General features: G+C 40.0%; 2 protein-coding genes and 1 long non-coding RNA gene across 4 annotated transcripts; 2 read left to right on the top strand and 1 right to left on the bottom strand.

Moving 5' to 3' along the window:
* Nucleotides 1-26774: 26774 nt before the first annotated feature.
* On the top strand, nt 26775-44817 carry ADTRP (androgen dependent TFPI regulating protein). Of its 2 annotated transcripts, XM_081326157.1 has the most exons (6): nt 26775-27284; nt 30766-30900; nt 31894-31995; nt 38209-38324; nt 42470-42621; nt 43626-44817. In XM_081326157.1, the coding sequence occupies exons 1-6, from the start codon at nt 27114-27116 to the stop codon at nt 43670-43672; spliced, it is 723 nt and encodes a 240-aa protein (XP_081182283.1). In that variant the 5' UTR covers nt 26775-27113; the 3' UTR covers nt 43673-44817. The 2 variants fall into 2 exon arrangements, with proteins under 2 accessions (XP_081182283.1, XP_081182284.1); XM_081326158.1 differs by lacking the exon at nt 42470-42621.
* Nucleotides 44818-83922: 39105 nt separating this feature from the next.
* Nucleotides 83923-104443, bottom strand: TMEM170B (transmembrane protein 170B; the record flags this gene model as incomplete). The annotated part of the gene is made up of 3 exons (XM_081326159.1): nt 83923-84053; nt 88151-88321; nt 104161-104443. The coding sequence occupies 3 exons, from the start codon at nt 104441-104443 to the stop codon at nt 83923-83925; spliced, it is 585 nt and encodes a 194-aa protein (XP_081182285.1).
* Nucleotides 104444-109097: 4654 nt separating this feature from the next.
* Nucleotides 109098-134480, top strand: LOC308666517. The gene is made up of 5 exons (XR_014026147.1): nt 109098-109208; nt 125070-125115; nt 129196-129320; nt 132283-132423; nt 133522-134480. It is a non-coding gene; the product is annotated as an uncharacterized lncRNA (long non-coding RNA).
* The last annotated feature ends 9699 nt before the right edge of the window (nt 134481-144179 follow it).

Below are 144179 nucleotides of genomic sequence, written 5' to 3'. Positions count from 1 at the left end.
TCTGATAACGGGCCTCAGTTTACCGCTAATGATTTCCAGGCGTTCTTGAAGGTGAACTGGATTAGGCACGCCACCTCCGCGCCCTTCCATCCATCAACCAATGGACAAGCCGAACAGATGGTAAGGACGACCAAAGACGCACTCCGGCGCATCATCAGTGGGGACTGGCACCACAGGCTGGCGAAATTCCTGCTCGCCCAACACACTACACCATGCGTGGCTACCGGGAAGAGCCCAGCAGAACTGCAATGGGGATGGCGCCTCACCACCAAGCTGGACCATTTACACCCAGACCGGGTAGCAGCCGAGACCGTAAGACCACCATCACCATCATCATCATCATCACCATCGCCATCATCACCTGCACACAGGGTTCTCAACGTAGGGGACCTGGTCTGGGCAAGGAACTACAGGGCTGGACATCCGTGGGTTCCGGGGACAGTGGTTGAGAAAACTGGACACCTCTCTTACATCGTGGGGGTGGAGGGGGACAGACGCATAAGGCGACACATCGACCAGCTCAGAGGAAGGGTCCCTGAGTGCATCACACACACCCAACAGGAGAGTCACACCCCAGGAGAGGTCAACCCAGCCGGGAACTGCACAGAGCAGGAACCAGAGGAGGAGGGTCTCCTGATCCCAGCTCTTTGCAACCCTGCACAGAGGCCTCAAGAACCCGCGGTCCAAGCCCAGGGCCAAAACACACCCAGACGGTCCACCCGGCCACACAGGACACCTGCCTACCTATCGGACTATGTGTGCAAGTGACCCCCACACAGTGGCATTGTTGTGTTTTTCTTATACTAGTCTTGAATCAGTGTACATAGTTGTAGTTAGTTGCAAGTTGTTTCAGTGTTATGTGGTTCTTCTCTAAGGGGGGAGGGGTGTTATGTATGCAGGCACCTGTATAGCAACAGCCACCAGGGGGCGTTGGCCTGGACGGTTTCGGCAGGAAACCCAGTTTCGGCGGGAAACCTAGGGCCAACCCCATTGGCTGTCCGCTTACCTGGCTAGGTATTTAAGGAGGCCAGGTAGCCCTCATTCCCCAGTTCACTACCCCCTTCACTAAAGAGCTGAACTCACACACCGGCTGGCGTCTCTTCCTTGCGTCGGACCCACTACACAATACCTTTACTAGAGGGTAACATAACACCAGTGGAAATCCCCTCTTTGCTCAGTGGTGTGAAAATCCAATAGGTGTTAAACCCTCATGCTGTGTGCATCTCACAAAGAGGAATGTCCAGTCGGATATGCTGTGCCTTGTGGTGTGCTGTGAGAAGCTTCGATGTTTGCCAGCTGTTTGAGACTGAAAAATTCAGATCACTTGACAAGATTCCACTGCAGTGTGTCCGAGTGCGTGTCCAAGGAAAAGAAGTATTTGTGCTCTAAGAACAATAAACCTCTTATGGGACGGATATGGGAACATTTATGGCAGCACCTTTTACACTGGACTTGGAGGAGAAACAGAATCTCTGGGGTATACCTTTCTCTTTTTCTACTATGTTTTATTTCCTTTCTTTTGCCTTCCATGAGAATGAACTATATAAGTCCTCGGTCCTAGAGCAGACAACCTTCGGGATACAGGTAATTCTCAACTAACAACCATTTAGTGACTGTTCAAAGTTACAACGGTGCTGAAAAAAGTGATTTATTACGTTTTTCACATTCACAACCATTGCAGCATCCCCATAGTAACAGTGAACAAATTTTGGATGCTTGGCAGCTGGTATGCACTTATGACAGTTGCAGTGTCCTGGGGGCCAAGTGATCCCTTTTGCCCCCTTCTAACAAGCAAAGTCAAGGGGGAAACCAGATTTACTTAACAACCATGTTACTAACTTAATAACTGCAGTGATCCACTTAATGTAAAAAGAAAAGTAGTAAAATGGGGCAAAATTCACTTAATAACCGTCTTGCTTAACAACAGAAATTTTGAGCTCAATTGTGGTCATAGGTTGAGGGCTACCTGTACTTCCTTTTCCTCCTTTGTGCTAATACGACAGAGCAGCGAGTGGGGCAGGCCGTTTGCTCGGTGGTCTCAAGGCAAAGATCACATTTGGGAAACGTTTTCTATTGCTTTCTTCTAGTTTCAGGAAGGACTTTTCATTGGTTTGTTTAACTTTCTAGCGCTGATTACGGCTTTGGATTCCCTAATGGTTTTCCATCTGGGTTGCTGTTTCTCAACCTTAAGCACTTTAAGATGTGTGGACTTCTACTCCCAGATTCCCCAGCCGGTATGTTGAGAAACAGTGAACTGAGTTGTAACCATGTCTGACCCTGCTTAGATGTTTTTTAGGATCTATCAAGATCAGCTAAGTGCTGCCAGTTCAGCCGAGTTCTCTGAATAAACAGCCTACATAAGAGGATGACATTCAGCACTTATTTTCATTTTTCAGCTTTAATGGTGGGAATTGAAGGCATTAAAGACAGAAAAGAAGGCAGCATGGACATAAGAAATACAGCATTTCTAAATGTTTCTTAAAATACTACCCAAAGAAAGTGCCGTGAAAATAGGAGTTCAAATTAAAACTCTTTTCATGAGAGTTCGCGGACAGTGAGCAAGAAGTTACAGAAAATCAGGAGGTTATGTGAACATGAAATATCATAAAGCTGTAAAAAAATCATCTGCTGTAACAGAAACAACCAAAACATGATATACTCTAGCATACTGGACTATAAATATATTTAAAGTATCTCATTGTTAGGACCTCCAAAATCCTGGATTGCTGCTCTTACAGGCACTTCTTTCTGTGTCCAATAGATGTCCTATCTCGTTTTTCATGATTATTTTAATTGTTCGAAGATGGATCTTCTTAAGTTAGCCTGTGATTTCATCCTTGATTACAAGAATGTCTTTGGGCTTATTGTAGACCCATAGACATAATTTGGAAGAAAAAGAATGAGTAGATGAATGCTTTGATTGGAAATGAGCACATCTGCAAAGAAAAAAGAGAAGTTGGCATAAACATCTAAGGGAGTTTCCTGGCTATTATGTTGGTGGCTTTACGTGATTAGGCAACAATAAGTGCCCAAGCAGGTAAGGTAAAGGTAAAGGTTCCCCCGCACATGTGTGCTAGTCGTTTCCAACTCTAGGGGCCGGTGCTCATCTCCGTTTCAAAGCCAAAGAGCCAGCGTTTGTCCGAGGACATCTCCGTGGTCATGTGGCCGGCATGACTAGACGCCAAAGGCGCACGGAACGCTGTTACCTTCCCACCGTAGTGGTCCCTATTTTTCTACTTGCATTTTTACGTGCTTTCGAACTGCTAGGTTGGCAGAAGCTGGGACGCGGCACTGCTACGTCCCAGCAGACTGCTACGTCTGCACTCTGCTACGCGGCACTCGGGATTCGACCCGCCAAACTGCCGACCTTCTGATCGACAAGCTCAGCGTCCTAACCCACTGAGCCACCGCGTCCCAAGCAGGTAAAGGGGAAGGTAAATCAAGAAGAAGGAGGCAGGGCTGGATTTCAACAGAAGGGGTTGGGATGGGATGATGCCTCATCTTGTGTTTGGAATGGGACAATTTGGCGTGGCCAACTCTTTGTGGCCAACTTGCCATGGCCAACTCACCATGGCCAACTGGTTGCAGGACAACTTGCCGTGGGGCAATTTAACAATTCAGTTTAATTATTTTAAATAAATAAATAAAAATATTTTAATGTCACTCACATTTCATTTTGTCCCTTTTTTGCACCCTTTAATGATCCTACTCCACCATTTCTTTGATATTAGTGTAACTCTTGTCCCACAGTGAGTTATCCCGCGGCAAATTATCCTGTGGTGAGTTGGCCACGGGGAATTATCATAGACCCTCTTGTGCTTAATGCTGCTTCTGAGCTGGCCCCCCTAAGAGTTGTTAGCCGACAGTCTATATTGCTGCCACTTTACCTTTTTAATTAAAAATAAACACATATACACTCAAATTACATTAATTAAATTAATAAGCTATTACTAGTGTTATATTTTTGTTACATTATCACAAAATGTTTTCCTATTGTTTTACCGTTTCAGATAGTTTTTACAATGTCACTCTCTTACATTTTTTTTTAACCATGCAAGAAGAAAGGGTTATGTTTATTTAGCAGCCTCCTGCTACATTTCGACTGAGTAAGTAGGGAGGACGCAAAGATAAAGTGGTTATTTTTACAATTCATTTGCACATTAAAAAGTCTCATCTTCTTTGAGGCTATCTAAATATGGCATTGCCTTTATGGCCTGGTATCATGTGCAAAGTTTGACTGGAAACCCTGTAGCTGCATTTTCTTGCCATTTCTAACAGAATTTCACAAGATATAATTTGCATTCTTTTTGGTTGTGACCTAGGACCTTTCCCCACTGTTGACTTCAAGTGCTGTACATCTATCCTTCACCTCACAAATAAATTACACTAGCACACGAAATCACTGATCCCTATCCTTGCCTTTGTTGCTTTTGTTTCAAGCCACTGAAATTCTCTTGACTTGTTTCCAGTGTTATGGGGTCTACACCAAACAGATTTTATGTACCTTGAGGCTACACCTGGGGAATATTGGAATAGGGAAAAGAACATGCTGGTATAAGTAAAGACAACTTAATCTATCTCACTTACAGGATAGAAACAAATTGAAAGCAGTGCCATGGAGACCCAGCAGAGCAGCGATGTTGCCAGTGGATGTTTGTATCATGGTAACATGCATGTGGGAAAAAGCCCTCAGAGGAGGGATGTAATAGGCTGTGTATGCTACTGCCTCTCTTTTCCTGGCAATAGAATTGTGTCTTGAAAATGTTTAATCAGCAGGTATGGGGGTTTTGCATCATAAATTTGTAAACGAGTGAGCAATCAAATTAAGAAGATTCCCTTTCCCCCCATAGGGAAACATATCCTGAAGGTTGCTGACAGTACAAAATGGCACCTCCTTCCTGTTCTGTATTTGAAAAGTAATAAAATGCCAGCAAAGCACAACGGAAGTTCTAGAGATGGAACAATTATATCTTTATAGACATTCCCCGCCCACCCAGTGGTTACTTCTTAGTAGCATCTTCCTTGCAGTCTGGTTTGTGTACAGTCTCTGCAAAAGGGAGTAGGGAAAGGAGAAAGAGAGAGAGAGAGAGAGAGAATCCCCTCTAATAAAAATCTTACATAGCACACATACATTAACTGTATTTACATGCATGCATCTTCATAAATATTTGTCTGAAAGAGGCTTAAAAATCTAGAACTAAACTGAAATCACCCTATGACAGACTCATTTTATGAGTATCTAAATATACTTCCAGTTTTGAATGGTTCCCTGTCATTATTGCAATTTAGCACAGCTATTATACTGTTTCAACCTTCTCTCCTCCTCCCAATACAGGTAGTCCTCAGCTTACGACCATGACTGAGCCCAAAATTTCTGTTAACTAAGGAAGACAATTAAAAGAGTTTTGCTGCACTTTACAACCTTTCTTGCAACCGTGGTTAAGTGAATCACTGCAGCTGTTATGTTAGTAATATGGTTGTTAAGTGAATCTCAGCTTCCTCACTGACTTTGCTTGTCAGAAAGTTGCAAAAGATTATCACATGGCCCCCGGGACACTACAACCGTCATAAATATGAACCGGTTGCCAAGCGTCTGAATTTTGATCGTGTGACCAAGGGGATGCTGCAATAGTTGTAAGCAGGGCTTTTTTTGTCATAGAACGCTCAGAACGGAGTTCCGGCACCTTTTTTTGAATGGAACCTTGTAGGGTAGGCAAGGCGGGTTGTATGACATGTGTGAGTTCCGGCACCTTTTTCTTTTACAAAAAAAGCACTGGTTGTAAGCATGCAAAACGGTCATAAGTCACTTTATTCAGTGCTCTTGTAACTTGGAACAGTCACTAAACAAACTGTTATAAGTCCAGAACTATCTGTCAATCTTCTTTCTGGCCTGCTATTTGACCGAAATTGATTTGATAATCCACAAAGGTTGCTTAAAGATATCATGAACTCCAGGAAAATGTTTCTTCTATCTAGCCAGGTTTTTCGAATGGCCAGTTGGGCCTATGAGGCTCAAACCAATGAAGACAAAGAATGAGTACCGAACTCTACAAAAGTAAGACCTACTGGGGTGAGGGAAGGGTACCCCAGGATGGAAGCAAGTATGGAATAATAATAATAATAATAATAATAATAATAATAATAATAATAACAACAACAACAACAACAACAAAACAACAACAACAACAACAACAACAACAACAACAACAACAATAATAATAATAATAATAATAATAATAATAATAATAATAATAATAATAATAATAATAATAATTTTATTTGTATACCGCCCTTCTCCCGAAGGACTCAGGGCAGTGAACAGGGCAATAAATATTAAAATACAAAGATACAAAAATTAAGAAAAGATTAAACAAAGTGCCCAGTACCTTACAACAATAAGTTAAAATACGTTAAAACAATAATAAAACCCAAACCCATCACCCATCAGGCCAGGCCGGTTTGTTCAAACAAGTAGGTCTTTAGATCCCATCGGAAAGAGCGAAGGTCGGGCGCCATCCGGAGCTCAACCGGTAAACAGTTCCACAAATCCGGCGCACCCACAGAGAAGGACCTCCCCCTGGGGGCCAGCAGACAACATTCTCTGACCGGTGGCACCCTGAGGAGGCCCTCTCTGTGGGAGCGCACTGGGCGGAGGGAAGTTGATGCCGTCAGCAGGTGCTCCCTAAGGTACTCCGGACCCATGCCATGTAGGGCTTTAAAGGTCATTACCAGCACCTTGAATCTCACCCGGAAGACAACTGGAAGCCAATGCAGCTCACGGAGCAAAGGTGTAACATGGGAGTATCGGGAGACTCCTAACACAACTCTCGCGGCTGCATTCTGCACCAGTTGGAGCCTCCGAGTGGTCCTCAAGGGCAGCCCCATGTAGAGAGCGTTGCAGTAGTCTAAACGAGAGGTCACGAGCGCATGAGAATAAGGATTTGTCTAAATTGACTGTTCCCCAAAAGCATTCAGAAATTAAAAAGTTTATTTCCTTGACCCGTGCGTCAGTTCTTAGTTGTGCTTTATGTACAGATTGTACTGTGTATGCCTTTTGTTCAGAAAGTAAATTTTCTAATAATGAAAGTGGAGAGTCTCAGTGGTTGAACAAAACCAAGTGTGCTGCTTCTGCACAACGCAAAAGAACAGCCTTTCCCTTAGCCTTCAGTGACAAGAGTATAGCAACTGTGTCCTTGTATTGGTTCACAGGTGTTGCTCGTTCTAATTACAGGTATTTTGCAAACTAACAGTCAGATGGGTGTCCCCACAAACGTTTTCTTCTCTCTGGCTTCTGTACAGTAACCACTAACGTTATAGATTGGCAGGATTCTCTTAACCTTTCTGACTGTGATTTTGTAGAGGGCTGCCTAAGAGTCTGACATGCCCGGAATGATGGGAACATGTTGCCCTCCCATCAAAAATCCATTTAATTTTAGACTGTTTGACTAGGGCGTTTGAAATTTTGCTAGCTTTTGTCTGCCCGTATCACAGAGCTAGTTTGTTTTCAATGGAGGGCATTATTTTTGGGCTGTGATTCAGAAAGTGCAGCCGGTCATGCAGAGAAAGCTACAGTGTACGTATGTCTTTGCCTCTATTTTCATGGCATGAGAATTGCTGCTAAAGGGACTAATCACCAGGTACAGGGGATTTGGTTCATAAATTTGCAAATTAGTAGTAAACGATCAAATGGCTTTTTGCCATTCTCAGTTGCTTGGTTCCTGCTGACTTAAAATGGGAGTTTGTGGTATGCAATAATAACATTGTTATCATCGTTTTCTACTTTTACGAGGAAAAATAAACAACTCTGCATGCTTAATGTACCTACTTGGGTTTCCCTTTGTCTATAAAAATAAATTTCATATGTAGGGCAGCAAGGAAAATAAAGCTCTGTGCCAAGGCATTTTGTGTTTGCTGGAGTAAGAGTGGGAACTACATTGACAGACTTAAACTGATTCAATCACTTCATAGCTTTCCTTCTTAGCAACTCTGAGAATGGTAGGAAGGAAATCCAAAATATTTTAGCACTTTCGCCAAATCGTAACACACAGGATTCTTTGGGAGAAGCCCATGCAGCTCTGTGGGAAGAAAACCTTTGCAAGTTTGTACTAATTTGGATTATTTGCATGCAAAGACAAATACTTTCATAGGTTTGCATTCATGTGGAATTCATTTCCTATTGATTACAGAAAATGCCTTAGAAATGCATTTTTCAATAAAACCTTGTCACGTACAAGGTTTGGAGGATGTACTAAAACAGAAGATGCTTCCATACACTGCTTTTGGATTTTTTCATAGATTTACCATTGAAATTAATGCTGATATCAGAGCTTCATGTCAGTCGTACTGATATATGAAGAGAGCTGGACAGAAAAAAAACAAAACAATACAGATTGCTGCTTATTTACACAAGGTCATCCAATATGTGATGTCTCAGTATTTGCCTCCCTAAATTCAGTAAGTAGTTATCTTTCAGCTGAGATAATTATAACCAAATGTTTTCTGTAATAAATAATCAGACTGTCACATTGCTGTGTAGCCCATTCCTCCATTACAATATGCTTCAACTAGGACTTACTCATTTTGGAGCACTTTTTTTATTATTTGGCCACTACAAAACAATATGTTTCCATTCTTGTTTACACTTGTTTGTATGTTTTTGAGTCTTGGTACATGATCCACACCTGTGTTTCAGGTTCAACCAGTGAAGAGATGGTAAGAGGTTCTTAGCGTGAAATGCAATGTTTAGTTTATGACAAACTTTTGCCTCGTCTGTCTATAGAATATTCCTTCCAGGATCAGAAGAGGGATCATTCTGGTACTTTTTAGCAAACTTAAGATAAACAATATTTTCTGCCTTATCTGTCTTGCTTCTATCTTGCTATTCTCCCCTGAATCCCATTTTTACGTCACACTCTTCTGAGGGGACAATTGCGAACGTAAACTGTAGCCGTAACAAGAAAGCTCTCCATACTCTTGGGTGACTTCTGGAACAATTTCATGCTATGTTGTTGGAGTGATTTTTATAGGACAGCCACTAAGAAAGATCTACAGAAAGATATTCTTTTCTAGAGATGACAAATTTGTAACCTTCTGGATCAGAGGGCCCAACCTTTCTAGCACCAGGGACCAGCTACGTTGAAGACATATTCTTTCTATGGACTGAGGGATGGTTTTTGGTGTAACCAATATCCACGCATTCACAGATGAAGCTCCGCTCATTTGCCCCTTTGTGCGGCCCAGTTCCTAACTGGCTGCAGACCAGTATCGGCCCACGGCCTAAGGGTTGGGGACCCCTGTTTCAGATAATGCTGAATTAAAACTTCCAACTTTCTCAATCAAAATAGCTAATATTTAGAGATGCTAGCTAGAAGTTTAAGCTTGGCTAAATTTGAGGGTCTTAGCTTCCCATGCTTGCCTCCATTAGGCATACCGAAAGCCGGACCTAATGCTGCCCAGAAAGAGTAAATTTTCAGGGGTTTCTTTGTGAGATAATTGTGTTCTCCATATGTTACAAAGCAGTGGACCTTTTCCCCAACTTGTACGATAACGCAGCTATAGCAGTCGTTGCCTATACAGGTAGTCCTTGATTTACAACTATTCATTTACTGACTGTCCGAAGCTGCAACGGTACTGAAAAAAGTGACTTATGACTGTTTTTCCACACTTACGGTCACGTGATTAAAATTTGGACATCTGTAAACCGGCTCATATTTATGACTGTTGCAGTGTCCCAGGAATATGTGATCACATTTTGTGATCTTCTGACAAGCAATGTCAGTGGGGAAGCCAGATTCACTTAACTGTTACTAACTGTTACTAACTTAAACATCTGCAGTGATTCACTTAACAACTATGGCAAAAATGGTCATAAAATGGGGCAAAACTCACTAACAACTGTCTTGCTTAGCAATTATGGTCATAAGTCGAGGACTACCTGTATTTTCTTCTCTATATTAACTTTGGTTTAAGATAATTGGGAAGAAAAAGATCAGAAATTCAATAGCCATGAAAATGCTATAAAACTGAACTTCTGGCAAATCAATTATGGTAACATGCCTTTCTCAAAGCTACTACTTTTAGAAAGCCAGTTCCTCAGAAGCAGCCAAGTTGAGGCAGAGACAGTTAGAGTGAAATCTGAAAACAATAATTTGCCAAATATCCTGTGGTTTATCCCCCCCCCCAGGAAGTGGAGGCAGATTGAGAGAAACAGCAATAAAATGTGACACAACTTAGCTATTGAAACTAATTTACCACTCCCGGTGGGAGGGGGGGAAACCTACTACTTTCACTTCTTTTGGAAGGCCAAGTAGTAAAATAGGTCGGCACCATGTAGCTATGTTGATATTGCTGGATGAGAAATTTTGAGAAGTGTCCCACCACATTTCAAGGGAATGGGTCTGGGAAGGCTGCTGTGAGGACGTTTCCACACAACCATTAACTTTATCCCTCAGGAATGGTTCGATGTTGTGCTCTAAATGTCCTCCCTAATGTCATTCTCACAATGTTTGGTATTCCTCATAAGTCATTCAACACGCCTTCCAGGTGAACAGGAGGGAAAACCAAAAAAGAAGCTTGCCTTGGTCTTTGCCACTGTCCTGCTGCAGTTGGTTGGGTTTCTTCCCCCCCCCCCCCGCTTAGCATGGGAGCTTTTAGAAACACAATAACCAAAGAAATCATTGTCGGTTTCAGAAAAGGCAGGCACAGCCACACTTCTCTGTGCATTAATGATTCACCTGTGGAGATGGTTACCAGCATCAAATTCCTGGGTGTGCAGCTAACGAGTAAGCTGGCTTGGTCGCTCAACAGTGAGAAAGTGGTGAAACAGGCACAGCAGCAGCTGCACTTTCTGCGTCGCATGAGAAAAGCTCATCTTCCTTCCCCTGTCCTGACCACTTTCTACAAGGGGACGATCGAGAGCATCCTGTCATACAGCATCACAGTCTAATTTGGAAGCCTCACTTCTTCAGACAGGAAGTCGGTGCAGAGAGTGGTGAGGATGGCCGAAAAGATCATTGGCAGTTCACTCCCTCCCATCCAGGACATAGCACAGAAGCGTTGCTTGAACAGGGTCTGTAAGATTATCTGGGACACTACTCATCCTCTTCACGACCTGTTTTCCCTGTTACCTTCTGAGTCTTCGTGGTATCCAAAGCAGAACATCCAGATTCAGCCATAGTTTCATTCCATACATCATTAACCTTGTGAACTTCCTCCTCTCGTTATATCAGGGGTCTTCAAACTTGGCCCTTTTATGACTTGTGAACTTCAACTCCCAGAATTCCTCAGCCAGGCAAACTGGCAGAGGAATTCTGGGAGTTGAAGTCCACAAATCATAAAAGGGCCAAGTTTGAAGACCCCTGCATTATATATTCAGGATGGACAGTATTTAATATTTTATTGTTATGTACATGTAGGGGTGTGGGTCTATACATATGTTGTATGTAGTATGTTTTGAGGGGGTGTCATGTATGAGTCTCACTTTGAGAGTGGGCAACTAAATTTCATTTTTGATGTGTGCCGTTATACCCACAGTAAAAATCACAATAAAGATTATCTTATCTTATCTTAAAATGGTGGTAAGATTCCCTGGTGCCTGGATTTTAATGGGGAATGAAGGAAATGAAGGTGAGGCAAAATGCTCACCGACTAGAAACTGCGTTCTTGAGCTCCAGTTTTAATGCTGCAAAGTGATTCTTTCAGCATTTCCTCCTAAGCTGAAATGAAGCTATGCTGGAAGTTAATCAGAACTGCAACAGAGGTCCAACGCTGGGAGAAAACTGGGGCATGGTGTTGATCCTAGATTGATAGCAAGTGCAATCGATGTAAAGGCATTAAGTCTTGGACAGCCTTGCTGAAGTTTTTCAACATTACCTACTGCCATTTCTAAGGAACAAAGGATGGGATCTAATTTAAAATATCTGGGTTATGATGAGAGACCTACTTTGCTGCAGATGTAAATACTACTCTGACTTTATTCATTGCATCTTAGGATACGCTTCTTCTTTCTGGTGTCTCCAGATGTGATGAATTTATAAATCTTAATTCTGATTATGCAGAATAACATAGCTGTTGGAAGGGAAGAGTTAAACTGACAAGATGATAAACCTGGCATCACAATGCAGATCCTATTCTTTTTATACATGCTTGGATGTCACCTGTACCCACAGAAGAGGTGAGTCTAGCTTGCTCAGTGCTCCCTTGTGGATGGTGTTGCCAAATAGTTCAGCAATAGAAAAGAATGATGGGGAATATGTTCTATCAGAAAAATTACAACCACGGAGGTTATTACCTAATGAAAGAAAGGAAATAGTTGGCTTTACATGCATCCTAGAATGTAACATTTTGTTACATTTTACAAAATGCCGCTAACCCCCTTCTTCCCAACCCAAATTGGGATTATTGTGTAGGGCTGGGGTAGACAACCTTGGCTCTTTTATGACTCGTGGACTTCCATTCCCAGAATTCCTCAGCCAGGCATGCGGAGGGGAAAGGGAGAGGTTTCCAAGGTGAGCCATGCTGGCTCAGGAATTCTGGGAGTTGAAGTCCACGAGTCATAAAAGAGCCAAGGTTGCCTACCCCTGGTGTAGGGGATAGTGGCTATGCACCATTTCAATTCATCAAATTATTTTTTATTGTACATGTAAATAAGAGCAAAACAATTTCCTCAAAAACAATTTTCCTTAGCATAAAGTTAAAAGAAATTCATATAACTTCCAAAATCTTGCTTTTTCACACGATCAGATCCAGTACTCAGAATCTCTCAACAGGTGTGATTCGTTTGACCCTTATAATAGTAGAGACAGAGCGTAGTTTAAAAAATTTGTACGTGAGATGGGAGAGGCTAGCATGATGTAAGAGAAGATTTCCAACAAACAGAAAAGAAAATGCAAGAAAACCAATATCCCACCTACCTGCGTTATCTGTCAGAAAATGATATATCGTAATCCTTTGGCTTTATGAGTTCTTCACACACAATTCACAGCTGTATTATCAAATATTGACTTTTAAACTTTCTCTTTTTACTATTGCTTCTTCATTATAATTCCATAATGACATCATCAACATCATTAGGTTTGTTATTCTTACTCCCAAAGGTAAAGGACCAAATACATTTTCCTCTTCTTCACCAAAAACTGCACAGTATGTCCAGATTAGTCTGCAAGTCAGAAAACTGCTGGCCTTCTCTCTTCTGCAAGCACTGTTTTTGGTAAGGACCAAAATATATATTAAAACTACAAGAGCTGACCCATGAACTTTGCTGCATATTGGCCAATTTTGAAAAAGAAACCCCACATCTCTCTAAAAACAATGTACCAAATCAAAAGCAATGTACCACACACCTTGTAAATGCAGAGAGCTGGGGGGTGGGGGGGGGGAGGGAGGACTGATGTCAATCTTTTTCCCTTGACATGTAGTGATTTGGGTGGGTGCAAAAAATAATTGCTTAAAAGATAGCCCTCCCCTTATAGAATAGGCCATTACTGAGATTATCCTTATGTCTGGAAGGAATTGTTGGAACTTAATGACCTCAGAGAGCAACATTCATATATGGTAAAATTTCAATGACCATTGCAAAAAACACTGAATCATGGAAAAATATATCCCTTCTTCCCCCCCCCCCTCTAAATTTCCCTCCATGTCTGTACTATGTCAAGCAGGAAAAGGCTGCTTTGTTCGAGAAAATATCGCATGAGCAGTTCAGCTAATCACAGGTGACCAAAAATTACATTCACTTCACAGCATCTTTAAGAATGTAATAATGATATAAATGCGAGGGTGAACCAAGCAATGGTAAAGCCTTGAGTCTAACCAAGCTGCCAGTCACAAAGGCCAAGCAGTCCTCTTTGACATTCCAGACTGCATAGAATTTGGGGGCAGGAAAGGGGTGTGTGATGGAGGCTTTATGTGATAGGGGGAAATTACTATACCAGCAAGCCACTGCACGTACGGAAAATGTCTTGTTCAGCAATTTTGGAGATCTCCACATAGTAGCCATTCCTCTGATTCTCCCTCCATCCCATTATACAACTGAGATAATGATTTGGTAGATAGTTAGATAACACTTTTTAGCACTGCTTTTTTTGTAAAAGAAAAAGGTGCTGGAACTCACACATGTCATACAACCCGCCTTGCCTACCCTACAAGGTTCCATCCAGAAAAGGTGCCGGAACTCCGTTCTGAGCGTTCTATGAGAAAAAAAGCCCTGCTTTTTAGGCAACCTCTTGTTACTGTCCTCATGCTTTGTGTCTAGGGTCTTTTTTAAGAGTATCTCCCTAGGAAGGATATAATCTAACCATATGTTCACATAGACACACAGAAGGATGGTTGCAAATGTTGGCAACTTAAAAAAGCTTCGGTTGTCTTGCCTGTGGTTCATAGATATAATTTACTTGGACTTCAGTAAGGCATTTGATAAAGTAGCTCACAACCTACTACTTGATAAGATAGAAAAATGTGGGTTAGACAGCATCACCACCAGATGGATTCGTAGCTGGCTGACAGGCCGTACTCAGCGTGTGGTCCTCAATGGAACTGCATCTACATGGAAGGAAGTGTGTAGTGGGGTGCCCCAGGGCTCTGTTCTGGGCCCAGTGCTCTTCAATATCTTCATTAACGACTTGGATGAGGGGATAGATGGGGAACTCATCAAATTTGCAGACAACACCAAGCTGGCAGGAATAGCCAATACTCCAGAAGACAGGCTTAAGATACAGGAGGATCTGGACAGACTCGAACACTGGGCACTATCTAACAAAATGAAATTCAATGGTGAAAAAAGTAAGGTTCTACATTTAGGCAGGAAAAATCAAATGCACAGGTATAGTATAGGTGGTACCTTGCTCAATAGTAGTAACTGTGAGAGGGATCTCAGAGTCCTAGTAGACAATCACTTAAATATGAGCCAGCAGTGTGCTGCAGCTGCCAAAAAAGCCAACACAGTGCTAGGCTGAATTAACAGAGGGATAGAATCAAGATCAAGTGAAGTACTAATACCACTTTACAATGCTTTGGTAAGGCCACACCTGGAATACTGCATCCAGTTTTGGTCATCACGATGTAAAAAAGATGTCGAGACTCTAGAAAGGGTACAGAGAAGAGCAACAAAGATGATTAGGGGGCTGGAGGCTAAAACATATAGGGAACGGTTGCTGGAATTGAGTATGTGTAGTTTAACAAACAGAAGAGTGAGGGGTGACATGATAGCAGCGTTCCAATATCTCAGGGGCTACCACAAAGAAGAGGGAGTCAAGCTATTCTCCAAAGCACCTGAAAGCAGGACAAGAAGCAACGGATGGAAACTAGTCAAGGAGAGAAGCAACCTAGAACTAAGGAGAAACTTCCTGACAGTTAGAACAATTAACCAGTGGAACAACCTGCCTCCAGAGGTGGTGAATGCTCCAACACTGGAGGTTTTTAAGAAGAGACTGGACAGCCATTTGCCTGAAATGGTATAAGGTTTCCTGCCTGAGCAGGGGGTTGGACTAGATGACCTCCAAGGTCCCTTCCAACTTCTCCTTCTCCTTCTCCTTCTTCTTCTTCTTCTTCTTCTTCTTCTTCTTCTTCTTCTTCTTATTATTATTATTATTATTATTATTATTATTATTATTATTATTATTATTATTATATCTTCACTTGTTCCCATTTGGTGGTTCCAAACATGTCAAATGTCAGGAATATTCCACTGCATTCTCTGACTGATTTGGTGTCAGTTCCCATTTTCTGGAAATGAGTTATAAAAATACTCTATAAAAACTGAATGTAAGATTCAGCCACATCCTCCAAGAAGACAGGAGAGTGTGATGACCCCATTGGAAGCCTGTCTGGAGGAAGAGGAGCTAGAATAGAGACCATCTGTTAGGGGTTTCCCCAATAATGCCTAGAGAGCCTGGGGCCAGAGGATGGTGCAATCCTGGGACTGTCCAGCATTGGGGGAAGTAGTCAGCCAGACTGAAAACTACTTGCCTTAAGAAAAGCAGGAGAGGATCAGTTGCCGAAGGCCAGCAGTGAGGAAAGGCAACGGGTCACCTCCGAACAGGAACAGCTACCTCCTCCATCCAATCTGTAGACACAGCCCTGCCCCTTCTCACAAGGAACATCTGTAATTTAGCCGGATGCAGGAGGAAGGTGCGTTTGGGGGAATGTTTGCTTTGGCACGCACTTCCCTGGCTTCTGTGAACCGTTTCATGGATTCTGGATCATGTTTCTGCTTTGTGAACTCTGAACCTCGGATCTTGCTTTGTGGATCCTGGCTTGTGGAACCAGGCTTTGTTTTGTGGTTTTCGAACTTTGGACCTTGCCTTGTGGACTCCGAACCTTGTTTATGGAATACAGACTATCACCTTGCTTTCGGGGGTCAGCCTTGGACCTAGTTTGTGGGATCAGGTAGTATTGTCTGTGGGTGACATCTGTCAGGGAAAGTGGGGTGGAGCTTTATTGGCATGGGGAGGGGCATTTTTCGCTGCAAAGCTGTGCAGTAAATGGATTATATTGGTACCTGCTCATGCCAGGAGAACCTGGGTCAGAACAGAGAGGGACTGCAGGGACATGTACCACAACCTCAGTGCTTATTCATTGTATCATCTTTATCTGCAACTTAAATGCATCTCTACGTTGTAGATATTGGGATGAAATTGTAGATATATTTCAGGCAATTCCATGTAAAGGTGGGCCTCAGATTGTCCAGAGTTGCTTCTTGGATGGAAATATTCAAGCTGATGTTGTCCCCAAAATTTAGCATCCATCTGAGACTACATACTGTAACTTGTTCTGCATCTTATTTTAACAGCAATTTGTAAATTCTTGTGTTTACATGTTTGTCATATTTACATAATGCTATTTCCGATTCATTCCTACTCCCTCTTACATGTTTCACATCTTTTTCAAATTGTGCCTTTATTTGTGCATGGGCAAATCAAATTTATACCTTCTGTACTTAACCGCACTTGAGTTTTGCTACCTATAAGCCAAACAAATGGATTGAGCCTGAAATATTGTTGATTTCTGCTGAGGTTTGTGCCTTTTTCTTTTAAAGGCCTATTAGACAAGTAGTGAGGAAGTTACTGTTGGGCTATTGTTTATTAAGAACAACAAGTAAGATGTTTGAAAAGTGTTTGAATAAATGAAGAGACAGGTTGTTTTAATCAGAAAAAAACATGGGAGAAATTTTGAAGGATTGAAGATACAGTGTTATTGATTTGGTGGCCTTAAAAGGCATTATCCTTTGATGATTAATTCAGTGAATAAAAATCTATAAAGATAGCTTGGGGTTTTGGAAGGAATCTGAAGTAAATGAATTAGATATCTTGGAATCCGTGATGTGACTTAGAGCACATGTGGTGCTAGGCAGAAAAGAGAGGAAAATGCAAGAGAAAATGGACTTTTGTTCCAAGTTTTAAAGTCCCATAATTATCAGCAATGACAGGGGTCTTCAAACTTGGCCCTTTTATGACTTGTGGACTTCAATTCCCAGAATTCATCAGCCAGCATGCCTGGCTGAGGAATTCTGGGAGTTGAAGTCCACAAGTCATAAAAGGGCCAGGATTGAAGACCCCTGAGCAATGACATGGCCATCAAATGGCAGGCATTGCCCAATGATCTGAAAAAATTTTAAGACTTCCTCTGACTACATTTAGAAGATAATTTATCAATTATCAATTGCATGGAGGTAAATATCTGGTAATATGTGTGGTAATTATACTGCTATTGGTCACAAGGGCAAAGATTGCTAAGAGAATGGTAACTCTTAGCATTGCAACAAAGCTTTGAAAAAACAATGAAAATTGTATTAGTTCTTTTAAAATCTCACTCTTTCCTAATATAAAATGAAAATATGTATTCCCTTATAAAAATGGAGCTGAATGTATGTAGCTTAAAAATGATCAAATATCCAGGCAACAATAGATTCTGCTAGATATTGTGGTCAAGAACAAACTCAAGGAAATGTTACGGTATTATACGAAAATTGGAGAACATGTTAAACAGATTGTACCATGAGGTTATTGAATAATATTTAATATTTAAAATATTAAATAAATATTTATAATTTATAATGTACATTTGTAATATATATGGCATTCGTAATATACATGAATACTTTGATGTATTTACCAAATAAATTTAAATGGTTGCCCAACTCATACAGTGACTCTGGACATCTTACAACATTACAATTTCACAATGTGGTTTTTGACTCAAGATACTTACTACATCAATTAACTACACAATCTTCTGCAATTCTGTAATTACATGTAAATGCTCTGCATTATTTAAAAGCAATCCCACAATCCCACCACAGATATTTTATGGTAGCCAACAATTCATTGTCTCCATTTATTATAATCCTCTGCTTCATTTTCTTTAACCAATTACCAACAGCTGAATATATCTGATTAGAAATCACAGCTATACTTCAAAAGAGCAAATATGAGATTTTGACAACTATTCTTTGGGATAAAAATATTAGATATAGATGAGGTACCTTTTGACTGGAGGTCTTCATGGACTGAGGTAAAGCTTTTGTATGCTCTGTTGACAATTTTAACAGAATGCTTTAATCTTTATCTATAAAAGAACAGGGGAATAAAAACCAAGAAGAAACAGACTGAAAATTGGATCAAGCAGCTAGTACTTCAGAAAGTACAGATCAAGAACAAACAGAAAATCAAAAGCTGCGCTGGGCGCTAGATATTTTTAAAAGAGAAAAATATTTTGTAAGTTAAAAAAGGAAAAAACACTTCTTACATGCCTTCAAAAATGTTAATCTAAGTCTGCTGGAATGCAAACCTCCCATTCAAAAATGGAGTAGCTTATATAGGTGAAAAATGTACAAATGCTTTTAGAGAAAAAATCCATAATATATATATAATTTTATTTAAAAATTAAAAAAGGAAGATAGAAAGAAATATGAAGTAAGAAAAAGAAAAGAAAAAGAAATCAAAGAAAGCCAGAAATGCAAGAAAGGAAAAGTAAAAGAATAAAGGAAAAACTTGGCTTCTGATCTTCTTTACAGCAATTTTAAGTACATTTATAAATTTATCTCTTGCTCTATAGTTATAGCAAAGATCCTCTACTTTCTATAATTTATCCTGCCTAATTACCAAAATCATAAATCTTAAATTCATTTATATTTTCTTACACAAAAAGACACGGGTGTCAAACTCACGACATCACGTGATGTGTCGTGATGTATCACGACTTTTTTCCCATTGCCGGCAATGGGGTGGGTGCGGTTTTGGCATGACGCATCCGGTCCACAGGCCGGCAGTTTCACACCCCTGCCATAAAGCATTTCCAGTCAACAATAAACATTGATACTGTCTTTTATTTTTTCAAAGCACTCAATTTAGCCATCACAGTAAGTTCTATCATCTTCACCAACCATTCCTCCAAGGCTGAATCTTTTCACCTTTGTGCATACAATAATCTCTCTGCAGTTATCATCTACAGAAAACAAAGTTCTCTCACTTTCTTCCAATTGTTTGTCCATCAATTCCCAAAGAAAAAACTCTGGTCTCAGTTGTATATTAATTTTTTAAATCTTCTGAATCATTATGTACAATATATAAAATTTTCTAGCATTTTTATATGTCCACCAAGTATGGTAAGATGTTTCCCCATGTGCAACACCTCTATATATTCTAGACAATTTCTCCTATGGTAGATACCAACAGTGCACTTTATGAAAACAGTCTTTTAAGAGTATAACATAAAAGTAAATTTCAGCCCTTTCAACCACATATTTTACCATTGTCCCATCTGTACATTATAACCAATATTTTTAGCCCATTTTATCATATATTCTTTCACTTATTCTTCTTCTGTTTTAAACTTCAGTAAACATTTTGAAATATATTTTAACAATACAATGTTCATCGTTTGTACACATTTATATTTTAAACTCGGTCTTACAACCTTCAAAACCATAAACTCATTCGTCCACCTTAAATCTAATAACTGTAGGTACGAAAATCGTAGACAATTCTATCCATTTTCCATTGGTTCTTCTGATTTTATTTTATAATCCCCTACAAATGAAGGCAAATACAGTATACATTTCTCAGGATAATGTCGTAAGATCCAATTTGGGTTGGTCACCGGAGGTGACCAGAGGTTTAGTCTTCCAAGCTTTGCTGGAGCTCCTCCTCAGGGAACTTTTCTCCCACCAGAATGTATGCCTTGGAATATTCTATGCATAGTATTTATGTGGTGCCTGGTTATGTGTGGCTTTTTAGTTGTAGATTGGACTGTTGATGGCTGGTTATTAAGTTGTTGGCTGTTAAGTGCTGGCAAGTTCTTGGCTCCCAAGCTGGTGGTAAATCAACAAATAATGTATTGCAAAGATCGCTTTGAGGTGGGGGATATTTCTGATATAAACTACTGGATCCCCTGCACAGATTGCTGCTGTGACTATGTAGGACAGATGAGGAGGAAGCTAACCACCAGACTTCAAGAACTTAAATGAGGAGTCAGACAAAGAGACCTGAACTCATTGGTAGCCTCACATTGCAATGAACAAGGGCATAAATTCAATTTTGCAGCTACTTAAGATTGTTGGCTGAACAGGTACAAAAATAGCATTGGAAATGATTGAAGCCTGGGAAACAGGCCTCTTGTCAATCAACAGGTCATGTCCTTCTAACCCCGAGAGCCTTCTATTTCAAAGCAGTACCCATTCTTTCATCCAAAACAAACAACGATCTCCAAAGTACAGTTTCAAATCAGGCAGACCCAATCTTCCTCTTTCCTTTGCATCCTGTAACACTTTATATACCAGGACTCCTTGTATAATTATTATTCCTAAACTTTATGAAAATAGATGGTAGACCTCTAAAGAGTTCTAAATCATTGTTAATCAACTTCATAGATATGGTAGGTGTAATACCAAACAGATGACCTCTCAGTTTAAATGGATACGAACTTAGTCGATCATTATTATAAGAGGATATTAAAGTGTTACCAAGAAACAGACTTTTCCCAAATCTTTTTAAGTCCTAATGTTAGTATATCATTTGTCTGAGGTTTTTCTTTGTGGATTCAAATAGAAAGAAAGCCATGCAACAATAAAGGCTATATTACTAAATAATATGAAATAATTAGAATCAAGCCATCAAGGTTCAATTCATGCAGCTAATAGTGATCTATAAAGCCCTTCATAGTAGGGGATCAGATTACTTGTGGGACCCTCTCTTCTCAACATCTTGTGCAATCCAACAGGAGAGCCACCCTCTGGGTCCTGTCTACTAGGGAGTGTTATCTGGCAGGTGGGTGCCTAGATAGGCTTCTCTGTTGTGGTTCCCACACTCTAGAACATCATTTTCTTGGAGATTAGGCTTGCCCCACCCCTACTGGCTTTTTGCAAGGTCTTCAAAGTCTAGCTTTATTGCTGAGCTTGGAACCCAGATTGTGTGGTTGAATCTGTATGTTGATTATATTGATTGGTTTTATCTCAGCTCCTGTATCTGTTATTTTTATGTTTTATCTTGTTTTTGTTTTCTATTAGCCACCTAGTCATATGTTCAAGATAAGGTAAAGGTAAAGGTTCCCCCGCACATGTTTGCTAGTCATTTCCGACTCTAGGGGCCGGTGCTCATCTCCATTTCAAAGCCGAAGAGCCAGCGCTTGTCCAAAGACGTCTCCGTGGTCATGTGGCCGGCATGACTAGACGCCAAAGGCGCACGGAACGCTGTTACCTTCCCACCGTAGTGGTCCCTATTTTTCTACTTGCATTTTTACGTGCTTTCGAGCTGCTAGGTTGGCAGAAGCTGGGACGAGTAACAGGCGCTCACTCTGTTACGCGGCACTCGGGATTCGACCCGCCAAACTGCCGACCTTCAGATCGACAAGCTCAGCGTCCTAACCCACTGAGCCACCGCGTCCCTATGTTCAAGATAGGTAACCATATACCGGTAAATTGAATATATAAACACTTAACCCAATATTAAATTTAGAAAAAAGGATAAAAGCAATATGGAGTCAACTACATTTATCAGAGGTAAGAGTCCTACAGGAAGCTGAATTTTATAAAAAATATTCTGAAAAAGGCAACAAATCAGATAAATTGCTGGCCTGCAGTACTAACTGCTTAAGGATCAAAGATCAAAGCATTATTGCTTCTATCTGGGATAGAACCAAACATGTTTCTACAATGAAAGAGATGATGCAACAGTTTGTAATTACTATTCCAGATTATATAGTAAACAGACAAATGATCCAGAAAAGACAAAAACAAATTTTGTTAAGTAATTTGAATTGCTCACAAAATTTATCTATCAAAAGGAAGTTGTTAATCAATGTATAACTGAAGATAAGTTCAGAAAGTCAATTAAAAAACTGAAATTGAATCACATAACATTCCTGTCAGAAGTACAGAAACATCTGGGTTGAAAGGAGTAGCCAGTGACATTACCAATGTCTGGGGATGCCCAGTTGGGAGCTTCTTTCATGTCCCTGGCAGGAGCTAGAGCAAAAAATGGGAGCTTACCCTGTCCTTGGCAGCATTTGGACCTTTAACGTGGGCTTGCTAGCTTCCAACCCAGCATCCTAACCCCACGAGCCACCTTGCTCCTACTGAAATTGAATAAAGCTCCAGAACAATAGTATTCTATATTATGCCATAAGACTTTCCAAGAAATGTTTTTTGTTTTTTTAAAAAAAATGTTTTATTGATTTTCTAATTTTACATTTAAGTATTTAAAAAGCAACGTGGCGGCTGAGTTAATTGATAATTCAGTAACATACAAGTACCTTTAGTACAAGTCTTAAACTACTACATTAAAAATTCCCTCTCTTTTCCCATTAGTATTTACTGTCTCATGTTAACTAATACAATTCTTATTATATCCATTAAATAAAAATATTTTTACATTTAACAATAATTTTTAGCTTATACATATCCTAGTTATTTTAACATTCAGTCTTTATAGACAATCAATATCCTAATTAGTTTTTCCCCAATTTTTAGTTTCCCATTAATATTTAAATTTAATATTTATAATTTTCAAGTTTTAAGTAACCAAAGTTCCCTTTATCACTATTCATCACAAAGTCTAATGTTCAGGATACACGTCTTATCTGTTTGAATATATTCTATTTCTCACCATCTTACATCAACTAATTAATAATACAGTATAACATTCTTATTTTCTATTAATTTCCAAATGTCTTAAATTTAGTAACCAAAATTTCTCGTTTCAACATTAAATACTTCTTCTCTTTTTCTCTTAATGTCTATCTCATATTTAAGCTAGTAGTTTTTATTATAACAGCTAAGTAAAACATGTTTATTACATTTATCAATAGATTTTTAGCTTATATATATCTTAATTACTTTTACATTCAACCTTTATAGACAAATCAATATTCAAATTTAACTTTTAATATTTATACTTCCAAGTTTTAAATGACCAAAGTTTTGTTTATCCCAGCTCATAACAAAATCTAGTATTCAAAGTACAAATCTTATCTATTTGAGTATGTTCTGTTTTAATGCTCACTAATAAGTCAAACCCCAATTTTCTTCAACCTTATTCTAGCTTGCTTTCTTTGCCAACTTGCCTTCCATATCCGTGCTTTAAAGTCATCAAATAGATCTCCCTCTGTTATTATATATATTATATATATATGGACTAGAAAAGGCCATCCAGTCACCATTTTTTGGGAAGAGCTAACAGATCGTCTCTCTATTTTTCCATCTCGGCGTAGTTGTCTTGAAATGTTTATCTTCCCTTCAATTTGTTCTTCTTGATTCTCAGGTTTCTTCTGGTTTATATAGAAAGTCTTTTCTATTTTCTGTGTTGTCAGTCCCTTTTCTGGGTTTTCCACTAACTGTGTTTGTTGATCAGTTGAATCTTCTATCATAGTATTTAATTGTTCCACTTCTTCTATTATATTCTGTATAGTTGATTCTTTACTTGTAATCAAAGTTTGGGTTTTTATATCTAGGCTGACATCTTGTTCTTTTCTGTAGCTTCTTATTTCATCAGTGGCTGTAAGAATAGTTTCATAAATTGCTTTCAACATAAAAAGAATCTGTTCCTGATCTTCATCCATATTCTCTTAGTGGTGTGTTACATTAAAAGCTTTACAATCAGAGAATAAAAATAGTTTTGTCACTGAGACGACTTTCCAAGATATGTTGATTACAACTTTAACTCGAGTAATTAAATTTAGTAATATGAAAACCTATCACAAAAATAAGTCCTTATCTCTTAGTGTTAGAGAACACTAAGGCAAAGCCTTATGGGGCAATTGTCACAAACTAGAATTACCAGAGTACTAAAGCATAGTTGCCAAGTATTACTGCAAATTGGAATGGAACTGCCCTAAAACAGTGTGTTTACCACATTTCTTTGAGACAATTCAGAAGATGGCATCATAAAGTTCAAGCAGATTCCCTCTATTTCCTTAAGAGATGATTGAAGTAGATTTAGTTCTCAAACCAAGTGTACTTATTGTTCAGGTTACTTCTAATAAATCATGTTTCCAGCAGCACAGGCTCAGCTTTTTCTAACATAAGGATGCCATGTATAGATTTTCCAGATGCATACTGTTAAATAGTGGGTTCTTTGGTGCAGGAATGAAGACGCGGAACAGAGTACAGTATTTCGTGCTGGAACTGTACTGGGGAAATGCCTGCAACAAGCTTCAATATATAGTCTAGCCCCTAGGCGGCAACCAATAGGTTTGAATCAACCATTGCCGCCTGCAGATAGCCAATTGCAGCACAGGAGACTTAAAGTTTCATGGTGTTAAACAAGAGCCCAGTACATAACACATACCATTTGCATAATCATTCTCTTTTTAAGGGATGCAACTTGCAAATCAATCCTATGCTCCTTCGGCCTAACCTTTGGCGAACCCATGATGTTAATTAATATTCTATCTTTTAGGAAAGAGACATGTCCTCCCCCTTTACTACTGGAGATGACGAATAGACTGAGTAACAGTGACCCGACCCAACAAGAAATCTCAAAGACTGCAATGATTAAGAAGACTTCCATTTTATAAATATTGTGCTTACGAGTGTGCTTTAAACTTTTAAGTCTAAACACATTTATTAGAAGGAAAGACCAATTACACAGATTGAGGCTATGCTGTGTGCTTCATTAATAAGAATACTTTCTGCTGGGGGGAGAATTGTTTCAGCTACATGTATTCAACATTACCTACTAATCATAATAACTTGGCACTGACTGATTCCTTCAGGGTAATATCAAACTTCTTAAGGCATTTTCACAAGAGATGGAAAACTCACATCAGTGTTATTAGTAATTTTCTGGTCCTGAATAGAAAACTCTTAAAGTGGAACTTTTAAAATGCCGCTAGGACTCAAATTTCATAAGAATAAGCCGCACTCAAAACACACTTTTACAGAGTGCATACGAAACAGTAATATTTCTGAGGGGTAGCTTTGCATACATCAGGGGTAGGCAATCTCGGCTCATTTATGACTCATTTTATTTTATTTATTTTAATTCCATTTATATCCCGCCCTTCTCCGAAGACTCAGGGCGGCTTACAAACTTAGCAGTAGCCTTCATTCTATGTATATGCCTGCTTATTAGGGCTTTTCACACACACACCAAGCGGCATTATTACAAAGTCAGCTTAATTGCCCCCAACAATCTGGGTCCTCATTTTACCTACCTCGGAAGGATGGAAGGCTGAGTCAACCTTGAGCCTGGTGGGATGCGAACCTGCACTAATTGCAGGCAGCTGGTGTTACTTAAGGAGGCATTAGCCCACTGCTCCACCAAGGCCCTTGGTGTTCTGGGAGTTTCTGGGAGTTGAAGTCCATGAGTCATAAAAGAGCCGAGGTTGCCTACCCTTGTCCTAGCCAATATATATACACATTAAAAGTGTATTGTGACAGAGATGGTGTGGAGCAATCATGAGAAATCAATGGCTTTTGTTTACAAAGCTAACATTATATTATAACATTTTCAACATTTTCAAACTGAGCAGATGCAATCAACAAAGGATAAAGAGAAGGGGCAAGACTATATAGATAATTCCTACTGCTCCCAGTAGTGAAGTTCTGGCTTCCATGCATGTTTGTTTTTTGTTTTTTAAATTAGTTTTCTTCTGCATGATTTACTAACAGAATGGAATAAAAATGCTCATTTACTGGTAGAAAATGGATGCAGAATGATTCAGAAAATACCTTAGTATAGCATATGAGAAATATATGCAGACTTCCAAATCTGGAGTTGCCGTGCTGTTTGTGTTATGCAGTTTTGCCAGATGCATAATCTATGCCAGGGGTAGGCAACCTTGGCTCTTTTATGACTCGTGGACTTCAGGAATTCTGGGAGTTGAAGTCCACGAGTCATAAAAGAGCCAAGGTTGCCTACCCCTGATGTATGCAAAGCTACCCCTCAGAAGTATTACTGTTTCGTATGCACATGGGCTAGGATTTAACCACAGGAACATGCACATCGGTGCAAATCAAAGCATCAAGTCCTGCAAAATGTATTAAAGTTAAAAAAAAAACCAACCGCAATAGGTAGGGTGTAATACTGTGGTTCTTCTTTGTTACCTTCATCATGGAGAGGAGGAGGAGGAAGAGGAGAGAAACAGTATGACCTTTATCTTTCTATCTGAAGATGATGCAATGGCGATGTTCCAAACAATTATGGGGCAAACTTTAGCACATCTCTTTTGATAAGCTGGTTTTTCTTCTCTCTCTTTGATGAAACTGGCTACTCTCGTGGCTTCCATAACTACTTTATGCACGTATCGAGTTATGCAATCACCCCCACACTCTTTGTATAAAAGATCAAAGCAAGGCTCAGCGGGCAGCTAATCTGCAACGACCTGGTGGGGTATAGATATTTGTCTGAATAACCTAATTGAGGAATCGTTACCAGACAACAAAACCACGGGCAGGAAAAAGCAAAAAAAAAAAAGAAAAAAAGAAAAAAAGAAGGAAGGAAAACCAAGTTGACCGGCCGGGGCTGTCAACACGTGTCAGCCGGCACCGTCTGTGCAAAGCCACCCGAAGTTCTCGCGGCAGCTGAGGGCGCTCTTGCCGCGAGAGAGGCTCTGCGGTGCGGGACTGCCGAGACGTGAGAAGGGGGAAAGAATTGCTCGCCGGGCTCTTTCCCAGCCGTACCATGTCCCTCTCTGCCCGCCCCGTCTACTACGGCGTTGTTTTCGCCTGGTATGTGTTTCTTTTCTACGCCGTCTCCCACAACTTTGCCAAACTGGAAAAGCCCGTCACGTCCGCAGGCCGCTTCTACCAGTTGTTTGGCGGTCAGTGGAAATACCTGAGTTTTCTCATTGTGGTAAGTATGCTAATGCGTTTCTCGCCCAGCTGACGGCCGGCCTCTTGAGCCTTGAGTTTGTATTTCCGGCTGCAAATAAGACCCCAACCTACTTAAAAACAAACGCAACCATTTTGGGGGGGAGTTGATTGCAACATCAATGCCCTGCCAGCAGATAATTAATTTTTTAAAATGTAGTTCTCATTTATATGAGTTTATAACACCTGTATCAATGTAGTCTGTTTGGGAGTATTTGGGGAGGGGCAGGACGTATGCAGGCAATTTGTAGGGGTCCTATAGAAATCCAGGAGTGTGAAACAGGCAGAAACGGCTGTATCCAAATGACTGTTTTATGGGAGGTTCAGCTGTCCAGAAAACTTTCTACAAAAATGTCCTTGCCTTTTCCCAGATCTTTATAATGTATCTTTACATTTCTAAGGAAAGAAACATATAAGAAATTAAATTCAGATGTTTAAAAATAAGCAATTATCAAGTTCAGATTCACCATACCTTAATATGCATTCAGTGAAAAGAAAGTATTGTGTAACTAGTTCTAGACGCTGATGAAAACTCTGGATTAAAGTTCATCAACTGATAGTATAAACTTTTTAATTATAGTATTTATAACTCATCCTGTTTCAGGGACATCTAAGATAACCATCTGGAATGATTCAATATTCATATTTTTGGAAAGTAAGTTAAGTGCACTAGGTTATAGGAAAGTAGCCGGGTTTTTAACCTTGCACTACAATAAAATCTGTCAACATCAGCCAAACTAAATGGGAAAATTCAGTAATGGAGGGTGGGTAGCAAACTTCTTTTGAAATAAGTTGAAATTTCAGATGGGTAAATAAGTAAACCATCCTGGAGTTGCTGCAACAATGAGATAGGCAGTACATAAGTTAAACAAACAGCTTCACTCATAACCCAGTCTGCTTAGTTTGTGATTTCTCAAGAATGATCCTCTTATAATATACTTAAAATGAAGCAATGATGGTAAAGATGGAACTTCCCAAGATGGTTAAATTGACTTCTTTGATTTGAGAAAAGACAATATTTGTTATTGCTGATTGAAACCCCTTATGGAGTTTTTTGCATAAAACAGACAATGAACTTATGGTTTAGATCAGACATGTCAAACTCGTGACGTCACGTGACATGCAACGTATCGGGACAGTTTTGCCATTGCCGGCAATGAGGTGGGCATGGCCCATGATGCGTCTGGCCCATGGGCCAGCAGTTTGACACCCCTGGTTTAAATGATTACATAGGATAGATTATAGAAAGAAAAGAGACATGTAACTTTAGAGAAAAAGATAAATTTATAATTATAACTGCTGTAAAGAAGATTGGAAGCCACTTCTTTGTAACTTCTTTCTTTTCTATTTTACTTTCCCCCTTTTCCCCCTTCTTGTACTTTTGGCTTTCTCTTTCACTTCTTTCTCTTTTTTCTTTGCTTTTGTTAGTCTGTATTAACTTCTTTTAACTTTTTAAAATGTTTAATAAAATCATTTTTTTCAAAAAGAATGATCCTGCTGCAACATATTGCATGTTGAAGATTTCATACATCATCAGTCAAGAATGTTTGCTTTTAACAAGGAAAAAAAGATGAACTATAGTTAGATATTCTATTATATTTGCTATAGATCATTTCTCTTGTTTATGTTTCTGTATATATAAAGCCATAATATCAAATTTATTCAGGTGGCTGCAACAAAGAAACACAATGCATTGCTCCAAGCATGTATAACTTCCAAATTGTTCATTGATGCATACAAATGTCCATGTGTGTCCCTACACCAAGATGCTGTGAGGATTAAGGGAACTCTAGGCACAATAGGGATGTGGTGGCTCAGTGGGTTAGGACGCTGAGCTTGTCAATCAGATGGTCGGCAGTTTGGCGGGTCGAATCCCGAGTGCCGTGTAACAGAGTGAGCGCCTGTTACTCGTCCCAGCTTCTGCCAACCTAGCAGTTCAAAAGCACATAAAAATGCAAGTAGAAAAATAGGGACCACTACGGTGGGAAAGTAACAGTGTTCCGTGCGCCTTTGGCGTCTAGTCATGCCGGCCACATGACCACGGAGACGTCCTCAGACAAGCGCTGGCTCTTTGGCTTTGAAACGGAGATGAGCACCGGCCCCTAGAGTTGGAAACGACTAGCACGCATGTGCGGGGGAACCTTTACGTTTACCTTAGGCACAATAACCTCTTTGGGCTGCAAGTTTCTGGACCCATGCCTGTGTGTTTGACTTGAAAACTGCCTTACTAGAAGCCTTATATGGATGGGGCTGGTGATTTGATGAGATAATTTAAAGTGGTCACCACATTTGCTGCTTCTTAACCCTATCTGTCTAGATAGGGTGGCAGGGATCTGTCCAATTTTCCTTCTGGTATATAGATATTTTATGGCCAACTCCATCAATTTTTTATGTTTCCATCATGACAGCTTTTTTGTGAGAGTCACCCTGATATGTTTCCAAGACGCCAAAAATATTCCAAAAGTTGCCTTCCTGTTACATGAAGGAAAGTAAAATAAATACAATAATGACTGTTTTCCCAGCATAATTTATTTGTATCTTTAATGTATTTGTGTCAAATTGGTACTTTTGGTACAGTATCTGGGATATAATTGAAGAGCTAGCCTAGACATTTTAATACTTGAGGCAAACAAACAAGATGGTACTCTCCTATCCTCCAATGAGCTTGGGTAAGATGATTGGACTGTCATTGAATATTACTTCAAAGCTGTAGAAGTAATAAACCAATATGTAATGCATGATAAATCCTGTGGCAAGTCAGATTCAGCAGAAGGGAATGACATGGATGGTTAAGAGGAACCAATGAGAGGTTAGCTCTCCTCTCTCCTATTATTTGGTATCTCAAGCAGTTGCATCATTCTATCAAATGTAGGCTTGGTCTTGTATAATGTTTTGTGATGCATTTCCATGGGGACTGTTCAAATGATAAAGGCTTCAGTTGAATTGAAAAAAAGGGGATTTAATTGAATCCCATTGAAGTAGAATGCAAGACTGATGCAGCAATTCATTTTTTTATTATTTATTGAATTGCTCTGCTTTGATGATTCAATTTGCTGTTTTTTCAGAATACTGGTTTGGATTGTTCTGATGTATCAGATCCAAGCAATCTGATTTTTTGGAGAAAAACAGTATTGCTAATCAGAATAATACTGCACAACTTCACAGGGTCTTAGATATTATGAAATAACTTTTTTGTATTAAAATTCCTCCCAGAGTAGAATCCATATTACTTCTTTTAGGTGATTTTCTTCTTGTATATTTGCACATTCAGTTGCCTTCTCTTATTTAAGTTCATTAAATGAGGCAGTTTATCACACAAACTAATTCATTAAAACATTTCCAGCAAGAAAAATACATTTAGCCTGAAAACTATTCTCTAAAGCATAAGAATACAGTTTGGTGAGATACAGTATGTACAACTTACCTTTGTATGATCAACTGCTCATTAGATGTAATTAATTTAGGTTTTACAGGTTATTTTCTATACGATCTCCTTGCTGACCAGTACATTCATATTAATGAAGAAACAAAGAATTGCCACAATCATGATATCCTTTAAAGACTTGATCTTTAGTAGTTTGGTTTTTCCATTTTCCACAGTAAGTTGCAATAATATTTATCAATGCAAAATTAAATGTGTTATGAATTAGATAATTATTTGGATAAACAATAATTTGATTTTAAGTTAATTCCTAGTATTATAGTAGGAGCGAATTATAGCTGTTACCCAGTTTAGTATACTCTTTCTAAATGTCTGTAGAGGTCATGGGAAGGAGTACATTATTTTGAAGATAACAGAAAAGCTATTGTAGGCAGAACCTAATTCTTGAGTGATGAACCCACATCCCGTCGTCCTGGAAATATTTCTTTTAAAATGGAAGCTTTGTTGATGTGGACGATTTGATAATTACAAGCAGAAAATAAATATAGTGATTTCTTTGCTGATAGATAAAGGTACTATAAGCTGTCTAGAAAAGTCGCTGATAGCGTTGGGGAGAGGCAATAGTTATGACATAGGAAAAAGTGTCTGAGAAGTCAGGTTTGGGCTGCTAGGTACTAAGATAGGTGTCAAAGAGTACCAAGGTACCATTCTCAAAAATGCTACCTGCTCCTTTTGCAGGACCAGAGTAGTTCAGGGATTTCAGTGCATGTAGGAGACAACAAGAGGAGTTTAGATTTAGACAGAAGACAGAAAAAAGGTTGAAAAAGGTTCATACCAACAACATTTGGAAAAAAAACGTAACAGGTAGAATTTTCTCTACCAATTCCAGATGTCTTCTAGCCAGATTTGGTGGTGGTCATCACCCTCCCATTTCAGAAATAATTGATCCAAATAGTTGCCATTTTAAAAACTTGCTCCAGTATCCTTTGTGAGGGTAAATGTAGATAGTTTTGCTATTTATTATTGTTTGATACTATTGATAACTACCACTGCTTTATGAAGGAGCAAGGGACGGATGGAGGAGGATAGGTGGATGGATGGATGGATGGATGGATGGACGGACGGACATTGTAAGATAGGTTATACACTGTAGGTAAACATTTATTGTAAACTCAGTCAATCAACACTTTCCTTATTTGTTTTTTTCTAGTTTGTGATTGTTTCATTTTGGAGTATATACCTCTATGATCGGGAACTTGTTTACCCAAAATCTATGAGTTTAGGTATTCCTGAATGGATAAATCATGGAATGGTGAGTAAAAAGAAAAAAGCTGAATATAATAAATACAGTCAGAATAAGCTATGCATTTTATTCCAGATAATTATTCAGATTTAGGTTCATTTCTTTTCATAGTCAAATCAAATCTTCTCTGCCATAGCTACTGGCTATTGATTCTTAATTCAGGATGATGACAACAATACATGCCATAACCACCTCTCTCCAATTTGTACACCATGTGCACAAAATGTGTAACACTGGGATGTTATAGAAATCAATTTCCATCAGCTGGAAAACTGGCTCTGAGGAAGATGATCAGTGAGAATGGGTAGAATACTAAAATGTACATTTTGACTTCTGAATTGGACTGGTCTAGGCCTGTTGTAGCTTTAGCAGTTTTAGTAGGCAATATACTTCGGCAGCTGAAGTATTAGACTCGCACTACTATTAGAATGAGATTTAAATCACTTATTCTGGAAGCTTACTTGGTTATTGGGGATAATCATTTTCTCAAAGGCGTTACGATGAAGTTATTTTCATGTGTCAGAATACAGTATAAACATAAGAAATAATAAAATAATCTTTAAGCTGGTTTAGTTACACAGAGGCCAGAGTAATGTTAAAATGTTTGGTGGGATATACTGAAGAGTGGAACCTTTTGCGGGTACTGAGAACCTTTTGCGGGTTTAATGATCCAAGTCTTGTATCTTCTGATACTGGAAGCAGCTTGCTATTGTACCAGTATTACCAATACCTTTTTAATAACAAAAGAAAAACTGAGAAAATAGAACATCCCAGTTGTGCAGTTGGCACTAAACAGTGAGTGGAATGGCAAGATTCCTTTTTAATGAAACAAGGGGTCGACTGGATCAGCCCTCTTTGGAGGATGTTGAGGAATTTAATTATTGCCAGCTTTCTTTGGAGGGATTGGGATCCCTTTTTATCTTATTTATATTGGAAAGGAAATGTCCACTGACATCACTGGAAAATGGGAGCAGATGCAACCTGAAGAATTTAGAATTCATGAATAAGTCATAGGAGGCTTTTTTTCAGAAATAGAATGAAATCCCTCAAAAAGCAAATTATGCAATATTAATTATTCAATTTATCTAAGGAGCTAGAGGGTGGATTCCTTTGGCTATCGTATATTTATTTCATACTTTAAAAACAAATGCATAATAGTACTAAAAGCCCATTCTAAACAGCAAGCTGGGGGGAAAAACATTAGAAAAGGCAAAACACTACTACATTGCTCAAGAACCTGTCTCTTTTACTATTGAGTATTTGAGGCTTCCCAGAAATGCACTGCCAAAAGCCAATGAAAGAAGAAAGCAGATATTCTTGGGAAGTTATCTTCTGCATTCATTTTTTCCCATCAAAATGCACTAACAAATCTAAAATACGCTCACATACCCAGAAATATTGCCAAAAAGAGTAGTGAAGAAATGGCTTTAGGACTTACGGCATTGGTATTATTCCTGCGATCCACAGATCAGCTTCCCCTGTAAGAATGAATGATAGAATCTGGGGTGCTACATCTGGAGAGTGCAATACTATTCATCTTCACAATCAATTCATGAATGCCAATCATTTTCTACTGTTTCCTCCATTTTTCTATCCCATGTGTTGGTTGTGGCAACAGTGCTTCCTCCAGCAAGCCACCATCTCCTTCCTTTCCAAAAACATTTTACAATTAATTTAATTTTTTCCCCCAAGAAGAGGATATATCGCGAGATTCAGAATGTCTTTGTTTTCATAATCTGCAGTGGCTGTTTTGTATCTAGTTACCCTAGTGCAGTCTTCCTTCTCAAATGTTTGGCTAATTTTTTTAAGAATACCTTTTCTTCCTTTGATTGTCTTTTGATACAGGATAACGACAAACCTACAACAAGGATAAACAAAGACAAATACTAAAGACAATTAGTAATTAACAAATAAAACCAAACAGAAGCAAGAAATAGAAGGGAAACAAACTTTCCCCCAAATTAACATAACCCAAAGAATTAAAAATATCAGTACTAAATATTTATGTGATCAGAAATGAAAAAAAAATGTGTCATGGTATTTTACAACAATAGGTTAGTATTTTAAATGTTTTGTTGAAAGAAAAATCTTCAGGTCCGGTTCCAAGCTGGGAGTAAACAAAATGGAGGCTGCTTGGAAAGAAGGTTCTTGTTTATTGAGTTGCCGGAAACTTCAGTGACACAGCATGTTTCTGAGGTGGATGATAAAATGGAGCTGGGAGTTGGTGGGTTTTTATACCTTTTTGGGATTTTGTATTTGGAGTTGTTCCTATTTGAGGTTGTTCCTGTGTCATGTATTTTGACCTGAGCTTTTGATATTCTAATGGTGGTGGGTTAATTCCTATTACGTCCTAAAGGCCATATTCCTGTCCTTAGGAGTCTTTGTATTTCTAAACCCATCAGCTCAAACCTTCCCTGGGGCTATGGCTGAAGGCATTTTGCTTATGAATAGGTGGCCCCAAATCTAAAAGCTGGCCTGCTCAGTTTCTGCCTGGGGAAACGTGGGCAGAAAAGCCTTTTAAGAATTTTTCCTTCATTATTCGTTTGGGGAAATATAATTTTCTGCCTTTTCCAATATTTCCCCAAATATTTCCTTCTCTAGGAGGGTGGGTGGGTGCTGACTTCCAACAGTTTTACTATCCTTTTCTAGTTGGTAATAATATGTAATTTTTTGTAAACCAGTGATTCTACACATTAAATATATATACCTGCTAATGTGTTGGAGGCCTCAGGTATGGAGGGTACCGGATTTGAGCATGGCTACTATTATGTTTGTATTGGAAGCACCTATTCAAGGCACTTCTAGGTTGAAAGGATTACCCAGTGACATCACCGTTGCCCAGGGGATGCACGAGAAGGCTCCTTTCACGCCCAGGCTACTTATTTATTCACAGCATTCGTATGCTTTAAAACTGCTGGGTGAGCGGGAACTGGGACAAATTGACAGGAGCCCATTCTGTCACACGGCTGGCTGTTGGGTTTTGAGCAAGGCTAACATAATAAATTAAAAACGTGGCATGAAGCCAAGTTTATCAAATGAGGTTTCAGAAAATTCTGTGGTAGCTCCTTGAAAATAATTGCAGTTAAGGTTGAGCATCGTCAGTTTCTCCAGAAATGCCAATTGACAAGTCAGCCAATCTAGCCCAATAAATGGTGAGTTTGATGCGTTCCCCTTTCCTCTGTAATAGGCACCATAGATATCCCAGAGCCTTTCAGTTGTTTGGAAAGCTGTGATAGAAAAATCCTAGAAACACTGCTTTCTCTCCCAGAATTAAACATACAACAAAATGCTATTTTTAACCACTAATAATAATGGTAATAATTTGATAACCAGTAATTTGATGTAATGCTGGTGTAGAAGATTGGACACAGCTTAAATTGGACAGTTCAGGTTATGATTCCAAGTTACCTGCCTGTATATGAGATAAAAAGACAGCAGTAACAGAGCTCAGGTAATCTTGGATTTACAACCATAATGGAGCCCAAAATTTCCATTGCTAAGCAAGACAGTTGTTGGTGAGTTTTGCCCCATGTCCCAACCTTTCTTGCTGCAGATGTTGAGTGAATTGTGGCAGTTGTTAAGTTAGTAATATGCTTCTTAAGCGAATACTTCAACTGGCAAAAAGTTGAATCCACTTGCACTATACTATCCTTATTGCCAGTCCCTCTGTTGCCTCTGTTCTCAGTCACTGCATTCACCTATTTCCTCCAAGGCAATAAAGCTTAATAGATTTTATATTATTTAAAACTTGCTCTTAGGTAATATCAGAATAAGGAAGAAAACACTACCTTAACATTGATACAGTTAAGGATAACTTAAGTGTGTCTCGCATACAGACTGGAAAAAAGATGGAAGATAACCTCATGGGTTAAGACAGATACCGCCAGGACATTAGGTACAAGTGGAAACGAGAAAGATCCAAAGTGTGCATCCTAAAATAGCCCGCAGCATTATGACAGACATGCAGATGCAGATAGTCTTTATTTAGTGTCCACAACTGGGACCGGCAACTTGGTTGTTAAGCAAAGCAGTCACTATGCAAAATTGCGATGGTGCTTATGGTCTTACTTCAGCTTTCCTTTGCTTTACAAAGCGGCAAAGGTTGTAAATGTGTAAAGTTACTTTTTCAACATGATAATAACTGAAAAGTTGCTAAATGAGGAAGTCGCTAAACAAGGACTACCTTCAGTGGTGGGATTCAAATATGAGAACAACCGGTTCGCTGTGTGGATACCACTTCCGGAAGTCCTTTCTGGGCCTGGGCAACAAAAAATATAGCTACTGGTTCTGCCGAACTGGTGCGAACCGGCTGAATCCCACCACTGACTACCTTGTACCATCAATGCAAAAAAAATATCAAACTTTAAAGTCTTCCCTTAGGAGTAACACAGCAGTCTGTCTTTGAAGAAAATGTTAAATCTTCTGCTCAAGTATTTCACTGCACATAAATTGAATCTGTTATTATCATTTCATACAACCTCAGAGCAGCAGGTACTGAATTAAGCAAACCTTTTTAATGAATAAGTAAATAATACCTCTGTTATGATAAATAAATAAAAGCAAGGTAATGCAAGAGTTCATCCTGAAAGAAAGTGTCTATGGGCAACTGAGGTAAATTTCTTTGTGGGTTTTGTCTATTTATAGCGAGATGCCTTGTTTAGATCAGGTTTTCCCTTCTCTGTTTTATTATCAGGAGGAGTAATCCCAGTATGAGAATCATTTTCTATTTTTGGTTTTTTCATTTGTTACAAGTAAATGAAAAAGAAAACAGATAATGAAAACTGTAAAAATGAGTCACCATACCATTTTTATCAACCCTCAAAGATTGATGACAATTGAGGCATAATTACGAAGATTTGCTTTTTAAACAGTTTTTTTTAATCTGCTCAAAATACAAAGCTTGCATTTATTTGAATGAATGGTAAATTAAACAATGTTATCATGGAAATGAAGTTAATTGCTTTTAATGGCTCATGGTGTGTAATTTGACTAAAGTTATATTAAAAATTGCTATGAGAAGGGACCTGTTTCCAGAGAGGAAAACAAAATGCATTTAAAGGGCTTTCAACTTGCTTTGAGCCGCAGTATATGGTCCATTACTAATGTCATTTCTACAGTCAGTTTTCTATTGTCTAGCAAAAGAGGAGAGCTAATTAAAAGCCATTGGCAAACAGAAAACTTTGCAGTAAGTGGCCAATCATGCAATGATTGTGGTCTTGGGCTGTATCAACCTTAATCACTGTGAACTAATTTGCCATTGTAAACTGCATTGTTCTTTCACTTTATACTGTTAAGAATGGATAAAACCAAAATGAGGCAAACTTAAATGATTTTTTTAAAAAAATTCTTGACCAGCTCAGTTTTAGCATCCAGAAACCTTTTGTTTATTTAATTTTATACATACCATTCAACCCTTTCCAATGTTCCTTATGCAGGGCTTTTTTTATCATAGAACGCTCAGAACGGAGTTCCGGCACCTTTTTTGGATGGAACCTTGTAGGGTAGGCAAGGCGGGTTGTATGACATGTGTGAGTTCCGGCACCTTTTTGTTTTACAAAAAAAGCACTGTCCTTATGTATACTTATAGTAATGATACAACATATACCTGATGGGTTAAAGTGAGGTCAGAAATAAAGAAGGGACTGTAGAATCTAGAAACATGTTTTTGGTGACTTCATAGATTCACTTGTGCACACATTTCTTGGCAAACAGTGACGGTTTGCTGTTTTCTTCTGGGATTATTTAATTCTCATCCAAATACTAACCAGGCTCAACATGACTTTGCTTCTGAATCAAGGTAAGCCTGGTCAGTTGCTGCCATCTGGAGGTTTCAGATAGAAGAATTACAAAGTTTTTAAAAGGTACATTTCTTCTTTCAGAAGGATTTTTATTCTACAATTGCCGTACCATATTCGTAGCGTTATCCTTAGAACCCAGAGGACTACAACTTCTCTTTGAAACTCTCCCAACTTCCTTCCTTTAGCTTTCCATTTAAAAAAAACACATTACGGAGGGAAAGATGGAAGAGCTCCACATTTATTTATCTTTTTGTTGGTACCTCTACAGATTCTGTGGAATATCTCTGTTGCCTGTCGGGCTAGCCACACTTCCCTATATCCTTGCCACTTACTTGAAAATATAACTCTGTGCTACTAGGCGGATTGTACTTTTAATTTTTTGCATCACAAATTCAGTTTGTCTAAAGCACTGTCTTTTTTCCAGCACACTTTGGCATTTCCTTTGGCCTTGATAGAAATTATTGTTAACCCTCATCAGTATTCATCAGTGGGTAAAAGCCTCAGCATCTTAGGAATGGCTGCACTGGGCTATCAACTTTGGTAAGTTTCTGAAAATGTAGAAATAAAGGGGTTTGTGTTTACATGATGTTTAGCAAAAAGCGAGGAAACAATTCTTTCCCTCATCTAATTGAATATTCAGCCTGAGTATCCGCAACGGATGCAACTTCTTTCTCTCCCTCCTGCAAGGAAAAAAAATTATCCTCAAATGCAGCTAGAGTGAACTCTGATCTGACCTTGAGGGACCTTGGCACTGCGTTATACAGCTAAGTCACACAAGGGGATAATCAACTCCTAAACTTATTCAGATTGTTCATGGCTTGGTGATCTGATTGCTATTCCATAGTACCAGTTTGCACAAATCACTGCCTGTGCAAGTTTTGCTTTTTCAAACTTTCCTCAAAACTTCTGTTTCAAACCAAAGATGGGAAACACCTCCTGCTCCTCTTTGTGTTGTACAATTATACTGTACCATCTAGCATCTACAGCAGACATGTCAAACACAAGGCCCGGGGGCCGGATCCGGCCCGCGAAGTGGTTTCATGTGGCCCGCGAAGCCATCATATTGCCAATTGTCTTTAATATAGTCACATAAATTATGCATCAGAAATAGAGGACACATGTTGTCTTCTTAACACTCCTCTACAAAGTTTCATATATGGAATTTTTAGAATAAAAAACATACTCAATTGTATTTCCAATTTGTTAGCTGAATTTATCACAATAATGTAAGAACTAACATCATTCATACATCAAATCTTTTTCTTATTCATATTAATACATAAGTACATAGCTAGAAAGAAAAAAACAAACATTCTCCCATTTATTGAGTCAGTGTAGCTAGCAAAAGAATGGTAACTTAGGGAATCAATGATTATTTAAAACCAGTTTATATAAAATTGCCTTCCTCTACCTCAAAAAATGATTATCAGTGAAAAATGAATTAGCAAACAAACAGAAGAAAATCAATCAATGTCAGTTTGGCCATTTGATCTGGAAATGTATGATTCAGTTTAGTGCAGTGATGCAGGCACCAGGCTAGAAAGCAGAAGAGCCTAAGGCAGACATGTCAAACACAAGGCCCGGGGGCTGGATCCGGCCCGCGAAGTGGTTTCATGTGGCCCGTGAAGCCATCCTGGAAACAGTGAGGGAACGGCCGCCACTGCCTTGTGCCTGGCCCAGTGACCCTCCTTCTTCCAGAGACCCTCAGATCTGTCCCACTCCTGCTCAGGCCCCCATAGGCACCCTTGATGCAAACGACGTAGAGCTGGCCATGCCCACCCAGTAGGCCATATGCACTCTAGCCACGCCCACTCAGTAGGCCATGCCCACCCTGGCCACACCCACCCAGCCCCCTGAGGGCAACTGCAATGCTGATGCGGCCCTCAATGAAATTGAGTTCGACAACCCTGATCTACAGCAAACGTAGCTTAATTGTGGCAGTTGTAATTTATGGAAGGTAGCATATTCCCAACCCTGCTTCAAACAGAAAGCTTACATGAGTTTCCTTGAACATAGTACCCATCAGACATATTGAACTACAACTTCCTTACAGCCCTAGAAGGAGGAGAGAGAGACTAGCCTAGCAATGCTAGTTGCTATTTAGATATCTGGTGCTTTTAGCCAGCCTAACAGTTGCTTCCGGAAGCAGATACTGGACAGCGGAATAATATGATGTAATAATAGGTGACAGAGCTGTGTCTTACCATCAGCCTGCTTTGCATCTCCTCAGATGTATTGGGTCGTTCCCAGATTTGAAATGCTGGTTGGCTTCTGTATGTAAAATTAGGTGCTAACATTATCATCTCCTTTTCTCTTGGTATCAGATATATTAAAGGTAAAGGTAAAGGTTCCCCCGCACATGTGTGCTAGTCGTTTCCGACTCTAGGGGCCGGTGCTCATCTCCGTTTCAAAGCCGAAGAGCCAGTGCTTGTCCGAGGACGTCTCCGTGGTCATGTGGCCGGCATGACTAGACGCCAAAGGCGCACGGAACGCTGTTACCTTCCCACCGGAGTGGTCCCTATTTTTCTACTTGCATTTTTACATGCTTTCGAACTGCTAGGTTGGCAGAAGCTGGGACGAGTAACAGGCGCTCACTCTGTTACGCGGCACTCGGGATTCGACCCGCCAAACTGCCGACCTTCTGATCGACAAGCTCAGCGTCCTAACCCACTGAGCCACCGCGTCCCTTATCAGATATATTAGGACAGCTCTATTTTCACTGTTATTTCTGAGTAACAGACAGGGACACAAACAGGGAAGTAAAGAAAGTAAAAGCCCCACAGAATGTTTCCAAAAGTTGCCCCTGAATTATAAAAAAAAACATGGAACAGAAAAAGAAAACCATCACATACATAAAAAGGCAAATTGTGAAATAAAGGGAGGGGCAAGCTTTTGTGGTACAGGTGCTCTGGAAGCTCACAATGGGATCACTCCCAAAACAGCTATCAAGATATTCTCAAAACACTCAGTCATCAGAATGGGGGCCTAGTCTACCAGAATGTCATCTGTAATCTTAGTGGGACTATTACGGCAGCCAAAGGCATTCCTGTAAATACATTTTTAAGCTAGAAGCTGATGCTTTGCTTTGCAGCATGAAGCTTCCTATTTAAACTTCTTTTCACTGAATGAATACATAGAGAAATGAAGTGGGAGGGGTATACAAGAAGTCCTTGAGTTACAACTATAATGGAACCTGCCCGTTATAGGTGAAGGTTGGGAGGATGTTAAGTGAATCATATTAGGTGAATGAGCCCCCATCCTGACTCTCCCCAATGCATTTGTTCAATGAATGTGTGGGTCATTAATTGCGAATGGAGTTTCTTGGGTTGGGAAGACCACGGGGCCTAGTGTTTGAAAGGTAACTGAGTGATCGTTGACAGGCGGGTGGGACCTGGCAGGGCAGGATAGGGGAAAATAGGTGGGGATGCCTTGTTGCAGCATCTCTGTAGTCGGTTGTAAAGGCGAATGAACACAAGGTTGCTGCAACATACGTAACTTCAGGGCTGGGTCGTAAGTACTTTGTGGCAGAGGGGGAGGTCTGTCATAACTTTGAACTGTTGCTAAATGACCCGTCATAACTTCCTCTATCAAGGGACCCTTCTAGGAGTAATTTGATGCCTGGAAGCATCTTATTGCTTTGCTCTAATGTGCAGTACACTTATTTATTTTATTTAATTCATTTCAAGAAAAAAAATAACTTTAAAATTAAAATTAATTGGCCCCGCCCCATGCTTTGTCCTGAGCCTGCCTTCAAAAAAAGATAAAACTGCAGACAAAAAGATTTGGATCTCTGACGTAAACCATGTCCTTAATTTAAAATACGAAAGCCTTTCAAGGAATCCGTCTGCCTCTTTCCCTCAGTGGGAGGCCTATTCTTGCATAGACATATCAGTCCAATTTCTTAAAAGCGTATATGAGCAATGGGTAAAAAAAACACTTTACCTCTTTCTGCAAATGTAACACACGGGCTCTAAAGATGCACAGGATTGTGTTATTAGCTAAATGCACGATTTTAAACTCATCAAAGACATTTGCATTTTATTTCCCATTTCCTATCACCGTGATGCTTCTGTACAGTTTCTTAAAGTTATTGTTTATTTTTATCTCTAATTTATTTCATGAATATTTTCAATTCAGTTACTACATTCACTAGACCTCTCCAGTAACAGGGAGCAGCAGTAGGAAGGATGTTGTGTGATGTCACATGAGTGACAGTGTAGAATTGCAGGCCTTTGTATGTATAGTGTGGATGTTTATCCTGAGGAAGGCTTAGTGCAGGGGTCTTCAAACTTGGCCCTTTTATGACTTGTGGACTTCAACTGGCACACTGGCTGAGGAATTCTGGGAGTTGCAAGTCCACAAGTCATAAAAGGGCCATGTTTAAAGACCCCTGGCTTACTGAATCAAAAGGATCACACATCCCATGGCATTGAGGATGAGTTGATCTCATCCTCAGTGAGGTCATTGCCTCTTTGGAAGTCTTTCTGGCGGAAAGGTAAGAATATAAACTCTGTATTGGATGGATGGACAGATGGATGACAGTTGCACAAGCCTAGACAGTTGATGTACTGATCCTTGGGTTAATCATTATTAGAATATTCTAACTATAATTAAACTTGAACCAATTGATCATGTTTGTTTCATAATGAGATATCCTAACTGAAAAAAATTAACTCCCTTTCTAGGGTCCTGTACTATTTTGCTAAAACAGGCAAATGGTTATATCCAGTCTTCAAGTTTTTAAGTCCACTTGGCATCATAGTGTTTACAGGAATTGGTGTTGTCACCCTTTTGTTTTACTACATGTTAGGAAGATTTCTCAACCGCATGATTTGGGGTGAGTCTAATCTTGCAAAGAAATCCTTCAAAGTTATCAGTACACACTTGATTATGTTATCCAGATTTCTGTCCATTTGTCATCGTTTTTCAGATATAGCTTGATTTGTACATTCATTTACTTCACCAAACCTTTCTCTCTCTTTTTTTTCTCCTGAGAGGGTTCATTCATTCCTCAATTCAAATTTTTAATGAGAAAATGAGACCTTAAAAAAATAGCAAGCTATGATAAATAGTCTCCTCACAGTACAGGAAACATTCCTGTACTGTATATTACCTAGCCAGTGAAAATAAGACTGCTAGGCTGAATAAATGGGCTAATTAGCATAAAACTAGAATGTTATGAGGTCTAGATTAGAGTCTCCTGCTGTTTCCCACCAGAGAGATACACTGGGAAAGTAGTTTAATTCTCAGCCAAGTGTTGCCTATTTGTGGGTAACAAAAAGTCCATTTTCTAGCAAATGGTTTCTTTTGCTGCAGGCTCAATTCTCTATTTGTATATAATACTAAGCCAGGATTTGTTGAGCAATTCTTACTGATATTGTTCCCTAGATATAATGGGTGGGTTCACATCATGCTAAACCAATCAAATGTTTAGTACTCCATTCAGCAGCCATGTTGAGAAGTGAGCAGAGGTAAGAATATATATATCCAGGGCTTTTTTTTTCTCATAGAACGCTCAGAACGGAGTTCCGGCAACTTTTTGGGATGGAACCTTGTAGGGTAGGCAAGGCGGGTTGTACGACGTGTGAGTTCCGGCACCTTTTTCTTTTACAAAAAAAAAGCACTGTATATATCTATTTACTAAGTCCCATTTCCACAATTTTAGCTTTTTCATTACATATGAAAGTCAGCAGCACTACCAAATTTTGTTCAGCAGCTGTCATTTGCTGATTCTTAAGGTAGTGACTCCTCTTTGGCATACAGCAAAATTGTCTTGTGTTTAAATCTTCACTTTTTTCATTTTTTTTCTATTTTTGTTTAACTTCTCATGCCTTTCTACAGGTGACACAGTTCCAGTGGTTGATGTTTACAAGAAGAAAAGCAAATGAAAAGCTGAGGGTGTCATCCCAAGATCTAGATATATGATGAAACTAAGAAAATTGCTATGAAATCTCTCTGTATAAGAATATTTATAAAAATAAATTCTTTAGAATAAAAAGTTCTGCCAGCAGAGATGAACAGAGATCCAGGAAACATGTGAACCACTATGAAGGAAGTATTGCCGTTGGCTAGAGAATTCAAATTGTTATATAGGATGATCAGAACCCACTGAGAGATAAATATAATACAGATGACTAACATGATTTTGCCACCCAAGTGTATTGAGGCTAAATTCTAATTTTTCATTCAACTGCAATTATAAAATTATTTAGATACATTTATAGCCATATTATTTATTCAACAAGCGCCTGTATAAATTACTAGACTGTAACTGAACAAAACACCCCAAGTCAGTCATGTATTTTTGTAATGATAATTGGCTTTCTGTAATATGAAATCTGAGACTATAAAATGCTCAGTGGTAAATAATAGATAAGAGCCTAGTAAGGCAGCTGAGGCCCACAAAAATAGCTAGAATGAATTAGGATTATTTTGAGGATAATATGGAATAACATTTGATCTTCCTCTTGACCTCTTTAGATGAGCCCAAGCTACAAATACAATAATTTAGGAATTTGTATACAGGTAGTACTCATTTAATGATAGTAATTAAGACCCAAATTTCTACTGCTAAGTGATGAGGTCATAAAGAATGATGTCGTGTGACTGCATTGCTTAGCAATGGCAATCCAACCAGTTGCCATGTTAACCAAAGACTGTCCAGGTTGTTAAGTGAGAACAGTGATCTCACATGATCAGGACTTCTAACTTCCTACCAGCTCCTCCACTGACTTTGCTTGTGTGGAAGCCAACTAGAAAGGTTGGACATCACAACTGTATCATGGGGTGATAATTCAACAACTGGAAATCCTGGCTGGTTGCCAAGCACCCAGATCACAATCACATGACAGCAGAAATGCTGTGGCAGCCAGCATTCTTGAGGACCAGTCACTGAGCACCATCATACATTATAACGCTTGCTGAACAAGTGGTTATTGAATGAGAACTATATATTCCTTAAAAAAACAAACACATAAAACTATCCAGGAATTCAAAGCCATTGAACTTGGAATGGGGGTGCGTGGTATAAATCAACAAGATAGGCCTGAAATAAACTTACTTGTAATTAATACATGTGCTATAAATAAGTTAATGAATAGTTCTTGTATTTTGCATAATTTTAGAGAATAAGAAAGCTGGAGCTTATTTCTAATTATTACGTTACGTGTTTACTTTAAGATCCTGAGTAAGATCAGTTTCAGTTAATTTACAGAAAATAAATTGTGACTAGGTCTAACTTTTAAAAATTAAAGAGTGATAAATCAACTAAAATCAAGCCAAAGTGTAGTGCAGTGTATTCCCATATAAAACATTTCAAAATAATTTTGCCGTGGTGCCACAGTGGTTAGAATGCAGTATTGCAGCCTAATTCTGCTGACAGCCAGGGGTTCAATCCTCACCTGCTCAAGGTTGACTCAGCCTTCCATCCTTCTGAGGTTGGTAAAATGAGGATCCAGATTATTGGGGGCAATATGTTGACACTCTAAACTGCTTAGAAATGGCTGTAAAGCACTGTGAGGTGGTATATAAGTCTAAGTGCTATTGCTATTTATGCAGGATCTATAACAGTGAAAGCACTCAACTGCCTTTTAACTGTAGAAAACTGTTTTATTCACAGGAGGCTGAGTGTGCTAATAATGCCTGAACAATAAACATCACAATACAGGTAGTCCTCATTTCATGACCTAACGGAGACTGGCAAATCCCTCACTAAGTGAAGCAATTGCTAAATGGGAAATCATGTGAACATATGTTTTTCTGGCTTGGCAGACTTGAAGACTACTAAGTTTCATGCCTTCAAGTTTTCCTTTGCCTCTTAACCATTGCCTTTGGAATGCTCAAGTGCCTGGTTATTGTCTTGTACACTCGGAAAGCAATGCAATCACAAGGGCAGCCTATGGCTGGGAACCACCAGCATATTACACAAAGAGCTTATTCTCTTGAAATCTCTTCCTCTCCAACCTCTCTGCTGTGGTAGGAAAGAAGAAAGGGGGAAGGAACCATAGGTCAAAGACATGACAACACATACTGATGTAATGGTGATCACATGACAGACGGATGCTGCAAAAGCCGTATATTGGCCATAAAATTATATTTCAACATCATTGTAACACTGAATGGTTGCTAAATGGGTGGTTAATAAGTGAGGACTACCTATAAAAGTGGAGCGATTGCAGCTCTTTTAGAGAGGAATGAAGTAATCGGATGATTATCAATCGGATGAGCAAACTATAGGTTGAGTTTGCAATGTGTGTGAACAAGACTTCTTATGTTTTCCTTGAAAATAATTATTTATTGAAATTTAGATGAATGACAGATAATTTTTATGTGCACCTTAAATGTATAAATATCATGGCTCCACCTCCCCAGTATTTAGTTTTTTGAAAATTAAATTAAATTAACTTTAAGGCTTTTCCAGTCTTGATTATTTTGGCCATTATTTTTGCACCTTTTCCAGTTATATAAACTTGGTTGCTTTCCAGCTGAAACAAAGTTTTAGAGGAATCCGATGTAAATGAGCACATTCTTAGTTTATTCACAGGTCTAAAAGCTCATATTCTCTTTTGTCAACTATCTGCATAAAGGTATATGTTTAAAAAAAAGTTATTCAGGAACAACTGTTTACCACCATCTATTGGTAAAATGTTGACATTACTTTTAAAGCAGTCTGTCAGCCCATAATTAGCACTGTTTACACCTACATGTTCTGCCAACCTAGCAGTTCGAAAGCACGTAAAAATGCAAGTAGAAAAATAGGGACCACTATGGTGGGAAGGTAACAGCGTTCCGTGCGCCTTTGGTGTCTAGTCATGCCGGCCACATGACCACGGAGACGTCCTCGGACAAGCGCTGGCTCTTCGGCTTTGAAACAGAGATGAGCACCGGCCCCTAGAGTCGGAAACGATTAGCACACATGTGCGGGGGAACCTTTACCTTTACCTTTTATACCTCACTAAACGAAGACTTCTTTTAACCTGGCATAAAACACCATCTTAACTTGCCTTTTGATACATTAATTTTAAAAAATCTGCACGCTAATCTTTCTGCATTGTACCAATATTTCTGTGCAAATGCTTGAAGTATAAATTCTTTTAAATGGTTGTGGTCAGTAGTTTTTAACTTTGTGCCACAACATCACAGAGTTAGATTGGAAAGTAATGTCAAACTCTTACCTGGTAGTCCTAGAGGACAGGATGTGCTTTCCCATCTAACAAATTGTTCTGTGCCATTTAATCGACAAAAACTTTATTCTACTGAATTGATCAACTACTTAATTTGGTTGAACTTTTGGATCAAAAAGTAAGATATGCCCCGATAAGAAACATGCCCTCTATTCTAAGCAACTACACATTCTCAGTTCTTCCTTGATGCCAGTAAGTGAACAATGGTCCTTGTGCGTGGCTCAAAGGACTGCCAAAACCAATATTTGGTGCTACTGTGTGTGTGCTCCCACTCCTGGCTCAGCGACAACCCTTGAAAACAAAACAGCTTCTAGAGCAGGGGGTTGCTTTGTATGGAGGCTATTATGCATCTTAACTGGCACACAAAGTTTTAAAAATATCAGGGACAATTATTCAAAGAAGGAGGTGGAGCAATGAAAAATAAAAATCAGTGGGAAGTTATAAATAAATGTTTATTTTAACTAAGACAAATCAGATTGGAAAGGGCAGTCAGAATGCTTTGCAGTATTTTACTTAAAAGAATTCTGCTCATTTTGCTCAAGTACACAAATGCAGCAAATGCATTCAACCTGTGCTAATAACTGAGTAAGTAATAATATAAATAAATCATTTGTTCCCCCTGCAAATATTAACATGCATTTGCAAGTCTGCTGGTAAGCCATACATTAAAACTATTATTATTGCCTCAGATCGGAATAAACACCTGAAAGACTTTTTCTATTCAGTAATTGTATTTCTAGTTTCTCTTTATGTCATGTGTTTATTAATAGATTACTGCATTGTTCAAAAGTACGTAATAAGAGTCTTTCTGAATGACATGTTTGCTTCAGAAAGCAAGGTTTGACTCACTTAAGTCATTCATCCTTTAATCTGAATGTTCATTTCCAGTGGAAAAAGGAGGATTGTCCTCCAAATATGCCATATATGTAAGGCATCTTCCTGTTTAAAACACAGTCACCATCTGTGTTATTTGGAGATGTTTCCTTCACAGTCATACCAGTCACCTCAGTCCGTTCAATACAAGCTGCATGCAAAAGTACAAAAAAGGAAAATAAATTGGAGGGATCTCATAATATATGAGTATCTAATCGTCACTCCAGTAATTTTTTTTAAAAAGTGTTTCTCCACTCCCCCCCCCCATCTTACCCTCAATGCACCTTTTTAAAATAAAAAGTGTGGAAGAACTCTGGTAAAGCTCCTCTTTAAAAGCCAACTGACAAAAATGTTACCAAGTTTTAAGTGCTGGAAGGAAGAGAGTTTCATTTTAAAGCCCTCTTAAGGTTTATTTTTGGATAAACTGCAAGCAGTTTCGTGGGTGTTTGCCATTTTAGTGTTTGATTTTATACACATAATGCTGCGAGCTGTTTTGTAGATCTGTATAAGCCTTTCCCTCTTTGACCCAGCCAAAGAGAGATAAGCACGAGAGCTAAGGGAAAATGTTTTGCAAAGAACAAGATTTCCACAGTTGAATCCTGCTTAACTCTGCAGTGGCTGGGAATTCATGGCGTAAGCTTTAACATCCTCCATGCTCTCCTATCTCATTGTATGATGCCTCAGGCAACTGCCTGATGGTGCCAACAGGGAGCAACTGGTGTACAGTGTAAAATAAATCCCATGGATGTGCTATCTTGGCAGCAGTCAAGAAAGCCAATGCAATCCTAAATTGCATTAACAGAAGGATTCAATCAAGATCATGTGTGGTACTATTACCACTCTATAAAGTGTTAGTAAGACCACACATAGAATACTGCATCCAGTTTTGGTCTCCACACAATAAAAAATATGTTGAGACTCTAGAAAGAGTGCAGAGAAGAGCAACAAAGATGATTAGGGGACAGGAGGCTAAAACATATTAAGAACAATTACAAGAACCAGGCATGGCTAGTCTAGTGAAGAGAAGGACCTGGGAAGACATGATAGCAGAGTTCCAATATTTGAGGGGCTTTCACAGGGAGAAGGGGGGGGGGTCAACCTATTTTCCAAAGCATCTGAAGGCTAGACAAGCAATAGTGGATGGAAACTGATCAAGGAGAGATTCAACCTAGAAATAAGGAGACATTTTCTGATAGTGAGAACAATCAACCAATGGAACAGCTTGCCTTCAGAAGTTGTGGGAGCTTCATCATTGGAGGCTTTCAAGAAGAGACTGGACTGCCACCTGTCAGAAATGGTGTAGGGTCTCCTGATTGGGCGGGGTGTGTGTGGACTACTAGATGACCTGCAAGGTCCCTTCCAACTCTTAATCTCTTCATGCCATGCATGTTTTATAAGAAGAAAAATGAGTGTTATCCAGTCAGAGTTAAATATTTTTATGTGTATTGCTTTTACTAGGGACGCGGTGGCTCAGTGGGTTAAGACGCTGAGCTTGTCGATCGGAAGGTCGGCAGTTTGGCGGGTCGAATCCCGAGTGCCGCGTAACAGAGTGAGCGCCTGTTACTCGTCCCAGCTTCTGCCAACCTAGCAGTTCGAAAGCACGTAAAAAATGCAAGTAGAAAAATAGGGACCACTACGGTGGGAAGGTAACAGCGTTCCGTGCGCCTTTGGCGTCTAGTCATGCCAGCCACATGACCACGGAGACGTCCTCGGACAAGCGCTGGCTCTTCGGCTTTGAAACGGAGATGAGCACCGGCCCCTAGAGTCGGAAACGACTAGCACGCATGTGCGGGGGAACCTTTACCTTTACCTTATTGCTTTTACTGGGAGCGTTTTAAATACCTGTTTAATAAGAAACTTTGGTTACAGTATATGCCAGACCCAAATGACAGAATAGGATGGTAAAAACAGAAGTTCTATTTACAATTGGGCAATATAGCTTTTTAGGCTGTGAATGTAATTTCTCCAAATATTTCAAGAAACTGGAGGCTATCACATGGGTGCATCTGCATTTTTAAAGAAATGAATGCAGGGAAAATCACTGCCCAGATTAATGCAAAGGGTTTGAAACATCTATCTATTCCTGCAGATGTTTAACTTGTGCATTTATTTTGAATGTGTTTCCCCAAAGGTAATACAGAAGGTTAGATTTATATACCTCCTTTTCAAACAAATGTGACAGCATACACAGTTTACCTGGCCATTTTTTTTTCACCATAAAAAAGAGGTTCCTGTTGGCTCGAGGCCCCAGGGTTTACCATTGTATTCGAACAAATCACGGTATTTCAGTACAAAGAAACAGAAAGCAGCTGAAGTGTCCTGCCAGCTCTTTCAACAATCCTGTGCTAGAGGCTTGCAGGCAGAAGCCAACTAAGAAGTCCCCGCTCTCCCAGGTTTCCTGCTATTGTTATTACAGGGAGAATGTAATGCCAGTTAAATGGATTTGACCCTTTTGCTAAATAACTAACACATATTTCCCTGATTACTGTATTCTTGTGTGTGATGATGTGTGAAGGAGAGAGGATTGCTGCCTCGGGATATTCTAAGACACATTTGCAACTGTTGAACTTTTCTAGGAGATGTTAGTAATAATTATTGTGTTGATCATCAGTGCCACCATGGTTTCCTTCCACCCCAAGATTGCATCAACTCTGGCAAGGAGGAAAAGTTGCATTTGGAGTATAGATGAATTAATTGCGACGATTGCTGTAGAGCCCCTGAACTGCGCATAACTGGAAAAAGCAAATTTCAAAGAAAGGAATATTTTAGGCATAGGTACCAGCCACAAACCTGACAACACAAGTTTCCACTGATTTCAGCAATATACCTAGGAGTTTACTTAAGTACCATCTGATAAAAATCAATGGGATAATTTAATGCTAATCTTCAATTACAACATGCCACTTGCTATAATCAAAATGTTCCTAGATAGCTAAATAAAAATCTGCCAAAAAATGGTATATCTGAATAGATCAGCTGCTGTTCAGCAAGGCAAGTGCGTGCAAGGATAATTTGTATCTGAAATAGGAAATGATTAATCTTTGTAAATGGGATATTAATTTTGTACAGTATATGAGTATCTTATTTTGCAGGTATCTTATTCTCTTAAACAGCAGCTATTACCTCTTTTTTTTTAATTTGGCGATGCTCTTTTTTGATTGTAACTTCTGGCAATACAGACCCACTCACAGTGTGACATACTTTCATTTACGGATAGAAAGAAATATGAACTGGTTTCAGCTGAAGGTGAAAAACCTAGGTTGGGGAAGCTGGGCATAGGATAAAACCTCTTTATCTATTTTTTGTTATTATTCTTCATTTTCATGAGCATTGTTTTGAATTTGAATGGCCTTCTTTTCAGATAAGTAAGTGCTGAGACATTATCACATGTGGTGGTATCTTGTCCATCATGAACTATTGAAGAAATACAGTATGCTTACATTCATGGAGAATCAAAAAAAATATATGTTACCACCCATCATTTAAGCATAATTCTCTCCATTGAAAACAGATATTCGCCATTGCCTTTACCCATTCAGCCAGGTAGAGATACAGTTAAGCACACATTTGGTAGTTGTCTTTATTGAAATATCTTCTCTATCTTCTTGGACTTACATCTGGACATGGAGGCAGAATTAGACAACAGAAGTCAACATCACATTAAGCAAATCCATAAAAATTGTAGTGCCCAGTTAGGAGCAGCATATGAGCAACTTTGGCTGTTTGGAGGAAGATAAACAGAGCTATATTAATTCAGATGGGAGACTACCAGGAAATTCCTAATCTGTTGATGAGATGCAGAAGTTGGCAAAACATCCCAGAATAAACAGTGGAAAAATATCCCAGAAGAAAATGATTTCCATATTGTTGCCAAGAAAATTACAGAGATGTGTAATTACTGCAATCACTAGAAGTCAAGCTGGATTCAAAAGAGTCTGTAGCCAAAATTTACATTTACATTATGGTATCCTTTCAATGTATAGTATAGAATTTGAAATCCTGGAATTGGCTGCAACAGAAAAGCTGGCTAAAAATCCTGGGACTTTAAATCTATACATCGTAAGAATGCCAAGGCTGGGGGAAACTTCATTAGGAGATCCAAGTGATTCAGTAACATAATCAGCAAGGAAATACCTGCAACAAAACAAAAAGAGAGCAAGCCTGGTGATGCCAGGTCTAACCTAAGAACAATGTACAGTGGTACCTCAGTACTCTTAATTTGTTTTGGGAGGCACAATGAATACTGAAAACTATGAGTTCCAAGCAATTTTTCCCCATAAGGAATAATGTAGTTAGTCACAAGGCAGCACCGACAGGTTCTAGCTTGTTGCTTTGTGTACCAAACAAATAGTGAGTACCTGGATAAAATTTTAACATCAAAATACATTGAGTATCAAATTCAATGAGTTTCAAAGCAGTTGAGTTCCAAGATACCACTGTAACACAATCCAGCCAAAGTTCTTTGTTTGCTTATACCATATAGACAGAATCTTGCCAGATTAAACTGTACTACCCTAACCTAACAGATATATCCTGGCAGATTCTCGAGAGTGCCTATCCTAAATCTCTTCCACTTCCCACAATCCACTTCCAAATTGTTCTGTCGCTTGTCTTCCCTTTCCTTGAAATGTGCTTCCTCCTTCCTGGGAGCCTGCTGCATTATTGTAATATATCTCATGATCACTTCCCTTCCATAGACACATTCCATCACTGATGTACTAGTTAAGGGGTTGGCCTAGAAACCAGGAGAGTGAGTTCTAGTCCCGCCTTAGTCAAAAAAGGCAGCAGTGTGACCTTGGATAAGTCAGTCTCTGTCAGCGCAATCCACCTGTGTCACAAAGAAATCCAATAGAGTCCAATTCTTTATTTGCTTGCACTTGGGAGACAGAATCTTGCCAGACTAAAGCTATGACCTTCTAACCTAATACAGATAAGTCCTTGACTTACACCCTTTCATTTAGTAACCGTTCAAAGTTAAACAGCACTGGAAAAAGTGATTTAGGACCATTTTTCAAACAACTGTTGCAGCTTCCCCATAGTCACATGATCAAAATTCAGATCCTTGGCAACTGGCATTTATTTTATATTGCAGGGTCATGCGATCACCTGTTGTGACCTTCCAACAAGCAAAGTCGTAAATCGAGGACTACCTGTAAATATTTCCTGAGAGATTCTAGATTGTGGCTACCCTGGACCTCTTTCTCCCACCCCCGTCCCATTGGGGATTACACAGTCTCTTAATTTGGGCTTCTCTCTGGAATGTATTGCTTCTTTCCTGGGAAACTACAGTGCTCCTACTGGGATTCCATCCCTCCCCGCCCCTCCTTCTACATGTCCAGATCTCATCACACCTCACAGAGTGATTATTGTGAGGAAAATAGGAAGAGGAAGAAATATTATGTCTGTTCCCTGCCTTGAGTTACTTATAAAAGTAAATAAGGGAAAAGGTCTTTTTTTAAAAAAACAAAAACAGTTTGGCCTGAAAAACAAAAAAAATATTCTGGCTAAATATAATATAAAACATATACTGGGTATTAAATGGATTAAATAATATATGTGGATCTAATCAGGGAGTCTCTGTCACGAGCTAGCAAAATTTAGAGGTTTGAATCCACCATTCTGGTCTGACTGTAAAGTTCATTAAGTCAAACAAAACCCATTAGGCAAAAATTCATTCCATGCATTAGAGCAGGGATGTCAAACTCAATTTCAATGAGGGCCGCATCAGCATTGCGGTTGCCCTCAGGGGGCCGGATGGGTGTGGCCAGGGTGGGCGCAGCCTACTGGGTGGGCATGGCCAGCTCTACATCATTCGCATCAAGGGTACCTATGGGGGCCTGGGCAGGAATGGGGTAGATCTGAGGGTCTCTGGCAGAAGGAGATGGGACTGGGGCAAGTGCCAAGGCATGGTCCAATGGAGGAGCCTCACTGTTCCTCTCAGGCCATGCCGGGGGAGGGGGCTGGACTGTGGCACGGAAGTCAAATGCCCAGCCCAGCCCTCAAGCACCTGTGGCACTAAGCCCAGCCCCACTTCCCCAAGGGGGCACCCAGCTGCACTTACCTCCTCAAGGCTGCTGCTGCTGTGCTTGCTCTCCTTAGCCAGGTTGCTTATGATGGGTACGAGAGCAAAGTCAAGAGGGAGGCCCACTCCCTCTCCATGTGAGGAGACCTGGCTTTGTATCCAAAGCTTCCTTAGCAATAGGATGGGAGACCCCCCAGGATAGGCCAGGAGGAGGAGGCAAGGGGATGGTGAAAGGGCAGCAGGGCAGGACTAAGGGAGGACTTCCCTCAGACCCTCCCTCTCCTTCCTTCCTTCCTTCCTTCCTTCCTTCCTTCCTTCCTTCCTTCCTTCCTTCATTCCTTCCTTCCTTCCTTCCTTCCTTCCTTCCTTCCTTCCTAAGAGTGGTGGGAAAATATTTGAGATGAGGGAGGGTGAAAAACAGGCAAGAAATACAGCTGGGGAAATGTCATCCTTCGTGAGGAATGAAGAAATGCACCATCGCCTGGAAGTGGCCAGCACATGGCCCTCGCCTACTTCACATATCTGGCTTGGTGGGCTCTGGGGGAGGGGATGCCATGAGCAGCATGAAAGTCGATGTTACTTGCACAATGCTGCCCAGCCCCCAGCCTGCCTGGTTTTGGCAGGCAGCGGGGTGCTCTCCTCACAGTGCGGAGAGGCTGAGCTGGGTGGCATGAATCTAAAGAGAAGCGCAATGCTGCCCAGCCCCTAGCCTGCCCGAAGTAGGCAGGGCCATGTGGTGGCCACTTCCAGGAAATGGTGCATTTCTTCATTCCTCACAAAGGGTGATACCTCCCCAGAGCGTGCCCAGGGGGCGGGATTGATGCGGCAGGGGCTGGTACCTCGATGTTTCCAGACGGCCTTGTGGAGCTAAGACTGAATGCATTTCAGCATAGATGGCCACCATGAAATTGTACATTGGCTCCCGGCCAGCCTGGGCTAGAGCCAAGGCAGTGGGGGCCGTTTCCTCACTGTTTCCAGGATGGGTTTGCGGGCCACATGAAACCACTTCGTGGGCCGCATCTGGCCCCCGGGCCTTGTGTTTGACATGTCTGCATTAGAGAGATGTCGTTGCCAATTTAATTTGGCAGTATTTATAGCCAACCTGCTGTGACAGTACCATCTGGAGAACTAAATAAAGTTTTATCTTTCTAGCAATATAATCTGGTAAGGGCATTTCCTGGGATTGGAAAATATAGAATTTGATAGAAAAAAGCATCCCCGAGACTGACAAACTGGATTGTTTCTAGCAAGAATTCCTTGTGTTGTACTTCCAAAGCTTTGAATATCGGGCTGAATGTTATCTCTAACCAAACTCATCCTGTACCAAAGAAATAATACATGATAATTGGAAGGTCTTGACCTTTGTTATCCTTTCCAGCCAGACAAAAGAAAAATGTGATGGAGACAGGAGAAATTTTTAAATGCCAAAGTTTGCTCTTAAAAATTCCAGTAGAGCCAAAATGAAAAGATAATTTTTCAGTCTCTTTTATTCTAAAATGTTGCTAATCTTGTTGTAAATAGAGTAACTGTTCATCTGACTGAACATGTACTGTATGTTTCATTCCACATGATGAGTGGCTGTTGACCCTTTACATTTTATTTGGTCTGGGATATCCGAAGACTTAATCAGCTTTTTTCAGTTAAAACCTCTGCTTCCAGACTCTAGTCTGAAAGTCAAAAGCATTATCCCTGTATAATTTTAGCTATTATGATTCTTCAACCAATCTTCTGAAAGAGATACCAATACAACACCAAGTAACAATGTAAGATTTCACATTCCGTTCAGGGCAAAAATCTAGTTCAACTTCTGGGAAATTGCCTTCTAAATTAGGACACAGTTGCTTTCTTTTATATAAAACTTATCCTTTGATGTTTCTTGCAACTTACCCTTTCCGACTAAGCAAATGTAAAGAATAAATGGTCAGATTTAAAGGGAGGTTTGCCTGAAGTTTTCATTTAAATTTCTGCTTTAAAAGAGAGAGAGAGAGAGAGAGAAAGAGAGGGGGGGGGGAGGGGGAGAGAGAGAGAGAGAGAGAGAGATTGGCAATTCCATAATGAAACTTGTCCTTGGAATTTGGAAGTCTTCGTGACATGCATTCTGGAACGAGAAACGGTCCCATCTTCTTTAAAGATGACAGAGTTGACAAACACTGTTCCAACGTGTTCAGCCAGCACTCACTGGCTGAAAAGCAGACGGAACAGTTTGCAACTGTTTCTGTCAGTGGATTAGTGTGTTGCAGCAGCATCCATGAGGTCACGGGGGTTTCTTCTGCCTTGGGAACAGCTGCCGCAGCTGCTTTTCCTCTGCCCCATTGGTACCAGGGCTTCTCTTTCAAACAAATTAACAAAGAATGGGCACCCCTGACTCCTTGTGGCTGAAACTTGCCTGAGGTCTAGTAGTTTAGCAGATATCATGGTGGGGATTATATTTAACTTGAGCACCTGTTCTTGCTTGTCCACCAATTTGTGAGCCTAAGGCAGATACCTCGCTAGGGCAGAGATGGTCAAATTTCTGCCTGGAGCCCACTATAAAAAGCTGCAAATCACCAGGGTCAGCTCTTCCCAGGCACAACATATCTCAATCATCACTGTTTTCTGGAGGGAAGATTAATTTATTTAGAACAGGGCAACAAATGTCTTCTCCTCCTCCATTACACCCATCTTTAAACTGTAACTTCTTCAACATGCCATATCTTCAGGCCATTTGCTTCCAACTTCTCCTTCAAGCAAGCGGGATAACCCAAACGAGGAAGCACAGGTATAGTATAGGTGGTACCTTGCTCAATAGTAGTAACTGTGAGAGAGATCTCGGAGTCCTAGTGGACAATCACTTAAATATGAGCCAGCAGTGTGCTGCAGCTGCCAAAAAAGCCAACACAGTGCTAGGCTGCATTAACAGAGGGATAGAATCAAGATCACGTGAAGTACTAATACCACTTTACAATGCCTTGGTAAGGCCACACCTGGAATACTGCATCCAGCTTTGGTCACCACGATGTAAAAAAGATGTAGAGACTCTAGAAAGAGTACAGAGAAGAGCAACAAAGATGATTGGGGGACTGGAGGCTAAAACATATAGGGAACGGTTGCTGGAATTGGGTATGTGTAGTTTAACGAAGAGAAGAGTGAGGGGTGACATGATAGCAGTGTTCCAATATCTCAGGGGCTGCCACAAAGCAGAGGGAGCCAAGCTATTCTCCAAAGCACCTGAAAGCAGGACAAGAAGCAACGGATGGAAACTAGTCAAGGAGAGAAGCAACCTAGAACTAAGGAGAAACTTCCTGACAGTTAGAACAATTAACCAGTGGAACAACCTGCCTCCAGAGGTGGTGAATGCTCCAACACTGGAAGTTTTTAAGAGACTGGCCAGCCACTTGTCTGAAATGGTATAGGGTTTCCTGCCTGAGCAGGGGGTTGGACTAGATGACCTCCAAGGTCCCTTCCAACTACTTCTTCTTCTTCTTCTTCTTCTTCTTCTTCTTCTTCTTCTTCTTCTTCTTCTTCTTCTTCTTCTTCTTCTTCTTCTTCTTATTATTATTATTATTATTATTATTATTATTATTATTATTATTATTATTATTATTATTATTATTATTATTATTATTATTATGCTTCATCTGGATCAAACACACAGCTTGAGAAATGCTGAACTCTGCAGTGTGGAGCAGCTTCTTTTTTCCTTTTCCTTCCTGACTCATTCTTGCAAAAAGCATGCTAGATCCACGCAAGCTTTCCTGTAGATCAGCGTTCCCTGATTTCAGATTCCAAGGCCATCCTTTGGGAACCTATATTTTTCTTGGGGATGATGATGGTGATGATGGTAGTAGTCATACAATTGTTATCTTTTATTATAAATGTTTTTAAAAAATAAGGTGTTAAAATAAGGATTCCAGGGAATACTTACACACCCAGGAATTTACTTAGACCTGTTTGTGTGTATAAGATAATATGATAAGATGAGATGAGATGAGGTAAGATAACCTTTATTGACAATTTTTCTCTGAACACACTGGCACATATAAAAATGTGCATATTGTATACTGTGTATACTGATATACACTCCATGTATATACACCATGTGTACTGATGCATAACATCAGTTTTACATGCTTAATTATCCTTACTAAATCATGGTCAAAATATTTATTATGTTTGGTTATATTAATATTTGGCATTAAGCTTGATGTTTTAACCAATACAGAGGTTATATTCATGATTAAATACCATCACATCAGGTCTCCATTGTGGTTTTGAAGGGGGTTCTGGAAAGTAATGCCAGATGTCCTTCTATCTCTAAAAATATGTCAACGTTTGTATAAGTCGCCATTTTTCTATAGGACTTTTTAATAGTTGTATACAATAGACTTAGGCACTGTTTGTTCTGCAGAATCAGCTATTTTTAATGAGTTTCTTCAACTGTCACAACAAAGAAGGAATGATGAAGTTAGCTCCAAAAGCACATTTTTGTCCATGGGTATGGACCACAAGATATGACCATTGCTAATGTTCAAATAACATAAGTTGATTTTAGACAGAAAAAACATATGCCAAAGTTATCTGTATTTATGGGGGAGAAATAGAATGCTGAGCTTGTCGATCAGAAGGTCGGCAGTTTGGCGGGTCGAATCCTGAGTGCCGCATAACAAAGTGAGCGCCTGTTACTCATCCCAGCTTCTGCCAACCTAGCAGTTCGAAAGCACGTAAAAATGCAAGTAGAAAAATAGGGACCACTCCGGTGGGAAGGTAACATGTTCCATGCGCCTTTGGTGTCTAGTCATGCCGGCCACATGACCACGGAGACGTCCTTGGACAAACGCTGGTTCTTTGGCTTTGAAACGGAGATGAGCACCGGCCCCTAAAGTTGGAAACGACTAGCACGCATGTGCGGGGGAACATTTACCTTTACCTAATCCATCACATACTGTAGACTGGCAGTCTTATTCTAAATATCCTAATATAGAAACACAGTATTATGAATACCTGTAACAAAGTAAGCTTCGCTGAATTTATAGGTTAATGACTTCAGGAGTGCAGCTTAAGTCAGCAAATATGCAGAAAAGGGAATTTGCATTCATGAGGTATAGGAAAAGAAGGGAAGATGATACTAAGGAAAAATTCTGTGGCTGAAGAATCTAAGGATAAGGGCTGCTTTTGAAAATGGGGAGAGTGGTGATAAAACAGCAACCATTAAAAAAACAGACCAAGATCCTATTCCAGAGAAGCAAAAGCATAACAAGTAACAATGTTCATTATTTTGGGCACTGTGCTAATATGACACAATATTGGTTATTATGCTAGTTCTCATCATTAGTATTTATATTTTATGTTATACTATCCACTTTAACTGATTTGAACACTGAACACAGTACTCTCTCTTCATCTATCTGTCTGGCTATCTCAATATCTCAATAACTGTAATTTTTGTTTGTTTCAAAGCCAAAAGGCTGAAGGCTTTCAGAGCGAATTTCAAGAGAAGATGCTTGCATGCTTCCTCTTTGTGCAGGCAGCACAGGTGCTTCTCTTCCACCTGCTCGATTCTGCGTGTGTGCAAAATTCTTCTGGATCATCAAACCTTCCAAAACAGGAACAGGAACAGAATCTGCTTTCCTCTTGCTCAAGCAGGACATGTTTGCGAATATATGTGTGAATGTGTATTGCGCACACAAGCATAATTAAAATATCCCAACACCAGCCCTGTTTTTTTTCTTTCCAGGCGCCACACGAGACTTTCCTGAGCTAAGGCATTTTGTTCAATAGCAGCCTGAATCTGAGAGGGGGGAACAGAAGGTCATACACCACAACAGGATACTAAGAGGACAAGAACTTAAATGCTGCCGGCTGACCAAGAGACGCCGTACAAGTGAAGAATGACGCCCCATCCCCCAGGGAAATTATTCATAAGCCTGGACTATACGATAAACCAAAGGCTTGATTTAAGCAACTGCAATAACAATGGGTCACATTCCAGAAGTGCCAAAAAAAAGCTTCAGAGAAAGGAAGATACACCCCCCTCCTTTCACTATTTCTTACTGCTTCGTTGGATAGCCATAGATAGTTGGCGAGTTACATCTGTTTTACATGTAGCAACTCCTAAGTGGCATGTGGGAAATATTTATTGCAAATAGATATTCTTTGTCAATTTAATCAAGAGATTTATTTATTTATTTATTTAGCGTAGGGCTGGTCACACACAGAATTAAAAGCACTTCATATTTACAAGTTAGAACAGTTAAAACAATTTTTTTTTAAAAAAAATTAAACAATTTTTTTAATCAAGAGAATAAAAAAGACACGCACATACACACCTACATGACTATTTGGCTACAGATTGTGGCCTCTCCTTTGTCACAGCTACAGTACACCAACTAATGAAATTCACACCATGGATCAAGACTATGTACCGCGTGCATCTTACCAAATCAAATCCAACCACCTGCAGCGTGCTATCCCAGAGATAAATATGATGCCCTCAGGATTTAAAATTTGATTGCCTTTGCCATTGGCATGTTCCTATTCTATCATATTTCCCAAGCTTGTAAATGTGAGCAGTACATTGTGTGGGCATAAATCAGTCTGAAATATATGTCTTGAAGGAGATTTAATTTCCCTCAGCAGAATCTGCAAACTAAAGAGAAAGCTTGAGATATTCCAATACAAAACAATATACCTTGCTCTTCCAAGGTTGGAACATGGATGTTTTGTTTGTTTTTCTTCATTCAGGATTAAGGTCATTGCTGGAACTGCTGGAAATCTTTGGTTTTCCCCATATTCTTGGAGAAGCTGACTTTGTCTCATCTTGCAGCTACAATTTATGCAGTTTCCTCCCACTCTGTGCAGAAAATGTTCATGGCTTCAAAGAAGCAAAGAAACTGAGAGGCAGTTCATCATTATGCTGGCAGCTCTGTCAACCCACTTTTGCTCTGTAGTCTACTTCCTTCCTGGAGCGAGGAAACGTTCTTTGTTATCTGCTCAAAAAAGTATAGCAAAAAGTAATACCAAACTTAAATGAGCATTTTAATACCAACTCAACCAAGTAATACAATACACTTGTGGGCGAAATGATTTGGGTTCAGAGTAAAACCAGCCTGATTCAAACTCCCGAAACAACCTTGCCCTGGAATACAAACTGCTGTTCTGCCCACCAAAATGCATTCTTTGTAAAGATAATTTGTCACACATTTCTGACATCGAAAGGTAGACAACTTTCCATATTTGTTATCTACCTGGGACTATTAAACTCCTGGGAAGTTACAATACAGGCCAGCTTTTTGAGCCAGGGGTATACATTTGGAATTTTGAGAGCTTTTATTATTCATTCATTCATTCATTCATTCATTCATTCATTCATTCATTCATTTTGTAAAGTTATCCAATTCAAAGTAATTCTGGGCACCACACAATTTAAAAACAATCATTAGAACAAAACAAAACAAAACAAAACAAAAGCCCATATCAAAACAGCAGAACAAACCTGCAACTGAAGTTGCTAACTGATGTAGTCCCACACTTCCTACAGGTGCGCTTATTCAGCACTGACCACATGCCTAAGGAAACAGCCTGGTCCTTCAAACTTTATGAAAGACCAATCTAGTCAGGGCTATCCAAATTTTAGGAGTCGATCTGTTCCACAGGGTGGGCACTGTGATAGAGAAGGCCTGTTTGCTGGGTCCCATCACTTGGCATTACTTGATGGAAGGACCACTGAGAATGGCCCTACATATACATATACATATACATATACATATATCCAATATATACATATACATATAGCCAATATATAAGAAAAGGCAGTGGGCCTTTTCTAATTGACAAGTGGAAATTTTGTCAATGTGCAGATTATTAATATAGTTGATTGCACAGTCAGCCACCCGATGTTGAGACTGGATATGGCATTTTTGACCCTTTATCAAATCTCTCTCCAGGACCTGGGGTAAACAGATGTTGTTGTTCAATGATATTAAAGGTATAAAACCACCTTTTGCCATTGACTGATGGTGATTTTTCTCAATGCCTATGGCTGTGGAGTGGTGCTCCAAATGTTCTGGAATTGCACCCAAGGTACAGTACTAGCTTTGCTTTCTTTTACCACAATTGTTCTACTTCTATTTGCAGGTCTTTGTATTTTGTTATTTTCTCCAGTTCTTTCCCTTCTATTCTATTGCGATGTCTGCTATCCAGACTTTTTTTTTCTTTATCAACAAGTCTGGGATTTTATATGTCAAAGGCTTGTCTGTTTGAATTCTAAAATTTCAGAGCACTTCACCTTCTTCATTTTCTATAACTTTTGTCTATTTTGGGGTCCCAGCAGTTCTTGCTTGCAGGCAAGTGGTAATTCTTGCAGATATTCCAATGAACCATTGTTGTTACTTTGTCATGCTGTTGTTCGTAGTCAGTCTGTGTGACACTCTTGCAGCAGCTAACTGCTTCTTTGAAGAGACGGCATTTGCTTTCTATTGCTGCCTTCTCCAATCTGGCTTTATATGCATTTGTTATTATTATTATTGCAGTTATTATTGTTGTTTTAAGGCATTTTGCATTCACTTGCAGGATGATAGCCATCATGGAGAAGGCTTGAACAAGGCACACATAAAACAGGAATAGTAAATATAGAGATTGATGTTTTCCTTTTTAGCATGCCCAAATTTCTTGTGTTCTGAAATGAAAGAATCTGATTAAGAAGACTAGTATACTAGTAAGTGTACCAGTGGGGGGAATCTGGGGCACCAATGTATCAACAGACACTAGATTGCCTGACCTTTTTTTTTAAACTTAATTGTTGAACTTTTCTCATTTTGGAAGAGGAATTACAGCCTCATTTGTTGATTTTTTATTCTGTTTTAACCAGTGCCTGTCATTTTGTATCTTACATCCTGTCTGCCATTTTGTAGCTTACGTTCTTTGAGCTTTCATTATTATTTTTTAACCAAACCACATCTGATGTGTGAACTCTAGCCATGACGATTTTCAAAAGAAGGTATTTAGTTTTAGTTTTGGTCCAAAGGCTGTGAGGAATTGGATGGGTTATGACTATGACTTAATCCCAGCAAAACAGAATGTAACTGGTGGTTTGGAAGACTATCAAACTCAGGACATATCTATAACAAATCAAAGACCAATTCTGACCACTCTTTTCATTTTCGTGGCCTCAGAAAAGTAGACTATGTGTTAACGTTTCTATTAAATATGCACCATTAGATATACTTTATGGAGGTGTGCTGAGTTTTGTCAAAATCATGTTCCTAACGTAATTACATTCTTGAATAATTATCTAGGAATGTTATAAGTTCATGGGCCTTAGCTAGCATAAGTACCGGTATTTACTGTGATTGGCCAGAAGTAAAGAAGCATGTTTTCCGGAAGTACTTTAATATTCTGAAAAACCTACACTTATTAAAAGATTCTGAAGATGAATTATTTTTTGCATCATTCTAATTATTTCTCTAATCTTGTGTTAGCATTATTGGCCCATCTATGTGACACAAAACCTTATAATAACAAATTGAAAAACATTCCAGCATTCTATTGTTCTCCAGGCTGCAGATGGAAGATTGCATTAAGACTTCTTTTATTGCCCTACTGGGAGAACTGAATTATTGCTAAGCACTTCAGTGGTATTTTGCTTTTTATTTTTATTATTAGCCATTTCCTCCACCAAGAGACTACTAGCATTTTTATTTCAGGAGATTCATTTTCCAAAGTGAAATGGCTAAGCCTGTGGATCCAATCAATATAATACAAATATTCAGTGCTTTTTTTGTAAAAGAAAAAGGTGACGGAACTCACACACGTCATACAACCCTCCTTGCCTACCCTACAAGGTTCCATCCAAAAAAGGTGCCGTAACTCCGTTCTGAGCGTTCTATGACAAAAAAAGCCCTGCAAATATTATTTCTTGAAGAGCTCTGAATGCTTATTGAGTATGATAAGCATGTAAGAAATCGATAAAGCAATTTCCTTAGTCATCCGGACATTAAGAAATAATTAACACTGGGGGAACTAAAGAAGATTGAAAACAGGCTGCTGTTATTTCCAACATGCAACATTCCATATGTTTTTCTGACATGACAGAAGGCAATTCCTACTTATGTGCACTAAGTAGAGAAATTGTCTCTGATTAATTTTACAAGAATGCCTTTCAAAATGTAAATAAGTTGAGAAAGGTGTTGTAATGTATTGGGCTTGCTTTGTTAAGGGAACACCACGTGGTAACTGCTGGAAGGCTGTTTAAGCAGGGAAGCTAGCTAACGGCTCCCAGCTCCTCAGACAACCCTTCTCCAGCGCTGCTATTGGTTGCCACTAGGGCGGCAATAGGTTGCTTCAAACCTATTGGCCTCTACCTAGGGGCCAGGGTATAAATTGCTGCATCTGCAGCCCTGTTCTCTAGTTCAGATCCTGCAAGCAATAAACCATGATCTTTGCTGAACTCACTCGCCTCGTCTTCATTCCCACGCAACGAACCCAGTACACAACAGGTGTGGTGACAACATCCATCAAAGGAAATATTGTACATTTATACATTTAGATGCAAGGTCCCAGTGCTCAGGCTAGACAAAGACTATGTTCGATGCATCATTGCTTGATTTTTGCATACTTTTCAAGCCATCTTACAACTGAAACTGTTTCTAAAGCCTCTGGGAAGAAAAGAAGCGAAAGCTCTGGTAGATTAAGATAAGGGCATCTACATATTACAAGGTTCCTCATCTATGGAAATCATCCTCAAGCTATGTAAGGCAGGCTACTCCATTTAGTCCCATAACCCCCACCAGCCAGATATCTGATGCTATGTGATCATATATTTTCTAATGAGAAAAATGCAGCTCATCTTCTCTTTCCTAGAAGATAAAAGTTGTTGGTGCCATACTTTTAAACAACTTTGAGTCTGAGACCTGATGTCCTCACAATGAGTCAGCTACTTGTAAAATAGGTAGGACATGGGCAAGAATCAGGGGAGGCTGTTTGATAGGGTTGCCTTATTTATCGGTCACTTCAAAGTTCTACTCATTCAGCGAGTAGACCTGCACAAAAATAAATTTACAATCGTTTGCCTGGTCTTCAGGCTGCTTATAGAACGATTAGAGTGCCTGTTTCCAGGTTTGGGGCGGTTTTCCTTATCTGCCTACTGTTTTGTTGGACTCTTCTGGGATGTAGATTCAGTCATTAATTAATTCTGTATTTTATTTTAAAAGGCAACAAACTGATCATTTCTGAATCATGGAGCTGGTTCATTTACTTTGCCTGATAGACGGTTAGATTTATAGGCTAACCCTATTTAACAGACATGCTTAGTGTATGTAATAATTAATGGGCCCTCTGAAAGACGACAGTTCCTTTCCCAGAATTACAGATCATGAACATGACTTATGTTAAGGATTTAAGTTAAGGATTTATAACTTAGGTAGTCTCAGTGGTGGGCCTACATCCAAAATAAGCAAGAAAAGTATCAGAAGTTTCTTAATTTTACAGAGTTTAAAAAAATAGATTCCCTCTCCCCATAAAACCGTGTAAGAGTATTGAAGGAATGTTTGCCATAAATGATAAAGGAATGATCCGATAACCTAGGAAGGAATATTAGCCATTTGAGCATCATCTGCAGGGAAAGTAGATTTCCTTCATGTCTATAAGCTATAAGCTTCTAGAAAAATCAAGATGGCCCTTATAGGAAACAGTGTGACTCAGCTGGGTGGACTTTGATTCGATTCTAAAATTAAACATGATGTCTATATTATCTAGGCTAGATGCTTTATGCACCAGTGTTATAAATGCAGTATATTTTTAAAATAACCATCTGCTCCCCAAGTAAGGTGTTTTAAGCGGGGAGCTTTCCATTGGGTTTTATTCAGAACATTGAAAATTATCTCTATACATAGATCTATGGGCTGCTCTGTTGTAGAGCTCAATGTTTTTAACTATATTTACATATATCACTGTTTTCTCTTTTCTTCTTCATCCTCATCATTGCAATCTACTTTTTTATTATAGATGAATTGACATGGTTCCTTAGGAATAAATTCATCCAAATGGATTTGGATTCCTTATATCGGGGGTGTCAAACTGCTGGCCCATGGGCCGGATGCATCATGCTGAAACCAGGCCCACCCCAGCTCTGGCAATGGGGAAAAAGTTGTGATATGTCCTGACATATGTGATATGATGTGGCGAGTTTGACTTATATCATAATTCTAAGTATTGGTAGCTAATGGATATTCCAAGCAATGCTTCCCCCCTCCCCGTGCCTTACAGTAAATATTTAAGCTAATATTTAAATACTATGATCTCCTGCATGCCACTAAATTCCTGGGGCAAATGTGGTTCTGAAGCATCCTTGGCACATGACAGGATAAGATGGCATAATCCACCACATCATCCCCAAGTGACATTTTTGGAGATTTAAAATGGAAAAGGAAGCTAAGCTTTCAGTTCACCTTCTATAACTCTCAGGAAAAAGATCAATTGATTTAACCTGCTGATGACCCATCTCCTGTTTGTAGCAAGTAATTAGGCAGATAGTGTTACAGGCAATCTACACTTTCACACAGGTGCCCAACCAGCTGTTTCTACTTCCCTCTTACTATAGAAGAAGCTGACTGAAATCTGAACAGTCGGGTTTGAAATGCCCTGACAGAAGATGTACAGCACAGGAAACACTTTATTATATATGTATTTTGAATTAGAACAGCAAAACAACTTTGCATTAATGCATACACACACACACACACACACACACGCACACACACACACACACACACACACACACACACTTGGAAGGGACCTTGGAGGTCATCTAGTCCAGCCCCTGCTCAAGCAGGAAACCCTATACCATTTCAGACAAATGGCTGTCCAGTCTCTTCTTAAAAGCATCCATTGTTGGAGCATTCACCGCTTCTGGAAGCAGGTTGTTCCACTGGTTAATTGTTCTGTCAGGAAGTTTCTCCTTAGTTCTAGGTTGCTTCTCTCCTTGATTAGTTTCCGTCTGTTGCTTCTTGTCCTGCCTTCAGGCGCTTTGGAGAATAGCTTGACTCCCTCTTCTTTGTGGCAGCCCCTGAGATATTGGAACACTGCTATCATGTCACCCCTCGTCCTTCTCTTCATTAAACTAGACATTCCTAATTCCAGCAACCGTTCTCATATCTTTTGGCCTCCAGACTTCTAATCATCTTTGTTGCTCTTTTCTGCACTCTTTCCAGAGTCTCAACATCTTTTTTACATCGTTGTGACCAAAACTGGATGCAGTATTCCAAGTGTGGCCTTACCAAGGCATTGTAAAGTGGTTTTAATACTTCTTGATTCTATCCCTCTGTTAATGTAGCCTAACACCGTATATTCTTGATTTCAACGCTTCTTTCATTTTATATAATCATCCAGTTTTTGAGATTTCTATTACATTGACTGACTGATTATATCCCATCAACTTGTTTTCATGTTGTCAGCTTGTATCCACATAGACAGATTTTCTCTCAACAATCTATCCCTAACCCGGTCTTCCAATGATGTGCTTAATGCCACTGTAACCTTGTTGCTGGTTATGCTGTTCTTCTCTTTTCTTCCACCATTCGGTGATCAAAATCTCATTGAACATTCCAAGTACAGTATGCATAAATCTTGCATTTGCCAAGTTCCAGAAAATTTTGTTCTGAATACTCCAGGAATAGCTACGTGTGAATCCTTCTGAATAGTTTACTATTTGTTGTCACTTTACACCAGCAAGAATTACTCCTGTCATTCTGGATTCCCTTTGGTTGTTTCTATTGACAATTTTATTGCTATTTACGGAGTGAACTTTGCAGTTTGTCGCGTTCGAAAAGTTAGGACCCAAACTTTGCTGCCTTTTAGTTATTTCTGAAGAAATAGGTGAAGCTATTCTTCCTTCTTTGCAGGGATTTGTACGAATATCCTGAAATGTGTGGAGTCTTGCTTTGCATGGTATGTACCTTTTCAAAGGGGAAATGATGATCTGGAGTCAATTCAAATAGGTTCCAAGTTGGACAAATGTTTTGGACAAATGTTATGTAGCCTTCCCAGGACATAGCTAAAATGGAAACTTTTGCAAACCAATTAGCTGACAGTTTTATTCATTAAAAACTTTGCAAATATTAAGAGCAACGACAGGTCCTCAATGCCTAAAATTGATAGGAGGATGTAATTAAACTCGAGAGGCAGAATGGATTGCACACCATATTCCTTTGCCAAGCTGAAAAATAAACATAATGTTGTAAATTCCCATTGGAGTATATGACTGCAATGGCAGAGACTAGTTGATGCATCCCAGTGCACACAAAGAACAAAATATATTACCTTAAACCCACATCTACCAAAAACATGATCATTTCTCTACATCAACACTAAACCTGCAGATTCCTAAACATAATTTCTGAATATATTGCTGTGGCAACATTAAAAATATCAAAGGCACAAACTTTAATGAAAAAGGTGAACCAAGTTTGTCTCTGAATTCAGTGTGACTGTTCCTGCTACACCACTTAATACCAGGCAAGCTATAAAACTGAACATCTTATTTGGTTTAGAATCTCCTAACAGTATGAAATGAATGGGTAAAGAGCACCATCTAGTGACAAATCCTCTACTCTGCAGATTGCTCATTATCTACCAATTAATACCTTTCAAGTTGTATTCTATATCAGGAGTCTTCAAACTTGGCCCTTTTATGACTTGTGGACTTCAACTCCCAGAATTCCTCAGCCAGCCTATGAAGACCCCTGTTCTATATCCTTACCAGAATATTTTTTTTTTGGGGGGGGGGAAATTTGGGGAGCCTCCAATTTTGGTTGGTTTTTGGAATGTGAACTGCAATAGTTCTGATTGCACATTTCTTCTGTGGTCAATAAGCAAAGCAGCAGCTTCCCTCCCCCCACAACCCCACTAATAATATTTGGTAAATTTACATGAAGATCAGAGTATAAAATAACTCATGGATTCAATGAGCAGTTTCTTCCATTTATTTTACCAAGCTAGCCTTAAGGGGGAAATAGTATTCAAAATTACCAGCTGGTTTGGAAGAGTCAAAAGTTGAAGGGCCTATTCCAGCAGCTGGTAAGGTTCAGGATTAGGCTAGTAATCAACCACCTGAAGCTGACTCAGCCCCCAATCATCTGGAAGCACAGTGGGAAGAATCAGCTTCACTAGGACACATTTGGGAGTCCCACCTGTGGGTCAGCCTCTATTGGAACTGCTGCCAGTAACAAGCATCTTCACTGAGAACAAAAGTGTCAACCTTGACTCCATGTTGCTTTATGTGTGGTTCCTGCTTATCTTCTGAGCCTCAGTTCTTCAGCCCTGAGCTGACTGACCTCCTTGGCTATAGGACTGCTAGATTCTTGCTGCCTTTGCCTTCACTTCACTCTCCTGAAAAAAATTGCAGTAGCGTGTGCATTTGTACCATCTAGAAGTGGGGAAGAATGGAATTTTAGGAAAGAAGAGAGTAAAATGATTGCACTTGGCCAGGTGCTGAAGATTTATTAGACTGACAGATCTCAAGAATGGAAAGATTATAGAGAAGAAGGATGAAAACCTTGATGGAGGTATGAAGCTCTGCTACCAAAGCAACAAGGGGTGAAAGGTATCTTAAATCCATAGCTTGTGAGGATAGTAGAGCAGAGATGTGGATAAAAAAGATGTCTCATGTATGGAAGATTAGGAGATGGGGATGTTGGATGAAGACTAAAGAAGTAACGGGGAAATATGGCAAGAGGCACAAGGTGTGGGCTGCTTTTGGGGAATGGGGATTGGGACCAATTTACATTTTTGGTCCACTGCACTCATCCCAAGAACCAGCTCACCAGGTATTTGGAAGCTTTGGTTTCCGAATGCTGCTTATTCCGAATGCCAGGTCTGCTTCTTATTCATACCTCTCCTCATCTTTTAGCTAACAATAGATGATAAGTCACAACTAATAAAAGTGGGTGGATAGGTGAAGAGAAAGATGTTTCTATGGAGATTCTCAGTCATCCAGGTCATGGTTGTCCCAAAGGTGCTTTTTCAAGAGGCAACTGAACTTTTTTCTTTTTCCTTTGAAGACTTTTTGCTTCTCATCCAAAAAGCTTTTTGGATGAGAAGTGAAACGTCTTCAAAGAAAAACAAGAAAGTTCAGTTGCCTCTTGAAAAAGCACCTTTGACGAAGATGTTTCCCTCTCAGAAATGCACCCATCTGGGTTCCAGATCTGGCACCAGCCACAAACAGAAGGCAGAGGAAGAATGCTGGTTGGGTTGCTGGAACCTTTGCTGGCAATCAGAAGCAAAGTGGGTACAGGACTGTTTCTGAAGTTAAGGTCTAGCCAGGACTGCAGCTTTTGTACCCTTCCGCCACTGCCTAGCAATGTCCCTTCTTGAGTTCCTGGATCTTACCTCATTTGTTGCTCGAGTTCCCCAGGCTTACAATTGTTGATTTCAATTTACCTTCCCTGGAGGTGGCAATTTAGGTGTTCACACTCAGTTGGACCATAAGTTGGACCATAAGAAAGGCTGAGCGCCAAAGAATTGAGGCCTTTGAACTATGGTGCTGGAAAAGACTCCTGCGAGTCCCTTGGACTGCAAGGCGATCAAACCGGTCAGTCCTAGAGTCCGTGAGCTTAAATGGACTCTAGAAGATGGTAGAGGACAGGAAGGCCTGGAGGAATGTTGTCCATAGGGTCGCGATGGGTCGGACATGACTTCGCAGCTAACAACAACAACAACTCAATGCGTAGGTTTGTCCTAATTATTAAAGGACTAATGCATTAAACCTGGGTTTTGTTTCAAATATGCCATGTGATGTGAGGAGGGAGGATATTAATGTCTGCCCTCTGCCTGGTCAAATCACTCTTTCTGACTGCTGTGGAGCTGATTAATGCCTCCTCTGTCCAGAATGGGGAGGATTTTAGTCGATTGGTTTGCCTCAGTGCCGAACCATCTTTTTGGTTTCAAGAGGATGCTTATTTATTTCCATCTGAAACCTTGGATGGCAACTGTGTCAAAACATTGTGTCCTTCCCATATGGTCTAGCGGTTAGGATTCCTGGTTTTCACCCAGGCGGCCCGGGTTCGACTCCCGGTATGGGAAAGATTAGTTTAGACATGATCTCAGAACCACTGAACTATATTTTTCAAAGATCCTGGAGCACTGGGGAACTACCAGAGGACTGGAAGAGAGCTGATGTAGTTCCCATCTTCAAAAAAGAGGGCAAAATAGATCCAGGAAACTACAGACCTATCAGCCTGACCTCAATACCTGGGAAGATTCTGGAAAAGATAACCAAACAACAAATCAGCGAACACCTTGATGCGAACAAAGTTATCACTAAAAGCCAACATGGGTTTGTCAAAAACAGATCATGCCAGACAAATCTTATTGCATTCTTTGACCAAGTGACAAAACTAGTGGACCAGAGGAATGCTGTAGATATAATTTACTTGGACTTCAGTAAGGCATTTGATAAAGTAGATCACCTATTACTTGATAAGATAGAAAAATGTGGGTTAGATAGCATCACCACAAGATGGATTCGTAGCTGGCTGACAGGCCGTACTCAGCGTGTGGTCCTCAATGGAACTGCATCTACATGGAAGGAAGTGTGTAGTGGGGTGCCCCAGGGCTCTGTTCTGGGCCCAGTGCTCTTCAACATCTTCATCAACGATTTGGATGAGGGGATAGATGGGGAACTCATCAAATTTGCAGACGACACCAAGCTGGCAGGAATAGCCAATACTCCAGAAGACAGGCTTAAGATACAGGAGGATCTGGACAGACTCATACACTGGGCACTATCTAAAAAAATGAAATTCAATTGTGAGAAAAGTAAGATTCTACATTTAGGCAGGAAAAATCAAATGCACAGGTATAGTATAGGTGGTACCTTGCTCAATAGTAGCAACTGTGAGAGATCTCGGACAATCACTTAAATATGAGCCAGCAGTGTGCTGCAGCTGCCAAAAAAGCCAACACAGTGCTAGGCTGCATTAACAGAGGGATAGAATCAAGATCAAGTGAAGTACTAATACCACTTTACAATGCCTTGGTAAGGCCACACCTGGAATACTGCATCCAGTTTTGGTCACCACGATGTAAAAAAGATGTCGAGACTCTAGAAAGAGTACAGAGAAGAGCAACAAAGATGATTGGGGGACTGGAGGCTAAAACATATAGGGAACAGTTGCTGGAATTGGGTATGTGTAGTTTAACAAAGAGAAGGGTGAGGGGTGACATGATAGCAGTGTTCCAATATCTCAAGGGCTGCCACAAAGAAGAGGGAGTCAAGCTATTCTCCAAAGCACCTGAAAGCAGGACAAGAAGAAACAGATGGAAACTAGTCAAGGAGAGAAGCAACCTAGAACTAAGGAGAAACTTCCTGACAGTTAGAACAATTAACCAGTGGAACAACCTGCCTCCAGAAGTGGTGAATGCTCCAACACTGGAAGTTTTTAAGAAGAGACTGGCCAGCCACTTGTCTGAAATGGTATAGGGTTTCCTGCCTGAGCAGGGGGTTGGACTAGATGACCTCCAAGGTCCCTTCCAACTACTACTACTACTACTACTAATTATTATTATTATTATTATTATTATTATTATTATTATTATTATTATTATTATTATTATTATTATTATTATTATTATTATCATTATCATCATCATCATCATCATCTTGCTGGAATCAAGAAGCACCTGTGACTTTGGACAAGACTGTTGCTGTGGAGAAAATAGGAGGAAGCTGGGGTGGATATTTACTGCCTCGAGTTCTTTGTAAAAATAATGATGGCGAGATACAAATTAATTAAGTGATGTAGGTGGAAGACAAAGGGAAGTCTGTCTAAATACAGGTTAAGACCTCAAGTTCAGATCTAAATCAAGGTTATTAGAACAGCAAAATTCTCACCCAGCAGCCTTTTTCAAAGTGACCCAGAACCTTTGAGGGAGAAAGAATATATGAAGTATATATAGCAGAATGGTGTGAAGAATTTGCAATGCATCCTAAGAATAAAATAATTCAGATTCACTGGAAGGTTGACACTAGCTGGGCAGGTCTAATACAAGCAATATCATCTTGCAGGATTATCTGGGGTGAATTTGAACATTAATCCTGGTGAAGAAGGGAGCATTTCTACCACTTATACATTTCTGCCTCTCCTGGTTTTTGAAAGGCTCCAGGGAAGGGACAGATAGCTGGGACAAAAGACTAATAAAGGTGAACACCTGAAAGAGGTGTTGGTGTGCCCCCTGCTCAGAAGTTATTACTTGACCCAGACGTTATTAGATCATTAAAGGCCTTCTCCAATGTCTCCTTTGAGGGGAAGGTTGCAGTTAAGAGGATCTTGGAGAAGCTAGATTATTTAAATCTGTTTAAGACTGCATTCAGGTATGATAATGGCACTAAGAATATTTAGATTACTCCTGTGACCATGATAAGAGGAACCCAGCCCTTCTGATCCTAGTTGGCTTCTTAGCCACCTTTGATTGAAGTTATATTTCTTTCCACCCATAGGGGCTGAGAAAGGTTAATGTGTTGCAGTGGTTCCAGTTACTGGTGGGGACAAGCCAAGCCCTAAGGCCCTCTTTTATGGGGTGCTAGATATTCTTAGCCTTCTTTTCACATTTTTGTTGTTAGTTGCGAAGTCGTGTCCGACCCATCGCGACCCTATGGACATTGTTCCTCCAGGCCTTCCTGTCCTCTACCATCTTCTGGAGTCCAGTTAAGCTCACGCCTACTGCTTCAGTGACTCCATCCAGCCACCTCATTCTCTGTCGTCCCCTTCTTCTATTGCCCTCAATCTTTCCCAGCATTAGGCTCTTCTCCAGTGAGTCCTTCCTTCTCATTAGGTGGCCAAAGTATTTGAGTTTTAGCTTCAGGATCTGGCCTTCTAAAGAGCAGTCAGGGTTGATCTCCTCTAGGACTGACCAGTTTGATCGCCTTGCAGTCCAAGGGACTCGCAGGAGTCTTCTCCAGCACCAGAGTTCAAAGGCCTCAATTCTTTTGCGCTCAGCCTTTCTTATGGTCCAACTTTCACTGCCATACATTGCAACTGGGAAGACCATAGCCTTGACTATACGCACTTTTGTTGACAGGGTGATGTCTCTGCTTTTTAGTGTGCTGTCTAGATTTGCCATGGCTTTCCTCCCGAGGAGCAAGCGTCTTTTAATTTCTTGACTACAGTCCCCATCTGCAGTGATCTTGGAGCCCAGGAAAATAAAATCTGTCACTACCTCCATTTCTTCCCCATCTATTTGCCAGGAATTAAGAGGGCCGGATGCCATGATCTTAGTTTTCTTAATGTTTAGTTTCAACCCAACTTTTGCACTCTCCTTCTTCACTCGCAACAAGAGACTCTTCAGTTCCTCTTCACTTTCTGCCATTAGAGTGGTATCATCTGCATATCTTAGGTTGTTGATATTTCTTCCAGCAATCTTAATTCCAACTTTTGATTCATCTAGCCCTGCCTTTCTCATGATGTGCTCTGCATATAAGTTAAATAGGCAAGGCGACAGTATACAGCCTTGCCGGACTCCTTTCCCAATTTTGAACCAATCAGTGGTTCCGTGTCCAGTTCTCACTGTTGCTTCTTGGCCCGCATATAGGTTTCTCAAGAGACAAATAAGATGTTCTGGTACTCCCATCTCTTTAAGAACTTGCCAGAGTTTGTTATGATCCACACAATCAAAGGCTTTAGCATAGTCAATGAAGCAGAAGTAGATGTTTTTCTGGAACTCTCTAGCTTTTTCCATGATCCAGCGTATGTTGGCAATTTGATCTCTAGTTCCTCTGCCTCTTCGAAATCCTGCCTGTACTTCTGGTAGTTCTCGATCCACATACTGCTGGAGTCTAGCTTGTAGGATTTTAAGCATAACTTTACTAGCATGAGAAATGAGTGCAATGGTGCGATAGTTTGAACATTCTTTGGCACTGTCTTTCTTTGGAATTGGAATGTAAACTGATCTTTTCCAATCCTGTGGCCACTGTTGAGTTTTCCAAATTTGCTGGCAAATTGAGTGTAGCACTTTTACTGCATCGTCTTTTAAGATTTTGAATAGCTCAGCTGGAATACTGTCACCTCCACTAGCTTTGTTGTTGCTCAGCTTTTCTAAGGCCCACTTCACTTCACATTCTTCTTTTCACATATCTATATGAAATTGCTAAGTCATCTATAGGTATGAGGACAGCTGAACATCTTGACCCTGGGCCAAATACAGGATGTAGTCATGGTGCTATTCCAATGCTTGGAGGCTGTGTAGACCAGGATGAGGCGTAATCTTGTCAAGATAGAATATATGTGGGATCAGAAACCAATTGAGAGCAGTGACACTTCCATTTTTGATTTTGGACAGAATCACACTACATAGTAACTATGAATCCTCTTGACACCTAGGTCCTGCTTGCCTCTAGGGAGGCCTTTGAAAATACCATCTTTTCCAATTGCCACCTTTTCTGGTCACAGGAGACCTTACTTCCAGCAGCTCATATATTGGACATCTCTTGACAAGACTACTGCTACATGAAAATCACCTTGAAAATACAGAGATGGCCATCATAGCCCCTAGCGCAGTATGTTTGACCATGTTGCATTTTACCATTTTCCTTTTTTGGATACGAGGATGGTTTGTTCTCCGAGCTTATGGGCTGGTTCCGAATGTTTCATTACCAGGCTAGGTAACATCTTCAGCGGATATTCTAAAGTCACGCACTTGTTAGTAACTTGGCGACTGGTAGCCAGCTATATCAATCAACCAATCAATCTATAAATATAGTTTGTGCAGTTAAGAACACTTCCCAGTTCACCAAAGTAATCTCACGGAGAGCTGCACTACACGGATCGGGACTTGGAGTTTCTGCCTACTCAGTATGAACAAAAAGACACCACTTGAGTCTCACCCTTGAAGGTGGCATTTAGGTCAGTTGCTAAGACTTAGTTGTTCTGGAAAGCCTTAGGGAGGCTACTAAAATGGCCCTTGCAACAACAAATCGGCTGTTACACACTCCTCAGGGTAAGGATGAAGAGGAGGAGGAGAAGTCTGATTTATATGGCAAATAAAGTTAAATTTGGAAAGATGCTGAGCTACTGAATCAACTTTCATGCAGACTTTAGGACAAATACACTTACAATGCAACCTAATATCTATCTAGTAAAAAATAAATTCCAATGAAATAAATTAGGTGTCCAGTGAATAATGTATAGGACTGCAGTTGAAATGCAGCACTAAGGAAAATGTATAAAAGCTGCTCCCCTGATTTGAAAAATCAATTATTTCAATGAAAAAACATCTTTGTACAAGTAATTTACAGTGGGTTTTGTACATAATTTGAGAAATTGAAAAGCAGTTTATATAAAATGAAAATGGTATACATTATTTACATAATATATATATATATATATATATATATATATATATATATATATATATATATATATATATATATATATATATATATATATATATATATATATATATATATATATATAAAATGTTTTATCCTTTTCCTCCAATCTAAATTAATAAAACATGCAGTATAATGCATTAGGTAACATAAAGCTTAATGAACACATTAACTTTGCTCAATGTGTAGAGCATAAATATTCCCACTGACTACAGGACTCTTAAATGATCAAGCCAGTTTATATAGAAAAAATATCTTGTTCATAGTTGCATATTTGCATCGGCAACTATAATATTCAAACCTTAATATTACCTTTCCACTGAAATGGATCAAATACCTTTTAAGCAAAGGTGGAAAAAATCTACAAAACTATTTAAAAAAACAAAACAAAACAACAAAATATTTCCTAAATAGTACACACTTCCTTTTATTGTTCACTTTATAGCACTAAGAGAAAAAGCAAAAGAGATTAACTTAATTTCATTCATTCTTTTAGCTGGAACAGATAATGGAAACACCTTACATTAAAGTGTTAGTAATGACCAATCTCCATTTAAAGCCTTTTGTACCCAATGTCTTCACATTAAAAAACAAAAATCACTTTTCTGGAGGAAAATACATATTGCATTAGTGCCTAAGACACAGTGTAACTTCACACACACACACACACTGGAGAGGACTTCATTTAATACTTGGTCTTCGTGTATAAAAAATGGTAAACTATTCCTATACAAATATCCTGCAGCCATAATGTTGATATATTAAAACTGAACTTGCAATTTGCCTCTGCATCAAAGATATTCCTCACTTATGAAGATCATTTAAAGCAATAATACGTCTAACAGACAGTGGGTTTGGAATTGGATTATCAGGTCCTTGGCAGAGATTTGTTCTTTGAACACAATTATGATTGTGCTATAGGTTTTAAGGGATTTCTGGAAGGTCAGTAGGACCAAAGCTTCAGAGGGAACGATGTTCCAAAGGGTAGGTCACACAGCAGAGAAGCTTGCTCCCTGGGTCCTGCTGCCCTTGATGGGAACCCAGCCACATGCCCTATAGGGCTTTAAAGGTCAAAAACTTCTTGAACTGAACCCAGAAACAGACTGGCAGCTAATGCAACTTGCAGAGAAGAAGTGCAATATGTACAATATGCAAGTGCACAGAACTGCCCACGACACTGTATTTTGCACAAGTTTCAGATGCTTCAGTGACCATGCCATGAGTAACTGAGAGTGGAGCCTCCTGATCAAGAAACAGATGCAAGCAGCACATAATACAAAGTTGCACAAAGGGTCTCCTAGCCATAACTGCCACATGCTCTTTGAGTAGGAATTGTGAATCCAGGAGGACCCAGTGAAACCAAAGATGGTAAATCCCCAAATTTTAAAGTCCCAAGACCCAAAGCTGCTCAGTCTTGCCAGAGTTTGGTTGATGTCTGTTGTTCCCCATCCAGCCCCACAATCTCCAAGCATCGAGACAGAATATCAACTTAGTTCAGCAGGGGTGGAGATGTACAATTGGGTACACATTATGGTGACAGATTACCTCACCCAGCCACTTAATGTAGAGTTAAACAGGAGAGAGTACCCTACATAATAGGGGTTGATGGCGGGACTCTCACTCCCATCCAATACCAGAAGGAACCAACCTTGTAGGACAGAAGAGAATCAGCACAATACAGTGCTTCCTATTCCCATCCCATTGAACTAAGATTTTTATTTTTATCCAATTTATATGGCCGCCCATCTCAACTAGTAACATTGTACTATCCCATCCCACTCCCATGAGAGTCATCCATCTAGTGAATCTTCCGGATCATAGATTTTCTTCACACCATCATACACTATAAAAAACTTGCAGTTGGGTAGAGAGTCTTCCATTATTGGTTTTAAGATACTGTACAAGGACTTATGCAAACATAAAGGCAGCAGAAATTATAGTATGCAAACAGCTGTCTCAGGTTATTATGAAACAACAACTTCTGAAGCTATTAAAATAATCTATATCTCTCAAGAATACGTTACAAGGTTTTCTTATCTTTTCCAGGAGCACATTTAAAATTATGAATGTACAAATGCTTATAAAATGGAAAATGTACCTACACTTATACAAAGAAAGGAACGTTTCTGAGAAATAAATTAATAGTTCTGTAATGATTAACTGTGTAAACTAGAACAGGGCTTTTCAACCTTTTCACCCATTGTACCATTTTTAGGAAATGGCAACATCCGAGTACCACCAGTCGCCTAGCAAGGTGTCAAAAATTTGATGACCAAAAAAAAGAAAAAAAAGAAAAAAGTGATGAAGTACAGGTAGTCCTCGACTTACAACAGTTCGCTTAGTGATTGTTCGGTTACAATGGCACTGAAAAAAGCGCCCCCCAAGCCACAGCCGAGCAAGACACCTGCCTGCCCGCCTGGCGGCACTCTTCCTCCTATCCGAGGTTTTTATTCCCCCCCCCCCCGCTGGGTGGTTTCAGCAGGTTTTGGTCACTTTACATGACTCTGGGACACTGTGACCATCATAAATATGAATCAGTTGCCAAGCATCTGAATGTAAATCACAAGATCCTGGAGATCCTGCAACATTCCAGCTAATTGGTTCTTCTTCTGGGCTCAGCAGAAGCGGCAGGATCAGCATCAAGCTCCAGCTGGAGCCTGGCACTGATCCTGCCACTTCCGCTGAGCCCTGAGAGCCCTGCAGCTCCAGCCGTCTCAGTCAGGCTTGTGTAGTGCTGCCACCGGTTCAGCTCATCCCCCTCCCCCGCTACCACTTTTCTAAGATGGTCGCGTACCACCTGCCAGGTGCCAATGTACCACAGGTGGTACCCGTACCACTGGTTGAAAAGCCTTGAACTAGAACACCTTCAACAGTTTTTTTTTAAAAAAATCCAGAAACATCTAGGCAAAATCTAATGTAGCCTTCTCATGGATAATTTTCTGATTTTTGAGTTTCCATTTTTTAACTGAAGATCTTAAGCTTTAAATGGTATTAATCAAAAGCAAAATATTACAAATCTGAACAGACATTTGTGTAAGCACTGAGGCCCTTCTCGCATTTACTATAATTCTATGAGGTACTAATTTGAATTGTACATGAGGGAAATTCTTCAATTTGCTAGATCTTCAGTGCTTTCTACTATATGTCTATATTTTAATCTCAGTTTATAACAAAGGGAGAAACATCTCCTTCCTACATTTTAATCCTATTTTTTCAGCTAATTCTATTAGCTGAATTGTCATCTCTGATACTATTTTCTTAATCCAGAGCACCCACAATTTGTGTCATTAAAATACAAGAGCAATCGCTAACTTTGCTTCTTTCCCAAAAAGTAGAAACAAAATTTGTATTAAGCTTTTCTGAGCTTTAACACAATTGTTTTGCTCTTTAAAAACTACTCTCCCACTGGTCATGTCTCTAACAAAATAATAAATTAAATCCAGCTATGGATTCATGAAAACCAAATAATTCTCACCTTTGCAACACAGATTGAAAGTAAACATGAGACTTGGAGGCAGAAAATGGAGATAGAAAAAAACCTTTACTGAATTGAACAAACTTGGTCCCACTGAATATTTTATGCAATGATGCAACATTCCGATAACATGTACAAAATTAGTGTCTTAAAATGTTAATCTTAAATCTGTTGTGGGGAGAGGAAAGAGACATAGAGTCACCTAAATGGATAATAAACTTCAACCATAACTAATTTTAAAAATCTGTTTAATTATACCAAAAGCTGATTGCTTGGTTTTACTATAGTACAACCAAAAATATGTAAGCTTCAAGTAGAAATAAGTTTATCATACTGAAACAAAATATAGCAAAGTGCAAACTAAAGAGGAAACACTACTGCTTTCCTCAATTTACACAAGAAAAATATATTTAAAATGCTATATTACAAATAAATACAACAAAGACTAAACCATCTCTTTGGTCCATATGTTTATAAAACAAACCAACTTAATCTGTTAATTGAAGTAATATTAAAGAGAATGTCTAGAATGCCATTAGAGACTTTTTTTAAACTTAAGCTATATTATTTACTTAAAAAAGAGAGGCCTGGAAGTGTTTTATTTTGAATTGTATGAATTTTTCAATTGTTCTCCAGCAGTTGTTAATAACTGGTCATGTTCAAATACTGGTACTGTGGAAATGTTACACTGCATTTTTTCTTAAAAATGCTTGGTCCAAGTTGAAACAATTGTCCAAAGATATTTTTGGAGAACAACATAGATAGTTCTTTCACTTTTTTTTAGCAGCTGGAAATATTATGGTAATACCATTCATACAAAAAAACAACCACATTTCACCCTGAACTACAAGCACTCTAACATAAACTTACAAGGAATTCATACACACTCAACCTTTTTAGATGAAAATTTGTCCTAGTATATAAGCATTTTCCTTATGTATTATTTTCAAGACTGAATATAAAAGAATATTGCTATAAAACACACTTCCTTGGTTACTTCATTCCTGTTTTTAATATTTAAATCCATTTTAAAAGCAATAAATAACTATCACTGCAGTCACTTTAAAATACAAGTTGGATGTATTCTGTTCAAAGGCATGGGAGGCCAGCAATGTCTTCACTAAATGGTATCTATTGTTTGTTCAAATGTGTCTTTAAATGTCCATTACTAAACAAGAACAGTAAGAACTCCTATTCACCATCCTTTTATACAAAAAACCCCCAAACATAATCATATACAATGATTTACCTACAAAACACTTCATCAGCTTAATCTTACTAGGGGTTATCTATGATTGCCTACTGTTGTAAAGTAATTTTGCTTCTTTTTTTCCAGTAGATCCATTTTTTTAGATGGCAATGTTACCGTAATATGTAACATATTCTGAAGACAATAAATATATTGCAGTATTTTAACCAAAAGTGCATTTCTACTATCGTATGAATTAATCCCAGCCTAGTTTTAATACCAATTGAATTTGTTTTGTGAAAACTGTTGGTAAGTTTCATCTGATGAGGCAATCACAAATATAAGAAGCATCTGAGTTTCCAGCATAACAATGTTTCTGCATATAGCCCTAAAATCCTTTATAATTAGCAATTTACAAATACAATCTATATAAATGTCTTTAGTTCTGGGGCCTGAGAATGTTTGTTTTGTAAAACCATTAGATCTGTACAGAAACACTAAATATCAAAGCAGTTTACATATAAACACAACAGCATTACATATAGCATGTTTTGGTGCTCAATAAAATAAGGAAATTAAGATGCAGGATTCTAATGATAAAATTTTGAAGAAATAATCTTCCTCCAACTGAAGCAATTCTTTAACGATCCTCATGGCTTCAACTGGGGTAATAGTCTTCAAATGTGTTTTTTGTTTTTTTTAATAGGAACTTCCTTACCACATCCATTACAACATTGCCAAACAGTAATCCATCAGTAGACAAGAACAGCACAAAAATGGAAAAACTAAAAAATTAGTTCTAATATATACTCAAGGCACTACCGTCCCGCGAAATCATTTTATAATACTGTCTATTTAGTAAATAAATAAATACATACATAAATAAATAAATGTACCTTGGTATTTAAGTTTAAATTAGCTGCAACAAAATAAATTTTATTAAATTCCCAGTAGTAATGCTATTTCCACTTGATTCAGAGCCCAGGATGAGCAAAAACATTTATATTTGTGGCTACTGTGGAGAAAGCTCTGCTATCAAATGACAAAGTAGTTCCACATAGATAAGTTTCTTTCTTGCTAGAACTGCCTACCATTACTACTTGAAGAATGACAAAAAGATAAACAATAAATCTCTTTTAAACTCTTTTAGACCAAGATAAACCTTGAAAATTAATATATCAATACATATGAATATAAATTGAGATTTTTACCACAAAATTTAGAAAAGCTCTGGAGCAAAGAACTATACTGTCAAATTATTATTGCTGTGGGTATGATTCTATTATCATGACAATTTGTAGCTGTCTTTTTATCTTTTTTAAAAAGATGCATATATAGACACAATACCTATTTTAATCTGTTTTAAGGATCAATTCACACAGTACTTCCTTAATGGAGGAAAACACACACATACACAGACTACCACTGTCAATATATATCAGGATTGTTTGTTCCAATTTCTAGCTAGAAATTCCACTTTTTAAGGAAGAAGCATGAAGGAATGATGAACTAGTTGGACAACGAAAGTACCTAAGCTTCTATGGTAAAACAGTGTGTTTTTCCAGCCATTGCTACTTATACTCTCTTTCAAATGTTTTTTCAAACACCAGCACATGCATAGGAGACTGATATGAGTCAGAACAAAGTACAATTTAGTCATTTCTTCCTAATACTTATATTGGTCCATTAAGATACTTTCTGTTATTGATATTCATTTTATAACATTTTATAATAAGACAGCTGCAGTCACACCACTATTGCTTTTGTTCAAGCACACGAACAGAACTATTCAAAGCTAAGCTGATAAAAGTCACATATATTTGCTCCCAAGCTATCTAAAAATTTGGAAAATTCTATGAAGATTCCCCGAACGTCTAGATCATAGTTGTCCCAAAGGTGCTTTTCAAAAGGGAACTGGTTTTTCTTGGGGTTTTTTTTCCTTGAAAATGTTTTGCTTCCCTTGGATAAGAAACGTTTTCAAGGAAAAAAGAACCAAGAAAGCCCAGTTGTCTTTTGAAAAGCACCTTTGGGATAAAATTGAGAAATTGAAAAGGAAATTAAACTGTCCTGTTCTTAAAATTGTAACAGCTTACCAGAATAATTTTGTTCTGAATCACATACAAAACGGTGTTTTCTTTTTTTCCTTTCTGTGTATCTGTCTGTTTATAATCTGGTAAACATGAATTTTTCAAAACTATTGGCTTCCACTAATCTTAATGATATTAGTGAATCCTTAATTTTAGAGATCATTAAAACTGGCTTTGTAATGGATCATTTCATTAAAGACATTTTGTTTTGTATTATTTGACCTATACTTTTCAAAAATTGTAGTGACTACAGGGTATATCAAAAATTATAAGATATGAAATGTACAGAAATAAATAACTGAAGCTGGCTTTAGTGAATACAATGTATCTCAATAAACCCCTTCAACAGCATTCATATCCTTATTAAGAGCTTTGCTTCAGGTACTGAATCCGCTCACATATAACATCAGTTCACAACTGTTTTGTTCCCATGGCCATGCTAATGTTCTGAACTGAATGGGATTCAATTAATAATAAGCAAATACCTAGCTGCTATACCTGAATTTTTAAAACTATATCTGCAGCATTCAATTACTACACATCTAAATGGTCAAGTTATAAATCTTTTTTTTAATCAATTTCACATTTGGCACATTTATTCATTCTTCAGAAATGCCCCTGTATTTTAATACCATCACAAACAATGATCACAACACCAACTGTTTGACTGATTAGCAGCTTCACAAGGTGATTTATCTCAAGCTTCTCCTTAATGGATCACACCTTGCCTATGACAGAGGCACATTAGGTACAGTGCAGTAGGGTGTCATTTTTGGACTCTAGAGGAAAGCCTTTCCCAAATGGATAGAACCTCTAGTTTGCAGTCCACATACCATGCCTTTCCTTGGTAATTCCAATCCATCAGCTACTGAAGCCATTTCTGGAAAGCTTCATTGCAGACTGCTTCCTTTTATGCACACACTTTCATAAAAAAAGTCAAAGTGTAGCAAGAAGATTCAAAGTGTTGCAAGAATCCTTGAAAATGAAATAATTATTGTCAGTACAGTCTGCCCAACTCCAAACACCAGTGCTTCCATGGGAGCCATGCTTTTCCCAGCCACTCTGTAAATTCCAGCCACTGCTGCACCTGAAAGGGACAAGGAAGACAAAAGTACAATTATAATTAGAACCAAAGATTTTTATTCAAAAATCACCGTATTGTCAATTTGTAATGTTCCCCATTCAGTGAGACTTAAAAAGTTCCCAACTCATGTAAGAAACTAATAATTAAAAACCTATGCAAGACCGATGGTCAAATAATCTAAAGGTTTAGTTTCTGATTGTTGACTGCTGATGCAACAACCTAAAATAGAACTCAGTTCTGCAATGATACTAAGAATTCTTTATTTATATATAGTCTAGATCAATTTCCTTTGAACCTTGATCCACTGTCTAATTGTTTCAATTGTTTAAATCTTATCAAGCATTCTACCTAGAAAACAGGAACAAAGTAACCTTCCAACTGAATGCTATTCCACTTACAGCTAATGCATATGCTTAGTTCAACAGGGCATGCATTGACCTCTGCTCTCTCTCCTTTTGTAGTGAATTGGAAGAGTGAGAATCAGTTTCCTATTTCAACTGAGCAGAAAATAAACTTTAAATCAAGGAAGAATTACAAAATCAACTTTAGACCATAGTTTAATATACTGGATTGGTTCAAAGCTGGTAACCATACTATAGGTCATCTTTGATTTAAGACAGTTCATTTAATAATGGTTCAAACTTACAACAGCCTCAGAAAAAATGATTTATAACCTCTCCTCCAAGTTATTTGATCTAATTTGGGCACTTGGCAACCAGCTCAGATTTACGATTAGTTGCAGCCTCCTGCAGTCATGGATTCTGCAACCTTCCCAGTTGGTTTGACAAGCAACATCAACTGGAGAAGCTGGATTTGCTTAACAACTACATGACTTGCTTAATAATGATGTGATTCACTTAATGATTGTTATAAAAATGGTCATAAAATCAGGTCCAGTCATATAATGACTCATTTAACAACTGCATTTCTAAGCAACCAAAATTCCGGTCCCAACTGTAGTTGTAAGTTGAGAATTACCTGTATCCTACTTGAAGTAAACTGAATTTTTCCCCCACAGAAAACTGAATATTTTATTGATTTTTTTCTAGAAGAAATAGAATCATTCTAGTTATTATTCAATTATCTGAAAAATAGTTTGATGCTTAATATAAATTTCCTTATAGAAAACTTCCATAAATTATTCTATTATTAGCATAAGATTAATCTACCATCTTTTTCACTGTAAGATACATTAACTCTTTCTGTAAGATGTTTATGTTCATTTGATATGCCTGATAGGAAGATTTAAAAAAAATATAGAAAATTTATTGTATGTAAATAAAATCCTGTACTTACTGGATATTTTTTAAAGCAGACATTGCTTCCTATTTAGAACAACAGCTGGCAGTAGCATTAATCACAATACGTGAGTCCTCATAAGATATTGTAAATCTGACAATCTTTATATTAAAGATTCGTGTGTGTGTGTGTGTGTGTGTGTGTGTGTGTGTACATAATTATTTAATCAGATCAAATGTGGCAGATAAGGACACTTCATTTTTATCACTCTAATTTATGTAAGAGAACCATACAAATCAAATATAAAAATAATTAGAACACATCTTGGTTAATGAAATGACTCCTAGTTAAAACGAACTAAATGCGTCATTCTTTTGTATTGCAAAGAAGACAATAATGGTTGCATATCAAGTGCAAGTCTTAGTGATAGCTTAATTTATTAAACAAAAATATCACAACCCCAAATCAGTAGACAAAAATTCTGAAAGCAAAAAGACTGCACATTAATTGCTTGCTCAAAGTTGTGTAATAAAGTATTTTTTATATTTCTGTGGTTATCTCAAAGAATGTATCAAAATCTGTGTAGACATTTCTTTAGACATAGGGAAAACATAACACTAAATAAATCATAACTAAATCATAATGAAAGAACCCCTATCATCTACAGTTAACAAAGCAAATATTTATACAGCAAATTATACTGTACAAAATGATTACAAAGGCATATTAGGTAAGATTGTTGCTCCTAACAAATTTATGAAAATTTCTATAGGGAAAATAAATCTACCACACAGGTACACAAAAAATATATCATACATTCTTATATACTGTAAGAGTCCAAGCCTTGCTTTCCCCCAAAAAAGATTGTAAAAACTCATGAGATCCCAACTGTTTTATGAGGGGTGACTGCACATCTCCTGAAATCACTAAGGACTAGCTTGACAACTCCAAGCAATGCTCCTTTTCATACCATATTAGTAAATCAGGAATCAAGAAGTCATGGAAAGAAGCTAATGATGCAGCTGGCTCACATACAAGTGTTGTCTAACTTGACCCAGGAGAGAACCACTCTATAGTACCTGCCACATTCATTAAGTAATTGGGCTTTTTGTTTTTGGGGGCAAGTGGGGTTAATTTTTATATATATTATACCTTATTTTTACAAGGTGAAAATGAAATTCACATTAAACTTTTTTTCCTGGATAGCATGTTTTAATAGGCACTTGAGATCTAATATTTGGAGACAATTCAATGACATAGTATATTTATAAACAAATACAAATCTATACTCATAATTTGTGTGAATTCAGATAATCATAATTTGCTATGATAAGCAAAACAGTGCACCTATTCTATAAAGGATCAGATAATATTTTTTTTCTTTTGAGAAGAATTATTAGGTGTAACTATTTCAGTAGCTATTTCCTAAAGTACTTTAGATTGTAACAAAATCTTGAATAGAATCTAAAAGCAACAGATTTTTAAAAATTTTAAAAACAAATGGACAAAGTCTCATTTTCAATTTATTAAATGGTTCTTTAGAACCTTCATTATCTTAAATACAATAAGAAACATGCATTAACATATAAAAGTGCCAGGCTTTAGTTGCTATTCACTATTTGTTGCACTGCACTTAATATAGTTTAGGTACATTATTTAAAATGGGCATTCACATTTCAAATAATTTTTGATCTAAGAATAAATTTTAAACAGTAATCGTGAACCCCCTTCCCCACACCACTTTATTTAGATACCTAAAGCTCCACTGCAATATTGCATTAATATTTACCAACAATTAATGCAAATTTATTCTGATGGCAACTGAAAACTTACTATACAATGTGAAGGGTAAAGGTAAAGGTTCCCCTGCACATGCGTGCTAGTCATTTCCGACTCTAGGGGCCGGTGCTCATCTCCGTTTCAAAGCCGAAGAGCCAGCGTTTGTCCGAGGACATCTCCGTGGTCATGTGGCCGGCATGATTAGACGCCAAAGGCACACGGAATGCTGTTACCTTCCCACCGTAGTGGTCCCTATTTTTCTACTTGCATTTTTACGTGCTTTCGAACTGCTAGGTTGGCAGAAGCTGGGACGAGTAACAGGCGCTCACTGTTACGCGGCACTCGGGATTCGACCCACCAAACTGCCGACCTTCTGATCAACAAGCTCAGCGTCCTAACCCACTGAGCCACCGCGTCCCTATGTGAAGGTTATGCTATTAATATTTATCCAGAATTTCAGTATATTGCAATAGATCTTTCAATGCTTTACAAAGTGTTGTCATAATTTCGCATCACTTATTGCTATAATTGCACTAGACATCATTTATGAGGGAAAGTTAAAACAATAACTATTGCTATTTTCACCAAAGCTAGAATGGCAATATGAAGGTAATAAAATCCTCTTCAATATAGAACCCTTTTTTCAAAGGTCCAGATTTTTATTATCACTTTGAATCATGGAAATGGGTACACCTACTTTAGACTTCAAAATGCAGGGTTTTTAAAAACTGTACTAGGATAAAAGGATAGGTTATGGAACAGACCTGGCATACAAATGATCCAAGTACATTATCAGAAATTCACAAAACATGTATATAAAGCCATTATGTTACTTGAGAATAAGAACTGTGGTTATCTCATTTATCAGATAATGGCATTGGAAGACAATTATGCCTAGGATATTATTATATTATAAAAATATAAAAGCTACAATCTTATATGTGATTTTTTTTCTTTCACAGAATGAATAGCAATCCAATATAAAATTTGAAAAATTATGAACAGAAGCAATATATGAACATTTATTACAATTGCTAATAATAATCTTCAACCATGACTGTATTTTAACATGTAAGACTTACTGGTTATCATAGCTCCAGTTACAGAACCCAGAAATCCAATGCTGACCACAATGACAGAGATTACTCTCCCTTGCCTATGCTTTTGCAGCATGACAAACATTAACACTCCTGCGGCACCGTGGACAAAGAGAGAAGAGAAGAGAGCCCATAGGAAAACCCAGTACCACATTTCTGGAAAAAAGTAATCAAACAGCAGGTTAATATTTCTTATTTCTTTCTGAAAAATGAGAGAGATATAAATGCATGCACAGAAGTAACTCTCACAAGTTAATTTTATTATCTTGTCCACTACCCATTTTTAAAAATATATTATGTATACCTGTGTTTTTCCCTTTTCCTATACACTACCTAGTGAAGTCTTTTTGTTAGTGACGAATGTACGGATGGCATAAAGAAGTAAATATTAAATAAATATAAGTAGGCTATATGTCAAATACATAGAAATAATCCTCACATACCAATTCATTTTATTATTCTGTCCTCTACCCATTTTCAAAAGGACTGTGCATACTTCTGTGTTAATGATTTTTGTTTCCTTTTCTGTGAGCTACCAAGAAAACTTTTTGTTAATAGGTTGCAAAACAATTATATCAAGAATTAAATATTAAAACTAAGAAATTTTAAAATGATCGCTTCACAATTATGCAAATGTGTCTGTTTGGTGGGTATGTTTGTATGTGGGTACGTGTACGTGTGTGTGTGTGCATACAAATATCTCTCATACATACTCACAAACATTATTCATAAAATACTCTGAGAGCTAAAATAAGGATGTAATTTAAGGGAACCAACATACAGAATACTGTTAGGAAATAATAGTGAAAGTAAAGTACTTTGCTTAAATGGGTTATGCAAAATGATGGGTTTTCCTCTGATGAAGCTAATAATATTTCAGTTATCAATACATTGCTTCTGAATGCTTATAGACTGAGGTTTATTATTATTTGAGGATTGAATGTCAGCTACATAGGACTGAGATATGTGAGATAGTAATTGTTTAAATTGTTCTATGAATGGTTTATGTTATGTTAAAATTCTGTTTATTTGAAAATGTTTACTCAAGTAAATAAAGATTTACTCAATAAAACAAATCATTAAATTTATGGAATTAACTCAGTATGCAGGTGTAGGACTATTCAAAAATATATTTAAAACCATAGAATTTCAACACACATACTAGTTATAGTGTTTTAATAAAATATACAGTAATTTCCAAAAACAGTTTTTACAGTGCAGTACAGTATTAAATACCACATTATGCCTTACTGTTTTAATTGTTCATAATTTGAAAATATTCCTTCATTTAAAGAGACATATATTGAACCATATAAAATCTATGCAACTAAACCAGAATCCAATAGGAACATAATAGTTCTCAACTTATGACAGTTTGACCATTCAAAGGTTTGATGGACATTACAAAAGCTATTTATGATCCATTGTTAAAATTGCAATTGTCCACCCCTCATGGTTATGTGATCACATTTTGGGCACTTGGCAACTGGCTTGCATTTCTGACCAGTTGCAACATTCCAAGGTCACTGGCCACAATTTGTGACATTTTTCACTGTTTTCCAGTGACAAATGGAATAAAGATGCCAACTGGATATACTGGCTTTAATGACTTTGTGGTTCGCTTAACAATAAGTGATTTGCTTAATGACTGTGGTGACTCATTTTATGACCATCATAAAAACAACTCTGGTTACTTGGTGAGATTGTAAAAATGAGCCTGGACATCACACAATCTTTGGTGCTTTGTGGGATTGCACTGCCCCAGACAGACCCTATGCACAACCTGGAGATCCTCTTAAGAGTCTGCTCCATCAGCTGCATTTGTTGCCAGATAGCTTGCAAGTTTAATCCAAGATGCTGGTTTAATCTTTTAAAGCACTTCATGGGATAGGACCATGCTATCTGAGAGTCTGTCCCATTAGATCTTGCAGAGAAGGTATGGTGATGGTAACACTGCCTAGGGATCTACATCTGGTGGATCCCAGGAAACACCCCTTCACTGCTGTGGCACTCACCTTGGAATATCCTTCTACTGAAATTAGATTGGCCCCATGATTTTTCATAAGGCCCTCAAGATCTGGTTACAGTATTTATTTATTTATTTATTTATTTAATTGGATTTATATACCGCCCTTTCCCGCAGGACTCAGGGCGGTTTACAGGGTATTTAAAACAAGAAATACAAAAGTTAAAAACAATTAAAAATAATTACAACAGTCCCTGAAAAAGTAAAAAAACCCAATTAAAATTAAAATTAAAATTCTCAGCCTGGGCCAGAGAGCTCGAAGAGCCATCTCTTCAGGTCCCGGCGGAATGAACAGAGGTCGGGGGCAGTCCTAAGCTCCATGGGCAGCTGGTTCCAGAGGGCAGGCGCACCCACTGAGAAGGCCCTCCCCCTGGGTGTTACCCGCCGGCAATCTTTTACCGGCGGTACCCTGAGAAGTCCCTCCCTGTGGGAGCGCACTGGACGAAGGGAGCTTGATGCCGGCAGCAGGTGTTCCCTCAGATATCCCGGACCCAAGCCATTTAGGGCTTTATAGGTCATTACCAGCATCTTGAATCTCACCCAGAGGGCAACCGGAAGCCAATGCAGCTTGCGTAGTAGAGGTGTTACATGGGAGTATCGGGAAACCCCCATCACAACTCACGCAGCCGCATTCTGCACCAGCTGAAGCCTCCGAGTGGTCCTCAAGGGCAGCCCCATGTAGAGAGCGTTGCAGTAGTCTAAACGGGAGGTCACGAGCGCATGAGTGACTGTGCGTAGGGCATCTTGGTCCAGGTAGGGTCGCAACTGGTGCACCAGGCGAACTTGAGCAAAAGCCCCCCTGGTCACGGCTCCTATGTGGTCTTCAAAATTGAGGTGGGAGTCAAGGAGGACGCCCAAGTTGTGAACCCTATCAACGGGGGGTAACACCTCACCCCCCATCGTTAAAGGTGGAATGGTCTGGTTAACCCGAGATGCCGATATGCACAGCCACTCAGTCTTGGCAGGATTGAGACAAAGCCTGTTTCTCCCCATCCAGACCTGGACCGCCTCCAGGCAACGGTTATTAAACTAACCATTGATCTCACAAGAGTGACTCTGGGTGGCTTACAAGAGAGCTAAAACAGTTAATAAATATATTAAAAAGTATAGAAACCAAAATAAAATAAAGAATAATAGATGAAGGGATGTTAAAAGTAGCAGGGTCAATTCACTGGTTCACCTGTCCCCTGGGATCCCCAGGCCTGTTGGCATAGCCAGTTCTTGAGGGACAACAATAAAGTTCAACAATAAAGTCAACTGCATCTCAGCAGGGAGAAGATTCCACAGCAGAAAAGGCCACTGCTTAAAATCCATTGAATATAGCTCTCTAGGCAACAGAATCTGTAACATGCCCACCACTGCTGAATCTCTTTTCCCCAGTCATTGCTGACTGGAATTGACCTGTAGAAAGGAGGTACACCAGCACAAGATTGTGCCATGCTACCCACCCCAATCCTCTGAGTCAGTCCAGAAGGTTACCATGGTTGATGGTATCAAAAGCCATCAAGAGGTCAAGTATTGCAAGGATGACACACAGCTACTATCCTGCCCACATCAGAGACCATCCAAAAGTGTGACCAATGCCATTTCCATACCATATTCAAATATGAATCTGACTGAAAATGATCCAGATAATCTGCTTCATCCAAAGTCCTCTGAAGTTGCTACACAACCACTTTTTCAATCATTTTCCCTAAAAAGGAGAAGCTAGATACTGGCTCATCAGGATGAAGAACTTTCTGTTCAACCAGGAATTAAAAGTAATTAATGCAGCCTGTGGTTTGGAGACCCTGCAAGTTTTGTTCTACCATATTTCATGTTATTTAGTTTTATTTTATACTATTCTATTTTTAATCAAATTGCTTTTGTTGATCATAAGCCAGAGAATTTATGAGACACATACTAATACCTAAGTAGAATAAAATGCTATATTAGTGGGCATTATTTATTTTGAGAAGTATTAGAACTAAATATTAAATTTAGATTTTTAGCAAATGGATTTGTTTTGGTATAATGAGAACTAGGGGACTTTTTAAATCTGTCATGCAGTAAATCAGTAGTTTTCATTAATAGTCAGTATTAGTAACCTTCAGGTTCCATGTGTTTAATGGTATTTCCATTCATTAGCTGTAACCCATCTTCTATTCTTATCTTCATTAAGTGCCAAACCAGCGCATCTGTTTAGGCCAGCTTTTACTCCTGTGTTTCACTCTATGCATCTGAAAATGTAAGCTGCAGCTTACAAAAGTTTGTGACTTTTAATAAAATGTATTAATCAGAAAAGTTGCTATCAAACTCCTCCTGATTTTTGGCTACCATAATAAGTTAACACAACTTTCCTCCTACAATATCTAGGAGCAGTGATTTTAATGCTTTTTTAAAAAATCTATACAAGTCTCTCTTTTTTGTAACTGAAGGATCGTTTCATCAGTTAGTAGATGGTATTTTGTACTACATGATTTTTTGAAACCTCTTTTGTTCTATTGCTTATTTTATTTCAAATAAACTTGTGTTAGATTTTTCATAATCCCACTTAACAATTTCAGTGTTTTGACCCAGCAAGTTAGTGTCATCTTTTGCTTTCCAATTGACTTTTGGTACTAGAAATCTTCTTTCATTCTTCATTTTATTGTTGTTTGGAGAAGGTTATTCAGTTGTGTTGCTATCTTGAAGTGTAGGCTTCTCAAGATTTGAGCCAAAAACTATGCAGTTAATCTTTAGGGGGAAGTACTCTAGTTCTTTGTATTTTTGAGTTTCATCTAAATCATTTTTTATTGCTCTCACTACATCTTCCTTTTGTTTTTCATCAAATTCTTTCCAAAATGTTATGCTTTTCATTGTGTTCTTGATATTTTTCCAATATTCAACAAATTCTTGATCAGAATTTGTTATAAACAATGTTTTATTTAAACCCATTTATTTTTATTGCTTATTGGGGACAACACATCCAGAGGAATGGACTAGCATAGACTACTTAGAAATAAAGAAAAATTCAGTAGGAAATTGATTAGGGTCTTGTCCCTATTCTGTAGCGGGTGAGCCAGCAACAGAAGCCTAATCAACTATTTTAGGTCAAAGAGCTGAGCTTGTTAATTTGTGGTTAGCAGGTTTTGGAACCAGGTCAAATTAGCAGAAGAGGAGGTAGCTTGTTTAGGCAATTTCTCTCCTGGGGGTGGGGGGGAAGGATAAAGAAAAAGAAAGGGTCAGGCACAAGACAATGCCTACTGACTGTAATGGTGACCATATGACTGAGAGAGAGATGCTACAGAAGGTCGTAAATGTGGGCATTGATCACAAAGTTACTTTTAAATCACTGTCAAACCGTGAATTGTCACTATCTGAAAAATAGCTAAAGACTATTTTTAATCAAGACTATATGTGCTTTAAAAAAACATTATGATCTTTAATAAAAAAATATCTTACACAACCCATATACTTTTTAAATTTTCACGTTTTGAGAGAGAGAGATTGTATTGGGGGTCAGTTGGTCTATCTGTCTGTCTGCCTGCCTATCAAAATCACCTAGAATTAGTTTTAGCTGACAATTATGAACAGTGGAAAGTAAGTTCTATTGCCAAAATGGAGTTTATTTCTCAATAAAGTATGTAAAATTTAATTTTAAATACTATTGCCTTTCACATAGGACTACATAACCCATCAATTCCACAGTGGCACTGATTTTGTCTAGTATATCAAGAACTTCATTCCAAAAGTGAGAGTGGGCAGAAAGGTGTAAGATTCATGCCTTAAAGCCTGAAATGTCACAAATTCATTTTGGGTGGATCTGACATAGGCAGAACAGATGAACAGAATTCATAAAGGTTTCTATGTGAAGCTTCATGGAATCAAAGACAGTGCTCAAACTTTATTAAGATAAAGATTTAATGCTTCTCTAATACTTAATTAAGCATATACTCCAGATAATTTTTATAACTATTTATTCATGGTAGCCTGTTATCAATTAACATATATATGGTTTCTGCTTTTATGTGAGATCCTACTACTCCTTTAGATACTGTACAGATTTTCCTTTTCTGTAAACTGCTTTTACTTCCCATCTCTTTTTACATAACATGTTCTTAGCTTATCACTTGTAGGAGATCTGCCATTTGTGAAGAGCTTGAAAGCAGGAAAAGATTCTTTTTTTCTAGAACAGTTATGAATATACAGAGCAGGGAAGAAGTTCCATCTTCCAGAAGCTTGGCTTCTGTATGAAACACCACGGAGCGAGATGGTTCATCAGGTTAGAATGCTGGGCTGATGATCAGCAGGCTCACATTCAAGACCCAGTTGCTGCTGCAGGACGGGGTGAGCTCCCGTCACTTGCTCCAGCTCCTCCCAACCCAGCAGTCCGAAAGCAAGCAACTGCAAGTAGAGAGATGGATACCACGTCTGTGGGCAGCTGAACAGGGACATGAAAGGAGCCCTCCAACTGGCCACCCCCTGGGCAATGGTGATGTCAATGGCTAATCCTTTCAACCTGGAAGTACTTCAGTGCTCTCAACATGACAATAGTAGTAGTAGTGGTGGTGGTGGTGGTATGAAACACCAGGCAGGCAAGGGGGCAAAACTCCCTATACTTTTTCAATCTATTATTACAGTTGTAGTTTTCCCTATACATAATCTTACCTCAAGACTTCACATTTTGTAGGCTCTCCTATGCAAGCTTCCTTCCATCTCACAGCCTCCACAAAGTATTTTAAAAAGATAAAAGCTAAGCCCTTTCACCCATTCATGGGGAAGGTTTGTGGCTCCATGGAGTCTCTGGACTGCACACTTTATACTTATGTTAGATGTAACATCTGATAATACTAGGCTAAAATGTATTTCCAAAAAGAGAAAAATACACGCCCAGTATTTTAAAGTAGTATATAGTTGTATAGTATATAGTCATATAGTCGGAAATATTCAAAATTTTAAATTTGAACATGTTCCTAAATTTGATTGATTGAGTACATAAAAACACATATATGAGACCATACAAGTGGTATCAAATGAGGGATGCAGGATGCCATTTCTGAATTTTCTCTAAACATATTGCCAATTGTCTTTAATATAGTCACATAAATTATGCATCAGAAATAGAGGACACATGTTGTCTTCTTAACACTCCTCTACAAAGTTTCATATATGGAATATTTAGAATAAAAAACATACTCAATTGTATTTCCAATTTGTTAGCTGAATTTATCACAATAATGTAAGAACTAACATCATTCATACATCAAATCTTTTTCTTATTCATATTAATACATAAGTACATAGCTAGAAAGAAAAAAACAAACATTCTCCCATTTATTGAGTCAGTGTAGCTAGCAAAAGAATGGTAACTTAGGGAATCAATGATTATTTAAAACCAGTTTATATAAAATTGCCTTCCTCTACCTCAAAAAATGATTATCAGTGAAAAATGAATTAGCAAACAAACAGAAGAAAATCAATCAATGTCAGTTTGGCCATTTGATCTGGAAATGTATGATTCAGTTTAGTGCAGTGATGCAGGCACCAGGCTAGAAAGCAGAAGAGCCTAAGGCAGACATGTCAAACACAAGGCCCGGGGGTCGGATCCCGCCCGCGAAGTGGTTTCATGTGGCCCGTGAAGCCATCCTGGAAACAGTGAGGGAACGGCCCCCACTGCCTTGGCCCTGGCCCAGAGACCCTCCTTCTGCCAGAGACCCTCAGATCTGTCCCACTCCTGCCCAGGCCCCCATAAGCACCCTTGATGCGAACGATGTAGAGCTGGCCATGCCCACCCAGTAGGCCATACGCACTCTAGCCACGCCCACCCAGTAGGCCACGCCCACCCAGACCATACCCACCTGGCCCCCTGAGGGCAACCGCAATGCTGATGCGGCCCTCAATGAAATTGAGTTTGACACCCCTGGCCTAAGGTCTACACCTGGTTCAGGCACAAAGCCAGCTGGTTGGCCTTGGGCTGCTCACTTTCTTTCAGCCCTAAGAAGGAGGCAATGACAAACCGTATCTCAAGAAAAATGCATGGACTTGTCCATGTCTATGAGAACTGAACATGACTGAATGTAAGAAACCCCCCCCCAGGTTTTATGTCTTGCCATATCCACCATGATTGATTTTAATGGAAACAAATTCTGACACACCCCCTCGCCCCATGCTAAGAAAAGTGCTGAGAATATATTATTGCTGAGAGCCAGCATAGCAAGTGAAATACTTACCCTAAGAAATATATTAGTATTGCACAGTTCATTGAAAAACAGCTAGGAAAAACAAAGCAATGCACGAAGAATTCTTTCCACTTCCACATTTCCTCCCACTCAGAATCCATTACAAAACACTCCTTTGCAATTTTGTTTAGGTAAATCAAAAGTTTGATAGCATTTCTATTATTTAATTATTAAGTCAGTTATTTAATTAAATGCATTTTAATAAATCAAATTACTTATTGAAAAATTAGATCTCCACATGTTTTACTTGTATAAAATAACCATTCTAAAGAAAAAAACAATTTATTGATGAAACTTCAGTCCATCAGACATGCTGTACAACAACAGAAATTATATGCATTTTCTAAGATGGCGGTTTTTAGATGTATTTCTATAATTTAAAATGTTTTATATCAAAATATTAGTGATTGCTAAATCATTGACAGGCATGGTAAATGTTTAATTGAAACCAAATCTCATAAAAGTACAGATTTGGAAGGGGCCATTTAGGTCACTAAAACAAACTTTTTGCTTAGTGCAAAAATCCAAAACATCCCATATAGATGTTTTCCACTCTTTGCTGAACACATTTATTTTACTTATTTACTCCCAAAGACTTTTCACATCCAGAGAAGGAAAGCCCACTATCAATCTGGCTAACTGGTTTTATTTCAAACTACTCTTTTTATCTAAGTTTTTTTTCTAACATCAATTGGAATTTGACTTCCTATAATTAAAATCCATTATTATCTTTCTTGCACTTTGGAGCAACGAAGAACGAACAAGTTCTTTGTTGCTCCAAATCTTTTTTGGACCAGACATCATTTCTGGTCTTCTAATCATATTTTTGTTCTTCTCTGAACATGTTCCAATTTCTCCTAATGTTTCTTAAGTGGTGCACAGAACTGGATACAGTACTCTAACAGTACTGTACCAGTACCAAGTATATTACTTCCCATGATTTGAAAACTGCATTTTCAAGACAGTTGATACACATCTCTGCTGATGCACCTAAAATTGCATTTGCCTCTCTGGAGCCACATTGCAAATTGAATTAACAAAAGGGTAATCAACAATAATTTCAAGATCTTTTTCCACAGTATGATTACCAAGCTAATTTTATTTATTTATTTATTTTTGGGACTTATATGCCGCCCTATCTCCCGAAGGACTCAGGGCGGCTAACAACAATAAAAAATACAATAATACAAAAGTTAAAAAAGGATTAAACTAGCAGCCCCAACAATAAAATTAAAAACATTTTTAAAATCCCTGTTGTCAGTCCAGGTCAGCCTGATGGAAAAGGAATGTTTTAAGGCTGCGGCGAAAAGACCGGAGATCCGGGGCCATCTGGAGCTCAAGGGGAAGTTGGTTCCACAGGGCTGGCGCTCCCACAGAGAAGGCCCTCCCCCTGGGGGTAGCCAGCTGACATTGTCTAGCCGACGGCACTCTGAGGAGGCCCTGTGTGAGCGCACTGGGCGATGGGAAGTCGTTCTCAGCAGCAGACGGTCCTGCAAATATCCCGGGCCTAGGCCATGTAGGGCTTTAAAGGTAAGTACCAGCACCTTAAATCTCACCCGGAGGGCAACCGGTAACCAATGCAGCTCACACAGGAGGGGTGTAATATGGGAGTATCGGGATGCTCCCATCACTACCCACGCGGCCGCATTCTGCACCAGCTGGAGCCTCCGGGTGGTCTTCAAGGGCAGCTCCATGTAGAGAGCATTTCAGTAATCTATACGGGAGGTAACGAGTGCGTGAGTGACCGTATGTAGGGCATTTCGGTCCAGATAGGGGCGCAACTGGCGCACCAGGTGAACCTGGGCAAATGCCCCCCTGGCCACGACTCCTATATGATCTTCAAAACTGAGTCGTGTATCCAGGAGGATGCCTAAGTTGCATGCCCTATCAATGGGAGGTAACACCTCTCCTCCCATAACCAAAGATGGAACCTCTTGGACTAAATGAGATGCCGGTACGTAAAGCCACTCAGTCTTGGCCGGGTTGAGCTGGAGCCTGTTCTTCTCCATCCAGATCCGTATCGCTTCCAGGCAACGGGACATCACATCGAGGGCATCGCTGGGTTGGTTCGGGGTGGAGATGAAAAGCTGGGTATCATCAGCATATTGATGATACCTCACCCCGAATGATCTCACCCAGTGGCGTCATATAGATGTTGAACAGGAGGGGCGAGAGGACCGAACCCTGAGGCACCCCACAACTAAGGGGCCTCGGGGTTGACCTCTGCCCTCCTATCAACACCGTCTGCGAACGGCCTGAGAGGTAGGAGAACCACCGTAAAACCCCTCAAGACGTCGCAGCAAGACACCATGGTCGATGGTATCAAAAGCCACTGAGAGATCTAATAGGACCAGGACAGAGGAATAACCCCTATCTCGGGCCCGCCAGAGATCATCCACCAGCGCGACCAATGCCGTCTCCGTGCTGTACCCGGGCCTGAAACCCGACTGGTACGGGTCCAGATACTCAGTTTCCTGCAGGACCAAAGGGAGCTGCCATGCCACCACGCTCTCAACAACCTTCGCAAGGAAGCGAAGGTTGGAGACAGGACGAAAGTTATTTAAAATAGCTGGATCCAAGGCAGGTTTCTTGAGGAGGGGCCTCACCACCGCCTCCTTCAAGGCGGCAGGGAAGCACCCCTCACTCAAGGAAGCATTAATAACTACCAGGAGCCAGCCTCCTGTAACCTCCCGAGCCGCATAAACCAGCCAGGAGGGACACGGGTCCAACAAACACGTGGCGGCACTTAATCTCCCCATGATCCTGTCCACTTCATCCGGAGTCACAGGATCAAACTCCTCCCAAATGTTATTGGCCAAACCCATCGCTTCCCCCTCGTCATATACTGCCCAGTCGGAGTCCAGACCAGCCCGAATCTGAGCGATTTTATCCACCAGATACTGACTAAACTCCTTGGCCCATCCCCGCAAGGGGTCCTCTCCCGTCCCCTGATTTAAAAGGGAACAGGTCACCCTAAACAGGGCGGCCGGGCGGTTATCTGCGGATGCAATGAGGGTGGCAAAGTGAGCACGCTTCACCACCTCCATTGCCACAAGGTAAAATCTAGAAAAGGATCTTAACTGTGTTCGGTCAGACTCGGACCGGCTGGACCTCCAAATGCTCTCTAGGCCCCTCCTCTGGCGCTTCATCTCCCGCAGGTCCATGGAAAACCAAGGGGCCAACCGGGATCTGTGCCAGGTCAGAGGCCGCAAAGGCACAACGCGGTCAAGAGGCTCCGAGGCAGCCCGTTGCCAGGCGTCAACTAAGGTCTCGATTGGGCTGTGGGAAAGGGAGGCAGGAATCAGTCCAAGCACCGTCTGGAACCTATCCGGGTCCATCAGGCGCCTGGGATAGGTACTTGTGTTTGATTCTTATTTCCCAAATGAAAATTTTTGTACTTAGCACTATAAATATTTTATTTTGATCTTTTCAGTCTATTTCTCTAATGGATCACATTTTGATTTCTTGTGTTCTAAAACAGTATTCTTCTCAATTTTGTCTGATCTGAAAATCTGATCAGCATTTCTTCTGCCTCTTCAGAATGACTGAGAACGTTACCAAAAAACAAACAAACAAACAAACAACTGAAGGGCACAATACCCCAGACTAATATCTCTTTGCAGTTTAATGGTGAATTATAAAAGAGCACTCTTTGAATATAATTTTTAAACCAGCTAAGTATCTATTTAATTGTCATCTAGCCCACAATTAACAATTTGGTAATCAGAATGTCAAGTCTAATGGAATTAATTTATTAAATGCTTTGCTAAAATCACATTATTTTATATTTATGGCATTCCCATATTCCATTAAGGAATCTATTCCCTCTCCACAATAGAGATTAGTTTAGCCATACTTGTTCTTCACCATTCTATCCTGAGAAATGGTAAATATTATACTGTTTTCTACTTTTTCAATAGCCAAAATGTGGAAAAACAAAGCTGAAACAAGATTTTTTTTTATTCTGACACTTAGAGAGATCCCTATTACTGTAAGAGTGGTCTGTTTAGATTACTGACCAATATTTTCTAAGTCCTATGTCAGGCAGCTATTATGTTAGTCAAATTCAAATTTGGATAATAAGATGGGAGGCAAATAAAAATATAATAAATAAAATAAAATAAAATAAAGCAGCCTAGCCCAAACCATGGCTCAGTAGTTTTAAAAAGTAGAAATTGCTTGTTAATCACTTTTTGAATATTAGGTACTTTCATAAAAGCAAGTTTTACTACACTGCGTGAGTTATCTTCAATCTTTAATGAAAGAAGTTTCATACAAGTTTAACAACTTAAAAATATGGTTTGACAATCACCCAGATGTTTAGACTGGATTTGGCATTCTTATCCTTCTATCAAGTCCTTTCCAAGGACCTGGGAAAGGCAGATGTTGTTCTATGATGGTGCTAAAGGTATCATTGCAGGATGTAATCTGTTCCAAGTAAAGCTACCTTTGGTGATTGACTGATGGTGATTTTATCAGTATCAATGGTTCACTGGATGCTCCAGATATTTTGGCATGGCACCCAAGGTGCCTATTATGATTGGTATTATCTTTCCTTTCTTTTGTCATAGTCATCCTACTTCCATTTGCAGATCTTTGTATTTTGTGATTTTCTCCAGTTCTTTCTCTTCTCTTCTGCTGTCTCCAGGTACTGCCATGTCCACTATCCAGACTTATTTTTTTGTATTTCTTATTGACAATTGTTATGTCTGGGGTGTTATGTGGCAACTGCTTGTCTGAATTCTAAAATCCTAGGGCACTTTAGTTTCTTCGTTTTCTATTATTTTGTCAATTTGTGGCTCCAACTGTTCTTATTATTATGGCTGTTTATCACTATGGTTCATCACACACTCAGTCAGATGTTTAGATTGGATTGGGCATTTTTATCCACCTATGAAATCCGTCCCTGGGATAAGCAGATATTATTGTTTCATGGTGTTAAAAGTATCATCACAGGATCTAAGCTGTTGCAAGTAAAGCTGCCTTTTGCGACTGATTGGTGATTTCAATGGCATTCAAGTGGTGCTGCAACTGGGATAGGCAGATGTGGATGTTTGAGGCCATTACAGATATGGCGCAGGATGTAAACTGTGCCGAGTAAAACTGCCTTTTGCCAACTGACTGATAAGTAAATTTATCAATGAGAACGATGTTCAAGTGGTGCTCCAATTGTTTTGGGATTGCACCCAAGGAGCCTATTACTATTGGTACTACCTTTGCTTATTTTGGAATAAACAGCAAAAGGCTGATTAAAATATTGATTTTTGAAAGTTATAAAAGGACTAAGGGCCCAAATGGACTTGAAATAAGATTTTGGAATTAATAATCAGAATCCTTCTCATGGAAAAATGCTGGTGTTTTTAATACTTAATAATATCTATCTATCTATCTATCTATCTATATGGGATTTTGAAGGTTGGGCACTAGAGGGAACCAGAAGGAATTAAAGATTACTATTAAACGAGAAAAGCACCTAAATTTGACTTGTTAATATAGAACAAAACAAATATTTTTATGAACAATGGAACCAGAAGTTAATTTTAAAAATGTCTGCCATTATAGACAGATTGTGTTTGGAAGATTATATGGAAGAGAAGGAAATCTCATGAGCAGATTGTGATTTGAAAGTGGGTTTAAAAATGATGGGCTATGGGAATGCTATGGAAGGAGATCATATACAGGATATACAAATGGTTGGTGTCTTACTAAACCAAAATACTGACTTGCGTAACTTTCTTATACTGGATTTACAAGAGAAAGTTGTTACATTTTGAAGAATATTGTGAGAAAAGAAAAAAATGAGAAGACATCACATTCTAGGACATTAGAAAAGAGATGAGAGAACAGAATATTTGATAAATTTTAAGAGAAAGTGATATCACTGATGTTACTTATACTTGTTATAAAGGATACATATTTTTTTCTTTCATATACATTTTGTTATTTTTATTCTTTTTAGTTTGTACTGTTCTTATGTTTTTAATTATAACATTCAATACAATTACTATGAAACAGAGGATCTTAGTATAGTTCTGCAACCTAATATTGTATTATGAAACTGAATCACTAGCAATATATTATTCAAGCTTTTCACATATTCTTTGTGCTTCTAGAGTATGTATTTTTGTTTTAACTGTATGCAAAGAATAAAGAACTTTAGACATGTTTTCAGGTATCAACATCAGAGTGAATGATAAATAATTCCCTGGATTAGCCACTTTCCCAATTTGGGAAATAAGAGATAATACTTGCCAATCACCAGTCATGTCAATTCAATGATTTTCTAATATGCATGTGATTTTAAGTAGCTCTGGCAATTTAAACACATTCAAAGTACATAGTTCCTGACCATGATTCTATCAATCTCAAGCTTTAACTCTGTTCATTATTTTGCTTTTTGCCACTTCATACATATATTCTTCTTGGAGAGGACTAAAGAACTGGGAAACTTTGTCTGTTCTTTGTTACTTGTAAGAATTTTGCCACCTTGTCTCAGCAACATTTCTAGTAATTTGAATGTATCTCTCTTAGATATTGTTCTTAGTATTCTTTAATGATCTCATATAATTCTGAGCTTTAGCTTCCTGATATTAGATTTATAGTTCTAGACTACCTGCTCATGCTTTTCTTTCATTATCTTCCCTCTCACATTGTTACGCTTTTATATCCCTCTTTTCATCATGCTTTTTGTGTAACCACATTGGCTTCTTTTCATGTTTTCCATTTTTTCCCCCTTTACTTAAAATTGTTTTGATAGATACTTTCTGGTCTTCCTTTTTAGGAACTCTCACATATCTTAAGCTCTTTTTCTCATTATTTTCTCCTATTTGCTGATCAGCTATGAATACCACAGGCCCTATCAACTAACAAGCTTTATAAGAAACAGAAAATTAGATGCCACATCCCAATGTACAAAAGACATATCTGATAGTTTTCCTCTGGGATATTTTAGTAAATAAGTACACATTGTAAGACCAAACTACAATCAAAATGCATTGTCAGAGTTTTATGTAATAGAAAAGGCATCAGAAACATCCCACAGATCTGAGCTGTACGATTCCTTTTCTTGAACACAACACTGACTTAAAAGCATCTTACTTTCCATCTATATTCCTACAGAATATTTATCTGATCCATAACAAATTCTACTGTCTCATCCCAACTAAGAACCAGTTTGGTCTAGTGGCTAAGATGCTGAACTAGGAACAGGAATCTAACTTCTAGTTCTACCCTAGGCGTGGAGAATAATAGTTGGGTGACCTTGGGGCCGGTCACCCTCTTACTCAAGGAAGAATGCAATGGTACACACACATCACTCCTGAAAATTTCACCTCGTTCTTCCAGTTTCTAGAAAACGGACTGACTCGAGACAAGTCAGAGGGGAAAAAGCATCCTACATCACCCCACACATAAATACTTCTGCCAAGAGTTATGAAATTAGCATCAGCTATCAACCTGCAGCCTGCCACTTCTACTCACCTTTTTCCTCAGGGAACCTGAGACCTACTACATGTCGGATTTAAACTACGGGTAGACACAGTGGTGACTGCTTCTCTTCCCCCTCCCGTTTTTAGGTTGCACATCCCCTCTAGCCCCTGGCAACCGTCAGCGGTACTTATCCTCAAACATCTGGACAGCCCCGAATTGTCTACGACCCTCTATCCACAACAACTGAGAAGAAGCCCCGTCTCCCTTTCCCACTGCTGCCCACCAATCACCCTCTACTACCTCCCCGCTAAACCCACTGAGCGCGCCTCCCCGGCCTTTACCCGTGAGATGCCGAAGCGACGTGCCGTGAGCCCATAGGCTCAGCACCTGCTGGACCGACAGGTTTATCATGTGGTCCCCCGCCTCCGCCTTCATGGTCGCCGCGGGGGAGACGACCAGGCCGGTTCTGTCGCTGCTGGGCCGCCGCCGCCGCCTCGGGAGTCGTGCCTGGTTTGGGCAGCAGCAGCAGCCTCGGGAAGCGGGAGGCTGAGGCTGGGCTCCCACGAGGCCTCTAGGGGCCGAAGGGGCGCGGGTGGGGTGAGCTCCCCCCGGCGGGGGAGACATCGAGGACGGCAGTTGGACAAACAAGGGGGCGGCGGGGGGCGCTAGCTCGCTCTCCGCCTCCCGCCGCTGCTGGTGGGTGGGCGCCGCGGCCCAGCTAAGGCTGGCAAGCGCACAGAGCCCGGTGGTCCGGGGCTGTGGAGGGGAAAGGAGGCGGAGGTAAGCGCCGGGCAGCCGCAGCGGCGATGGCCATCACCGCCCACTTTCGAAGCCGCCTCCTCATGGCCCCCCCTTCCTCCCTCCCTCCCTCAGTAGCTCGCGCCGACCGCTAGGGAAGTGGCGGGGGGAGGAGGAGGAGGTGGAGACGACGACCGCGAGACGCAGCCGGCGAGCAACCGCCTCCCCTTCGCGATGGCCGGCCGGCCGCCGGACCAACCGCTGCTCCTGGCAAGATTGCGCGCGTGGCCCCACCTCCAATCAGTCACCTCCCGACGCGAGGCGGGCGGGCGGGCGCGTGCATGGGCGCGCGCGCGACCGACCGACCGACCGACACATAAGACAGAGGCCGCTCAAGCAGGCGCCCCCCCCCCACCCTCACCCCACCCATGGCTCGTTGTAAGGGAAGGTGCGATGCTCGTTCGCGAGGCGAAGCTGGGGCGGGAGCTGCTGGGGCGGTGGGAATTTAGGATACGACCGGGTCGTTAACCCAAGCTTCCCTCAGATTTCAACAGGGCGAAAGAGCCCAAATGCGATCTACTGGCTTTTCCCATTTAAGGGAAACAGCGATGTGCATCTCTTACAACTGCCAGTGCTGCTTTAATAAAGAATGATTGTGGCTCGGGCTTGGAATTGGGGATTTCCTTGGTGCTCCTCTAAGCTTGGTTGCTTTCTTGCAGACGTTTCATTGCTACTGAGGATGTTACCTAGTTTGGATAATGAAACGTCTGCAAAAAACAACAACAACCAAGCTCAGAGAGCACCATGGACCTCTGAATACTGCTTTGTTTCCATGTGCTCTGATATGGCTCCTTAGTTCGTGTGGGGTTCTGCTTAAACATCACAGAAACAAATCACAAAAATTCTCTAGTTCACCATAGAGAATTTAACAAACTGAGGGAAATGGGAGACATTAATAGATATAGGCAGGCAGGCTAGCAGATGTTTGGGGAAATCATGGGTAATGTGACAACGTGCCTTCTGTAGAGCATTTCAAATTTTTAGTCTTGCCTTCCCCAGGAAGATTGCAAGCATGATTGTGGCTCAGGTTTGGAATTAGGGATTTCCTTGGTGCTCCTCTAAGCTTGGTTGCTTTCTTGCAGACGTTTCATTGCTACTGAGGATGTTACCTAGTTTGGATAATGAAACGTCTGCAAAAACAACAACAACCAAGCTCAGAGAGCACCATGGACCTCTAAATACTGCTTTGTTTCCGTGTGCTCTGATATGGCTCCTTAGTTCGTGTGGGGTTCTGCTTAAACATCACAGAAACAAATCACAAAAATTCTCTAGTTCACCATAGAGAATTTAACAAACTGAGGGAAATGGGAGACATTAATAGATATAGGCAGGCAGGCTAGCAGATGTTTGGGGAAATCATGGGTAATGTGACAACGTGCCTTCTGTAGAGCATTTCAAATTTTTAGTCTTGCCTTCCCCAGGAAGATTGCAAGCATCTTAGAAGAACGCCACAATATTGTCTTTTTAAAATAGCAGGCCTATGCAAACAAAATGGAAGGACTGTAAAACTGTGTTTGCCAAGTAGCCATTGAGGCTAGCTGCAGAGATGCCAGGCAAAGTAAGTTTTGACTGAACTCACATTTTATTATCCAGACAAAGCAGGAGTGATGTTGAATTCACTCTGGGCTTTACTCCTCAGGCTTCCAGATAAAATTTTAAGTAGGAAATTTATTTTTATTTATTTATTTATTCAATTTATATACCGCCCTTCTCCCATAGGACTCAGGGCGGTTCACAAGGTTTTTAAAAACAGATACAACAATTACAAAACTTAAAATCAATTAAAAAGAATTATATAAACCTTGCAATAAAACCCCAGTTAAAAAACAGTTAAAATCCCAATTAATGTGCTCAGACCAGGCCACAGAGCTCAAAGAGCCAGGTCTTCAGGTCCCGGCAGAATGAGCGAAGGTCAGGGGCAGTCCTAAGCTCTACAGGCAGCTGATTCCAAAGGGCAGGCGCACCCACAGAGAAGGCCCTACCCCTGGGTATTGTCCACCAGCAATCTTTTACCGGCGGTACCCTGAGAAGACCCTCCCTGTGGGAGCGCACAGGACGAAGGGAACTTGATGCCGGCAGCAGGTGTTCCCTCAGATATCCCGGACCCAAGCCATTTAGGGCTTTATAGGTCATCACCAGCACCTTGAATCTCACCCGGAGGGCAACCAGAAGCCAATGCAGTTCGCGGAGCAGAGGTGTTACATGGGAGTATCGGGGAAAACCCCATCACAACCCGCGTGGCTGCATTCTGCACCAGCTGAAGCCTCCGGGTGGTCCCCAAGGGCAGCCCCATGTAGAGAGCGTTGCAGTAGTCCAATCGGAGGTTACGAGCGCATGAGTGACTGTGTGCAGGGCATCTCGGTCCAGATAGGGCTGCAACTGGCACACCAGGCGAACCTGGGCAAAGGCCCCCCTGGTCACAGCTCCTATATGGTCTTCAAAACTGAGCCATGAGTCCAGGAGGACGCCCAGGTTGCGAGCCCTATCGACGGGGGGTAACACCTCACCCCCCGTCATTAAAGGTGGAATAGACTGGTTAGTCCGAGATGCCGGTATGCACAGCCACTCAGTCTTGGCAGGATTGAGACGAAGCCTGTTTCTCCCCATCCAGACCTGGACCGCCTCCAGGCAACGGGACATCACGGCAAGGGCATCACTGGGTTGGTTCGGGGTGGAAAGAAAAAGTTGGGTATCATCAGTGTACTGATGATACCCCACCCCAAAACCACGAATGATCTCGCCCAGCGGCTTCATATAGATGTTGAACAGGAGGGGAGAGAGAACCGACCCCTGAGGGACTCCACAAACGAGAGGCCTCGGGGTAGATCTCTGCCCTCCCGTCAACACCGACTGCGAGCGGCCCAGGAGATAGGAGGAGAACCACCGTAAAACGGTGCCTCCCACTCCCAACCCCCTGAGATGCCGCAATAGGATACCATGGTCGATGGTATCAAAAGCCGCTGAGAGATCTAATAGAACTAGGACAGAGGAGCAACCCCTGTCCCGAGCCTGCCAGAGATCATTCACCAGTGCGACCAATGCCGTCTCCGTGCTGTACCCGGGCCTGAAACCCGATTGGTACGGGTCCAGATAATCAGTTTCCTCCAGGAACAGAGGAAGCTGATGCGCCACCACACTCTCCACAACCTTCGCCAAAAAGCGAAGGTTGGAGACAGGATGATAGTTGTTTAAAATCGCTGGGTCCAGGGCAGGCTTCTTGAGAAGGGGCCTCACCACCGCCTCCTTCAAAGCGGCAGGGAAGACACCCTCACTGAAAGAGGCAGATATTACTGCCTGGAACCAGCTTCGTGTCTCCTCCCGAGCCGCATAAATCAGCCAAGAGGGACACGGGTCCAATAAACAGGTGGTGGAACAGCCTCCCCATAATCCTGTCCACATCATCAGGGGAAACAGGATCGAACTCAGTCCACATAACATGCTCAAGACCGTCCGATTCCTCCACATCTGACTCTGCCCAGTCCAAACCGGCCTGGATCTGAGCGATTTTGTCCATCAGATGATGACTAAACTCCTCGGCCCACCCCTGCAAGGGCTCCTCTCTCACCTCCTGATTAAGGAGGGAGCGAGTCACCCTAAACAGGGCGGCCGGGCGATTATCTGCAGATACGATGAGGGCAGCGAAGTAATTAGCCCTCGCCGTCCTCAAGATAAGACCTTATAAAGGTTCTTAGCTGCAATCGGTCAGGTTCGGAACGGCTGGACCTACATCCGCTCTCTAGACCCCGTCTCCGATGCTTCATCTCCTGGAGCTCCACAGAAAACCATGGAGCCCAACGGGATCTGTGCCGGGTCAGAGGTCGCAAGGGTACAACACAGTTGAGTGCCTCAGTGGCCGCCTTTTCCCAGGCATCCACCAAGGCATCAACTGGGCTGTGAGTGAGGGCGATGGGTATAGACCCAAGCACCATCTGGAACCGTTCAGGGTCCATTAGGTGCTTGGGGCGGAACCATCTGGTCGGTTCCGCAGCCCAGTGGCGGGGGGTGGCATAACGGAAGACCAGTCGCAGGAGATGATGGTCGGACCATGACAGGGGAACAACAACCGGTGAACCCCCTCCCAAATCATCCAACCACTGTCCAGACAGGAACACCAGGTCGAGAGTGTGACCCCCCACATGAGTCGGGCCTTGAATTACCTGGGTCAGGTCCATGGCCATCATGGAAGCCATGAACTCCCGGGCTAACTCCGACGACCCTCCCAGGGAAGGCAGGTTGAAGTCACCCAGCACTATAAGCCTGGGGAACTCCACCGCCAACCCTGAGAGGGTGTCGAGCAGCTCGGGCAGAGCTGTTGCCACACAGCTGGGCGCCAGGTATGTTTGTGGCACTGCAAACATTAAGAGGACCTACACTGTGTAGATTACATAATATTTATTAGAATTATTATTTGTATTATTAGAAGTGCCATGTTTATTCACTGTTCAATTCTAGCTCCAGTTAACTCTTGTTTTATTAATAGAGATGGGGTGGGATTTATCATTTTACGAAGTTATGATTCTGCCAAATTTGAGAACCAGAATTATGCCAGACTTGATATCCAATACCTTGTGTACAGGGAACCTGAGCACAAGTAAGTACATTGTATGTGTGTGGTCAGTATTGGTAATATTTTATTTGGGAAATCCATATGTAAGTATGTTGCTCTCCCCAGAGCTGTATAGATTAGCTAGATATGAAAAGGTTTTCCTCTTTTATTTGAAGAAGTGACTGAATACTAACATACTGAACCAACTTGTATTATGGCTTAGTACGAAATCTGAACAAAATAAACCATGGTTACAAAACATGTACCAGGTTTTGTAATAATGCAACTTTTTGGAGGGCACTTTAGTCTTGGTTTCACTTTTGACTGTGCTGATACCTTGTAGCCCAGACATGTCCAACAAAAGGCCTGGGGGCCGGATCCGGCCCGCGAAGTGGTTTCATGTGGCCCGCGAAGCCATCCTGGAAACAGTGAGGGAACAGCCCCTGCTGCCTTGGCCCTGGCCCAGAGACCCTCAGATCTGTGCCACTCCTGCCCAGGCCCCCATAGGCACCCTTGATGCGAACAATGTAGAGCTGGCCATGCCCACCCAGTAGGCCATACGCACTCTAGCCACGCCCACCCAGGCCACACCCACCCAGCCCCTTGAGGGCAACCGCAATGCTGATCCGGCCCTCAATGAAATTGAGTTTGACACCCCTGTTGTAGCCTATAAACATGTTCTTAGAGGAAAAGTCAAGTCAGAGTTCTGCTTTAGCGTAGTTGGTCTCATCTATTAGAACCATGACACAAGGCTTGTAAAATCCATTGCCTGTCCCTTCCCTTTCCATCAGTAGCGAGATTAGATGACCTGGAGGGAGATCAGCTACTTGGTCACTTCAGGCCAATACAGGCATGTTTCTGCCTTTCTGATTCCCAGATCACTTGCTTCTTCACCACATTCTCTATGTCTCTCTAAAGGAATAGAGCTCAGCCTGGTATATTATATTCCAGACACAGTGGTGTTTGTATCAGCTCTGTGCTTAACAATGCATAGCATTAAAATCCTTTCATATCAAAGTATTCAAAATTCTTTTAACATTATAGGGAATCTAGAGCAGGTTTACTACAAAATTCCTTTTTACATTCATTCTGGGAAGCATAGAGGGAATGAGCAATGAGCAGGTGGCAATTTTGGGTAGGAGGATCTTTGTGCAATTATAAGACTCCTTGAAGTCACCTATGTGTGAGCTGGATGGTTATATAAATTTATTTACTAAACAACTATGTTGTGTTGATTCATAGACCTATACTCAGTCATTCATGTCCTGTATGGATTACTGTAATTTGCTCTGCATGAAGTTACTCCTGTAGAACGTCTGGAAGCTTCAACTGGTACAAAATTCAGTGGTACAGACAGTGATGTAGATCACCACACATTACACTTCTGTTTCCCAAGCTACCAGTTTCCTTCTAGGTCTGACTGATGGTGCTGGTAAATGAACTGTAAAGTTTTACATGGCATGGAGCTGGGATATGTGAGAGATCGCCAATGGGATGGGTAGATGTGATTTCATAATACACAGAAAGGTCATGTTGGCCATCCACTAAGATATGATATCTGACAGGACACAGGAGGAAATCTTTTCTGCTGTGGCACCCATCTTTTGGAACCTCATTTGCACTGAGATAAAGATTGGATCCAGGACTTCCGGTTTGTCACGCAGCCGCTATGGATGGCTGGGAGACTTGCTCTCTCTCCCCTGTCCAGTTTCGCATCGCTGGGGGTCCCTGAAAAGGGCCGAAAGTCACCCCGAAGAGGCAACCAGCAAGGAGGGGTGCTTGCTGGATCGCAGGAGAGTTGCAACTCTCCCGTTAGATCTGGCGATCCCTCCAAATTGGCGGATGAAAGGACCGGCCATTATGGCTCGTCCCTAGGCTGTGAACAGCCGAAGTCACATTTTCCACCAGGCAACTCTTAAAGCAGCGCGGAAGACACTGTGTGAGATCTACCTTTTTTATACCCTAATTACTTTCTGTGCCTCCTTAAGCTGCTAAGCATTCTTCCCCCCTGCAGTGAGGGAAGGGGGAATTTAGCCCTCCCTCCAGAAAAAGCAGCGACTAAATACCCAGGGGCATTTTAAACGTTGAAAAAGTAACTAAATCCCAATTGGAACTTTATTTCTCAAAGCATGTGGACTGAAAGATTTTTTTATTTCTTATTTTTTATTGTCTACTTCTGTTGGAAATCTGGATTCTTTCTTATGAAAAAAAAGAGAAAAACTGAAAAGATTTAAGACAACTTTGGGACTCAAAGGGAAACTTTAAAAGGGGCTTGGCTGACTGCCCAGGGAAATAGATAAGATACCTAACCTTGAGAACTTTGAAATAACAGCTGTGAAAGGCTTTGTGTTCCCTACCTAGAAAAAGAAATCTCTCTCTTGGATTTTCTAAGTGTAAAGCCTTTAGCTTAAAATACCAATATGGAAGAAGGCCAGGAACAAAATTTCTTTATAGATGAAGATCAACAAACTCGCTATGCTGAAAACACTAATCCAAACTCTTACCACTACTAATGAAATACTAAGAGGCTATGTGAAGGAACAAGAAGACAGCCCAGATATGAAAGCCCAAACTTTGACCACAACTAAAGAACCATCTATACAAAATACAATAGAAAAAATGAAACTTTCAAATACTATGACAGAAGAATCTACAATTCAACAAATATTGATATTTGAAAATCCAGAAAAGATATCGATAACTTGGAAAAAGGAAAAGGTTTCTTATACAACACAGAAGGAACTAGAGGATCTAGAAAAAGAACAGTTGGATGAGAAGACAAACAATTCAGAACAACCACGTTGATATGGAAGAATAGACGACCCACTAGACCTACAAATCCTCTCAAAAAAAGGGTGACCAGATGGTTTTGCCAACATCAGTTAAAATACATGATATTACAAGGAGATTGGTTCAATGACCCAAAAACAAGGACATGGAAGATGATTTGGCAAAGGAAAGAAGCCAGAATAAGAGTCAAGAAGAATGGAGTTTTGACCATCTTATTGAAATCTAAAACAGAATGTACTTAAATAGATAAGATGTGCATGTTGAACACAAGACATTGTTATGAACTGAGATAAAGAAAAAATTTTGGTCATTAAAATTTAACAGTATAAATACTAATAGCTAATTTGAATATTGATTTGTGCATAAAGGTCATGTAAAGGTGAATAACGTAGATAGGCTAAAAACGTATTGTTGAAAGCAAATAGGTCTATATGGACCATTAAAAACAAAAATCATCAGTTTAAGCAAGAGATAGCAGATACAAAGAGGAAGAGAGGAAGTATTAAATACTGAAATAAAAATGAAATTTTGATTACTACTTAAAAAACAAAACTGAAAATTAGCAAAAAGGAAGGATATATTGTATCCTCAATTTGTTGACATAGAGGGTGAGAACTTAAGTAAATGGGATGTGTATTTTGAATATTAGATTTTGTGAGGAATGGTGATAGATGAATTGGGAGTATATTAAAAAAATTGGGAATGATAAATCTCAAATGTTAAATCTAAATGTTAGTGGAAATTAAAATTGAAAAATTTATTAGGTCATTGTCTAAAAGATTGTATGTTAAAACAACTAGAATATGCGTAAACTAAAAACTATGGATATATGTAAGAAAGTTATTTTTATGTGATTGATAGGATAAAACTTTAAATTCACAAATAGTACATATGAAGGGAAAAAGAGAGGAAATGTTTATGGTAGCAATCTGAAATCTCTACTAATGATATTTGTATGTAATTGAATTACTACTACCCAGCCACCATGTTGCTTTTCAAATATGTAAATGTAATATTAGAAAATCAATAAAATTTGTAAAAAAAAAAGATTGGATCCAACCTTGCTGGCCTTTTGGAAGGGCCTGAAAACAGCTCTGCCATCTGGCCTGGAGAACTCGTAACATGGAGTTGACGCCTGTGAAATGGCTGTGTTGCTAGGGAAATTATGTCACTCTCTTGTGGATTACAAGATAGCTCAGCATTACGAAGACAGCACAGCATTCCAAAAGCAGCACAGTGGTCAGGGAGGCAACTGTAGTAAATGTTCAATGAAGAGGCTGGCTTGAAACAAGCAAAGCGGTGGGGCACTTTTGCTTTGGCCATGGTAAGGTAAAGGTAAAGGTTCCCCCGCACATGTGTTCTAGTCGTTTCTGACTCTAGGGGCCGGTGCTCATCTCCGTTTCAAAGCCGAAGAGCCAGCACTTGTCCGAGGACATCTCCGTGGTCATGTGGCCGGCATGACTAGACGCCAAAGGTGCACGGAACGCTGTTACCTTCCCACCATAGTGGTCCCTATTTTTCTACTTGCATTTTTACGTGCTTTGCGCCCATGGTGCCTGGGCGCAAAAGGTAAAAGGGTGTGGGCAACCAACTTGGGAGAGAAGGTAGCTGAGCAAAAGAATGTTGGCACTTTCTGGGGCTTCATGGGTGCTAGGGCTTGGTGCCATGCTTTGTGGAGCCACGTGTAGGAAACTGGAGAAGTTGAAGAAGTTGGGTAACATAGTGACAATGGGCTCGAAAAGGAAAGAGCAAAAAGGCATCAAAGCACTTCTGTTCTGATTGTGGCAATTGGGTGTAAAACATTTAATTTAATTTAATTTAATTTAATTTAATAATATTTATATACCGCCCTTCTCCCTGAGGACTCAGGGCGGTTCACAGGGCAAAAGTCAAATACAAAGTACAAACATTAAAAAGAGATTAAATAATTGCCCAAGTTAAAACAATTAATACAATAATAAAACCCCAAAAATAAAATTAAGAATACAAAAAAATAAAAACCCCACCAATCCCCATCAGGCTAGGCCGGCTTGTACAAACAAAAACGTCTTGAGATCGCGACGAAAGGAGCGAAGATCGGGCGCCATCCGGAGCTCTACCGGCAACTGATTCCACAGCTCCGGAGCGCCCACAGAGAAGGATCTCCCCCTGGGCGCCACCAATCGACATTCTCTGATCGGTGGCACCCTGAGGAGGCCCTCTCTGTGGGAACGCACAGGGCGCAGGGAGCTTGATGCCGGCAGCAGATGTTCCCTAAGGTACTCCGGCCCCATGCCATGAAGGGCTTTGAACACCAGTACCAGTACCTTGAATCTCACCCGGAAGGCAACTGGCAACCAATGCAGCTCACGGAGCAAAGGTGTAACGTGGGAGTATCGGGAGACTCCCAACACAACTCTCGCGGCTGCATTCTGTACCAGTTGGAGCTTCCGGGTGGTCCTCAAGGGCAGCCCCATGTAGAGAGCGTTGCAGTAGTCCAGACGAGAGGCCACGAGCGCATGAGTGACCGTGCATAAATCATCCCGGCTAAGATAGGGCCGCAACTGGCGCACCAGGCGAACCTGGGCGAAAGCCCCCCTAGTCACAGCTCCTATATGGTCTTCCAAGGTGAGCCGTGAATCTAGGAGGACTCCCAAGTTGCGAGCCCTATCTACAGGGGGTAATAGTTCACCCCCCATAGCAAGAGGTGGAATGTCCGAATAGACCCGGGATGAAGATATGCAAAGCCACTCAGTCTTGTCGGGGTTGAGTTGAAGTCTGTTCCTCCCCATCCAGACCCGAACCGCCTCCAGGCAACGGGACATCACGTTGAGGGCATCACTGGGGTGGTTTGGGGTCGAAAAGAAAAGTTGGGTATCATCCGCGTACTGATGATACCCAACTCCAAAACCACGAATGATCTCACCCAGCGGTTTCATGTAGATGTTGAACAGGAGAGGCGAGAGGACCGACCCCTGAGGAACTCCACAAACGAGAGACCTCGCGGTCGACCTCTGCCCTCCTGCCAACACCGACTGCGAACGTCCCTGGAGATAGGAGGAGAACCACTGTAAGACTGTGCCTCCCACTCCCAGTCCCCTGAGACGCCGCAGCAAGATACCATGGTCGATGGTATCGAAAGCCGCCGAGAGGTCTAATAGGACTAGAACAGAGGAATATCCCCTGTCCCGAGCCCTCCAGAGATCATTCACCAGCGTGACCAATGCCGTCTCCGTGCTGTGCCCGGGCCTGAAACCCGATTGGTACGGGTCTAGATAATCCGCTTCATCCAGGACCAGAGGGAGCTGATGCGCCACCACACTCTCAACAACCTTCGCAAGAAAGCGAAGGTTGGAGACAGGACGAAAGTTGTTCAATACAGCTGGGTCCAAGGCAGGCTTCTTGAGGAGAGGCCTCACCACCGCCTCTTTCAAGACGGCGGGGAAGCTACCCTCACCCAAAGAAGCCGATATAACTGCCTGGAACCAGCTGCGTGTCCTCTCCCGGGCTGCATAGACCAGCCAGGAAGGGCACGGGTCCAGTAAACATGTGGTGGTGCTCAGCCTCCCCATGATCCTGTCCACTTCCTCCGGAGTCACAGAATCAAACTCATCCCAGGTGGTATCGACAAGACCGCCCGTGTCCTGATCGCCCGACTCTGCCCAGTCAGAGTCCAGACCGGTCCGAATCCGAGCGATTTTGTCCGACAGATGCTGGTTAAACTCCTCGGCACGACCCTGCAAGGGATCCTCCCTCACCTCCTGATTTAGGAGGGAGCGAGTCACCCTGAACAGGGCGGCCGGGCGATTACATGAAAGGCTGATGTGTTGACACGGGTGGGTGAAGTTTTCCAGGGTGTGGCAAGCGGCCCCAGAGCCACATGGTTCCAGGGCTGCTTGTTGCTTCACAAGGCAGGATGTGGAATAGCCAAAGGTCAAGGATTAGGAGGCAATAGGCCGATGGGGGGAGTTGTAGTCCGTCCCTTACCTGACTGGGAAAGACCATGCTCAAAATGGCTTGGATTGGGGTGAATAGCTACTTAATGATGACTCTTGGTTAAAGACTGCAACTGTGAAGGCAAGAATTTCCCATTATAAGTTCATGCAGCCACATCACATTTCGCTTTACAACTGTACCAGCTTAGGACAGCAGTACCTGTCCCAATTATGGATGTAAGTTGAAGATGGTCTGTAATCAGGAGTTTGTGAAAGGCAGAGCTATGTAGCTAATGGTCCCAGTGAGACACAAATAATAAACAAAGAATTCCCAAACCAAAAGCAGGGAGAAGGTAAATTGCAGTAATTATTAGAATTGGGAATAGGTTGTTAAAATGTTTTGACTGTAACAAAAATGTTGCATCACACTTTGCTTTTCATTGAAGGTACAGTACATTATGTTGTTGTTGTTAGTTGCGAAGTCGTGTCCGACCCATCGCGACCCTATGGACAATGTTCCTCCAGGCTTTCCTGTCCTCTACCATCTTCTGGAGTCCATTTAAGCTCACGCCTACTGCTTCAGTGACTCCATCCAGCCACCTCATTCTCTGTCGTCCCCTTCTTCTATTGCCCTCAATCTTTCCCAGCATTAGGCTCTTCTCCAGTGAGTCCTTCCTCCTCATTAGGTGGCCAAAGTATTTGAGTTTTAGCTTCAGGATCTGGCCTTCTAAAGAGCAGTCAGGGTTGATCTCCTCTAGGACTGACTGGTTTGATCACCTTGCGGTCCAAGGGACTCGCAGGAGTCTTCTCCAGCACCACAGCTCAAAGGCCTCAATTCTTTTGCGCTCAGCCTTTCTTATGGTCCAACTTTCACTGCCATACATTGCAACTGGGAAGACCATAGCCTTGACTATACGCAATGTGCTGTCTAGATTTGCCATGGCTTTCCTCCCGAGGAGCAAGCGTCTTTTAATTTCTTGACTACAGTCCCCATCTGCAGTGATCTTGGAGCCCAGGAAAATAAAATCTGTCACTATCTCCATTTCTTCCCCATCTATTTGCCAGGAATTGAGAGGGCCGGATGCCATGATCTTGGTTTTCTTAATGTTTAGTTTCAACCCAACTTTTGCACTCTCCTTCTTCACTCGCAACAAGAGACTCTTCAGTTCCTCTTCACTTTCTGCCATTAGAGTGGTATCATCTGCATATCTTAGGTTGTTGATATTTCTTCCAGCAATCTTAATTCCAACTTTTGACTCCTCTAGCCCTGCCTTTCTCATGATGTGCTCTGCATATAAGTTAAATAGGCAAGGCGACAGTATACAGCCTTGCCGGACACCTTTTCCAATTTGGAACCAATCAGTGGTTCCGTGTCCAGTTCTCACTGTTGCTTCTTGGCCCGCATATAGGTTTCTCAAGAGACAAATAAGATGTTCTGGTACTCCCATCTCTTTAAGAACTGCCACAGTTTGTTATGATCCACACAATCAAAGGCTTTAGCATAGTCAATGAAGCAGAAGTAGATGTTTTTCTGGAACTCTCTAGCTTTCTCCATGATCCAGCGTATGTTGGCTATTTGATCTCTACATTATATACATTATATACTCGGTTAAAGAAAGATTCCTTTAAAAAGATTTCTGTTCTGAAACAGAACTTACTGAAATATTCATAAAATATGAACATTTGGCTCATGTAGTTTTATGTACAGACTATTCAGTTTCACAAATACTTTGAGTATTGCCACAGGGAACAGAATTGTGCCTAATGGAAGAGGAAGGATTACTCTTACACATTTTCATACTCTAGTGCTCTATAGATATGATGCTAATAGCATTTGGAAATTATAACGTGAACACTCTTCAGAATTTATTTACACAAAGATATTTCCTGATGGTTGTAAAAAGTCCCAGCTAAGCGTGTTTGATGGCTTCTTGTTACGTTAAAAATTTACATAAAATCCACACAACTGCATTGTACACTGCACTATAACAAAAGTAATTCCCTGAGCTGTTATTTTTACTTTTGAAACATCAAAGCTCTCTTCTCAAAGAACCTGCCCAGATGGGACAAAGGTTCTCATTTAGATGAGATAGTTCTGTTTATAAAACATAGTTAATTACATAAATCACATAATACTGTTAAAATTTTTTGATCTTGTGGGGCTGCATTACTGTCTGTCAAGGACTTCATGCAGCCCATGGGCTGCAGGTTGGACATGCCTGATATAAACTGTTTGTTTAACATGCTTAACTGGACTGCTGAATAAACCCATGTTTTGCTTGAGTTTTTCAACCAAGTCTTTAATTAACTAGCAAGTATTGGTATCAACACAACTGTGGCTATTTATTTTCAGATACAAGTAGTCCTCGACTTACGACTGGTTGCTTAGTGACTGTTTGAAGTTACGATGGATCTTCCCAGGGCTACTTATAGCTCAGATTCAAAGTTCTGACGGCTACCCCACGCGATCTCAATTTGGCCGCTTGGCAGTTGATCCACATTTATGTCCATTTGCAATGTCCTGTGGTCATCTGATTGCAATGTATAAAACTGGCATTTACTTCTGTTTTAGGCAGAAAATGCCCATTGAAGACAATGGATTTGTTTAACGACCACTGTAAATAAGGTCATAAAATCAGGCATGCCTATGTGGAAACCTGCTTAAGAACCAGCATGACTTTCAACCAAATTCCGGGCTCAGTTTTGGTTGTAAGTCAAGGACCTGTATGTAAATGTAATGTATTGGAAACACCAAGGCAGAAACAGCCATTGGTCACACATCAACATATCAAGTTCTCAAGGAGAGTCCTATTCAGCTAACCCGGGGCCTTCAGTGTTTCTCCTAATTCGGTCTCCAACTTCTATTACATTCACAGCCAGGGAAGCATCTGTGGTTATTTTATTTGTGTGTGTGTGTGTGTGTGTGTGTGTGTGTGTGTGTGTGTGTGTGTGTTTCAAGCTCCCATGACATTTTAAGCCATGGTGACAGCATGCTGAATGAGAATAATGGGCATTTTAGAGCAAATAAATAGGAAATCAAATTGGAAAAAACTATATTTGGGCTTGTTTCAAACCATTGTAGTGATCAAATTGATCAAATTAGATTATTTGCCATTTATGTGGTTTTTGCCTGGTTAGTGCTGAAATATTGTTTTGATAACTTTTTAACCTTCTGATTGGCTTCCCTAAAGGAGTTCCAATTTAAGGTCCAAGTTTCATTTTATGGCTATAGGTGGAATGAGGATGACTGCACTCCTCTGCAGCAAGCACCAATGTTCAAAATAATTATTAACAGGAAAATAAGGAACACAATTATATATTTATTATATTACGCACGTATGCACACAAGCTGTTTAAGCTGTACAAGATGAAGAAACAGGAACCTGCTGATGTGGATTTCTTACTTTGATGAGCACTACCAAAACGTACCAGCAGATGGCAGAGTTTTACATCCAATGAAACTACATACCAATGCTCTAGTCTAGTTTATGCTGAGCATTTTTCTTGTAAATACAGCTCACTTTCATGACTCCCAAACAGAATCCTCCTTCTGGTAATCATTATATGGGGGAAAAATCACTTTTCCACACTTTTTTTTATTTTTCAATCAGGCAAGGCTTTGCTCAAAGGATTAGGAATCTTTTTTTTCCTTTTTACAATTGTGCTAATCATATTAACATAGTAATATTAATTTTCTATAAGGATGCAATTAAACCTTGACTGAAAGAAGGGTCCTGAGACTGAAGCTAAAGAAACGGAACAAGGGGAAAAAAATCTTTTACCCAAGCCTAACCTTTGACAGGCTGTGGGGTCAAGACCCAGAGATAAAGGGGGGAGGCAAAATGTGCTCAGAGTTATTTGCACAAGGAATTCTTTTCCCATTCCTTGCTGCTACATAGCTGTATTCTGAATATGCCGGATGATGAATGGAAAAATTTCCTTCTCCCTCAAAGAGACAGAAAAACCCCCTCTCTCGACAGAATTGGTCCCCAGTGCCCAAAAGATTGGGGGCTTCTGAGTTAGAAGATTGTTCTTTATTGACAGAACTGACATCTCTCTCCTGAGACTGGTGCTCAGCTTCCAACTGAATAGAATAGAATAGAATAGAACAGAACAGAACAGAACAGAACAGAACAGAACAGAACAGAACAGAATAGAGCTGGAAGGGACCTTGGAGGTCTTCTAGTCCAGCCCCCTGCTCAAGCCAGAGAACCTATACCATTTCAGAAAAGTGACTGTCTAGTCCAGGGGTAGGCAACCTCGGCTCTTTTATGACTCATGGACTTCAACTCCCAGAATTCCTGAGTCAGCTGACTCAGGAATTCTGGGAGTTGAAGTCCATGAGTCATAAAAGAGCCGAGGTTGCCTACCCCTGGTCTAGTCTCTTCTTAAAAACTTCCAGGGATGGAGCACCCACGATTTCTGAAGGCAAGCTGTTCCACTGTTTAATTGAATGAGCTATGTGTAAGGTGCTACGCTTTCAGGTTACACCTAGCAGGATGAACACAAACTAACTGGTAGCTTTTCAGGACTACTAGATCTAGACTGCAAAATCTGGAGGACGTGGACAAAAACTTTTTCCATCTATCTTTGCTGCCATCTTGTGGTCAAGCAGAGTTTTGTATCCCAGATCTAGTAGCCCTTTTTATCTGACTGCTGTTGTGTTTTATTAATGAGATAAGTCTCATTAATTTTAATAATTAAAAAAAATGAGCAATATCTCATTAGGCTGGATATCTGCAGAGATCTTTCTACTGAATCCACACAATGTGATATGAATGATCTTATTTTATTCTGCTTTGCATATATTTACCACAGCAGATTTTTTAAAAATAGCTTTCATGACTGTTTTCACTTCAAGGATCAATAGATCATCAGTAGGTCCTCAGCTTGTGAGATCACATTTTATCTTGCTATTTCCTTTTCTTGATATGAGAAGTATTAAAGTTTAATTCTCCCATTGTTGCTGCCCCCATCTTTTTCTTTTTGCTGAATTCCTCACCATTTTTGCTGCTCTTGCCTGGGGTTTAATTTACTGATAGGACAAAACCTTTTGGAACTGTGCTTAACATATTTTATTGATTGCAGACCCCTGTATGGTTTTAATTTACATTCCTGGCATTTTTAAAGCAGCCTTAACATGCTCTCAAATTCTTCTCCTTCCTTACAATTTCTGTCCTTCCTTGAAGGTGTGATCTAATCTTCCGGGCCTTTGTCGTCTCCCATTAAGTGATTGAAGGGGATGTGGGGGAAAGGCCTAATTTGGCAGTCCTTGTTAAAATGTTTGTTTATGTTGTTGATTTAAGCCACTGACAAGCAGCCCTGCCTGGCACCAAATGCTCCCAGCAGCTGAGAACGAAATTACTGATTTTCCACAGGCCCCATTCATGAAGTAGAAACCAATGCCCTTATTTGGCTATTTGGATTCCCCTTCCCCATCATTACCATCAGAGGATAAGAATTTTGCCCAGTGCTGTTTGTTGGGCAGCAAAGCTGATTTTTCCAACATTAGTTTGAGTGTGTGTACTTGAGATCTGTAGAGTTTGATGGAAATAATATAACAACTGTAGCAGTTATAAAAACTCACTTAGTCTAAAAGGATCACTCCAAATAAGCCTGCAAGACTAATTTGCACTATTTCACCACAAAATCGAAGTGACCGAGGAGGGGGATCAAAAAAGTCAAGGAGCCAGTGATAGCTGTGCAATCAAAATCTTACCCCGCTTTTTAATGTATGTCATTTGAGGGGTCAAAGCAATGTAGAATTCTGGGTAGACAGTGGACAACAGATGGGGCATACAAGTTTTAAACAGTAGAAACATTAGAAGCTTTGTGGAAAGATCAATGGCACAATGGAAGACCACAGTTACTGGTCAGTGGGGATAGACTGGGAGAGGTTAATAACAAGAGAATAATCTTTCAAGGAGACTCATTCTCACCACTACTGTTTATTAATGCATTGATTCCTCTGTCAACAATACTGAACAAGTCAGGCTGTGCCTATCAAAACATCAAAAAGATCTTCCAATCTATCCCACCTCCTTTATATGGACAATTTGGAACTGTATGGAAAAACACCATCTGAAATAGAATTGTTGCTCAACACTGTCCATAAATAAGGCCAAGGTATTCCAGGGGAGTTTGGATTGGTCAAATGTGCTCCCTTCATCATCAAGAGGGGAAAAATAGTGAAAACTGAAGGAATCAAGTTGTATGGAAATCTGGATGAAGATGACCACTACACATCTTCCTCAGGCTGACCTCATGAAGCACTGAAGTCAAGAAGTTAGATGCGAATATATCATGAGAGTAGAGAAGATTGTAAAAATTGAAACTCAGTGGAGGAATACTATCAAAGCTCTTAACACATGGGCATTTCCAGTCTTTAGATACACAGCTAGAATAGTGGGCTGAAGCAGAATTAAAAGCCTCGTATAGGAAGACCAGAAAAATATTACCAATGAATCATGCCCTTTTCCATTGGGAAAGCCATCACTACTGCCCTTCATCTGTACCATACGTGCATATAAATGTGCAATGACCAATACAGATGCAAGAACAGGTCTGCTATGCTTCTAAACTTTAATCCATGCCCGAAGTGCTTAGGATTTCAGCTTCCATCTGCCCCAGCAAGTATGGCCAATGGAAAAGGACTGTGGAAATCATAATTCAAAACATCTGGAGGCTTCATCCTGCCCACCTCTGCAAAGCATTTCTCTGAAAATAAATATCACGAAACCTAATGAGTCTTACTTCTGAATAAACATGTATAGAATTGCACTTCTAATCTCCAGTGGCCTTTCCTCTAACTGGTCGCCAAAAAGGACGGCAAAATTTACATAGTTCTAATCATGCCTAGTTCATATGAATCTGTTAATGCTCAAACGTGATGTCAGCTACAAACTCAGGTGGGATGCTTCAGAGAGATTAGATTTCTCTGAATTACAAGAACATCCCTTCTTTAAAAAAAAAAGCAGCAGACTTTTTAACACCATGTTTAATAGTTTAGATCAAGCATGTTTGGACTTTAGATGAATTACATTACCGTGGAGAGGTTTAGTATAACAAAACTCTGTGAACACTCAGTAGCATTTAATGACAGTTGCCACTGGTATATTGAACAGAGCCTAATCTGATAAATGTATAAGCCTTCAATATTCACATGGTGTCTTTGTTGCGGAAAATGAATTGGATGTAGTGCATTAGAAATTCATATAGAAAGGCTTGTGCAGAGAACTTACTACTACAATTTACTATGGCATATTTTATTATATATAAAATATAAAATATAATATATTTTATTATATTATATTTTATTTATTTTTATGTTGAATTTAAGGCAGTGAAAATATCTAATATTCCTTCGTCCGCCTATTTGCCTCACAACAGTAACCCAGTGAGGCGGATATATAATGTGAGTCACTAATACTTAAAGTATAACAGAAAAAAAATCCACAACATTTTTATTAATAGCTCAGGTTGCATTGAGAGACTTGGGGAACATGAGATAATATAAGTAAAGCTGAAAGGCATCATTCTAATTCATGATAACTTTTACTATGATTAATTGACTAAGCTACAGTTCGTTTTGTCCACACATTGTTTTAAAACTCAAAGCATAGATTATAACCTGCACACAACCCACATTATAACTTTGTCCAATATTTGAATGTAGTTATTGTGTCTGGCTATCGCAATTTATAGTTTAGAAATAAAGTGCTTGTTAACTTATTAGAACAGGTGTTCAGAAATTACTTACAAAGCTTGTCCTGCTAATATGAAATGAATAAGAGTTATTCCTGACAAGGAATTTCTTCATGGCTCTCTGAAAAGACTAAATTGAAGAAACAAACCTTATTTCCAAGGAAAAGAAAAGATCACTGGACTCTAGTACATGCCACACTTCATGGTGGAGCAGTGGGCTAATGCCTCCTTAAGTAACACCAGCTGCCTGCAATTAGTGCAGGTTCGCATCCCACCAGGCTCAAGGTTGACTCAGCCTTCCAGGTAGGTAAAATGAGGATCCAGATTGTTGGGGGCAATTAAGCTGACTTTGTAATAATGCCGCTTGGGGGGTGTATGAAAGCCCTGATAAGCAGGCATATACATAGAATGAAGGCTACTGCTAAGCTTGTAAGCCGCCCTGAGTCTTCGGAGGAGGGCGGGATATAAATGGAATTAAAATAAAATAAAAATGATCTTAAAAGGTAAAGGTAAAGGTTCCCCCGCACATGCGTGCTAGTCATTTCCGACTCTAGGGGCCAGTGCTCATCTCTGTTTCAAAGCTGAAGAGCCAGCACTTGTCCGAGGACGTCTTCGTGGTCATGTGGCCGGCATGACTAGACACCAAAGGTGCATGGAATGCTGTTACCTTCCCACCGTAGTGGTCCCTATTATTCTCCTTGCATTTTTATGTGCTTTTGAACTGCTAGGTCGGCAGAAGCTGGGACGAGTAACAGGCGCTCACTCTGTTACGCGGCACTCGTAATCTTAAGGACTATTAAAAAGATCATAGGAAACAGTTGAGTTTGTGTAACATAGATTGTATTAAGCAGTTGGTCATCCTCTTTACTCTAATATTCAATGGGTAAACTTCATTATAAGTAGTCCTTAATATATGACCGCAATTGAGCCCAGATTTTGCAGTCTAGATCTAGTAGCCCTGAAAAGCTATCAGCGCTCCATCACTGGAAGTTTTTAAGAAGAGACTAGACCAGGGGTAGGCAACCTTGGTTTTTTGATGACTTGTGGACTTCAACTCCCAGAATTCCTGAGCCAGCCATGCTGAGGGAAAAGGGAGAGGTTTCCAAGCTGAGCCTTGCTGACTCAGGAATTCTGGGAGTTGAAGTCCACAAGCCATAAAAGAGCCAAGGTTGCCTGCCCCTGTACTAGACAGTCACTTTTCTGAAATGGTATAGGTTCTCCTTGAGCAGGGGGCTGGACTAGAAGACCTCCAAGGTTCTATTCTATTCTATTCTATTCTATTCTATTCTATTCTATTCTATTCTATTCTATTCTATTCTATTCTATTCTATTCTATTCTATTCTATTCTATTCTTTCATTTCTACCTTCCCACTGCCTGGCAAACAGCTAATTTGGCTTGAGGGAAGGCTGTAATCTGTATCTATGATGGCTAAGTGATCTATTTTCTTTCACAGAGGTTGTGGACTCTGTGTAAGATCTGTTTCTCTTCTTTTCCAGATGTAATGTCCCAGAGCAGAGCTTTAGAAAAGTAGAAATTCTGAAGGTAAGCATTATCTTGAATAAAACCAGAGATATATTGAATTTGCTGTTTTAAATTACAGAGGGATAGGAATATTAAGTCTGTGTTGGCAGACATGAAAGAGTCTTGTAGCATATTAAATGCTACTTCAAGTTCTGATTCATGGAAGTTCAGGCTGTGATAAAATCAGTTAACCTTTAAGCAATCACAAAGACTGGTGAAAGAGTCTAAAAGCTTGACTACAGCAATAGTATAGACACCACCTAGGATCAAAAGAAGTTGGTATTGATTTTGGAAATGTGTTGGTGTTAATTAATGAAGTGCTGAGAAAGTGGTGCTGCTTACCACCTTAGCCAAAATAGCAAAGAATGATTTCACAGTTGGAGAGCTATCAAGTTATTAATCACTTTCAAACTGCTAATCAAAACTGTTGATCTTGATGGCAGAGTCAGTGGGTAATTCTCTGAACCAAATATACACATCTGGAGGGCACTTAGTTGGGAAAGATTGGCATATACGAACTTGACCAACCCCAAATACTATTTCTTTATCAACTTTATTTTATCATAAAAACCAATCCTGAAACAGGATTGGAGATGCCAGACAGTCTTTATTGTGTTTTCAGGGTATCTTGATAGCACTGCCTATTTGTGGCTTTATTACTACTCCTTGAGCAATGCAGGATAAATTTGGGTGGAGACAGTATTGAATGAACTTTTAAATATACGCATAAAGAACATCAATTCCCATTTCTCATCTTTTATCCTCTACTACTCTTTTCTTTCCCCTCTGCCCTATACAAAAGCTTAACACAGACAAACAGATACATAGTCATGCATGCACACCAGTCAGAATAAAGTATAAAATAAATGAAGAACAAAACGTACGTGTGTTTTTGTGTATACACATACACACAGAGAGAGAAAAAGAGAGAGAGAGATCATTCCTGAAGGGGCTTCCACATCTGAAGGAATCTTAAGAAACTTCCAAGTATCCAAAATTTATCTCCCTCTTCATTGTCATCTATGGAGAACCATGACTTTTCACCCACTTTTTGGCAGCTTAAAGAGAGAAAGACAAGAAATGTACAATAATGTCCATAGCAAAAGCAAGAACAAAAAGAATAAATCACAATCCTCTTCCTTTCAACTAACCATAGAAAGTGAAATATCCACTAACCATGGCAGCACTAATCCATTAATCAGGGAATGAGTAAACCACAAATGTAATGGTGTATGCATTATCTCTTTATTTTAGAGGAAATAAAAGAGGCTTTTGATCTCAGATTATGAGGAAAACTTTTCTCTTTACCACTCTGTCATTCTCTTAGTTCCTGGACCCATCTTATTGAAATAATATAAAGCAGAGGTGCAAAATAGGGTTTTGTCATAGATAAAAGAGTTAAGATGTGCCAAATCTCTTTTATCCCCACCCCCTCAAAAATCACAGTTCTACTAACTTTTAACTTGGAACATAAAGAATAGGTCTCACTATGCACATAAGATAAACTTACTTTTTGTTGTTGTTAGCTGCGAAGTCGTGTCTGACCCATCGCGACCCCATGGACAATGTTCCTCCAGGCCTTCCTGTCCTCTACCATCTTCTGGAGTCCATTTAAGCTCACGCCTACTGCTTCAGTGACTTCATCTAGCCACCTCATTCTTTGTCGTCCCATTCTTCTCTTGCCCTCAATCTTTCCCAGCATTAGGTTCTTCTCCAGTGAGTCCTTCCTTCTCATTAGGTGGCCAAAGTATTTGCGTTTCAGCTTCAGGATCTGGCCTTCTAAAGAGCAGTCAGGGTTGATCTCCTCTAGCACTGACCAATTTGATCGCCTTGCAGTCCAAGGGACTCACAGGAGTCTTCTCCAGCACCATAGTTCAAAGGCCTCACTTTTTAAAGAAAATGACCTGGAAATAACCAGGTTCTGCTATGGTGGAAACCGGATACTATGCCATTGACTTCAAGAGAATGAGGGAGAAATATATTCATTAAGATATTTGTAAATAAATTTAAAAGTATAAAGAGCTGTGGTGGCACAGTGGTTAGAATGCAGTATTGCAGGCTAATTCAGCCCAGAGTTTGATCTTGATCGGCTCAAGGTTGACTCAGCCTTCCACCCTTCCAAGGTCAGTAAAATGAGCAGCCAGATTGTTGGGGGCAATATGCTGACTCGGCAAACCACTTAGAGAGGGCTGTAAAGCACTGTGGGGGATAATATATAAGTCTTAAGTGCTGTTGCTATTGCTGTGTAAAATATATTCCAGATGGACTACCAGTGTGTGTGTGTGTGTGTGTGTGTGTGTGTGTGTATCTCGGAGTGGCAATATATATATCGGAGTGGGGAGATTGCATTTATATCATCAGCGTTTCTGCACTCTACTCATAGAGCGCGTCACCACTCTGTTTATTTCAACCGTATTCTTTCGAGTCGCTTCGCATTCGTTCCTATGGAGTGTGATTTTCTCTGAGTGTCTGCGGTCAGAAGAGGATTACTGTCAGTCCTATTAGCTATCACAAGCCGAGCAGCGCCACAAGCTGAGCAGCGCCATTACAACCAGTGTGGACGAAGTACACATGCATCGGACTCGACACACAAGCAGCCCACACGCACCATTTTAATATTTTTTGCCGCTGACCTGCTACACTCGACGGGGATTCAAGTCCACATGGACCAAACATCAAATTTTCAAAAGTTACTTTTAAAACTTGGAAAATCTGTCAAAAAAGGTGCTGGAACTCCATTTCAGTGCATTCTGTGACAAAAAAGCACTGTGTATATTAAATATCTATATAAAATAAATTACTGAGCAAACCCACAGTAAAGATATAATGAAGATTGCATTCTTTTTACACTTAAACCTTCTCAGGGCATTGCATAATTTTATGATGATGTAGTGAAAGGAAAGTAGTGGCCAGAGAACAGTCACCAGAGGAGTCAGGTGTGTGAATATTGTACAGTGAATTTTCCTAGGCTGCATGCTGTGTACCTTATAACAACGAAAACAAAAAAATAATGCTGTTTCTACAGGAAGTCCACTGTTACATTTAAAGGTAAAGGTTCCCCCGCACATGCGTGCTAGTCGTTTCCGACTCTAGGGGCCGGTGCTCATCTCCGTTTCAAAGCCGAAGAGCCAGCGCATGTCTGAGGACGTCTCCGTGGTCATGTGGCCGGCATGACTAGATGCCAAAGGCGCACGGAACGCTGTTACCTTCCCACCGTAGTGGTCCCTATTTTTCTACTTGCATTTTTTACGTGCTTTCGAACCGCTAGGTTGGCAGAAGCTGGGACGAGTAACAAATACCCAGCCTTATTCTGTTTGGAGTCCCATTTACTTCCCAATTAGCAGCATAAAACTGAAGTTTCAGGCATTTCTTTATAAATCATCTTCTTGCAATCAGTTTATTCTACATAATTTTACAGTTATGATCAGCTATGGTGTGTGGATGGGATTGTGATGCAAAATGTTAACAACTTCATATTAATTAAAACAGTCTTGTGTAAATAAAGCCTTATGTTGAAAATCAGAGAATATATTCTGTAAACAATCACCATATTTTATTGACTGAAAAGGATGAATGTTAATATCCTTTGTAAAAAAAAATCCCTTTTAATTTTGCTTTTTTCCTCATTGCTGTGTATATTCCTGCAAAACTGAAACAAGACCCTGTTTTAAAATCCAGCACCACTGGGTTTCTTCTCTAGTGATTGCAAAAGACCTTTGGTCCTATATGGCTTCATATATTCTAGGCCAACTCTGAGTTCACAATCTTTTAAAGTTAGCAGTTTGGTTTTTCAGGCAGACATTTGATTCCTGTCAGCTCTTTAATAATTGGATTAGGACTTGTTAAAAATGCAACGAGGTTGTACGATGCCTGTAGTATTTCCTATAGGCAGTCCAACTAAAAGTCATGCTGTCTGGCTGACTGCAGATCACAAAGCTGCAGTTTTGCAAAGCCTGGAAGAGTTTTACTAAAGATCTGGGCAGGTGTCATTAGACCTATTGTGTTCCAGGGACATCAAAGAGTAAACCTTTCTGGTCAATAGCTTTAGATTGCAGTATTTTTTTTAATTCCTGCCTTTGTCTTCTTTAAAATACTATATAGACCATACTGAGGTTTACTGAATTACAATAGAGGAAAAAGAAGGAGGAGGCTCCACTGTTCTCAAATGACATCATCAGAAAACCTGCCTGTGATTTCAAAATAATCAAAACCACACTTAACAATAGGTAAGGCAGACTTGGTTTTTCATATGTTTTCTGTTCAGTAATCTCTCATCCTCCAGATATTGTTGGATTCCATTGCCCATTACTAAAAACAGCATGGCCAACAGGTCACGGTTGATGGTAGATAGAGTCCATTAAAGGACAATGGACCTCAGCAATCCTATCCTTGGTCTAATTAAAAAAAACAGTGTAAGAAGGCATACACCATCCAATGTCGCCTATTGTGACTAATGTACTTCTTCAACTGAGGTCTTCCCCATCCAGACACCTATTCTTTCATTGTTATTGTAAATGATGCTACATCATGCTATAACTATATATTTGCAACCCAGTTGGAAAACAAAAATGGAAGTGAGTGGTACAGAGGAGAAAGTAAGGAATGAACGTGTTTTATTGGTGGCTGAGTAATTCATGCTTGTTTACAATCTTTGCTAGCAAGTATGAGATCTTATGTAAATTCCATATTCATTTGCCCAAGGAGAACAATCAAGGCTGAACATCTAGGTGAGATCCTTATCCATCTAGCAAAAGCTCTCTCTGTACCTTTCTTTTTCCCAAAATACAAGTAGCAGGTGGATAAAAAGAGAAATCTTTAGGAATGGAATGGAATGGAATGGAATGGAATGGAATGGAATGGAATGGATATTGGCCAAGAGAGATTGGACACACAAGGAATTTGTCTCCAGTGCATAAGCTCTCAGTGTACATACAAACAACAAAGTAACATAATAATCATAAGATACCAATAGGAGAAGGTAGTAGAAAATATGAGAAGGATAATAGTATTACAGCCATACTACATGGGTAAATATCCTTAGACATAAGACGGTATTGTGGTAATTAGGTATTTAACAAAGTGATTCTAAAAGAATTGTAGTGAAAGGCAAAAGTTTAAAAGTTTTGTGCTGGGTCTTAGTCTGCTGCTCTAAATTTGCTTAGTCGGATGCTCCAGCCCTCAAATTTATTTTATTTTTAGAAAGCATCCAGGGAATCATGTGAATCACTAAGACTTCATAGGTTCAACAGAAAAAATAATAATAATAATAATAATAATAATAATAATAATAATAATAATAATAATAATAGTAGTAGTAGTAGTAGTAGTAGTAGTAGTAGTAGTAGTAGTAGTTGGAAGGGACCTTGGAGGTAATGTAGTCCAACCCACTGCTTAGGCAGGAAACCCTATACCATTTCGGACAAATGGCTATCCAGTTGCTTCTTAAAAACTTCCAGTGTTGGAGCATTCACCGTTTCTGGAGGTAGGTTGTTCCACTGGTTAATTGTTCTAACTGTCAGGAAGTTTCTCCTTAGTTCTAGGTTGCTTCTCTCCTTGACTAGTTTCCATCCATTGCTTCCTGTCCTGCTTTCAGGTGCTTTGGAGAATAGCTTGACTGCCTCTTCTTTGTGGCAGCACCTGAGATATTGGAACACTGCTATCATGTCCCCCCTCAACCTTCTCTTCATTAAACTAGACATACCCAATTCCAGCATCCGTTCCTTATATTTAAATTTAGTCTCAAGCTGCAGCTTTAGACAGTTCTTCGTGACTTTTTTCCATTGATATGGTATTTTCCAACCTGAGGCTGTGCTGAGTGTGCTAAATTAGCCGACATGCTATATTCAGCACTTCCCCCCATCCTCTGCACTGGGATATGGCACAATCAACCACACAGAGCTGAGTTTTGATCCAAAGCTGTTCCTTAGCATTGCATGAGCTTCTTTCATCAAATTGGGAATTAAGGCATGATTATAATGTTTATTTTTAAGTTATCAGCTTCTAGCATTCTGGTTTCAATGCCACAATGCCAAGAGCTGGGAGGTTGCTTGCATTCTAGCCACAAATGTATGTAATCAGCTGGATCAAATACACACACAATCGGGTAGCTCTTCTGAACAACCTGCGCCATCAATCACTGCTTGCTTCAAAGAAACCTTTGCTGTGACCTCAATGGAGCACCTGTTCTCTTTCTGACGTGATGAAAAACGGTTGTTATATCAACAACCATATACTTCTGTGTACTATTTCCATCCCTGATAAATTCTTACCACATAAAACAGCTTGGCCTGTCAAACACTAATTGGAGAAAGGGATGGAAAGTTCCCAGCCCAACTGCTAATACAAGCTTTTGTTGTGTTCTGTCAACCTAATAAATTTTAGCACTTTCGTCTCCCTTTGAAATGATATTTAAAAATGCATCTTCCTTTCTTACAGCTCCAAGAAGAAATATTAAATACACTATGTACAGTCTTGGGCATGCACGGACGTACACGTTTACCAGCTAGGTTTTGGGACAGATGTTTTTCTGGCTGCAGCTGGGAATATTTCTCCTTGAAAATTACACTTTAGACCTTTTGCGTAGACCTTCCTTATATGCAGATTGATCTTTCTGATGGGCTGTGAAGTCTTCCCACCCCACAGGGTTTCAAGTATTTGAAGGGAGAAATTATATACGTGCAATTTCATTGTATTGTTATTGTTTGGGTCTCTTTTTGTCCCACCTGCTCTTTTAAGAACTGCTTCTACTGAAAGGTGCTTTTCAAAAAGCAACTGGACTTTCTTGGATTCCCCCCCCCCTTGAAAACATTTCACTGCTCATCCAAGAAGCTTCTTCATCTCTAGCTGAATGGTGGGGAGTGGGAAGGATTTAAATTCTTTAGCAGCCATCTGATCATTTGAAAATCAGTCATTAGCTTTCTGAGAGTCGTTGTGGCTACTTGGGGATTTATCTGTACCTTCAGGGTCACCTGAACCAGAGTGCAAATGGGTGTGGAACCTTCTAGGGACAGCTGAAAGGACTGTGTTGTAGACAGGAGATTGGTGGTGTCACATCCCTCCCCCTCTGAGGAAAGAGGGCCATTCAGTTTTAATATAGATGGCCTGTTTGACCCCTCCTTCATACCAGCGGTCCTCTCTGTCCAGAATGTGGACTTTGCTGTCTTCAAAAGAGTGACCTTTGTCTTTCAGATGCAGATGGACTGCTGAATCTTGTCCTGATGGGTTTGTTCTCCTGTGTTGTGCAGTGCCTTTGTGAAGAGGTTGTTTTATTTCTCCCGTGTGCAGATCTGCACATGTCCTGCATTGCATCGCATGTACCACATTGCTCAGGTTGTCTTAGTGTGTTTTATCCTTGGGGTGGACCAACTTCTTCTGCCTTAATGTATGCTTGGATTTAATTTTATTTTTATAACTGTCTGGACATTTGTAAATTTTATGATGAATGGCTGGGGGAACGAGAACAGGCAAAACAGAGCCTTGCTGGAGCAGTGGGCTAATGCCTCCTTAAGTAACACCAGCTGCCTGCAATTAGTGCAGGTTCGCATCCCACCAGGCTCAAGGTTGACTCAGCCTTCCATCCTTCCGAGGTAGGTAAAATGAGGACCCAGATTGTTGGGGGCAATTAAGCTGACTTTGTAATAATGCCGCTTGGGGTGTGTGTGTGAAAGCCCTAATAAGCAGGCATATACATAGAATGAAGGCTACTGCTAAGCTTGAAAGCCGCCCTGAGTCTTCGGAGAAGGGCGGGATATAAATGGAATTAAAATAAATAAAAAATAAATAAAAAAGGCAGAGAAACAGGCAACACATAGAGAGCAAATATATTAGAGTTTTTACTCCAACCAGTTTTGATATTACAGGGGATTTTGCCAAATGTTTTTAAGCATTGCTTTATAGGTCATTGTATGCAATCAAACCAAATCTATAGTCAACACAGACATGCACTGGACTGTCTGTTACATTTTTATGAGAATGTTGCTGCAAAACCATATGGAATGGACATATGTTACAAAAATAGTCTCCCTCTCTCTCTTCCTCTCTTTTAATATACACATTCATTCCACAAAGCTAGAATAACTGAATAAAGCTTGTCTTTAAATCAAGAACATATTTTCCCCCATTATTTTCAGGTAACACATACCAGGTAAAAAATAAGTCTGTTTTCTGTCTTGCGAATGCCAAAGGTTCCCTTATGAAAAACCAGTCTGATTATTTTTAGGTTCACACTGAGGTACACTGCCAGAAGATATCAGAGCTTTAGTTCTTTGTCTATAAGTCTTTCTTAAGCAATAGAAAATTATTATATAAAAAAGTTGGCAGGAGTTTCCCCCCCCCCAAAAAAGCTGTTGAGTGCAAGCATGTATCCGTTCTCAGAGTAAAGCCATAAACTAAACCAGATGATTTTTGTTTGTACCATCTGACCCTCAGAGAAATCCAGTTGGAGAGAAACAGAAGATAGGAATGGCTTTTTTGCAAGCACCATGGAAGGACCACACAGAAAGAGCTAGTTATGGATAAATGGTCACAATGTGAACAACTGGTAAAGTCGAAAAATCATTTGAGGTGCCTGAAAAACGCAGACACAAGCCTTTTATATTGACTCCATTAGTTTTGGTCTTTCTCACAAAATGGACATGCTCCAGGTCCCCTCAAGTGAAGCAACGTCACTTGGTAAGACCCAGGAAGCTGGCTTCTCTCTGGGATCTCCCCTATGGAAAAGATTCGAATGATGAGTCCTAACGGACTTTCAGCAGGCTCTTCTCCCAGGCAAGGGGCTGAGTTGTTCATGGAGCCTGTATGGGTGTTTCATCTTTTAATTTTAGTGCCATTTTTAAGGATGCCTCAACTATCATCAGTGGTCTTGGGTTGTTTACACTGTGTTTATTATTTTGTTGTTGTTATTGTTAACTGCCCAGAGGTATTTGCTGAAGATGGCCAGCCTTATACATTTGCTAAGGAAATCACTAAACCAGAACTGGGATTCCAAAGATTTTGCCGCTGGAAACTAAAATCAAGATATTACCCATTGCCTTACATGCCACATATAAAAGCTGAAGAGTTACCAATGGCAATGAGACAGTCCTCTATCGAGCATTTCTTTTGGGGTTCTGGACAGCGTAGCCATAGCCCATATGATGTATGTAGGAATGACTGCAGAATAACTCAGCTGGAAGGCTGCCGGTGTACCTACCTACCCACCTTAGCATCTGTCAGCTCATTATACTTTCGATGAGATTAGTTTGCGTGTTGTTTTTTTTCCTGATCTATTTCATTTACTGATTTAGTTTCATGTTACTATTTTATCATTTTGCCATTTCCCCACACAAGGGCCAGAGTAGCACAGAAAAGAAAGAAAAAAAACCCATAAAATATTCTGGTAAATTGGGATTCAGTTTAAAAACAAAATGGTCTCTAGGAAGAGCGACGATCCTTTCAGTCATCCTGTCAAAAAGGCAGGCTCCTGAGAGAGAAAGGTCACCTTGAAATGTTCATATCTTACCAGGTCAGCTTTTGAGTTTAAGGGGTGAGGTTGCTATTTACGAATGGGTGAAGTACATTCAATGTACATTATTCTTAAACTAGGAATCTTTAGGTTCCGCCTCTAAAGCCTTGGAAACATTCCTGGGGATGAAGAGTGGGAAGATACTTGAAGCCATTTCATTGTTGAGTGGGCTTTCCCTTCGGTTGCCATTGTAGACTTTTTGTACTGTGTTAATTGATGCTTATTTTGTATTGTGGTTTTATGTGGCATAGCTTTCCCCCCCCCCCGAGTCTCTATAAATTGAATTAATAAATAATAAATGAATAAACATCAAGGGGAAAAAATCAGCTGCTAGAAGGAAGAAGATTATGCCATTCCAGCTTATCATTTCCAGTGAAAAGACTGGGTAGCAAGCAAGAGAGATGAACATCATGTTTGATTTGTTTTTCGTAAGGGTTTGCCAAATCAAGATGGAAAGAACTTGTGTTTCTTTTCTTTTCTTTTTTTTTCAATCCAGTGGAGGGGAAAAAAGAAAAAAACTACAGGCAGTCCTCGATCTATGACAATTGAGCCCAAAATTTCCATTGCCAAACAAGACAGTTGTTAAGGGAGTTTTGCCCCATTTTACAACCTTTCTTGCCACATTTGTTAAGTGAATCACTGCAGTTGTTAGTAAGTGAATCTGGCTTCCCCGTTGGTTTTGCTTGTCGGAAGGTCACAAAAGGTGATCACATGACCCTGGGACACTGCAAACGACATAAATAGATGCCTGTTGCCAAGCATCCAAATTCTGATCACATGACCACAGGGATGCTGCAATGGTTGTGTGAAGCAAAAGTCATAAGTCACTTTTTCCAGTGCCATTGTGACTTTGAATGTCACTACACAAATGATTGTAACTCAAGGACTACCTGTATACAGAAATCTCTCTTCTTTGAATGCAATATGCACAAATGTCAGTTACATCGAAAGATAGAAACACAATCCTGATACAATGAGGCTTGAGTAGAGGATGCCTGATTGACAAAGGTACTCACTAAAGGTGAAAGGGGGCTGCTCCTTTACCTGTCATGCCATTAACACATTAATAATTCCATTATTCCAATGGATGCTGTTTTCTGTCCAGCCTGGATATCAACTATATTCCTACATATATGCCAAAGTTAAAAGCCCCTAAGTGAAAAATAACTTCCAGAGGAAACTTTCCTATCCTAAGTGTAAAGATAGAGGCCTAACATCAGCTGAACAGGGTGTGCCAACTTATTATGAGGGAATGTAAACCCTTTAAGTCCGTATATGTCTACTATTTGGAATGCTGAAATGTGGATGCCATTCCAGATTGCCAAAGGATTCCAGCAATTTCCCCGAGCCTGAAGGATGGCTGATGCTTGTATGTGTCCCTAGCTATGCTTAGTGATGACTCTCAGTAATCATTTAGTTATCTTCTGGTCTCTGCCTTAAAAAAAACAACAAAAAGATGGACTATTATGTTGTAGTCTGAGGTCAATAATTATTTCAAAAGATCACAATAATATAAATTGGCTTCTCTTTTAGTAGGGAGCCATATGCTAGGTAGGAATCCAACTCAGAGTTAAAAAAAATCCATTGAAATCATCACAGGACTGTCTTAACATCAGGAAATAAGACAGAGGGTTTTGCTTCTCAGTCCAAATACTATGTATTACTGTATTGCACCAAAGTAATTTAATATTAATTAGGTATTGTCAATCAGAAGGTCGGCAGTTTGGCAGGTCGAATCCTGAGTGCCGCGTAACAGAGTGAGCGCCTGTTACTCGTCCCAGCTTCTGCCAACCTAGCAGTTCGAAAGCACGTAAAAATGCAAGTAGAAAAATGGGGACCACTACGGTGGGAAGGTAACAGCGTTCTGTGCACCTTTGGCGTCTAGTCATACCGGCTACATGACCACGGAGACGTCCTCGGACAAGCGCTGGCTCTTCGGCTTTGAAACGGAGATGAGCACCGGCCCCTAGAGTTGGAAACGACTAGCACACATGTGTGGAGGAACTTTTACCTTTACCATTGCAGTTCTTAGCATTATAGCTGCAGACTGCAGGATATTTAACTTTATCATAGGAAAAACTCTATGGCTTATATAATTTCATTGTAAAAGTAGATGTATCTCCTAGAGGGAAGGGAGGGGAGGAAATGTGTGTGAAAAGTTCTGATGTTTTTGTATCTGTAGATGGCACTCTGTTTTATTTTAATTGTTTTTTATAAATTACAAATGGTGATTGTGAAACTGGACTGAAGCATCTAGGGACCATAGAGAAATACCGTGGATTTCTTGCTATTCTTTAAATATCCCATATATCTGCAACTCTGATATACTGTACATGAAATGCAATATTTTTAGCCAGGATTATCTCAAGGAGAGCCCATGTGTATAACCATGGTGCAGGCAGTCCTTGTTTTATGACCACAAGCCCAAAATTTCTGTTGCTAATAAGACATTTGTTAAGTGAGTTTTGCCCCATTTTATGACCTTTCTTGCCACAGTTGTTAAGTGAATCACTGCAGTTAGTAACATAGTTGTTAAATGAATCTGGCTTCCCCATTGACTTTGCTTGTTAGAAAGTCACAAAAGGGGATCACATGACCCCGGAACACTGCAACCGTCACAAATATGAGTCAGTTGCCCAGCGTCTGAATTGTGATCATGCGGCCATAAGTGCAAAAAAGGGTCCTTAGTCACTTTTTCAGTGCTGTTGTAACTTCGAACAGTCACTAAATGAACTGTTGTAAGTCAGGGACTGTCTGTACTTCCAAACCTCTGTGGACAAATACTTTGTATCTCCTGATTTTCTTCCAGAATACTTCTATCACACACAAATGCTGATTTCTATTTTTCTTAATGCAGGCATTCAGCATATTTAGTCCGCCATAAGCATTGGGCCCCCTTCATGGATTACTGCCTTGTCGTGGCGAAGGGGCTTGCGTAATTCAATGAAGCTATGAGCTATGCCGTGCAGGGCCACCCAAGACGGACAGGTCATAGCCGAGAGTTCTGACAAAATGTGATCCACTGGAGAAGGAAATGGCAACCCACTCCAGTATCTTTGCCATGAAAACCCTATGGACAGTACCAAAAGGCAAAACGATATGACGCTGGAAGATGAGCCCCTCAGGTCAGAAGGCGTCCAATATGCTACTGGGGAAGAGCAGAGGGCTAGTACTAGTAGCACCAGAAAGAATGAAGCGACTGGGCCAAAGCCGAAAGGACGCTCAGCTGTGGATGTGTCTGGTGGTGAAAGGAAAGTCCGATGCTGTAAAGATTTTTTCTCCATAGGAACCTGGAATGTAAGATCCATGAATCAAGGAAAGCTGGACGTGGTCAAACAAGAGATGACAAGACTGAACATCGACATCTTAGGTATCAGCGAACTAAAATGGACAGGAATGGGTGAATTTAATTCAGATGACCATCAGGTATACTACTGCGGACAAGAATCCCTCAGAAGAAATGGAGTAGCCTTCATAGTCAATAAAAGAGTAGGAAAAGCAATACTGGGATACAATCCCCAAAATGACAGAATGATCTCAGTTCGAATCCAAGGCAAACCATTCAATATCACAGTAGTCCAAGTCTATGCCCCAACCACCAGTGCTGAAGAGGATGAAATTGACCGGTTCTATGAAGCCCTACAGCACCTTATAGAACTAACACCAAAAAATGATGTCCTTATCATCATGGGGGATTGGAATGCTAAAGTAGGAAGCCAAAAGATAACTGGAATAACAGGCAAGTTTGGCCTTGGAGTACAAAATGAAGCAGGGCACAGGCTGATAGAATTTTGTCAAGAGAATACGATGGTCATAGCAAACACTCATTTCCAACAACCCAAGAGACGGCTCTACACATGGACATCACCAGACGGTCAACACAGAAATCAGATTGACTATATGCTCTGCAGCCAAAGATGGAGAAGCTCTATACAGTCAGTAAAAACAAGACCAGGAGCTGACTGTGGCTCAGACCATGAGCTTCTCCTTGCAAAGTTTAGGCTTAAACTGAAGAAAGTAGGGAAAAGCACTAGGCCACTCAGATATGAATTAAATCATATCCCTGTTGAAAATACAGTAGAGGTGACAAATAGATTTAAGGAATTAGATCTGATAGACAGAGTGCCTGAAGAACTATGGACAGAGGTTCACGACATTGTACAACAGGTAGCAACTAAAACCATCCCAAAGAAAAAGAAATGCAAGAAAGCAAAATGGCTGTCTGAGGAAGCTTTGCAAATAGCTGAGGAAAGGAGGGAAGCGAAAGGCAAGGGAGAAAAACATAGATATGCCCAATTGAATGCAGAATTCCAGAGAATAGCTAGAAGAGATAAGAATGCCTTCTTAAATGAACAGTGCAAAGAAATAGAAGAAAACAATAGAATAGGGAGGACCAGAGATCTTTTCAAGAAAATTGGAGAGATGAAGGGAACGTTTAATGCAAAAATGGGCATGATAAAGGACCAAAATGGCAGGGACCTAACAGAGGCAGAAGAGATTAAGAAGAGGTGGAAAAATTACACAGAAGAACTATACAAGAATGAGCTTAACGTCCCAGATAATCACAATGAGGTGGTCACTGACCTCGAGCCAGACATCCTAGAATGTGAAGTGAAGTGGGCCTTAGAAAAGCTGAGCAACAACAAAGCTAGTGGAGGTGACAGTATTCCAGCTGAGCTATTCAAAATCTTAAAAGACAGTGCAGTAAAAGTGCTACACTCAATTTGCCAGCAAATTTGGAAAACTCAACAGTGGCCACAGGATTGGAAAAGATCAGTTTACATTCCAATTCCAAAGAAAGGCAGTGCCAAAGAATGTTCAAACTATCGCACCATTGCACTCATTTCTCATGCTAGTAAAGTCATGCTTAAAATCCTACAAGCTAGACTTCAGCAGTATGTGGATCGAGAACTACCAGAAGTACAGGCAGGATTTCGAAGAGGCAGAGGAACTAGAGATCAAATTGCCAACATACGCTGGATCATGGAGAAAGCTAGGGAGTTCCAGAAAAACATCTACTTCTGCTTCATTGACTATGCTAAAGCCTTTGATTGTGTGGATCATAACAAACTGTGGCAAGTTCTTAAAGAGATGGGAGTACCAGACCATCTTATTTGTCTCCTAAGAAACCTATATGCGGGTCAAGAAGCAACAGTGAGAACTGGACACGGAACCACTGATTGGTTCAAAATTGGGAAAGGAGTCCGGCAAGGCTGTATACTGTCGCCCTGCCTATTTAACTTATATGCAGAGCACATCATGAGAAAGGCAGGGCTAGATGAATCAAAAGTTGGAATTAAGATTGCCGGAAGAAATATCAACAACCTAAGATACGCAGATGATACCACTCTAATGGCAGAAAGTGAAGAAGAACTAAAGAGCCTCTTGTTGCGGGTGAAGAAGGAGAGTGCAAAACTTGGGTTGAAACTTAACATTAAGAAAACCAAGATCATGGCATCTGGCCCTCTCAATTCCTGGCAAATAGATGGGGAAGAAATGGAGGTAGTGACAGATTTTATTTTCCTGGGCTCCAAGATCACTGCAGATGGGGACTGTAGCCAAGAAATTAAAAGACGCTTGCTCCTGGGGAGGAAAGCCATGGCAAATCTAGACAGCACACTAAAAAGCAGAGACATCACCCTGTCAACAAAAGTGCGTATAGTCAAGGCTATGGTCTTCCCAGTTGCAATGTATGGCAGTGAAAGTTGGACCATAAGAAAGGCTGAGCGCCAAAGAATTGAGGCCTTTGAACTCTGGTGCTGGAGAAGACTCCTGCGAGTCCCTTGGACTGCAAGGCGATCAAACAGGTCAGTCCTAGAGGAGATCAATCCTGACTGCTCTTTAGAAGGCCAGATCCTGAAGCTAAAACTCAAATACTTTGGCCACCTAATGAGAAGGAAGGACTCACTGGAGAAGAGCCTAATGCTGGGAAAGATTGAGGGCAATAGAAGAAGGGGACGACAGAGAATGAGGTGGCTGGATGGAGTTACTGAAGCAGTAGGCGTGAGCTTAAATGGACTCCAGAAGATGGTAGAGGACAGGAAGTCCTGGAGGAATGTTGTCCATAGGGTCGCGATGGGTCGGACACGACTTCGCAGCTAACAACAACAACAACAAAGCATTGGGCCTCTTAAAGTCCTTTGTTTACCAATGCCACTGGTTTGGTTTCATATTATATTCAGAGAACTAAGGTCACCATATGCATTAAATCAACCTTGTTTTGATCTAGTGAGTCTTTGTTTTTTAAAAGCAGAGTGAACAAATGTTACAGCAAAAGTTCCTGCTTTCTCTTTGACCATCCTTTTTTATTTTCCCATGGGGTGGGGGGGACACAGGAAGAGCATAGACGCAAAATGTTGTGCTGTGATGGAATAAAATCATTGTAATAAGAAGAATATTGGTAGTCCTTAGCCAAACCAATGATTGTGTGACATGGGATCTGATCTGACAAGATGCCTTGTCAAGGGTTAAAAACTGAGGTTAAATCTTGGTTTGTGCAGACATAGTGTTGTTTGGCTATGCTTTACGGGAATAAGAGCAATGGAATATGTTGGCTCTTGATTATGAGTTACAACCCAAGACTGGTTCAAATTTACAGGATATTTTTCTCCACTTTATGATTCTGTCAAAATGTTTCTTCCTTTTCATAGAAAACAAAAGCATTTTTAAAGGCCAAACAGATACGGTCTCTTTAATGGAAACCTTCAGAACAACTGAATAAAAACTTCACTACTCTGAAGAAAACGTCTGAGTTTGAGGTAATTGCCTTATAAATTTAGATGAGCCGTAGCCTATGTATCCTACTGCTCAGCATTGGCCCCTTCCCTAAATGTTGGGAATGGCTAAAGTGGATTTTTTCCCACTTGAAATAATACTTGGCCCTCTGAGAAGCAAGCTGTCCTTTCCCCGGTCAACCCAGGTTCAATTCTTGGCATTGCCAACTGAAAGTTTCAGGTTTCAAAAATTAAGAATCATCCCAGAGATGCACTCAGTGCTTAGTGCAATTTTGTAAATGAAAAGACAGACACTCATATAAGCACACCGAGAAGCTTTTGCATCTATGTATTTACATATGTGTGTTCATGTGTGGTAGGGCTGGTGTTTTGGTTACCACTAGTCCAGATGTCCCAAAGATGCCTTTGCAAAGGGCAACTGGAATTTCTTGATGTTTTCCTTGAAAACTTTTCACTTCTCATCCAAGAAGCTTCTTCAGTTCTGGGACGAGAAGCGAAAGGTTTTCAAAGAAAAAACAAAAAAGTCCAATTGCCCTTTGGAAAAAGCACCTTTGAGACAACCATGTCCAGGATGATTGAAAATCTCCATGGATGCTAGTCAGGATGGGATTTAAATATCAATTATATTTTCCCCCAACTTAATCACCATTAACACTTAAAAAAAAGAAAAATCACTATTTAAGGAATTCTTGAAAATTGAAAGTCTACATACCATTTTGTATAGCTACCTTAACAAAGACATTGCTGTATCTGTTTTTATCATAGTCAGAACTAATTTATACTCATTCACCACTATCACATTCACAAAAATAGCAATTTTCTTTTTCTTGGTTTAATGTCTCAAAGGATTAAAAGTGGGGTTTTTTTGCATGATAGGGTGATATCTTGGGGTTGGGATTATAATCAGTTTTAATTCAGTTACAGCTATTAGAGATAACTTTTGTAAATCTATTAGTTCTAGTAGGACTAGATATTTATGCAAGTTTTATTTTAAAGGGACAAGTGTGCGAATCATAAACTTTTGGGGATATACGGATACAAAAAAATGCTATTAAATGCTCATAATTGAAAATTCTAATCATTTATCTGTTCTATGACTGAAAATTGTCATTTTATTTTTATATTAAAGATTCTTATTAAAAGATTGAAATGTTCACAATGTTTGATTCAGTTGCTGAGAGAGCCTGTCAAAACAAGTGAAAATCAATTATTTTATCACTGTTCAAATTATTTAAAATTGTTTTTATTTGATTGATTTTCAAATAATGCATTAAACAGGCTTTACCTTTCATGCTCACAAGAGATCTAAGTCCAGCCCACCTTGAATTTTGTTGACTCTTATCAACTGACAATTTGCTTTTACCATTAGTAGGTCAGATTCCTGTAGAGCATTACTATACAGCAGGGGTCTTCAAACTTGGCCCTTTTATGACTTGTGGACTTCAACTCCCAGAATTGCTCAGCCAGTGTGCCTATATACATCATTTGAATTGCCTGAACTCCTGATTTCCTGCACTTGACATAAATATAATACCAAGTAAGGTATTTGCCTGGAACTTGAGATGGGTGACAAATAAATTTAATAAATAATTCTTTAAAAAAACAATCTGGCATCAACAAACAGGACTCAGTTCATAAAGGACTCACCAGTAACAATCAGGCACCAAACCTCATGCAAACAAATTGCATCTGTCTAAAGAATAGTAGATTCCGAAGTCTCTAACTTCAAACCAGATGGAGGTTTATAGGTTAAAACCAGCCCTTTGTTCTAAACATAGGAAAACAATGATAATCAATACAGAACCCATAAAACTGGTGTGTCATGGCAATAATGCCTCTCCCCTGTTAGCTGAAGGTCATCACCTTCTCTACCAGTTACAAGTACACTATTTACAATTACAGTCACACTATCAATATTGGGTGGCCCCCAATATTATCCCACTCCAGATATTCCTCTCCCTCCTCCTCTGTTTTAAACCAATATAATGTCAGATGGGTCGACATGAAAGTTTATTTAAGACCTTGAAGCTACCACAGATTAATAGTTTTCGAGGAGGCAGCCAGAAAAAGATAAATACAGGCAGCCTTCAACTTACAACGATTCGTTTAATGATCATTTGAAATTATAACAGCACTGAAAGAATTATAACAGTCATTGCAGCATCCCAATAAGAATTGGGATATTCCATGTTATCAAAATTCACATTATCCATGTTATCAAAATTCAGGCACTTGGCAACTGGCATCTATTTATGATAAAGGCAGCGCCACAGGATCATACGATCACCATTTGAGACCTTCCCAGCCGGCTTCCGACAAAGAAAGTCAATGGGGAAGCTGGATTTGCTTAACAACTGAGTGATTTACATAACAACTGCAGCGATTCATTTAACAAATGAATGACTGTAGGCATGACTCATCTAACAATCCCCTTGCTTAGCAATGAAAATTCTGGTTCCCATTGTGGATGTAAGTTGAGGACTACCCATATATTCATTGGCAGAATCAGTGAATCATGGGTAGGTCTTGGACTAGACAGCAACCACATGCCCACCCTCTTGCTGATTTTGACCACTGCCCATGGACACTGCTGAGTCACACTTCCAACTATTTATTTTTTTAAAAGGGCTACCCCTAATTCATGGCTTCAACCAAGTTGAACAAAACACAACACAGAGAAACAGAGATCTCAAGCAGATAAAAACTGCTCTAAGGTATCACCTTACGTGGTGAGGTGCAAGACGGTAAGATGTAAGAAAATAAATCACTATTATATTCTATACTCTCCGTAGAAGGTGTGCCTTGCTTTTGTTCCTTCCCCTCCAAATAAACAGCCATCTGGAATCCAG

Source organism: Vipera berus, assembly GCF_964194415.1.
Source record: "Vipera berus genome assembly, chromosome: 3".
Lineage (NCBI taxonomy): Eukaryota > Metazoa > Chordata > Lepidosauria > Squamata > Viperidae > Vipera > Vipera berus.
Note: the sequence above shows the minus strand (reverse complement) of the source record. Positions and strands in the feature narration are given on the sequence as shown.

Bases quoted from the DNA above. Each gene is read 5' to 3' on its own strand.
- ADTRP (XM_081326157.1), top strand. From the start codon at position 27,114: ATGTCCCTCTCTGCCCGCCCCGTCTACTACGGCGTTGTTTTCGCCTGG. The intron at 27,285-30,765 runs GTAAGTATGCTA...TAATTAATTTAG, and splicing joins ACCTGAGTTTTCTCATTGTG to GTTTTACAGGTTATTTTCTA. The intron at 31,996-38,208 runs GTGAGTAAAAAG...TCTTTTTTCCAG, and splicing joins AATGGATAAATCATGGAATG to CACACTTTGGCATTTCCTTT.